At 40.7% G+C, this 110,802-nt stretch overlaps 8 protein-coding genes, 2 long non-coding RNA genes and 1 other non-coding gene across 20 annotated transcripts; 6 read left to right on the top strand and 5 right to left on the bottom strand.

Moving 5' to 3' along the window:
• Positions 1-6,121: 6,121 nt before the first annotated feature.
• On the bottom strand, positions 6,122-12,291 carry tra2a (transformer 2 alpha homolog). The gene is made up of 9 exons (XM_086280135.1): positions 12,119-12,291; positions 10,580-10,713; positions 10,300-10,465; positions 9,677-9,730; positions 8,237-8,425; positions 7,466-7,581; positions 7,101-7,223; positions 6,946-7,016; positions 6,122-6,785 (listed from the first exon to the last, which is right to left on the bottom strand). The coding sequence occupies exons 1-9, from the start codon at positions 12,152-12,154 to the stop codon at positions 6,775-6,777; spliced, it is 900 nt and encodes a 299-aa protein (XP_086136261.1). The 5' UTR covers positions 12,155-12,291; the 3' UTR covers positions 6,122-6,774.
• A 167-nt stretch (positions 12,292-12,458) lies between these two features.
• Positions 12,459-17,636, bottom strand: ccdc126 (coiled-coil domain containing 126). Of its 5 annotated transcripts, none has more exons than XM_086280470.1 (4): positions 17,272-17,636; positions 15,826-15,904; positions 14,976-15,565; positions 12,459-14,787 (listed from the first exon to the last, which is right to left on the bottom strand). In XM_086280470.1, exons 3-4 carry the CDS (start codon positions 15,211-15,213, stop codon positions 14,543-14,545), a joined length of 483 nt encoding a protein of 160 aa, XP_086136596.1. In that variant the 5' UTR covers positions 15,214-15,565; positions 15,826-15,904; positions 17,272-17,636; the 3' UTR covers positions 12,459-14,542. The 5 variants fall into 5 exon arrangements, with proteins under 5 accessions (XP_086136596.1, XP_086136598.1, XP_086136594.1 ...); XM_086280472.1 differs by having other exon boundaries at positions 17,293-17,636; XM_086280468.1 differs by lacking the exon at positions 15,826-15,904.
• On the top strand, positions 17,437-20,992 carry fam221a (family with sequence similarity 221 member A). Of its 2 annotated transcripts, none has more exons than XM_086280467.1 (6): positions 17,437-17,631; positions 18,248-18,421; positions 18,499-18,689; positions 18,795-18,868; positions 18,994-19,126; positions 19,663-20,992. In XM_086280467.1, exons 1-6 carry the CDS (start codon positions 17,555-17,557, stop codon positions 19,764-19,766), a joined length of 753 nt encoding a protein of 250 aa, XP_086136593.1. In that variant the 5' UTR covers positions 17,437-17,554; the 3' UTR covers positions 19,767-20,992. The 2 variants fall into 2 exon arrangements, with proteins under 2 accessions (XP_086136593.1, XP_086136592.1); XM_086280466.1 differs by lacking the exon at positions 17,437-17,631 and adding an exon at positions 17,680-18,057 and having other exon boundaries at positions 19,663-19,862.
• A 12,370-nt stretch (positions 20,993-33,362) lies between these two features.
• On the top strand, positions 33,363-35,356 carry npy (neuropeptide Y). The gene is made up of 4 exons (XM_086280185.1): positions 33,363-33,522; positions 33,797-33,984; positions 34,839-34,928; positions 35,018-35,356. The coding sequence occupies exons 2-4, from the start codon at positions 33,797-33,799 to the stop codon at positions 35,037-35,039; spliced, it is 300 nt and encodes a 99-aa protein (XP_086136311.1). The 5' UTR covers positions 33,363-33,522; the 3' UTR covers positions 35,040-35,356.
• Positions 35,357-36,386: 1,030 nt separating this feature from the next.
• pals2b (protein associated with LIN7 2, MAGUK p55 family member b) lies at positions 36,387-62,727 on the top strand. Of its 4 annotated transcripts, none has more exons than XM_086279414.1 (14): positions 36,387-36,510; positions 44,480-44,542; positions 48,080-48,327; positions 52,392-52,510; positions 53,022-53,174; positions 54,723-54,875; positions 55,531-55,758; positions 56,547-56,678; positions 56,762-56,858; positions 57,168-57,236; positions 57,329-57,490; positions 57,575-57,777; positions 59,267-59,395; positions 61,289-62,727. In XM_086279414.1, exons 3-14 carry the CDS (start codon positions 48,198-48,200, stop codon positions 61,463-61,465), a joined length of 1,752 nt encoding a protein of 583 aa, XP_086135540.1. In that variant the 5' UTR covers positions 36,387-36,510; positions 44,480-44,542; positions 48,080-48,197; the 3' UTR covers positions 61,466-62,727. The 4 variants fall into 4 exon arrangements, with proteins under 4 accessions (XP_086135540.1, XP_086135541.1, XP_086135543.1 ...); XM_086279415.1 differs by having other exon boundaries at positions 52,392-52,492; positions 61,289-62,589; XM_086279417.1 differs by lacking the exon at positions 48,080-48,327 and having other exon boundaries at positions 52,392-52,492; positions 61,289-62,589.
• LOC147304200 (uncharacterized) lies at positions 47,952-50,356 on the bottom strand. The gene is made up of 3 exons (XR_015126800.1): positions 49,843-50,356; positions 49,646-49,727; positions 47,952-48,321 (listed from the first exon to the last, which is right to left on the bottom strand). It is a non-coding gene; the product is annotated as an uncharacterized LOC147304200 (long non-coding RNA).
• A 1,062-nt stretch (positions 62,728-63,789) lies between the features above and the next one.
• LOC147304198 (5S ribosomal RNA) lies at positions 63,790-63,908 on the top strand. Its single transcript, XR_015127065.1, has one exon. It is a non-coding gene; the product is annotated as a 5S ribosomal RNA (ribosomal RNA).
• Positions 63,909-72,120: 8,212 nt separating this feature from the next.
• Positions 72,121-89,304, bottom strand: ago2 (argonaute RISC catalytic component 2). Of its 2 annotated transcripts, XM_086280026.1 has the most exons (20): positions 89,084-89,304; positions 87,861-87,908; positions 83,666-83,846; positions 83,458-83,578; positions 83,149-83,330; positions 82,914-83,050; positions 82,686-82,820; positions 81,258-81,345; positions 80,792-80,939; positions 80,581-80,700; positions 78,841-78,963; positions 78,593-78,726; positions 77,825-78,009; positions 76,773-76,932; positions 76,564-76,654; positions 75,951-76,145; positions 75,620-75,754; positions 74,685-74,786; positions 74,364-74,563; positions 72,121-74,278 (listed from the first exon to the last, which is right to left on the bottom strand). In XM_086280026.1, the coding sequence occupies exons 1-20, from the start codon at positions 89,100-89,102 to the stop codon at positions 74,170-74,172; spliced, it is 2,613 nt and encodes an 870-aa protein (XP_086136152.1). In that variant the 5' UTR covers positions 89,103-89,304; the 3' UTR covers positions 72,121-74,169. The 2 variants fall into 2 exon arrangements, with proteins under 2 accessions (XP_086136152.1, XP_086136151.1); XM_086280025.1 differs by lacking the exon at positions 89,084-89,304 and having other exon boundaries at positions 87,861-87,930.
• Positions 89,305-91,744: 2,440 nt separating this feature from the next.
• Positions 91,745-94,144, top strand: dlx5a (distal-less homeobox 5a). The gene is made up of 3 exons (XM_086279709.1): positions 91,745-92,372; positions 92,775-92,959; positions 93,189-94,144. Exons 1-3 carry the CDS (start codon positions 92,015-92,017, stop codon positions 93,501-93,503), a joined length of 858 nt encoding a protein of 285 aa, XP_086135835.1. The 5' UTR covers positions 91,745-92,014; the 3' UTR covers positions 93,504-94,144.
• A 2,609-nt stretch (positions 94,145-96,753) lies between these two features.
• Positions 96,754-109,418, top strand: LOC147304194 (uncharacterized). Its single transcript, XR_015126799.1, has 3 exons — positions 96,754-99,243; positions 99,363-99,403; positions 108,396-109,418. It is a non-coding gene; the product is annotated as an uncharacterized LOC147304194 (long non-coding RNA).
• dlx6a (distal-less homeobox 6a) lies at positions 97,325-102,840 on the bottom strand. Its single transcript, XM_086279402.1, has 3 exons — positions 99,319-102,840; positions 98,413-98,606; positions 97,325-98,168 (listed from the first exon to the last, which is right to left on the bottom strand). The coding sequence occupies exons 1-3, from the start codon at positions 99,623-99,625 to the stop codon at positions 97,929-97,931; spliced, it is 741 nt and encodes a 246-aa protein (XP_086135528.1). The 5' UTR covers positions 99,626-102,840; the 3' UTR covers positions 97,325-97,928.
• Positions 109,419-110,802: the final 1,384 nt, after the last annotated feature.

Below are 110,802 nucleotides of genomic sequence, written 5' to 3'. Positions count from 1 at the left end.
TGGTCACGTCGAGGGGGTATCTTTGGGCGAAATGAGTGCAGCCACGCCATTTGTTTTGTCGTCTTTCGGGCTGTTTGGCACAACTACGAAGCGTTGGCCATGTGGAGCGAATCACACATGGCGAATCCTCTCTGCTATACCCCAGCATGGATTTGAATTTACTGAAAGAGGGAGGGGTCTCCCACACCAATGTGCCCCTAGCGTACTATGTAAAGCAAAGCCCAGTTCAATCACGTGTGGAATACGTGTCTTAAAACATTACACAACTGTCTGTAAGATTTTGTAAACCATAGGCAGAGGTCGACAGTTTACGAACGGGTCGCTCCACGGGTCATTTCTGCATGCACAGGACTAATTGGCAGATTAATCCATGCCTGGCGATGTCAATAGGATGATATATTGTCAGGGCACAAAGTTTCAAAACACTAATGATCCCCCAAAGCGTAAATTTATAAGCACATGTACAGTCAAGTACCACAATAAATTCTGCCTTTGTGCAGGGTATAGTTTGCAGTGTTGCTGAACGTTACTGCAATATACGGAGAGCATAATTCAGCCGCAGTGTCTGCCAAAATGACTATAAAATTGAATCCGTGCCCCTTTAAAGCAGTTTGAGAGAAGAGCTAAGTAGAAAACTTTTATGAAGGTAGCATTCATTTTATAGCATTAGTTTCAGATTTATGCACCAAACAAGCTGGCACCCAAATGCATCTCTCTCTGCATTATAATATTAAAGTTCAGCTTTAAACCCAGCACCTTTAAAGCGAGGCTTAAACTTCATCACGTGTTCAGGAGACGCGACACAGTATACTTTAGATATGTGCTGCATGGATCTATTTTCTTTTCAGGATCGTGTGTGGGGATACAGGAGGGCACGCTTTCATTCATAAAATTGTGTTAGATGAATCGGCGTGACGGGTTAGTTAGAAGTAGCCAGAGAGCAACAATGTCAACTACAAAAAAAAGTTACACAATAGCAGTAACTTTCATCTCATTCTCCTTTAAATGCATGGTGTTTTTATTATTATTATTATTATTCTTTTATTTTAACTCATTGTAAGCCCGTGTTTGACTTGTGGTCGTCTTATTTTGAAAAGTATTTTAAGAAAGAGTTAGAAACGTGAGTGCAGGTGGGTGTAGTCGTCTCTGCAGCCCTGCAAGTGGCATTACAAAAAAAGAGAAGGGAACAAAAGCTTTTCTCTGGAGCTGAGGTGATGGCACCGCGTCTCTGCAGCGTCTGCTAATGAACAGGCCAAGGTGTGCGTGTCCATGTAAAGCAGGTTACAAAGGGAGTGTTGGCCCTTCAGCAACTGGCTCACAGACCGGGGCCATGGCTGACTCGGTGGGTCTACTTCTCTGCTGCTGCTGAACAAACACACCGAGCTGTCTGATTGGTCGAGAAGGCTGTCCAATCGGAGGGCCGCAAACCTGCTCCGCACTACTCCTGCTGGCTCGGCCTCAACGCGCTCATTCATTGGTTCCCCGGCTCGACTATTCTATATGAATCAGCGCGCCAATCACGCATTTCTCCCCATGTTTGCCCAGTTTGGCTTTTGTCATGGGTTGAAGCATGAAGATGTAACGAAACACGCCAGTGATTCAATCCGAGGCGCTTTGCATAAAAAAAAAATACCCTCTTTAAAACTTTCCGAGAACTTTATGTTGTATTTGGATTTATAGGGCAACCCTTAAATAGGTTAAACGATAAAGGCGTGAAATAGGGTTTAAAATTCAACTTTAGGGCAACTTTCTATCGACTTTTAATCGTTTCATAATTTGTTACAAGACCTGCTCCCCGAAAAGTTTCTTATTAACTTATTAGTGAGTGCTTAGATCTCTGTAGTCTTTCTCCTGTATGGATCTATATGAGGGTTATTTAAAACCAGGGAGCTTTCCGTCGGCCTAGTTAAACTCATACAATTTTTTAAAACCCCGTTTATTAGTCGTTAACCATTTCCACTCCTCATGAAATAACGAAACGCACACGGATGGGGGTCGGTGTGAATGCCAGCTCTGCCAGCTGGGCAGTGTCTCAGAGCTGGTAGTCTCACAGGCTGAATGTATAGAGACAGCAGTCATGTTAAGTTGCTCTCCAGTCTCTGTCGGTTTAAATGAGCCAATGCATGGCTGCAATCCGCGCGCGCGCGTGTGTGCGTGTGTGTGTGTGGCTGCAGGCTCTGCAAGAGGAGTAGTGAATGTATCGCTGAGGAATGTACAGAAAGTCTCCCCGCCCCCAGCTTCAGGGCTCCTCGCTATGGACAAATTCCATAGGGGGCAAAACTGACATAAAGTTTCAGACTAGACTGCATCCTATGTGGGAAGATTTTCTGCGGTTAATGTCGGTGTAGGAAAAGAACTGACAAAATCGATCTGTTTAATCACAGTGTAGGACATTTCTAGAGGGAAAGTCAAGGAGGGAAAGAAGGGAGGGAGATTGTTTAGGTTAAAAAAAAACAGAGAGAGCTTATAGCCCAACTTTGAGCTGGCCTCGCTCCAAGATATAGTCTACGTCGCCAAGCGCAAGGCTCTTTCACAATCCTATTTAGGCTACAGAGAATCAAGGATTCTGTTTTCCGGTGAGATTGCTTTATTATGTTTTTATTTATTTGTTGCGAGGCGATTCGCATCTTTGACAACATTGTCGTTCCACGTGAGTTTTAACCATTTAATCCAGTTGCTGACCGCTTCGGACAAGAGTCAGGGAAGACTGGTGAACGCCATGTTGAGAAGAATCTAGAGCCTTACAGTATCATTAACTAAAAGCAAACAATGTCCTTAACGATGTTAATGCAACTGCGTTTTTCTTTTTTTCCTTTTTCTGCTCCATACATGTGTTTTCTATTGTCATCAAGTGCTTTCATGTAGGCTCCAAAAACCCTTAAAAAGGGCATGTTTATTCCACAGATTCTGCTTTGAGATGACACCCTTCATCTCATTAGAAAATGGCGGTTTGTGCCCCCTAAAGCACATGCCAAGGAATATTTCTTGCAGCAGTTAAATGGGGATAGCCATAGTCTGCTGGCAAATTAGCAAATATTCCAGAAAATATCTCTGTTATGTTCTTTTAAAAAGACGAATAATCCCAGAAAATAGTCTGCTCTCTTTTTTTTCTCGCTTTCTTGTCTTACACACCCTTCCCCCCCCCCATACACAACTTAAATCTTGGGAATTTGTGTGGAAAAGTTTCTTCTTCCTATGCCATCAGTAGATGATAGTACTGCTTATATATGCTGTTGTTTTAAATGAAATAATCATTCGTTTTTTGCTGGAAGAGGAGGGGAGGTTTAAAAAGCGGCCAAACGTAGCTGCCGTCACACGATTGTTTTGTTTCAGTTGGCAGCAACTGTTCCTTTATTAATTGATCTATTTTTGTAATTAAAATATTTACCAAGTAGCTGATCATTTGGTTATATTTTGAGCTTAGTGCACACCCTTCAAAGCATGGCGTTTGTAGCAGCTGTAATTAGGAATACTTATCTCTTCTTCTTTTTTCTCTCTTTTTAAAAATTGAACATCAAATGGACAAAAATGCACTTTGACGTCATAAACATTTGTTGATTTTTGTGTGTTTCATGTGAACTGAAGATCACTGCATTTTTTTAGTCTATTGTTGTGGAGCCTTTGTGTAGGTTAGCAGCACATGTTGATGCAGCAGGAAAAGTTTTCACGCAGAGTCACATGAACATTTGCAGACTTTGGTATATATTGCAGCTATACTGAACATGCTTTAGCATGTGGCTTTGTCTCTCTTATAGGAAACCTTCCCCTCTGGCAGCTGTTGTTTACTGGTTTCAGCACCTTGATTGATTAGTTACAGTGTGCTACGTGTTAAGAACAATTCCTTCCTTAACGCCAACCCCCCCCCCCCCCCCCTCCAAAAAGCAATGACTTGTTTTCTGAAAGAAGATGGAAACATGATTTGCTGTTATTTGGAGTTTTAACACTTTGCAATTTTGCAATGGGCTTGTGTTTGTTGTGCGAGAAAGTACGTGACTTGATGAATCTTAAGCAGAGTAAGTTGTCCGTTTCCTCTGATTAGAAATGCAGGTGTGACTTGAAAGCATGTGAATATTTAAAATAAAGTGATGTGATGAGCATCTGTGACTTTGAATATTTTTGTTCATTAATTTAAGTGTTTAAAAAACAAATCGTTTATGGGCATTTTCTTCAACCATCTAGCTTTTAAATATTATAGATAATAATTAACTTTTTAATTAGTGTGTGGATTCCCATTTGGGTTTAGCAGTCAGGTATAGATGCATGCAAAACATTAAAATGTTTTAAAATGGCTATTTAATTATTTTAACATGTTAATACAAATTAGACTAGTGTTTGTAAAGCAATAAAATACACTCCTAGTGTAATAAAATGTTGTTTATCTGCTGAATTTGTGGAAATCTCTTTAAAGTATGAATAGAAAAATGAATTTAACTTTCAGAAATGTAATTTTTGAAAGCATCTGCTGACTAAGATTAAGAATTTGAGATAATGGTCCAAATGAAAACAATTAAAAGAGGCCGGCGGTATTTATGTAAGACCCCAATTTCCTTAAGAACAGAGCTCACAGAAAAATATAAATTTTTAGGTAATCAACCACTGTTAATGTATGTTATTCCAAGTAGAAGCCCAAGCTTATTGGTTAAATGCGAAGAATTCAGAAGTACCCCCATCAGTGTTCCTGCTGCCTCTTAACCTTCAGACGGTGTCCTGTACGCTGCAAGCGTCTCCTCCCAGTTTTAATCTAATCACAAAGGCATGTTAAAGCTACAGGTTGCACCTGGTGTAAACCTTGGTCTCGTTTGGTTCAGTTTTATAAAAATGAAACAGTTAAAGTATGCGTGAAGGTTCATGGAAAATTCAGAAAGTTCTACATTTTATGTAGAATCAGTGTGCTGCAATGATTTTGTTATCTTTCTCTCAAAAAAATCTGTGTAGTGTATGTGTTTAATTCTTCGTCTAAACACACTATGTTACTCTGAAGCTAGGTATATAGGTGTAATTTATGGAATCCCAATAATATCTCGCTAACCCTTAAACATATTTCCTTCTGGTTCTCGACCCCTGCCATGACACCTGGGTCATAGGACAATTTCAGTGACTAAAAAAAAAACCCCACAACTGCACATGTAACTATACAATCTAGAAAATGTCCTGGATTCTCTCATTTCCCTGCACCTGCTCTCTACGCTGAACGCTAATTTGGCTACCACAGGAGTCCGATCAGGAAACAACTTTGTAATTTGCTTCATCAATCAAATGTTTATAGGAACAAGTGTACGTACAAGTGCAAGTTCACTCATGAAAATGTGAAAGTGAATGCTCAGGCACACTTAGAGATGATATAGACAACGATAAAGTGTTGAGTTTTTGACCCTTGTGTCCTTCGAGCTAGTAGTTACCTTGAAATCATAAGAATTATGTGAATGACTAGGAATGAATGCATAACTCTGAGGGGCCCCATGACATGTCAGCAGTGATTATTAACCCCATTTGAATGAAGTGCCTTGTTATTGGTCCCATGGTCTACAGATAAAGGACCCTTCATTCCTTCAGGTTTACTTTTGTGATTATCCGCTGTGTCAAAATCCCATTTCCTCTCAATCTGTTCAAATTTTAGCTGTCTTTGTGGGGGACAGAGTGAGTGATCATGGTGGTTTCATGCATTCTGCAGGGTTGTTGTACCTGTGGCTGGTAACACCATTGTATGCAAAACAAATCTAATCATGTTGTCTCCTTTTCATTATGTAATATCCACTGTCACAACGGTGAAGAAGTTAGTGCATTTTAATGTATTACCCCTCCATGTGAACTTTGTATTTTATTAACTCAGTCGAATAAAAGTCTTGCTAAAAGCCGTTGTGTTTATTTTCCTTGGTGTCATCTTAATGAAAGTAAACTGAATGTATATTGAGGATACACTGTATTTTCAACACAATACAGCAGGCGACTTTAAGTTTGTGTCGATATCTTATCGTGCACACCACCTTGGAATTCATCTTGTGTGAATCTCTTGCTTTCCCACCTCACCCACTCAACTTACAGCATTCACTCCCACCTGTACAACTAAATCCCAACTTCAATTTCATGAACATTAAGTCAGAAAAACACCTTAAACTTTCCACGGTTTTCATAAATTTGTATTTTCCATACAAAGAAACAACAATAAAAATAAAACAAATTGCAAAACATGATATTAAAACTCTGAAAACTTAAACAATGACTTCTTGACTGGGGGAAAAAAAAAATTTAACTTCTGATGTTGGTAGCACTTCATTTTAACCACCTGATTTAGTTACCATTAAAGTTATTTAGTGTCAAAATTAACACTCGCATTAATTTGTTATCTTTATACACACAGAGTGCATCATTAACACAGGCTGCAAAATCCAGTGTCATTTTTCTTTCCCCATTTTTTATACAAAGTTAACAGTGATGAGTACAAGAAATCTGATCAACCATAAGTGAGCAAAACACGTGATCCGAGCTCCAGAAAATGAAGGAGGAAGGAAAGATGGAGGTCTAATAATGAGGCAAGAGTAAGCCACAGGTGCTGATTTCTGTGCTCAAACTCAACACGGATGCATCCAAAGGTCTAAAAATTAAGACATTTCATGTAAACAAGAACTACTTTAAAACTCAAGAGTTCTGCAGATATAGACATGCTTAATCAAAATGTTTCCCTCTGAAACACTTTGATGTACCACACGCAAACACACACACACACACACACACACACCAGTTATTGGAGGGATGCTGAATGTTGAAAGAAGCAACTCAGTAACGGCCTGCAAAAGACAAGAAACAACAAACATTTGTGTTAATAAATGGCTGAAGTCTGAAGTGCAAAAAGACTGATCATCATTTGACCAGAGAGTTAAGCACAAGAGATGTGTTCGAACAAGTGCAATAACCAGCTTTTTGTGCGCCACTTCTCTTCACACTTACGTGGGCTGTAGGAGCGAGACCGTGAGCGAGACCTGTATCGACTGTAGTACGGTGATGGAGAGCGCCTGCGACTGCAAAAAGACAAAAGGAACTTGAAATGCGTCTTCTGCCATATAATACTACAACACTTTGTACTCAGAAAAATTAGCGCTCACCTATATCTGTAGTCGTACTCATCATATCTGTCGTAGCGATCATAGCCGCGGTCATAATATGACTCTCTTCCCCTTCTGCTGCTGCTGCCGCCACCACCGCCGCCACCACCGCCACCACCATTGCTGTAAAAATGTAAAAAAGTTAATTAATTAAAAAAATAAATACATAAAAAAAAAAAAGTAAAATGACTTCTGAGAAACTTGAGGGGGAAAAAAGCACCATGTTAAGCACAGACAATACTGCATTTAATCAGTATGACTCAGAGGTGCATTTAAGCTTCATGGAGCTTTTAAATGGAGCTCCAGTGTCATGCAGTAGGTTAAGGAAACGGGTATCTAAGATTTGACACAAATGCTGATCTTACTGTGTAGGTCGGCCCATGTAGATTCCTGGTGTAGGGGTATGGGGACGTTTAGTAATGGAATAATCCACTCTGATGCGCCTCCCATCCAGCTCCATGCCATTGGCTCGCTCCATTGCCTGGGAACACAAAAGGGAGGAGAATACAAAGATATTGTCAGACCACTGTAAGCTCTTTGGTAAAAATGTATTTAAATAATGAAGGCCCACCAATATTGCACACTGAAACCATCTATATTAGACCCCATGATTGGGTGGTGAGAGAATGTAAAGAAAGGCTGACACCTAGTGGCATATTCAAGTAATCACACCCAATTTTTAAGAGAAAAAAAAAAAAAAAAAACTCTCTGAAGAAGCAAATCTAAACAACTGGTAACAAAAATGGAGAACTGCCTCTTTTTGGACTTTTTGTTTTATTGGGGTAACTGTGAAATAGTCCAGAAACATTAGGAACTGTAGCCAAAACTATTTTCATTTTATGGGGTAAACATTTTTTCTTCTGGCAATTTTGATAATGTTTGTTGATATAACGAGCCTATTTCTGCCAACAATGTTTTTGTTTTAATCATTTCCATTCTTAACTCAAAATTGAGAGATTTCAAAAATTTTCAGTCAGATATCTAAATAACATTTTTAAAGATTTAAAATAGTAAATAAAATAAAAAAACGAGATAACCTGAAAATACAATATTACAATAAAAATAAGTTGCTTGCATCAAGTCTGAAGACCACTGGGCATCTGATCCATAAATAACACCCTAAATATTTTTCATACCTCTTTAGAGTCTTCAAGCCTCTCAAAGTAAACAAAGGCAAATCCACGGGAGCGACCTGTGCGCTGGTCATACACCACGTTGACTCCAGCCAAAGGACCGTAGCGTGAAAACACCTCTCTCAGGTCACGCTCAGTCGTGTACAGGCTCAAACCAAACACCCCCAAACACGTGCTCGGATCAGGGTTCGCCTGGAAAGGTCAGCGATAGGGGTAAGAGTTGATGACGTAGCTTACCACATCGACCCTTGTAATGGTTTGCATACAGAATATATTTAATGAATTTATGATGCCCCCCCTCACCCTCCACCACATACACACAGGATCACTTTACATACTTTATGCACAGATGCTAGAAAAAGGTCTTTCCCTAAAACCCAGCACAGAAAATAATCACTAATAAAATACACTAAATCAATTAATTTATAACTGATGCAGCTGATGCTTAATAGTTGCTTTGGACCAGTTTTGCAGCTTATGGACAAAATACTGTTTCACCTACACTGGATACATGCTCTCACATTGTGACTTTTGACTTATAACTGAGGCAGTTATTGAGTTGCTTTGAAGGATATAATCCATATAATTTATGTTTGTATAATGGGGTAACAAAAGATGATGAAACAGTAGCACAATAAATTCTCAGTGGGTAAACTATGACAGCTTTAATAACCCCTTAAACTGCTTTCAAAAATATGTCACAGGGAGAGCTATGTATACACACGTGCTATAAAACCTTTTCACTTGCCTCATGCTTGCTCTGTTTTGTATTATTATATGGCCCACATAAAGCAGCTGTGCCCTACAAATATTGAGCTTAAGAAAGCTAGTTAAACATGGTGCTGCAAGCACATGTCAGCAGATGAGGAACCACTGAAACACATTACTTTTAGTGCATATGGCATAAATATATACAATATCTTTTTACTGATCTTTTTACTTTACCAGGATTTTACATTTGAATCTTTAAAGTCACTTTAAAAAAAAAAAAAAAAAAAAAAAGGCAGGGCACTTAGTATATCATTTGATCTGCTCAAAAATTATTGTCAAACACATATAGCACATTGTACTTTATATGCATTAAAACTGCACACACATCAGAAATCATCAATTACTGGAGCAACAAAATAAACATACAGTAAAGAAATAGTGACAGCATTTTTTTTTAAGTACTTAAATGTTAGTTGAGGCCTCTTTTCCACTGGAGTTTCAAAATATAACTTGATTTATTAGGTGACCTAATACTTATTGTAGATAATAAAGGTGACGCTGGTTGCAAACCAGCCACAATGTCCACATACATCAAGTTATTTGTATTTTTAAAAATTTCCCTATGATTATTTATGCATTTATACCTCATGCAGCACTGCAATGAGAGTGGTAACTTTGACCCACACACAACATTACTTCACCCCCCCAAAATATGTCAGAAGGTCCACATACCCTAACATCAGCACCACCGCCATGACTGTATGCTTCTTTTGTGAAGTCATGGCTCTGTTGATATAATGAAAGGGAGGGAAGGTTTATCAAAGGGATTATTAAATGTCATGTCAAAGCAGATTCCCACCGCATTTACCACAATCAACTGATAACATAAAACATATTTTACACAACAATATATTTTTATAACATAACGCAATGAGAACACTTCTCTGGACTGTAAAGACTTTTAATTAAACACTTCCTGTTAAAACAGTTGTAATTCCTAATAACAATTTAAAACAAACAAACAAACATACATAATATACATACTGAAAAAATAAACCAAAATGACAAAACTGTTTTGTTGAGATTAGCCTGAAGCCTCTGGAAACATGTAGGTGCGCTAAATAAAAATGTGTCATGTGTTGAGTGAAATGTGGTGTGAAATTCACTTACAGGCAAAATAACCCCCCCAAGCATTTTGAGCGTATAAATTTTCACTTTAAGTATATCGTGCAGTATATATTCAATGTCCTCACTACTTACTAGCTATGACACACAATAACCCAGTCTTTACAAGTCTGATTGTGAATGTATACGTTCTTTACCTTTCCTTCCACAACATCTTGAGTTACACTTACCCTACTGCCGGTGTGACGGCGCCGGTTTGACATGGGGGACGTGCTCTGGCTCTTCTTGCGCCGGTATTCAGGGCTGTAGGAACGAGAACGGGACTTCCTCCGGTGGGAATAGGACCGAGAGCGTGAACGGCTGTACCGGCGGTTTGAGTGCCGTCTAGAACGAGATCTAAAAATGAAGAAGTAGTAGTGAATTCAACACAAGAGAAGATGGCAACATTTAGGATAATCAGAGTGTGTGTATGTGTGTGTGTGTTTTGGGAAGGGTGGGGGCCAAGCTTACCTGGATTTTGACCGAGACCGTGATCTGGACTCGGAGTGTTTGGAGACCCGGGATGGGCTCGGAGAGCGAGACCTGCTCTCCGACTTGACCCGAGCTGGACTCCCACGATCCGATTTAGATGGGGAGCGTGACCCCTATTGCCATAGCAGTATGTTAACAACCTTTACTCATTCAAAATTTATTTATTTATACAAATCACAATAAGCAGTCAAATAAAATGGAAGTATCACACAGAGTACACTTATCTAAAATGTGCAGCCTATATACTGCGGGAAAAAGGGTTAGTAATCATGTAATTTCAATAAATGAACCTCTGTGTGGCATATTATTAAAATATCAATATTTTAAAAAATGTACATGTTCACCTGGACTATTAACACGGGAAAAAAAAAACATGCATTTTCTTATGTTACAGAAACGGAGCATGATAAAGAAAAGACATTTTGACACAAACAATATATTTACTTAACCTAGGGACACATTCATTCTTCCAGATTCTTTACACGCTACTCCCTTCTCTGAGGATTTCTATCCTTCTTCATTCTTCTTTTTTCAGTTTTCTCATTTTCTGATTCCAGGTCTGTTTCATTTTAGCCATTACACTGCAAGCGCGTCTATCTGACACCATTCTTCCGGTACACTTCCTCCCTTTCCAGCTCTATGTTCTGTTCTGTATATGTTTTCATTAGCCTTCTTTTATCTTGAAAATTTTCTTCATCATTCTTGGATAAAACTCTTCAAATCCTTCAGGTTCAATAACCTTAATGAAAAAAGAACATTCAATGAAATTAAGATCAGAGTGTTTTAGCAAAGGAGAATATCGTGAATGAAATGAAAAGGAAAACTGAATGCATCATTACATTTACAGTGCTGCTTCATTAGGTTTGAATAACCCAGAATTTATGCAAATGAGCAGAACAATGTAACATATGTGGGAATAAAAAGAGCTTAAATGAATTTTCTAGCAATGTTTCAACCTGATAAACCAGAGAATGAACGCTGAGAACGAAGAGTGGCTTAGGACTAACCCTCATACACTGACACAAAGCAGTACTACAGACAAAAAAAAAAAAAAAAAAACCGTAAGTGTGCAGAGCTATCCGCACAAAAGGACGCTAGCATAACGTAAGAGATAACTTGTGATTCCTTTCATTAACGAATGAGTCAGGTGCACTCAATTAAACTCACACTGCATGAAGCCAATTTGCACACACCAGTGTTTTAACGCTGGTTATTATTTTAAGCCAACTAGCTTGCTAGCTAGCGCCTGTTAGAAGCAGCCTTGCTAGCAGAGCATTAACCTTTCACATTAAAACAGGTATTAGCATAGTTTTCTTCCGTTAACTTGAGGCATTTCTCTGCCTCTGTCTGAAAACTGTAACGCAAGCCGATGAAGCGTTGCAGGTTATTTAGAGTTAGCACACATTACCATTGGCTAGTAGTTAGTGTATCCTAACAATGTTCTTTACTGAAAGCCACACGGAAGAGAAAGGGAAGAAAGGAAGATGTCACCGATATCATTCGACGGGAACTACTTACCCGCCCTTCATAGTTTCCTTCCTCGAGGTCACTCATTGCTCGGTATAGCTAATAAAAGCAGTTATTTGGACAAAAAATAAGCAAGTGGGCTTATATGCTACGTATATTTTCTGGTCAGTAGCTAGAAGATGGCGCGTAACGTAGGTTGCTGATATGCTTATGAGCCGCAGGATCTGACGTCATCTCACACGCCCCCCCCCCCCCCCCTTTCGACATAAAAAAAACATGGCGAACACACGGAGAAGTTGTAATGTTCTTTCACGGACCATTAGTGTCGCGGAGAAACATTAAGATGTTGTAGTACAAAGCAACGCTGCCACACAGGATAAATTAATTTATTGTCAAGGAGAGCAAAATTTCTCATTGTAGAGAGTGAGAGTTAAGATCGTTGGAGGCAGAGTAGAGGCTACAGTCACGTGAAGAAACATGATTTTAAAAAAAACATTTAAATGTTCAAGAAGGACCTGCTTTGTATTTCAGTGCTGTGCTTCTCTTTATGTCAGAGGACAGGACAAAAACTTACTGATCTTTTTTTTAAATCATGATGTTAATTTGCAGGTGAATTACACTTCCGCGTCAGATGTACACCATAATCGGAACCCCATTTTAACCTTACGCCGGAACCTTCTGTATAACCTGACGTACTCCTCACGACAAACGTAACTACAGGTCAACGACTTCAATGGCGACAAAGGTTGCGGTGTAGGTATTAGGAGCTCCCGGTTGCAAAGTCAGTTGTGCCAGATTTTCCGCAGAAGTCTAAATCACACTTTACAACCCCATTTCCTAAAAAAGAAAAAAAAAAAAAAGCTCCACCAAATACAAGTTACAAAAAAGACAAACGTCCAGCTGCAGTTAAATATTAAGCAACTTTATTCCTGCAGTGTGACACTTTAGCTTGAGGTCATAAAATAAAGTCCACGGGTTAGCAACAAAGTTGTTTTCTACATTATGCTCCTGGAGTTGTGTCTTCTTTCCTTCTTCATACACATTGGAAGATGGTGAAGTTTTTATTCTACTTCTCAATAAAAACATGAACAAATAGTAGTGCTCTTTTTGTTGTATTTAAATAAAGATTCCCAGACATGCATTATACCTAGTACTGGACTAAACTGCATTTTTCTTTTAGTGTTGGACTAGGCTTTCTGGGAAGCATGCTGCTACTGCTTAAATTTATTTTATTTTTAAATCAGTTATTTTACAGTTTGGGTTTTTTTTGTTTTTTTGGAAAATAGGGTTGTGTGAGTAAAGACATCTCCCATCAGGTCACCACCTTATCATTTTTACTTCATTGCATCATGTAGCAAATTAAGGCCACGCCACTACTCGATTATTTAGTCCTGTGATCGCCACATACTGTTAAGCTGAAACAAAGCTGCTTTAACTGCCCTATTTTTCCTCACTTTTATTCTGCCACTCATGCTGTGTTTTGTATAATCCCCCTCCTGCCAAAAAAAAGGAAGAAATGTTGATAAAAATGTTGCAAATCCAATATAACGACCAACAAGTTTTTCTTTCTTGGTGGACAAACCAGTGTTAACTATGCTAAGAGCACAGGTCCAATGCAGATGATTTAATTTTAAAAGGTTTCTATAATCACAGTGCACCATGAATATGTGTAAGCAGTGAGTCACTTATCCTAACAGCATTAGTGGGCTAAAAACTCACTGCATATACATTCAGTCTCTTTGAGCTACTGGATTTGAAGTGAGACAGAGCAAGCACACACACTCGCACGCATTTACAGCGGCAAATAGGCATCATCCCATGATATTCTCCATACGTCTCACAGCAACAGCACATACACATTTATATTGCCTTCACATGGAGTGCAAATAATATTCTTTGGATTTTTTGTTACAAGAAAACTACCTAGTTAATTTTGCCTTAAAACCTCATTAGCTGTAAGCTAAAGGAAGAATCTTCAAGTTCTTTAGTTCTTAGCAATCGTGGCAGCAAAAAACTAAAACTGTATTCTAAGCTATCATACATGTACAGCATTTTGATATGTTGAAGTAGTACTGTAACTTGTTGGCGATGGGAGCATTTTAAGCTGGTTTTATGATTAAGCATTTAGAATTCAGGAACAGTTTCAAGCATCTGCTTTTGGCATATACTTAAACAGTCACCTTACATTTGAAAAAATAGGCATAATAGTTTCAGCAATGGAAATACAAAACAAGAAAAAGATGTGCTGGAAGTATTGGTACAAAAAAATGAAATAAATATCAGCATTGAGAGACTAAAGAGGTCCTCTTTCTTCTGAGTTGGATGAATATTTCTGAGACACATTCCATAACTTAAGCTTCTGGGCATCCATAAGAATCCCTGCAGCTCTTTATTTATCTGATGTTGCTTCATTAGCAATGAAAGATGTAAAACTTGGTGTGCTTATTTAACAAAAAGATATAATATTTGGCCTTCTTAATGTGGTCGGGCCCTATTAGGTATGTGTGGATGAAGGCGATATGTCCCTGGGTGACTTCCAGGTTTCTCCTGCTGCTTCACAGGTTTCTGCAGGGCTACAGGAGCAGATGCAAGCAGGCCCCCTGCTGTGTGGGAGCTGTTTGTAGAGGAGGAATTGACCACCAGTTCAATTTTCCCCTCCAGTTTTACAAGCCGTGTCAGAATGTCATCCAGTAACACAGCTATAGTCCTCTTCAGGTCAGCTATTTGAGTAAAGTACAGAGAAAAAGACAGAAGGGGGAAAAAAATCAGTCCTTGAGGCTGCTTTTCTTGCAACTATGAGACACACTTGTCATGTAGGTATTAGTAAAATATGGTGCAATATCATCATACTTTCCATTTAAAAAGTATGGTAATATTGCACCACTTCTGAATTTTTCTAAATTCTTACCATATCCTGCCATGGAGGTTCCTTGTGGCCCACCTGGTGCATTCTGGTTCTCTTCTGTCAGCACTTTGACATATCGCCGGCTTAGCTCCAGTATCTTCTCACGCAACTCTGCACTGCTCTGATGGCGAGGCTGCTGCACAGTGTACCTCAGCAGCATAAGTCCCCATGCCAGGCCAAATGCCAGGAGTAGCATACTCAGCTTCTGAGACATGTTCCTACGCAGTAGTGCAGCCAGCATGGTACTGTGGTGAAGGGGAAAGGTGGCTATGAATGCCCGGTCTGAGGCTGAAGGTCTTGAGTTCTTTGAATTTTTAAACAATCAGCTTGACAACGTAGCAGTTCCTGCAGGAAACAAATCCTGCTGTCCTTAGTCAAACAGAGGTCAAAGCTGTCAAAGTCTGCTGCACATCCTGCTCATCGTGAGGGGATATGAAGAAGTCTGGAGTAACAGCAGAAGCCAAGAAGTGTAGCCACAGACATCGGCACTCAGGGGTGTTTGGAAAGGTGCTTGGGTTGCAAGATGTGTGAGACCAAATCACCAATGCAGACTGGGTTTTTAGGCAGGGGATCAGCAGACATGGCTGAAAATGCTTTAAAAACAAACAAGAACAAGAAAAAGAAGACAACAGACAGAAATAACAACATTAATATAGAAGGAAAAACATGCTTACATTAGGGATGCAATGAAAAATCTGACAAAACAATTACTTTAAACACTGCAGCAAAACTCCCTCCCACAATCCAAAGACATGCAGTTAGTGAGATAAGGTTAACTTGTGATTCTAAATTATACACAGGTGTTAATGTGAGTGTGACTGATTCTCTCTCTCTCTCTGTGTGTTAGCCTTGCTTCAGACTGGCGACCTCCCCAGGGTGTACACCATCTCATGCCCTATGGTAGCTGGAATAGCCTCCAGCCCCCCACGACCCTAATAAGGATGAGCAGAAGAAAATGGATGAGATGGATTTTTTTTTTTTTTTTTTTGCAGTGCTGCAATGTCATGATTAAAAGAAAAAAAGCTTAAACCCATTGCAGTCTCATTTTTGTTCATCCTCTAAATTTGTAAGGGCTCACAATGTTTTTAAACACAGAATGAGTATTTCTGGGTGAGTTAATGAAAGCACAACCTCATGTGAATTATCACATCTATCTTATCATTAATAGCAAGGTTTCCTGAAATACCTTGTTGTTACTAGTGACATTTTCCCCCTTTTACTGCTTTTGGTTACAAACACTAAGCTACAAATCTCTTTCAGCCCTCTTAGCCCAGAAACCTGATTACTAGTTTAGATTTCACCGTACCTACTTTGCAGCTCCAAATAGGGGAGAGAGAAACAGACAGAGGGCATTCATACCCCAATCCCACAATGGGCACAATAGTGACAAATAATCTGCAAGCGCACTGTGCACAGTCAAAGCACATTAGACAATTTCTCAGCTTTCACAACTTTGTCACCAGGTTCATTTTCTGAAAAATCTCTTGGGTGAGGGAGTGTCACTTCTTTTTGTGAGGCTGGAGAGGAGATGGTGATTGAGCAGATAAATTATGAAAAGATGAGTAACACAATCTGTTAAGTGATGCTTCTCATACACGCAAACATGTCCTTTCTGTGACCTGGGCAAAACCAGTTATCAGCAAATACAAACTCAACTAGGAAGAAATTCTTAAAGTAACGGTATAAGTAAGTCAGGAAGTGAGACTCTTGTCATGACCGGACCATAATTTCATGGAAACACAAACGTTTCAGACAAATAATCTTCCACCTGGTTAGAGGACTGTTTAACACAGCGTGCCTAATCGGGCGCATGGCTTATCGGACTCCTTACCAGCCATTCACATCTATCCCAGAAGTTAAATATTGACCACAACAGCTGTCGCATGTCATCTGCACAGGCAAACAACTGGCAGGGTCAGCGAATGGTTCAATTGGGCGACAGGTGCGCAATACCGAACTGTCAACAGTGCTTGGGTTTTACAAAAAAACAAAATACAGAACTTACTGAACCTGTTTATCACCTAGCAGAATATAAAATAAACATGTTTAAAGTAGATTATCCAACCCAGCACTGAAAACGAATCCAAACCACACGTGTGCTTCGTTTCTGATAGGCATTTCGGGACATTTGTTTTTAACTACTTAACAGTCACTGAAGCGGTTTCCAACTCTGTCGATATTTCACGTTAGCTCGACATTTCTGCTCGCCAGCACTGAAACCATACAGTCAACAGCGAAAAGGGAAGGTAAACCTTTTTCGTGTCCCAAAACCTTTCAAAAAACACACATTTCAACCTACCGTGTTATCTGGGAAACTAACTTGAACTGAAGCGGAAATTTGCAGGCTGCAGATAGGCAGTGACGAGGCGACTGTGAGCTCCAGCGGCTACCGGTGGCTGACACTGAATGATGCTTGTTGTTTGGCAACCCAGGGCTGTTGTTGCTGTGTTGTGAACGGCACCCTCCCTTTGTTTCCGTTAACGAAAAGTTAGCTACCGAACTTCGAGTGAAGGTGTCTTTTCCGGCTCAAAGTCATTCCGCCGCCTTCCGACACAGCCTCGAAAAACCGACGAGGTCTCTGTATGCAAAAGTCGGCAGCTAAATTCCAAGCATGCAACTGCGCTGAATGTCATGGTTCCACTGGACGTCTCGTGCATGCGTCAGTGCTATTGAATTATGGGAAATGTATTCATACCCTACTTATCGTGGTGTATCGCCTCTAACCAAATATTTTATTGAATTACTTTCGTTTATCTACGAGTATTATTTAAGGGGAAACCTTTAAGTAACAATGAGTTTATAACGTAAAAAAGAAATCATACGGCATATTGTAACGTTCACGACGATAGCAAGCCACAAATCCGTCATTGCTTTGTGTGCGCGTGTGTGTAGTTCACCCTGCGCCCATTAGAGGGAAGTCTAAAACCATCTCCATGGCAATTTTAAAACTGGTTGTAAACACAAAGAGTAGCTACTGTGCAAGGAGCGAGCTACAGCTACAAGTTAAACCCTCTAACAACATGGAGAAAATAGATCTCGATCAATCCGCTTTAAAAGCAGTTGATGACTACTGGGAATACAGAAGGTTTGTTTGGCGAGTGTCTTTTGACTGATGGTTTTGGGTTTTCAGTCACCGTCACGTGACAGCTTTTGCCAAAGTTAACATAGCGACTATGCTATTACACTTAGATAAGCTCGTATTATAGGAAAACAAGGAATATAAATAGATTTAACTGTATGTAATATTATTCCTATTGGTGGTTCGTCTTCTGAAGGATTGTGGGTGATGATGATGGAGAAAAGCTCTTCACTCCAGAGCAATATGAGGAATACAGGAAGAAGATGTTTTCTCAGCGACTTAAAAACCGGTTATATGTGAGCTATGGAGTGCCTGGGGGTATTGACTGTAAGCTGATTGGCCCAGAAACACAGTGCTTCTGTGCACATAGGTAACACATTACTTTATAACTCACACACTCAGACATCCTTCTCTCTTGCACATGCTCAGTAATGAAATGTAATCCAGGTACAAGCAACATAAAACAGACTGGGAAGTGGTTCCCTCTGAGCGACCCCTGGCCTTACCATGCAGAGTCAAGGGATGCTGCTGCCCTGCCTACGAGTACGTTCCTCGGCTTGGACCAAACCCTGTGCGCTGCAGGTGTAAACACTTACCTCAACATCACAGTGAAGCAGCAGGCCACTTGTGCAAGTCTTGTGAGTCTGAAATCACTACATTTTAAAACTGTATTACAGGTTTACTCCACTCAGTGTGAACTCCAGCACCTATGTGGACTCTTGTTCTGCTGACTTTTTTATCAGGCAGTTCTTGTTCTGGATTCCAGAGTCCCTACACCTGTGGGTGTGGCCAGCCCAGCTCTGAACACCAGACTCTGGTAAGACAACTCAAACATCAAACATGTTTTCTTCTTGTTAAAGAAGCAGATGCTAGATCTAGATTTCTATTACTCTGCATAATTTCAAATAAAACTTTATTGTGTTTGCTCTATCTTCTTGGCAGGTTGAGACAAAACTGGAGAGGCAGGCACGCGGTCAGCCTGTGGGCAGGGATGTCCCTTATGCTGCCATGGGTGGGCTGACAGGGTTCAGCTCCTTGATTGATGGTTACCTAGCTTTGGAAATCAGTGGCTCAGGTAAGACTATAACTGCATATAACCTTTTTGTCTTTCTTCCAAGGGAAGCAAAAGTAGAGATCCGTTTTTACACATGTATGGTTTAACACCAACACCCTATAAGCACTAAGACCATTAAAGCCCTTTTTTTTAAAATCTCAGGCTCTTTGAATTATAGAGTGAGGGATTTGGTGATCCAGCCTTTGCTAGGGTGTTTTTGGATGCATTCAACTGTATGTACTGTTAGTTCCATTAAAGCACATAGGAGGGCAGCAAAGTGCAGTGGAGTGTCAGTGTTGAAATGAAGAAACCTGCAGTGCTGCGATTTGTTCATGAAAAGTGAAAAGTGTAGAGTAAAGACTGTGTGTGGTTATCTCGATTTGGAGTACAGCTGTGTGGACACAAAAATATATGTCTTTCTTTTGATTATAGTACAGTGTGTAAAAAAGATTCAAACTTTATGCAGTGGACTGATTACTCCATAATTTTGCATATATTTTGCAATGACACCTCCTTCCATACATGATTTCCATACTCTCTGCTGTATTTTTTTTTAGATCAAGAAAGCCCTCAGCAGAGCTGCTCGGCATTAAAGACCAACCAAACATCAGCTAAAGCATCAAGGTTTGCTCTCTGTAAGAGAGGGACCAACAAACAATAAAATACAACATCGGTTTGTGTGTATCCATAGGATAATGAATATGAAATACTCAATACATACATATTTGGACAATGCTGAAATTGTTGTCATTTTTGGGAGATTTTAGATAAAAGAAAAAAGCTTTAATTCAAGGGTTTAACAAAAGTCCTGCATTGACTGATTAAGAATTACAGCTGTATAACTAAATGGGGGTGTGGCGAAATGCGGATTGCAGGCAGTGAGTAAGCATTGTAAGAATTACAGCCATTTTTATACACTATCCCCCATTTACAGAGGCGTAATTAGATAAACCTGTTATGAAACGACTGTATGCAGGCAGGAAAAGGACCCAAAGTGCAGACTCCGGAGACAAACGTTCAGCACAGCTTTAATGCTGAACTCAAAAGTGTAACAAAACTGAGACTACAAAATACACCTACGCAGACAGCACACACAGCAAGATACGAGTAGATCATGACACTGACAAACTGAAACACAGGGCTTAAATACATAGAGGGAGCAATCAGGGAATGGGCAACAGGAGGGAAACACAGCTGGGGCAAATCAGGCCTAACGAGACAAGGGGAAGCAAAACCAGACACATTAACAAGAGACATGGACTTTCAAAGTAAAACAGGAAACATAACACAGACTCACAGGCAAGCACTATAACAAAGGGAACAGAGACGTGGGACCAGGGCAGACACAGACACTGACTGGACGTGGGGATACTGCAGACAGGGGAGACAGCAACTATGGAACACAGACAGAAAACCAGAACACTAAAACTCTAACCAAACCCCACCCAGAGAACCTAAACTAAGAATAATCCTAAAACCCATAAAGCAAAGCTAGAATATAATGAAATAACAAAATCAAAGAACCAAGAACACAAAACACTGGGTCGACGACCCAGGGACCCTAACAAAACCAGCATAATTTGAAATAGGTTATTTTTAATACTTCTGTGAAAATCCTGCGCAGTCAGTGACTGCCTGAAGTCTAGAACCCATGGAGATCATCAAATGCTCTTTTTCTTGCATGAGATGCTCAGTGACCTTCTGTTGCTGCTTTTGGGTGTATGTGCTTTGAGTTTGGTCTTCAGAAACTATAAAACACACTCTGTTGGGCTCAGATTGGATGACTGGCTTAGTCATTGAAGAATATCCCATTTCTGTGCATTGTGAAACTCTTCGGTTGCTCTTGCAGTATTCTTTGGGTCATTATCCATTTGCACTTTGACATGGTGTTCCAGTTTTGCAGTATTTGGCTGCATCTGTGCACACAGTATAGTCCTGTAGAAAGCTACTTTAAGCTGCAGTCTTATTCACAAGAGGTCGCCACAGGGGTAGCTCGCATGTTTGATTCGGCAGATTTTTTACCGTAGGTTGGCCTTCCTGATGTAACCCCAAAGGGATTTGTGTCTCCCCTTGGGATCGAACCAGAGATTTCCCGCTTATTAGGTGAATGTGTAAACCGCTTACTGCTATATTTAGATTAAGGAATCCACAGGCTATGTTTGCAGCCTGCACTGTGCATACTATCTGCATACAGTCACACCCTCATTTCTCTGCATATGCTATGGCTGTAATTTACAATCAGTTGATGCACTACTTTTGTTAAACCCCCTGAATTAAAAATCTGAAACTTTGAAAATCTGCACATCACATGTTGATTGTTTGATTTAAAATCTACCATGTGTGCAGAAGCAAGACTAAGGTTAAAAAAATGTCATTGGACTGCAAAGGTATGCCTTTTTCAGAGTTGAAGAACAAGCAGCTTGGTTCAAAGTGAAATCATTTCAGCTTTCACTGAAAAGTATGTCTTTGTCAGTGTCGTGACAAAGTGATATAATCAGCTGTCAGCAAAAGCTGTGACTAAATCCCACCATGCAACTGAACAATTACTGACAATACAGTATATCGGTTCAGTCAAAGAGCTGAGTGGGGGAACCACTGGCAACATTATTACGATGATCCAGATTTTGACACACTGTTTTTGTGAACTTTTAAGAAGACGAAACAATGCTTTATCAAGTAGATGTTGTCTGTTTTATAATGCTGTTTGTGCTGCCATGATGCATAAACCACGGTCCTCTTTATTTGGCGTCTCTGCTGAAACTCACAAGTGTGACTATGATGGTAAAAATTAAGATATGATGTATAATAATGGATTGCATTTATATAGCGCTTTTCGAGACCCTCAAAGCGCTTTACAATTCCACTATTCATTCACTCTCACACTGGTGGAGGCAAGCTACAGTTGTAGCCACAGCTCCCCTGGGGCAGACTGACAGAAGCGAGGCTGCCATATCAGCCCCTCTGGCCATCACCAGTAGACGGTAGGTGAAGTGCCTTGCACACAATGACCGAGACGGTCCGAGCCGGGGCTCGAACCGGCAACCTTCCGATTACAAGACGAACTCTTGAGCCACGATCGCCCTGAATGACTAAATTATTTATTTAGTCATCTTCAGTTGAATTATTATTAAAGTTATTTAAACTCAAATTAATCCAAAGGTCAACCTTTTTAAAGTATATAAGACTACAATTTTCCTAAAGTCTGTGTGTAATTGTATTAAACAACTGTGATCTCAGCAGTGGGCAAAATAAGTGCTATTAAGTTTTGTTTTGTTTTTTCCATAATCAAGCAGCCCTGGCAGCTTTCTCAAGAGCCACTCATCATCTACACGAATGAGAGACTGAAGACATTTGTAACAGCAAACCAAAGATGAAAAATACAAGACTAAATTAAAACCTGCTCAGCTATCATTTTGAGTTTTACTCAATCACCATCATAACATTTTTCTAAGATTTGGAACCTGTTCACCAGCTATCTTTTTTCCTAAACTTTTCCACCCGTCTATCTTCTTCCAGTTTTCCTATTCAGGGTCATGGGGGCCTAAAACCTATGCCAGCTGTCATAAGAGGAAAGGAAGGATGCACCCTGGACAGGTCGCTGATCTATCACAGGGCCAACAAGTTGAGGGTTACGACCATTCTTGCTCACATTCACATCTATAGCCATTTTATAGTCATGTGAAAAAGAAAGTTTTCTCATGGGTGGTTCTTCTTTGTTTGAAGAATTTAAGGTCATTGTTTTCTGTGTGTCTTGATTGCTCTCTTAAATTGTGCCTTACAATGTTGCTTCAGCTCAAGGAGGTTTATGGACATTTGTATATACATAGCTCTTTCAAGGTCCAATGCATTTCACTCAGGTTCAGACCTGAACTTTTTACTGGACTACTGCAGGAGCTTGACTTTTCCCCCCCCCATTCATTCTGTTGTAGATTTGCAGCTGTACTTGGGATCATTGTCCATTTTCTTTAGCTATGGCCTTTTTAGTATACAGAGGAGTTCATGGTCAACTCAGGGATAACAAGCTGCCAAGGTCCCGTGGCTGCAAAACAAGCCAAAGTCATCTTCCCTCCACCACCGTGCTGACAGTAGGTGTGTTTGGTTTTCTCCAAAGTGACACAAAGGCCAAAGATTATTGTCACAAATGTTAGCATCTAATTGAGAGCTGTAGAGTCTGAGCTCGAGCACTTGGATTTTCTTTTACAATTTTTCTGAGCGTTGCATGGTTGGCCCTTGGGGTGAATTTCCTGGGATGTTCAGTTCTGGGAAGATTGGAAGTTATATTGAATGTTTTCCACTTCCAGAAATATATTTTCTATGAACTAGTCGTCCTTAAAGTTTAATTCCTAAAAATCTTATGGCAATGAATAGTCACTCTAACATTTAGTTATAAAACTGGTCAGTTTACGCATGTGAGCCATTTATGACTGACGTTTTCTTGTTGCGAAGAAGCCACCCACTCAACACATCACTAAAATAACAGCAGAATCACGGCGCTACGTGCTCACTGATGAGCGCAGTTTTTAATTTGCAGATAGATGTACTGTCTCCGATTGATTAATCCCATTCCTCACGGTAGATCAGGAATGATGAGAGTTGATTTAATCCATCCAGTGAATGACGATAGAAGCGGGTCATGTATTCTTCACTGACAGCCCACTTTCAAACGTCTTCAACCTAGAAACACAATTAATGAGGCTCCAAATGAGGATTTACTCCCACACAGATGTTCCTACTCTGATGATCGCAAGTCAAACTGGATCAGCATCCACATTGGCGGTGCCCAGTGAATTTCAAGTCACCTGTGTTGTAATGTTGGCATTACCTGAGGGAACTTGGCATGTGTTTGTGCGAGTTAGTGAGCTGAGCAGGTGGTCATGGGGGAAAGAATGTTGGTCTGTGCTCGAAGGACGACATGGATGCACCTGGGTCTCAGCGGGCGAGTGTTTAAAAAGGAACCAAGAGGAATCTGAAATCTCAAAGCTGAAACTTCAGATTCAGAGTAAACAATGCCCATGGTATCAGGCTAAATAAAGCATGCACAGCTGTTTACACACTTCAAAATATTAATCGTGTTTCTCCTTTGCTACTTAGAAGAGAATCAAGCATTCTTAGAAAAACTTTACCTATTTACAGTGTTTGCTTATCGCAGAGTGGGATGGGGTGAGGCAGAGCAAGAGGTGAAAAACCTATTAATTTAAGAGGTAAAGGCCTGACGAATTAGTCTGGCACGATTACTATTTAGTGTAATTGCCTTTCCATAGCAACCTCGTTAAGGAGGCCACAGGTAATTTAGTTCAGAAACCTGTTGAGGGGAATGACTACTACACTTGACTCATCCCCATGGAAACCACGCCCTGCTTGACTGACAGATTCGACGCAACAAATCAAGAGACAAGAATGGAAGATTAAATTGGCAATTACTGCGCAAGAAGACACTTAATTACCCGTGTGACAGTTATCGTAAACAAAGACTGAATTAACTGGAGGTAAAGAACTCTTCCTGCAATTTCCCCACAGACAGAGGGGTAAAAAATATTCATGCAGAGGCACAGAGAAACACAACAGATAGGTTCTGACACATCATTAAAAAAAAACACTTACATGCTAAGTTAGAATCTAGGGATACAATTTTGAAGAGAATTCCCAAAATGATGCTAAGAACTCAGAGAGAGTCTATTATAACCACTTTACAAAGGGTGTAAAACAGTACCGTGCAAAATATTTGGGAAAATTAATTAATGTGGCATGTTTTCAAATTATTGCAATGGATATTTCTTATTTAACTTGCTGCATAGAAAGTGCATGACCTGCACTTTTAGCAGGAAAGAAATCTCTGGCAGAACCAGGCTTAGGAAGGCCAGCCATCTGCCACAATCAGTTGAGGATGAAAGGAGGAAGACAGCCTATGTGTACTGCTATTTATTAGCTAAAATCATGGCTTTTTGACATAAACAATAAATTGAATGAATGCATGTGTATATCCAAGGTTGCGTCTTGGCTCTTCCTGTGTTGACTTTCAGAAAAACCAGAGGTGACCAGAGGTAATAAAAGAAACAAATACTGTCAAGATCTGGCTGAGAAACTGCAGGATGTAAGGGCACACCTATACATTAGCATCTTAGCAATCATACTAGTAATTAGCATGCTGGCACGAATGACCTGCTTTATTACCTGTTTTACTTTACATTTACTCAATGAATATCACATCATGTTGTGGAAGATTTTAAACTAGTGATTGGAACTATAAACTCATTATGAGATACTTACTGAACACAAATCAAATGAGCAGTAAGGTGATTTTCTCATAGACTTCCACATAACCAGGATTTTTGTAACAGAAGAGTTGCCCCCTGCTGGCCATTAGTAAAAATGCAGGTTTAAAGCTTTTTCAAAGTGGCTTCATGTTACAGACCAGGGGTTACTTCTACCTTTCACACACAGTTTATGGTTTTGTAACTATACTGGCCTTCTGGCTTTGAGGCTAACCACCACACCATTGTGCTGCCCAAAACTGAAGAGAAAAATGCTAAATCATAACATAAGTATTTCAATTTCAGTTTGTTTATTTATTTAAAAGGTACAGTGCAGTTCACTTCCAATACAGAGCATGGAAATGATTTTCACTTGTTCCACTTTTGCATCCACAATGCACAAACAAGATTTACATTGTTCAATTACATATTAAATATATTTATATAATAAATAATATATCATTCATGAGTAAATGATTAACATAATGGTCCTCCTTATCTAGCATGTGACAATTTACTCTCACCAAATCTAATGGTTGGAATGTCCCATAATGTGAGAGTCCAATTTAATGTAGACCTACTACTACACAAACATACAGTATTATTAGTATGATATTATGTTTATGGATATGTAGTGAGATCTATAGTTCCCTAGTTTACCATTTTAGTTATTCATTAATAATCTGATTACTAAATTATTTTCTAACATCTTCAACCCAAGACTTTCAGTGTGGCAGGCCAGTCTTTTTCCATGAATCCTCTCCTGATTACCAAAAGAATCTGAAGAGCTTTTTTCTGTTCTTACTTGAAGAAAACAGAGTAATGTGTAAGAGGAATGAAAAAAAAAATCAGAATTTCATGAATCTAAGGCATTGATGTGTGTGTTTCCTCTCTTTTGTGGTAGAAACAGTGGGAAATTGACTTCATAGATGCTGTGCTTCGATCTCCTCCTGTGTCGACAGACTCGGGAGGGGGGTGGCGAGTGAGGTGAGAGAAATGGATTTTGCTTTTTCGTAAGACACTGTGATAACAGAGTCAAAGGTATTGTATAACTAATGATTGTTTGGCTAGCACGTGTTTACACACAAGCAGCTACACACACCCACACACTCATTCATAAATATATGAACACTGATGGAGTTCATATGAGTTTAAACAAATACACAAAGTCGCCAGTGATAGAGACGAATTAGTGTTACTAGTGTTGCTGTTGTTGATTCAACCTAGCAATGAGGCACTTATAAATGCTAGGATACCATGAAAGCTATAAGTCAATGATAAAGGACAGTAGGGTTTCCACAATTTGTTTTTCAGTAACAATGTAAAGTAACAGGAGGCCCAGAATATAAAATATCTAAAATTATAGCTGTCAAGGCAGGACAGAGCCTAAGGTTCGCTGTAGACTCACTCTTGTCCTTTCTCTTGATTGAGAGTTTCCACAAAACTGTAGCTCTTTTTTCTCTTAAAGTCAGGTAAATTATACACGCACAAAAAGAAAATCCATTGACTTTACACTGTTTGTGTTTATATAGCACTTAATAAAAGTAAATAAAAGTTACAAAGCGCCTAATAATAATAAAAGCAACAAATATGCATTTTTAAAGTTCAGATTTGAAAGAGGTTACAGAGTTTGCCCACCTAAGATCTGCCTCCAGAATATTCCACATCTGTGGGGCCTGAACTTCAAATGCTCCAAGACTTTTAGTTGGGACCAGTGCAGGTTTATGTCAGCATCTCACAGATATAGGCTGGAGTCTGAACCTGTAGCACTTAATAAAAGCAGCAGTAAAATCTTGAAATCAATTCTAAAACTAACAGTTAACTGGCCTGCATGGACTGATGTAATGTAGTTACTCCTTTTGCTGCATGTTAAAAGCCTAGCAGCAGATTTTGACAACTTAACTGATGCCTATATATATGAATTTATTTATTTTAAAGGGACAGCGTAAAGTAAATATGCGAGAAAACCAAAAACCTACTTTTTGTCTGTACTCCCTGGCAGGTCAGACAAAAACAATAATAAATTTAATAAACCATCAGGTAATGTACAACAATTTGGTCCAAAAACCAAATACATATTTACAACAGTACATAAAATTACAGCATGAAATTTCATAGTACAATAAGAAAACACAAAACAACAAAATATCAAAAAATAAAAACATGAAAGACAGCATATATTAGCATGCAATTAACGATCACAAATCTAAAATCTGTGTCAGATGATTGAATCTAGTCTTAATTTTAAAGATAGTACGCAGAGAATACATTTCAATTTTGGGAAATGTCCCATTTATCCTCAGATCTCTCAGTTAAGTATAGGGTTGCCTTGCATCAGCTAATTAGCTTAGCATAAAAACTAGGAAGACTGGAAAACACCTATCTGACACGCTGATGAATTACTAGTGATTGTATTTTCTCTTGTAAAATGTTTCTTGACCTTGTTATTGGTGTGAATCCACCCTTTTTGGCCATTTGTAATCATCTTAAACAACCAATGTAACAACTATGTTAAACATTAGCTGTACACTGGCTAACAACAAGTGCTGTGACCCTCTCTGTGGGCCTGTGCTTGTGTGTTTGTGCTCAGCTCAAACTCTGCATATACAGTAAAACACTCTTTAATTAAATAAATGAGATATAATGGGTTAATTAGTGAGCTTTAGTGGATTTGCTGCCTTTGAACAGAGACTAAGCTAAGCTAACCAGCCTAGCTTTACATGGATTTACATTTAATAGACAGCTGTGGGATCTTCCTATTTAAGAAGCAACAAAGGAAACAAGCATGTTTCCCGCAGCAGTTCATTTTAAAGCACATTACGCATTTGCCATTATAAGAGGTCAAAACATTTAGCCTAGATGAGAATAATATCTCCCTTGTCTTAAGACTTAGCCCAATTTTAAGCCTCTTAAAGTGCAGTACTATTTTGTATCATTAATCCTAAGTAAATAAATTATGCAAGAAACAGCACTTAAACTCAAACATCTTTATAAGCAGTTTTACTTATAATATTGCACTTGTTGTAAAAAAAATTCCCACTGTTTTAGTGTGAACATCTGTATTCACAGTAGCCTAACCATGCATTATGCTACCCTAATAATAACATTAAATCTGCAGATGCTTTTAATGTACAAAATAAGTATCGGGGCATAGTCAGTGGCTGATTCACAGTGAATGTGAATGTCATGAATGCAGCACATTCTCTTGATGCTTTGCCTACTAATGCATTGTTTACACACTATTACCAGGCGTCTTCTATATGGTATCTAATAAGTTGGTAAAATATTTTAACATATATTTACAGCTACAGTATAATAAATGGATGGATAAGTACTGTCAATGTATTCAGTAGACATACTAATATGTTAAATAGTTATGATTTGGAAATTGTGACGTCATTCATTTGATTGTGTGTCTTGTGTTTAAATACATACGTTTTAAAAGAATTAAAAGAATCAATTTTAATTGTTGTTTAAGGTTATTTTTTGTCACTCTGCCACTCAAAAAAAAATTAAAACCTCGCCAAAATGACTCAGATAAATTCAATTCAATGTGACAGCAGACATAACAGTGACGCACACAGACTGCCGTGGTCTTACACAGGTCGTAACATTTATTAAACTAAAGTTTAGGGCCCTTTGACGTGTTACAGGTTTCATCAGGTTTCCTAATATAAAAGCTCAGGACTCCCACCTGCACACCTGAGCCGAACCAACCTGTCACAGCTTGCTAGCGTGACCTTCTGTTCATCTGTCTCTCAAAAGACCTTATATGATGCTTCTCTTGACATGACACTGGTGCTGCTTTCACCCCAGAAGCAGATGAGACACACTTGCAAACACCCATACAGATACAGACGCATACTCACACAGATCAGAGGAGACAGCAAGGAGCGCTGACAGACAAGGTTAAGACAGGTAAATTAAAATGAGTGAAAGCAGTTTGACTCTTAAAGCAGTGGGTGTTTAATAAGGAGAAGAAGAAATGAATAAACAGAAGAAGAAATTAATGTTTCCTCTATGAGGGTTGTCAGTATTGTATTTTCTGTGATCTGAAAGTAGAGGAGAAGCTTAGGTTTCTTTGAGATGTTGCATAATTGCCTACAAAGACTGTCAGTTAATGTCAAAGCCAAGACAAAGAAGAACCATTTGTGGATATGCTTCTATGAAATTTGTTCAGCAGAAATCTTTCTGTAAAACTATTGTTAACTTAAATGTCACCTAATGTAAGTCAATTGTTATTATGATGAAGCAGAGCTATATAAGCAACAATCAGACTTTGTTAAAGTCGCTAATCCAGTGCCTTGGTTTATTTAATCGATGACAAACCACAATCCTCTGCAATGGCGCTCAAATCACCTTCAGTTTGCAGCTAAACCGGGAGCTGCCGTGCCCTATCTAAGTAATAGTAGTGCTTGCTTACCACAAGTCACCATTGCACAATAGTGTAGTCAAAAGCAGCAATTTAGATGTCAGAGTTGTGTGTAAAAATGCCGTTATAGCCAAAGAAAGCACAAAGCTGCAATGGGATTTGGCCTGTTTGCATGCAACTGCCTGACAGAGACGACGCACATAGCCTGCTTGTCTCTGTTTCCTCGTGCGCTCGTACACACTGTAAATTTGAAAAGTGTCATTCAGAGCAGCCGAAAATTGCGAGCCTTTTCATCTCTACAAATCCCGGGAGAGAACTTATTGTACAAACCAGGAGGCTGATGAGAGGAGGAGAAAACAAATTTGCATTTAAACAGCTTGCTCTCTGAAGGAGTCGGTCTCCACAGAGCCGATTTCTGATAATGCCAGCTCTTCATTAAATTATTTTCTGCAGCGGTTACCTTAAAGGTGCTGCATTGATACATCATTGTTAACTTAATTGCAGGTATTTTTTTAATTTGTCTAATTAGCCAGCATAACTGGGACTGTATTAGGCTGATTGGTAGCCATCTTTCTAATAGCACTGATATTATTAGTGCTGATGCTAACATAAAAGAATGATCACATTTCCCCTGAACTCTCTTAGCCCTGTCACTTAACCATTTTTCTCCCCCTGAGTTTGAAGAACGGTGCCCTCGTCCTCTTCCTTTTCCTCTTTTGTGATGTACAGAAATTCACCAGATTTCCTCCAATATCTGACCTGGTTGTCAGAGCTTTTTTAATTATAGATCATGATGTAAATATTTAATGAACAGAACACTGGATGAGACTGTTATAACCCCAAGCACAGACTAATCCTCTGTATGTGCAGTAAGAAAGAAGCCGCAAATAAGCAAAGATGTCACTGGCAAAATGTCTCCTAATTGCATACTTGTTAGCTGATTATTTTTGATCCCCTGTCTCACCTTAGATGTAAAATGATAAGGCTGGTGGTGTTATATATTGTTCTTACTGTTAAAAAAAATAGTCTTTAAATAATGAATTAAAGACATAGCCCTTTTGTTTTTTTAAATGGATATCTAGAAGAAAAGTTCAAGCAGGACTAAGTGCATTTGCTGGGGACTATTTTCACCTGTGTATTAATAAATACTTTTGACAGTGATTTACAATAGCACCCTTTTACACCCATCAAACCTGTCCAGTGTGAATTGCACTGCAGAGTTTTCTCACAATTAATGTCTCTGATTCACTTAAACTGCATTGCATTTCCATCCAGCTTTCAATCAAGCAGCAGAGGGGGACTTCATGTAGTGGTGTGCTATTCGCCACTTGTTATATTTTCCCTGAGTTTATCTACCGAGCTTCTCTTTCTATATGTCTAAAGGCTCTTTGACTCTTGCTGGCAAGGATGCGTGCTGTTTCAAAAGCTCAAAGGTATCCCTAAAGACACCGATTTGTCTGCGCGTGTCTCCTAATCCACTGTCTGACAGGCATATTTAGTTTGGGATTCATCCACTGCCTCAAAGGAAGTTCTTTGGGTTCAAATTTTAGGCCTGCATAGGAATATTTTTGAGTTGCTGTTTAATGCTCTCAAAAATATAAGCCACACTAAAAGTTAATTTCTGTCCCTAGAGGAACAATCCACATGAATATTCCCCCCTGATTGGACCTAAAGGTAACTACATGTACCTTTCTAAGGGCCAAACAAGACTAAGAAATGCTTTACAAAATGCCAATCCTGTTCTGAATTAATCAAAAAGCTAAACTAATGGAAGCCCATGTACCTCATTAAGAAATAAGAGAATAAAATAGAAAAATGTCACCTGAAGACCAAGACTTCTCTCTGTAAAAACTAAACCATACAAATAACTACACCCTGTCCAGGGTACAACTGCAGTACCTCACATGGTATGACCCCAGAGACCTCTAAAAGTACAATATAGTACAGGAGCAAATGCTGAATGCTCCACATCTTTGTATGGAAATGTACTGATTGGCTCTAATTCACTTTGGTGCAAACTGAAAGATCTCAACAACATTGCATCCAGTGAATTCATGATCACACAGTCATGTTTCCCAGTGGATGAGTGATCCCATGACTTCATCTGTAAGCATCGCCAGGAAGCCTGCGTTTTCTCTTCGGAGCTGTACACTTTCTAAACACCTGCTGGATGGATCAGCAAACTTTTTCACAGGCATGCACGGATCCTAGATGACTAATCTCTATCAAGGTGATGCCCTGGCTTTTTCCTTTAGTGCCACCATTAGCGGTGAGATGTTTTAGTTCCTTTAACGTTTTATCTAGTGCCATTATCGGGTCAAAAACTTAAAAGTCCACCCCCCGCCTTTTTAATCAAGCAGACACTATTTGACCTCTCAACTTTGTCGGAGTGCTTTAGACATCTGCTCCACTCACACAAGTCAGACACCTACGTATACGTGCAAGCTGTTTCCTTGAAAACGTTGTTATACCTGATGAAGTGCTCTCTTTGCGCGCACGCATCCCCTGAGGAGGACTGAAAGTTCTCATTCCTGCCTGCGATCATGACGATTTGGTCATGACTCTGTGCTCCACACTCTCTCACTTGTGCCCCAGCCCTCATCTCCCCTCTTAGCATCCTGTGTTACACAAAAACCTCTTAACGCATCCTCTGCGCAACTTAAAAAAGCAGCACTGCTGAAGAATACTGATTTTGACAGATTATACGGCTGCGGGCTGGTATACAAAAGGATTATGAATGGGAGGTAAATGAAGCACTCGGTGATACAGATTCATTTGAAGTGCTATTTGGGTTTTCTTATTAAGTGGGTTCCTTGGAGATTGGGCTCTTCTTTGGCTGACGTGTCGTGACATTCACATTTAGGGCTTTTGTTCACGTTGAGAGTCACAGTCTCATTTCATCTGAGGGAATAACGGCAAAATGAAATTAGTGGACTGATTCAGTCAAATGGCGCTCATGCACATGTGAGTCGGTTTGAGGTCTTTTTATTCCAGATCAGCCGAGGGCGCCGTCACAGGAGTTTCTTTCGTGAGGAGGCCTTCTATAGAGGAATCATTTGAAGTTCGCCCACAGTGTTGCATTACTGCCACTCTTTTGTGACTTCAAATGGGATTATTGATCTCATTATGTAGAAGAATCACTACTTGATTGTGAAATTGTTTACCTTCTTCCTCCACAGAGGAGCTGACGTGTGTATCAGCCTGTCTGTGTGACAGTGTGTGTTTAAATGCAGCTCTGTGTGTGTGTGTGTGTGTGTGTGTGTGTGTGTGTGCAATAAAAATATTGTTACATTAATAACAAGTCAAGATAATCCAAGCATATTTCCAATAGGAAAATTGTCCATTAGATGCGTAACTGTGCACTTGCTGTGGACCTTTTAGAATTTAATTATCCTGTAGCAATAATTATGTTATGCTCCTTCATAGACATGACTTGTCTTAATTGGTTTGGATTATAAAATACCATCGTATCACCAGGGTTGGCTAAAGTCTGGAAAAACCATCCCTAAAACTGCTTGTTATTAACGCACTCTGTTTCTACTTTCCGTTGTTATTTTGCATCTATTAAACTAATGGGAAGAGCTTCAAATACTCAATATAAAAAAACACTCGCGCTAATGACAGCATCAGCGGTGACGTTCACGCGAAGAAAGGCAAAGATAGCGCTGCTCTGACGCGCTTTTCTGCAACGCGTCTGGCGCACACATATAAACCGCCGCGCGCACCAAGCGCTCAGAAGAGAAAAGGAGACGCCACAGGACAGCGCGCAGATCTCGCTCTAACCCTTGGGGAAAGTAAGTATGTAAATATTAGGTTGACATGATATTATTTCAGCTTTTTAAAGTCTCTCCGTAGCACTTCTAATGCGTATCTACTGGGTATGCCATGAAAGTCCTGGTTTCTGGAATACTAACCTTGTTTGCAGTAAAAAAAATAAATAAAAAAAATGCTTTGTTTGTTTTCAGAAAGAAATTTATCCAGAATAAATGACAAATCCAAGAAATTTACAGCACAGCATAACAGGTGTCCACTGATGTTAATTAACTGTTCTGTACTTCACTCTGCCAGATGCATCCTAACTTGGTAAGCTGGCTGGGGACTCTGGGGTTCCTGCTGTGGGCGCTGGTCTGCTTGGGCGCCTTGACGGAGGCATACCCGGTGAAACCAGAGAACCCCGGGGAGGACGCCCCCCCGGGGGAGCTGGCCAAGTACTACTCAGCCCTGAGACATTACATCAACCTCATTACAAGACAGAGGTGGGCGGACTAATTAAACCTCCCAATAGAATAGAATTGAACATAACAGAGTACTTATTGTTTACTCATTATTTCTTTCCTCTTCAAATGCTGCCCCCACTGTTCTTTTATTTTTTATAAAATAATTTTTAATAAATCTATTTTAGTGGGACTATTTCATTTTATCTCAAAACGTTGTTATACCCTGGGCTGAAATGCCATAAGTTACACGGGTAAAGGCAATAACACGTCTTTTTTTTCCTTCTATTTCTCTGGTATCTTCCAACTGGTCAAACTGATCAGTAAGGAAACTGAGTTTTTCTGACAGTGCTTGTCATGTCATTCAAAGCCAGGAGGCTATAAGCTGGCAGTCCGGTGGAATTTTACTTGTTGGAGTTATCTGAACCTTGCAGGTCTTGTAGATTATTCGTTCTCTCTTGTGACAGAGCAGATATCGCCTGCTGCCCATTTACCACTGATTTTTTTTTTAAGAAAGGAAGGAAGAAAGAAAGAAAAAGAAAAGAAAGTCCAGACTGTCACCGTGCAGTGGCAAGTCACCCGCTGTTCTTGGCTTTCAGCTGTCAGTGGGCTGGATACCTCTGCAGGCGTTAAGCCACCCAGAGGGACAAATGCGCCGTCACGTCTTATCTTTTCAGGCAAATGTGACCACCTGCGATGGAACTCCTATCTGAGCCTGCTGGGTCTGATTCTGCACAGATTTCTCTCAGCTCATGACTGGACATATGACTCAAGGACACAGCGAGATATGACTTAGAGTTGTTCGCTCGTAATTGGACAAAGAAATTTATATTTATTGTTATTCATTTTTAAGCTCGCCCTTTTTAATTCCTTCTTTCCATCTCGCTCTGCTCCAGGTATGGGAAGAGATCCAGTCCTGAGATTCTGGACACACTGGTCTCAGAGCTGCTGCTGAAGGAAAGCACAGACACGCTTCCACAGTCAAGGTATGCGTTTAAAGGCGCAACTTTTCTGTCGTTGTATTTGTATCTCGATCTTTACACCTCTCTGTCTCTCTCTTTCTCCGTGTCTCCAGATATGACCCATCACTGTGGTGATGCTGCCATCCCTCTCGTCTCGCTCACTGCTGTCCCGCCAGCGCTGACATTCTGACCTCTACATGTCCGTCACTTACGTCCTACACCAAACGAACACCACGCCTCTGCCCTCCTTTCGCCTCCATGAGTCGCAACGTATATATCCAACCCCTCTTCCTTACGCATCAGCCACACCCAACACTGCTTGAAGTCTGTGCCATAAAACTGTAAATACTTGATTCTGAGTCGTCATCTGTGCAACATGATCGTAAAGTGGAGGAGGGGGGGTCTGCTGATTGTATTGTATATTTGTGCTATTAAAGATTCACTGTTTGAACAAAGGCATCCCCTGGTATCTGTTTGACGAGTGACACGATGACAGTGTTGTATATTATTTGCAAAAAGTAATCAGAGGGCTTTAATGAGGGCTTTAAGGGAGGTCTTGTTTTCAAAGCTGATCATCAGAAACTGTTTGTCACCCATGAAGAGATCGGGTTCGGACTTGCTGTGCCACACCTTGTCTTCCAGTTACTGTAGCAGCTGGTGAAGCTCTATGAGACAGGGTAATTGGGCAGGGAAGCGAGTTAAACCGAGTTAAGCACGCACAGTCCAGTTAAATTCAAAATTGAATGGCTAATGGCGCTCTCTTGTGGCCGCACATATAAGTACATCATCTCAAACTACATAGTGGAGGTGGTGGTGGTGTTGCGTTGTGTGTGTGTGTGTGTGGGGGGGGGGGGGGGGGGGGGGTAATTTCCAGGAGCACTATTGCAATTATCCGAGCGGTTAGGTGCCACAGCCTGACACCCAATCAGATCTGAGAGTACAAATTAAGTCGTGAAGAGGCACTGTAGATACGCAATCTTCTGAAATACACCGAAGGAGGGGAGGGGAAACTGTTCAAACAGGACCAGCGAGTGAGTTCAGTTCAGAGTGGTTGCTCAACATTTCAAAACTAGTTTTTCACCAGTTAGCAGCAGGCCTCAGAGTGAAGACGTTAAATCTACGCCCTGCTTTCTCTCACTCGTACTTTCCGCGCAAAGACAAAATGAAGAATAAATGCGGTGCACACCTGTAGGGCGCAAAGCAGCTGTGCTTTCCTTTAAAAATAGCGAAATGAAGGTCAACAGGACGGCACCGGCCATCTCTAGTTATTTTCTACTACATAACGCACATTACGTTAGAAATGCGATGCCCGCACAGTCTGAGCTGGACTTGCCTCACGTAATATCCATACGTGAATGGATGAGCGCATCACAATGTGACGAAAAGAAAATACTATCTACATTGTTTCCACTTCAGCGAGGGCCGGGCCGCAGCTTTCATTGGTCTGTGTGTCCTGACGTCAGGGAGGAGGCCGGGCGTGTCGGTTTGATTGACGTCGTGTGCTCTGGTAGTCTGCTGCGGGACCGGGACAGACAGCTGAGGGGGGTCTGAATGTCCAACCGGGACGATCGGCGGACTACCGCGAAGTCGCACGCGCCATCCACAGGTAAGTCACTGCTCGTGATCATATCCGAAACGTGGATGTTGGGAATTCATTCATCAACTGGCACTATAAATGGGAGACAAAGACACTTAGCTGTGTGTGTGTGTTTGAGGTACAGCAGTGGAGTTTGACAGAAGAAGGAGAGGTTCGTCCCCTCTGCTTGTCAGAACAAGCTCCACTCCGACACGTAACAGCTCGCTGTGGGCACTTACTGTGAACCCGGACGCGTCCTTTCCTCCCCCCTTTACTCCTGCCTATCGTGACGAGGAATACATGGGATGGGTTGTAGTCGTAAGTGTGCTTACGCCACAATGGCTCGGATGGGTAACAAAAAAATGGCCGCACGTGTGGCGAGATGGTTGAGCGCACGGTTGTCCGGTCAGCCAAAGCGGCTCAGGCGTTTGGCACGGGATGTGGCACACTTGTTCGAGCGCGCGGATCCGTGCGCCAGATCCGTGCGCCGATTCCAGGAAGATAAGAGGAAAGAGCTGCGGGTTGTTGCGCTGACAGGATGAGAAGGCTGGAACACGCGTACGTCCCAGTGTGACTGACTGCAACATCCACCAGCAAAGGAGGGTGGGCTCAAGGAAAGGACAGAGAGCGAGAAAGATAGATTTTTTACTCTGTCATCAGACCAAATTAAAACTCTTTTATTTCTTTTATTTTGTTGACTAGACAAAAACTTTACCAGCGAGCATCAGCACACTGAGCTAAAGCTGAATGAAAACACAGCAGACCCTTGGCTTGGCACAAACTGGCCAACCAGAGGTACAGCTAGACGACTGCATTGATTTTTATTTTCTGTCCTCCACTGGAAATGAATGAGTGCACCATCCCATAATAATCTCCTTACATGATGTCAGAACCACTTTATACTGCCACTTAATCGAAACATAAAACCAGGGAGACTTCCTTGCTCAGAGGAACACAGCACAGGGTCACTGGGCAAGCTTTATAAGCAGTTTAGCATCGTGCACGTGACGGGGGAAGCCCATGCACATACACAACATCACTGTGGATCTGTCCAGAGGTGCTACACAGGCTATGCAGACCCCTGAGAGGAATAGATGTATCTTGTTGCATCTTAACAGGCGCTTATGGGTGTTTCTCTGTTCATGTCAATGATCTAATCAGATTTAGTGACTCTCTTAGTGTAAACAAAAGGAGGAAAGAAAGGAGACTGAGTTAGTTAAGCACATCAGAGCAAGTCTGTAGTGGCTGCTGGGGATGTCCTTTAAGACTTCTGAGTCATGATTCAGGATGACCTTTATTGTTCTGCTGAAGTAAGACTTCTCAGCCCAGCTATGCATTTCCCCCTTGTGTCATCTCGGAGTTAAACATATGCCCCCGGTCAGTGAGCCATGCTGAACCCCAAATCCAACCCTCCGAAGCTTCGTCGTTTCTATTATTAATTATCATGTGTGGGAGATAGGAGGGAGGGTAGAGACATAGAGCAATGGACTGGGGAAAGTGGAATGACTCAGGCCTCCCAGCTATGAACAACACATGTATGAGAAAGCTGTTATCTACATAATAATCCCTCCCTGCCCTCCACCAGGCTGCACCTCCCTGTTGTTAACGTGTAACTGACACCATAGTAACTGTTATCATGAGCAAACGGCATCTCTGCGAACACCAAACTAAGCCTCAAGTGCAAAGGAACATTATTTTGAAAAGAACCTTGTGTCAGAATCGCTGCCAGGCAAATGTCTGGCAGTTTTTGCTGCAGCCTATACTGCTGATTCACCAGATTTTATCCATCACAGAGGCCTTAAAGAAGCATGCCACTACAAACCAGCAATAAAACAAGCTGTTTGCCAAAAAAGACGGCCTGGTTTTACATGTCTTTCTTGCTCAAATTGGTAAATAAAAGGTTGAATCTCCTTTACAAACTCCACAAAAACTGAGTGATGAAAATAGGGAAGATGATAGAATAAATATCTAAGATCAACAGCTTCCTCTTTTTTTCTTTCTGGAAGCTTATTTGCATTGAGATGATGTAAGGCCATCGTTAGCGCATGCCAGATCAAAGTCTCGGTCCATTTCCTGGAGGAGGCTCAGCTAGCAGGATACTGCAGGCTGTAGTTTTAGACAGAGGCTAAATCTGATTGCAGTATTTGGCAAAAAATAATTTTAAAAATCCAAATATGAAATAAGACAAAATCCTTCATTTTCCCATCTCTTCTCGCCTTTTTACCACCCCACACCGCTCATCAGGTTTCTCATCTTTAAACTTTTGCTGTCATTTTTAAGCACTGTTGCATCACCTCTCCCCACTCCATCCCCTCCCTCTCTCTTCCTTAACACTAACGATCACTAGCAGGAGGCTGGGAACGCGGAAAGGCTGCAAAGATGCAGGCATGGCCATGTGGCGGGTTAGATTATGTCAGGAGGGTACTCGTTATTAAGATGATGCGCGCTGGGCGCTGAGAGTTTCTGACGAGCTGTGTAATTATATCCTCCCAAGCTGTGAGGCAAAGCGCAGACATCCCACCAGCTGGAACCTCACCAGAGAGGAAATTGAGGTCATTTCTTGGTGATGTGTGGAAATCGCTCCAGTGCAGAAATTTATTGCCTTGAAAATGGTGGTGATTTGAGCATCAGGTGATGAGCAGAGGTAAGCGTGAATCAGCACAAGGATGGAGCGGTTTGCTCATCGTAGAGGTGGATCGGGAGAAACTGAGGTGGCTTAATCAACATCCTGCAGCTGCAGTCATAAAATGATGACTGTTTGGGAAACATGGTTATGGTTAAAAAAATTAAGCATACACTGATCTGCTAAGATAGCCATCTTAGGGGGTCGCAGTGTAATCCTCTTATTGAGCAGCTGGAGTGACCTACATAGGGTTTGTCTGGAGGCAGAAGGTGATGGGTGAGAGGCACGACAGCATGGATGGCTATGTGATTGGAGTTGTTGCATGAATAGCCAGTTATTACACACTCATGTACATTTTCAAATACACACTGTTCTTATGAGTCTGCCACTGCAGCTCAAGGTTAAAGGAAGTTTACAAATTGCCCTGTAAACTTCCCCTGGAACCAGCCAGTGAAGTGACATCTTGACCTGAAGGCAGGACAGAGCTCACTGGCCTCTTTTGTGATTCTCAAGTCACTGAGAGGAACTAAGAGTGACGGCTGCTCTCAGAGCCCAGTTCTCCGCAGAGCCTGGGGCACAGGAGGATACAGAATAGGGGTGGACAGAATATACAAACATCAGCTGAATAGTTCTCATGGGATGGATGCCTTATGGGGCAGGTTCTGAGTGTGCATTTGTGCTTCACAATCCCAAGGGGCGTAGCACTGTTCACCGTAGACTATAAACTTGCAAAATGTGCTCACTCCCACACAGCAGGTCTCGGGTAGAGTTCAGATTTCCTGCTAGTGTGACCAGAACTGGAGGAATTAAAACCACACATCCCGCTGATGTTCGCCTGCGCCTTTAATAGCATGCATATGCACATGCACACGCACGCATGTTTACATGAGTGAAGCGGCAGTGATGTTTTGTACAAGAACAAACCCTCTGATCCTCTCCATAATCCCTCTTCCATGAGCCGTCCATCATCTGAGTGCTTGGCAACGGGGAGGAACTCGGAGGGCTCGTTCTATCATACGGACCAGCCAATGGCAGCCAGGAATGCAAATCACCATTTTCTGTGATTTTCCGTCCTGAGAGTTGGAAAAGAGGATCAGACTGCAGAAGTGTTGAGACATCAGAGGAGTTCTGAGCACAGGACATGCTGAGTGAAAAGGGGAAATTATGGTTCAGCGGGGTTAGCGTGTTGGCAGTCCTTCTACCTGTAGAGAGCGTCTGTTTTTAGATGGGGGTAGTGTCAAAAATAAGTTGTATAACCAGTCTGTGGGCTACTCTTGCTTGTGCTGTTGTTGACCCTAGCTAGCCAAAGAGAAGAGTAAAGTTATAACATACAAAGAGCTGAAGTGCACCAAAGAAAAGTGTCCACTGGCAGCCACTGTCTGTACTTTTCATGCTGTATTTGTGCTTTTTTGAATGTTTTTTGTTTTTGTTTTTTATATTTCTCCCATTTTTATGAACTCTGATGTCACACACTTCCCTGTTGCAGTCCACTATTCAACCAATCAGCATTCACCCGATGCACAGCATCATCCAACTCAAGCAATGTTTAGTTGGGATTTTGAACAACTGCACAGAAACATGTTTACATTGCTCAAAACCCCTCGCCATAGGGCCAGTGCAGGCAAATGAAGTCTGGCAATTCATCTCTACCAATTCTGCCAATGAAAGTGGTCAAATATCCAGCCAGAATGAATTCAGAAGCTTGTTGATGGCTACAAAAGGAGCATTAAACCAAATATTAATAGTAGTGTATGTATATATATTCGAGCCTGACTTTAGGCCCTGTTTGGATTAGAGAAAAACCAAAATAAATCCAAACATGTGCAGCCAATTCTTCTTGTTTTTGCTTAAAAGTCATTAAAGATGTATTCGTACAAACAATACACCTCATTAAAAAAAAACAGTTTAAAGAAATCATCAAAAGCCTGAATTTATCATGATATTCACGCCCATGATGAGTGTGTGTGAACTTCTGACTGCAACATATGCAAACAGACACATTTGTGGAACCATAAATTCAACATAAGACAGATCAACCTGGTCACTGAGGAGCTTTGTGCAGAAAAAATAAGCTAAGCAAATATCCATCAGATTTTTATGGACCTTTAATTACAATTACGTTCCTGTGCTTATAGCTAGACAAGGTTATTTGGTAGGTTCTTGAAAAAGTGAAAGGGCGTTCAGCAACCACTCTTCTCTGTTCTCCCTCTAGACTCTCATGTTTTCTCTCTCCTCCTCTGAACTTCCCAAGACTTGAGAGGCTTTCCCCACAACCTTGTCTAATCTTTAAAGGATTGTTCTTTCTTTTTTTCTTCAAGACTCCTAATGTGCCTTTTATCTGGTCCTTATTGTCATGCTCTAAATCTCTCTCCTGCTCGGCTCGTCTGACATTCTCTCACTCCCTTTTACACACTCCTCGAAGGGCCAGATTGTGACCCTTGCTGTTTTTTTCTTTCTTCCCATCTAATGGTTTAGTTTTTAGGGGGACAGATATAATATTAATACAGATAGTGCATTCACTAAGGCACTGTATGGATGTGTATATGAAATGGTGAGTGCTAAATAACTACCAGTCCAACTAACCATGAAGACTCTACTGCTTTGTGTTTCTACTCTGTGTTGCAGACAATCCTGGAAGTACTGTGAACAGTAGCGCTCGATCTGCTTTGATCAGCATTATTTCACAACGGCTCCTTTGCATTTTCTTCTGCATAATATTAAACAAATAAAAGGTTTTTATACTGACCAACATATACCAATACTGAAATACCTGGAAAGGTCCGATATCAGCCAAATGATATATCATAGGGCTCTGTCTCTTTGCTCCTCCCTCCTCATTTGGCCCCTTCGATTGGTCCATCTTGGCTCCCTGCCCCTCGATGCGGATGATTAGGCGAGGAACTGCCTAGTGACTTTGCCTCTATTAACATTCTTCCAGGGGATATCTTTCACTTCCAGTGAGCGTGCAGAACCTGATTTTAATCTGTGTTGTATAATGAACTGACCCCTGTACTCTCCCTCTTGTAATAGTAGGTGACCAGTTAGCTCTGGTACGACTGGGTGAAAAAATACTGCCACAGAAATAAGAGATAACTGCTAACAAGTGATGGGTGGAGGTTCCTCTGTGTTGTCATCGCCTTTTTGTTAATTTTCTGTAGAGTGATTTTGCAGGAGGGTACTTGTTACCTAGGGAGCGGCTTAAGACCAAGATGTACCTGCGATGTGTGTGTTAGGGGAGTATATAAAAGAAGATTACTTTCTTGATTTGAGAGGTCTTCCAGATCATTTCTCATAATAAATAAGCAGACATAACTTGCAACTTTTATTAGACTATTGAAAGCCTTGACTGCTTGAGGTGAGAAAAATAAAGGGAACGTGAAAAAGGCTGAATGCAGTGATCATGTAGCTATCAGTTATATGGAATAACAGCATTTCAAAGCAGGTTTTTCTTCTTTATGCTGGCTTGCATTTTGTAACGGTCCATTTCACAATGGCTCTTAAGGGCAGCGTGAATGTGTTTAACTCTGCCAGACTTTGCAGTTTTATTAGACACAATTAAATATCGTACAGCGGGGCAGGGCATGTTGCTGGAAGGAGCAGTGCTTTCTGCCTGCATTCACAGTTTAGACAGAAAAGAAAAAGAAGCGAGGATGTGGTGTTTGAAATGGCTTTTATGTGGCTGATGCAAAAATCCTCTTTGTGTGTGTATAAAGCTAATTCTGACTACTTAGACCTGAAGGTTCATTCTTGACAAGGAAAACAGGATAAAACATTTTCCTTCATATATGAAAGTCATCAGCAGACTTAAAACGCCCATGTTCTGAATACCTCATGTGCTTAGAGAGTCCTTCAAAGTAGGTGGGAATGTAGGATATAAGACAAAAACAGGGTTTGTACAATTCTAACAAGTTAATATGGTATGATCAACTTCATTCTTCAACACAGCCTGAACTCTCTTATCCTTTTTGTATTTTCTTTAAGTAGTCTTCAGGAATAGTTCTTCAAGCTTCTTGAAGGACATTCAAAACTCTTTTTTGGATGTTTGGATCTTCTCTGGCTGCTTTTTCTTTTGTTCTATAACAAGATGATCCCACACTGCTTCAATAATGCTATGGTTCACACCTTGCAGAGCTCGATCCATGACTGACAGTGTACCATTGTGTGTTTTTCTATCCTTGTATGCTTTTACGGTTTAGGAACATTGTCATGCTGAAACGTAAGCTGTTGCCAATGTGACTCTTTCCAGATGGTTTGTATGGTGGTTCAAAATCTGCCAGTACTTTCTGTTTCATAAGTTGATCAATTTTGGTAATATTCCCAATAGTACTGGTTAAAATGCAGCCCAAAACCATGGTAGAGTCTGCACCATGCACCATGTTTTACAGATGGCTGCAGACACTCACTGTTGTGTCTTTCTCTTGACCTGCTTCGTACCTATTGATGAAGGTTTGAACCATAAATTTCCCAATTGGAGTCCCTCCACCATCAGACCTGTTCCCACTGATTTTCAGTCCAGTTCTTGTTTAATTTGGCATACCTCAGCATTTTCTCCACGTTTCCCCTCTTTAAGAATGGCTCCTTGACAGCCATGCTTCCACTGAGACTGTCTTTACTGTATTTTCATCTGTTTCTTAAGGACATGACTTTCAGATACTGTTTATCTTCTTTAAATTGTTTTGTTAGGTCTGCCCCCTTTTTCCCATAGATTCGATTAAAAAAATGTGAGCAAATTATGTGTTTTTGCGACAGGCTACTAATAACAAAGTCCTCAAAGATACAATTTAAAACTGAGAAATGCACAGCTTTAGTAACACTCCATCTTTTCTGTACAGTTTCTTTCTTAAATATCAACTGTGCTGGATAAATAGTGAATGAATGACTGTATCTGCATTACAGTGTTCAACAGCACGCTGAGACAGAAAAATCTGTAATACGACACCTCAGATGCTGGCAAACCTCTGCATGAGACTCAGACAGGTTTGCAAGTCAAAATGAGAAGAGAGGTTTACTGGGTGTGAATGCATACCGCTTCGTCATTACTTTCAGAGAATAGTGGCCATTTCCCATACAATGCCAGCTGATGATGCGGGCATCGTTGAATAGCTAAAGACATTAAATTGTCAGGGATTTCTGTCAAAAGGCATCCCACGAGAGGAAGGGATGACATAGACAGATACAAGTAATAATTCACAGGGAGACTAGAGTTATTAGGTGGGACTGGTAAGCACGACTGTGTATCTGAATCCTCAAGTGAGTTTATGTGAGGAATGATGAAAACTGGCGAGCAGCAAAGCAAACAGGACTGAATATTCATGGCTCATATGGATGATCCTCACAAACTTTCACACATCTCCCACCCTTCCCCTGTCTTTTCAGGTCTTCACAGTTGACTGATGAGCAGCCAGTAGGACTGGGCTTGGGCTACACCGACTGGCATAGGTAAACACAACTTTCTCAACCCACCGGAGATGTTGAAATGTGTTTTTTTTCTTGCATGCTGACATGATTTTGTTGGTTCGCTGGGAGACCTGCCAGCCAGAACTGTGTTGGTCCGGAAATCTTTACTTTTAAAGATTTACTTTTGAATAAGTAAGGAAGCAGCTGGTTTTCTTTTAAGTGTGTGTGTTTGTGCTTGTGTACCCGTGTGGATTTCACTTTTGACAGCACTTCCTCTGTACTTGAAAGGGCCATGCTGATGTTAAACTAAAAGCGTGGGATTAAAGCATCAGTTTTATATAACCAAACTCTGTATATATTTATTTAGCGTCCCCAAATCTTACCTGACTGTGACTGGCAGAAAGTACAGCTTTTGCATTACTGGCTATTATTAGATGTCATTGTATTTTCGATAGAATACGCAAAAGCTTCTCTCTCTCTCTTTGCCTTTTAAAGTACCAGCATGCATTCTTTTATATATACACAAATTTTCTCATTTCTGAATAATAGAACAATTGCTTTAATAATTTATAGCACAGTCTTGCTTTGCTCATTACAGATCTGGCGCTTGTGGATCAGTTGTTTGTTTGTTTTTTAAGTCTGTGCAGACTTCCCAGGGTGCTTTCTTATGGCACGGTGCTTTAGTTCTTCTCATGCAGCTGCTCTGCCTAAGTTAAATTCTGTGTGAAGTCGGCAGTCGCTGCCTTACTTTCTAAAGGCGAGCAATTAGATCGACGTTTTAGAGAAAAAACCTTGCGTGTGCGATCAGCTGTGTCTAGTGCCTGTAGTTCAGTTGGAGAAATGTGCTGTGACACTGCACTGATGGCCAAAGAGAAAATCTCTTGCTTCCCTCTGCACTCAGAGTCGTTGCCAGTGTGTTGCAGTGCGTCGCTAAAGGCCATTTCAGCCCTTGCCAAGCACAGCTATGTAGCATACTTCAGCCCTGTGGACATGTTTGAACACCAGATATGGCGAAAGAGGGAGAGAGAGATTCTGTAATCCAGTGCTTTCGTGGCAGGATTAAAATCCCGCGTCCTGAGTTGGGGGAGGGGTTGACTGGTATTGCTGAGGATGGGGTGGAGGGAGAGGCGGGGTGGATTAAAGCCTACAGATTTGCTTCTTGCACAGCTGTGACGCTCTGGGAGGAGCCTGATGGGGGGCAGTGGGAGGAGCTTGTTCTAGATTATTCTCATTTTTGCTTCCATGACTTTGGTCTTGATACAGAAATGGAGATTTGAATCTCAGGTTAAATCACAGCATATCCTTCGCGTCTTATAGAGCGCCATGGTTGCACTAATTCAGGGGGTCTCAAGCTGACTGTTGTTTCTTGCATAGCTGTAAAAATTGAAATGTCTGTCATTAGTTAGCCAGTCCAGCACCTGCTCACTTAGTGCTCCTTTACATGGTGACCAAAGCACATCGTCACATGTGTTATACAAGCGCAATTGACCTGCTTGTAGCTGCTTTCTGCAATCCAGTTAAGTACTCTTGATGACAGCAGTGCAGAGTTGGCTAGCTGCCATACTTTACAGTAGTGTCACTGCTGACATGATATTATAAGTTGTGTGGTTCTTGTGTGGTTGATGCTAATCTTTTACGTAACGTCATGCTAGAGCTAAACGCACCAGAGCATTCAGCCAATGTTTGCTCCCTGTCATCATAATGGTAAATGGTAAATGGCCTGCATTTGTATAGCGCTTTTCTAGTCCATAGGACCCCAAAGCGCTTTACACTACATTCAGTCATTCACCCATTCACACACGCATTCACACACTGGCGATAGCAAGCCCCCCAGCTGCCCTGGGGCGCACTGACAGAGGCGAGGCTGCCGGACACAGGCGCCACCGGGCCCTCTGACCACCATCATAACATCTAAGTCACATTTGTATGCACAATGTATTTATTGTGATTATACTTTTTATGTTATTATTCATAGAGTAATGGCCCATAGGCTGGCCTCCTACAAAAATGGTCTAATTGGACTGTGCTGACATGGTCAGGCAGCTGTTTGTCTCTTTGTTTGTCTCTAAACCAAGTCGTAATCAGATGACAGACTAGGGGAGAACTTCCAAAATATTGAGTCAATAATGTGTTTGGTATCACATCTGCTAATGCTAGCACTGCTTAACCAGCAAGATTCCTTGTGATATTAAATGGAATGCTAATTTTGCCTGATAAAAAAATAGGCTTTATCAAGTACTTACTGAAGAAAAGGAAGAGCCAATACTTTAAAGCAGGGGTAAGCAATGGATTTTTCCAAGGGGCCACATGAGGAACTGGGACTGTTGTTGGGGGCCGCACCACTAAGGTGAACTGAATTCTGGTCAGTTCCTAATTTTATCCCTATATAAGCTTATCAACTGCCCTTTAGTATTCACTTTAAAGCATGTAATTTAAACATGTGAGCTGTACTGAACTTTATGATTATGAGCTTTTATTTAGCTCTTAGCAACTTTATGCCGCATAGCCTCAAAGAGTTCTTAGTAAGTATAGCAACATAACTTGCCTTTTATTTCCAAGAGAGCCTTGCTGTGATGTGTTAAAGCATTCTTTGTGAAATGTTACTTATTATCCTCAATATAAATCAGGACAGACAGGGTCAAACGGTTATTAAGATAATATTTCTGTTAAGAAACAGTCATGCAGCCAGCAGCTTGTCCAGACGTACTTAGGCAAAAGGCAGAAACAAGAAAAACTGCAGTCCAAAAAAATGTGCATAATCCTGTCAGCACCTCGAGTCTACTCATTTAATGAGATGTAAGGTGGTGAGAGGCACATTCATTTTAGGGGGGGGAAGCAAAAAATTAAAGAGAAAAAGCTCCCGTTGGGCTGAGGAAGAATCAAAGAGTTGGACGACCACTGAGGGAATTCGTGCGAGCACAGTGTGCACAAACAGAGTTTCTGGCTTTGAGCAGAATAAGTGTGAATGGGAGCAAGAAGGAGGACAAGAATGGGAATGTAGGGTCAGGCCCTCTTTAGTAGCACTTATGTAAGATTACTTACATAATGACACATTCAACTAGTGTGTGTGAGTGTGTGTGCCTTTGTCTAGACAAGAGGGTTAACTTGACTTTGGGTGGGGTCAGGGATACAAGAGGAGGGGTACTCAAGCAGGCCTGGTAAAGGAGGATCGTGGGATTATGTGTGTGTGTGTGTGTTTATGTGTGTTATCAAAAGAGGCGGGGGTGGTAGTATGAGAAGGTATTAAAGTCAGAGTACAGGGAGGGAACTAGCAGGCACTGAATGCATGTCCACATCTGTGAGTGCTATCCAGCTTTCTGCCTCTCTCCGTCTCATTTCACGCCTGTCTTTGCAAACTCGTCCAACCATCAGCCTCTTTTCCTTTCTCTTTTTAAAAAAATATCTTCCTTCAGCTTTCCTACTTCTCTTCACTCCCCTATCATTCCTCGTCTCTTAAAATCCTCTGATATTAATCCCATTCTACTGTCGCTGTCTTTGTGTCTCTTCTCTCATTATTCGCCCTCAATCCCCTCTGTCTCTCTTGCTCCTATCTCCCCTTTCTGCATTTTTTTTTTGAAGTGTGGAGGGTCAGCAGTGCCAGAAAAGACAAGACAGAAGACATATTGGCAGAGCTACTGGTGGTTTACTCGTGGTTAGCCTTAGCATACTTGTGGCAACAGAGAGGAAGAGCTTGGCGATGGTCACAGCAATGGAGGATTCCTGTCCCAATGGGGCACAGGAAGAGGAGGAGGTGAGACCCCTGGGACAGCATGCCATGGAGGGGCCCCCGGCTGTACGATCCACCCAGGGAGCAGAAACATCTGGAGGTGAGGACAGTAGGAGGAAGAAGGGAGCTTTCAAATATTAGGATGAATAGTGGGATATTGTTATCTTTCATTTAAGATGGAAGGCTTTAGATGGGTAACTCCAGTGGTTTCTTCAGCTTCATGTGGAAAGTCTTTAGAGGGACAGTTCCCAACATTTATATCCCCACAGTTGTGTCAGATTTGCTTGAGTCCCCTGTGATGGATACCAAGCAATGAATAAATAAAGCCTTGTCCACACAGGACAGCAGTTTGTTAATGTGTGTTTAATGCAGCTAATGATTGGTCGCTACCAGACAGGCTAGGTAACATTAATGTATTTACTATTCTGTCATACGTCAATCAACAGTATCCAGTGCTGTGATTGATTTATCAGTGGGCCAATATCATCATCATTTATAAATGAAGATTTAAAAAAATAAGTAAGTAACAAATACAAAAACTGTGAGCGACGAGGTTGCGCAGTTTGCCCACGAGAGAGCACTCTGCAACTTTCCTGTTGACAGCACATATTTGAAAACCACAACAACCAGTCTATCGGAGCAGATTCAGGCAGAGGGTAAAAAGTAAATAATAACTGCACACAACAAGTGTTTCATATGTCTGAAAGAAGAAAAAATTTTGCCCGATATATACAAAAAAAGTTGAATTAAAAAAAAAAACAGGTTCTATTTTAAACCAGTGCTAGTTTAGATGAAGAATATGTTTTTATAACTAAGGGGACTGAATTTCAGTAGATAAGACAATTTTTAGCATTAGAAATTTTTCCATTTCTAATGCTATTTGAACGTTTATCCAAATCTTTTAGCAGTTATCTGTTACAACCAATAATTTCTCACTCCTTATTAATTCATTTTAGAACTACTTTATTTGACTTTTATTCTGTTCTACTTTGATTAATACATGAATTTGAACCTAAATTAGCCAGTTTTACCTGCAGCTATAAGTTTCAGTGAATTTTTTAAATCCTTTGTCCGTTCTAGCTAACCTTTAGCTAGCTAACCTTTAGCTAGCTAACCTTTAGCTAGCTAACCTTTAGCTAGCTAACCTTTAGCTAGCTAAAACCTGCTAATAATGTTTAACACACATCAGTTTATTCAGTTCTCTTTTCAACAGTTTATCAAGTAAAAGCCAACTGATTCAGTCATTTATATTATGTATTACTTTAAGTTAGCATTTCAGATATCCTTGATTCTTTCCTAAGCAGTTTAAACATGCTCTCAGTCCTCCCAGTTAGCGCCTTGGTGTTACAGCTGACACAGGATAAGCAAGTGTAATTATGTTTAAAGTAGTTTAGGTAAACAGCAGTATTTCAGCCTACCTTTGGGATCCAGTCGAGCGGTTAAGAAGCGCTGCTTTACAGCAGCTTTAGCTGTGAGAGTCCCAGGAACTGCACTGCACTTCTGAAAAAAGAAAAAAACACCCTCAGATATATTTTGTTATGGATGATGTGTCAGTGGAGTTGCTTCTCTGACAGTCATCTCAGAAGCTAAAAAATAAATAAATAAATAATGATACCATGTTTAATACAAGTTGCGAGGTTTTTTCTTTCTCCTGGGATTTCATTCCTTTAGAAACAGAGCAGTGATCTCTGCATCAGCATTCAGTGCACATCATGCTCGTAGGTGTGCATACCGATGCAGTGGTTAGATGTTGCAGACAAAAGTGCCACGGAGGGAGAAATTACAAGGAGGTAAAAGAGAGTGATTCATTATATGTGAATAAATCATCTGGAAAAAAACAACTGTTTGGTGCTGTAATCTCTTAGCATTAACAACTCCTTCAGGCCACAGCATTTGGATCTCTGTGTCATATTTCAAAAGATTATGTAGACTTTAGTTTGAAGGCTTTAGTTCATTTCCCAACTTTTACCGGACAGAAATTTTAACAGGTAATATGCACAGAAGCGTGGACGAGTAAGGGTTCCTGTTGTCGGGGATGTAGTAAGTAGGTAAAGGTCAATGAAGACGACACCGGGATATACAAAAGGTTTCAGCTGTGTGTTATTCTGTGTATGCTTGAGGTTTTCACTCCGGATATGTTCATGTTTTGCAGTAAACGTAGCTTTATTTATTGCATACAAGTCAAAAGTTAGTTGTGCCATGGTAGTGTTAAGTTTCCATATTCGTCTTGTCTGTGTGTGTCTGTGTTTGTGTGTAGATGCCTTTTCCCGAAATGACCGTTGCCCTGTGGAAGATCTGTGTGTGGTTCCCCAAGAAGAAATAAATTATTGTGTCCATATGTCCGTACTGAGTCTTAGATTGTGCTGTTGTGCCTTAAATACACAAAGCTTCATTGATATACAGGTTTGATTGTCTGCAGTGCTGTTTTTAACCTTCTTCCCCCCTATTTGTCCTTCTTAAAGAGGATCATAAATATTTAAGGTCTGTTTTGCACCGAGCCTGTTGTTTATGCAGTCTCCCTGCGCTCCTGTGGTTATCAGACGCTGTAGAGCTCGAGTTGAACCGTGACTGTTTCAGTACAGCAAACCAGAGAAAGCAGAATTTAAACAGTGATTAAACTGAGATCTAAATCACAGAGAGGCATTCATTTGGATAGAAATGAGCAACCAGAAGGAAACGTGTGTTACACAAGAGATGCTACTTTTTTCGGTAATATTTTACAACTCTCCCACATGGTGTGATGCTGCAATTTATCTTGGTTAAAATGCATTCCAAACTTTTAATGCTTATGCCTCTTTTACATAAGGAAAAGCTGATTAAACATTTTTAAAGTGCATGTCAGCAGAGCTGCGCTGTGGTCAAGTGGTAAAGGGTCATATCGCATTTGTATAAATGTCCTGAGCGGCTCCTCAGTCCAATACGACTTCGATTCCTTTCTTTCTCTATTTTTCATCTTTTTGTTACTGTTTCTTTTAAATAAAAGCTAAATGTCCAATATTTTTTAATAGGTATACATGCCAGATTGCAAAACCTACCAAAAATATAATATATAGACGTCAGCATTTCATAATCTGTATTTTCAAAGCAGCGATTTGGTATGGGGCACTTTATTCTAAAGAGGGGGCTGAAGTCATAGACTATAGCTTGACTTGATGACATGGAACATGTCTCAGGGTTTAAGAGTAATAATGGGTTAGTGAAGCAAAACGCAGAGTGAAATCATAGAGTGAATCAACTGTATACGAGTGCTGACCGGACATAGTTATTACCCACATAGGTGTAAAATGACACACACATACACATACATTTCCAGGGATTTAAATGGCTAAAATGTGCTTAGATTGGCTTTAAGACACTGGCATTAGGGCGTTCAGCTAGCTGATACCTACAGTCCACACCTCTCCCTGTCTCTGTTTATGTTAACAGCATAGAGGCTGACTGCATCTGAATCCAGGAGCCTTTAGTTGAATGTTTAGGGCCTTGAGGAAATCTGGAAAAAAAAGCACTTTGAAGCTTTAAAGTTAAGCTTTTTTAAAGTGAATATACACAACTGTGCACACTCTGTGCAGACCAGGCTTAATATTCTGGGGTGCTTGTCTGTGTATACAAAGTATGTGTATCCAAAACTCTCCCAGAGAACAATACATGGTGTCTGTCGGCCAAATCAGCTCTTGACTGACAGCGCTGACTCAGGGTAAGACTGGCTGCCTTGACTCAAAGACCATTTGCCAGCTGTGTTGTGACATTTGGGTGAAAGCTGGCCCAGACAATACTTACTGTAACATGTTTCAAGCCCAACTCGTGACTTTTGGGCCACATCTGGCACACACTGCACTTACCATATTGGACCATCTTATGCTGTCTAGGCCACACATCATTTTCAGTGCTGTAATTAGTACCAAAAGCATCTCAGATTAGATCCAGATGTTATCCTGGCTGTGGAGTTTAAACTGAGTGAAAGCATGCCCGTTCACTGCATCTGAAACATTTGGGTCTTCTTTTGCACTGGAGTGTGAGCAGATCTCTTTTTGCTGTTGCTTTGCCTTCAACAGTGTCATGGATGTTTACACTCTGAATGACTTTCAGGCCTGGCTAACTTGGCTTTTCTCTTTTTCTCTCTGTCTCTGTTTCTCTGGATCTTTGTGTCTCGTCCCATCCGTCCAGCCATGCAGCAGGTGTTGGATAATGTGGGTGAGCTGCCCACCTCTGCCGGAGCCAAAGACATCGACCTGCTCTTCCTGCGCGGCATCATGGAAAGTCCCATTGTACGCTCCTTGGCTAAGGTAGCACACACACATAGCTCAGGGCAAGCAGCAGGGGGCAGACAAACCACTAGCCAGCTTCAAACTCCCCCACATGTTGCTCTCAGCAATGCTTTGCTTGCTCTGGCTGAGGCGTTGAAGTAAAGTAAGGCTTTGATTAACACACAGTGCTATGTGCATCAGACCTAATGCATAATGACGTAAGAAAATTGTGCAGCTTTGCATTTCTGTGCCTTTTTTATTGACAGTGCATGCACCTACAAACACGCCTTCACTGCTGTTTGAAGTCTAGTGTGCAGTGAGTTCAGTTTAACCACAGCTGTAGCTCCTCCATACAGGGTCTTGTCATGTTGTGCTTTTTCAAATGCTCCCTGTAGAGCACCATATCATATCTACAATCACGGCTACTGAGCAAGTCTCACTTTCTGTCATTCACTCTTTGCACATCCAAATAAATACCAACAAAACCAGGAAGGTTATGAAAGGCAACCGCCATCTTTCCACTTTTCCTGAGCTTCTTTGTCTCACCCAGGCTCAAGAGCAGCTGGAGGAAGTGAAGCTGGAAGCGGTGCAGGACAATAACGTCGAGCTGGTGACAGAGATCCTGGGCGACATCAACAACCTCAAGGTTAAAGACGACAGCGCGGCTGAGTTGTCTCGAATCCTCCAGGAGCCGCACTTCCAGGTGAGCCAGAGCAAGAGCGAGCACAGTTAGGTAGGCTAGAACAGACGCCGTTAACACAAGCACTGGTTATTAACTTAGCTTATGAGGTAATATGTGGCAACCCAAAACACTATGATAAACCAGATGCTGTTTTACAGCACTGTACTTATAATGTTATGTCATAATCAATACATAAATTCTGGTGTTGCTGCTCTCTGTTGGCAGCAATAAAACTTTCACTGTCTCTTAAAAGCAAAGCGAATATTGACTCTGAATCTGGGAACAGTGTCTCCCTGTGGGCCTCATGAGGAATAAGACTTGTGTTTTATCTAAAGCGCTCTTGTTTAAATAGGTCTTAAAAATTGTATCCTATCATATTGGTTTTGGCTTTGCTGACTCTTCTGCTTCATTGCTAAATGTCCTCTTATGGCTTCTCTCTATTCTATATTTCTTCATTTAGCTGTTATGTATTGACCCTCCATACGTTTGTTGAGTGGCACATTGTATGCTTTCATCCTCTTTTCTATTTCTACATCAACATTCATTTCTTGATGCTCCCTGAGAAAAAGCGGTTAGCTTGAAAAGAATACAGCTTTTTAAATGCAATCATTTCAAATAATTATTGAATTTATATATTTCCAAGTGATGCACACTTTTTTCCACCTTATTCTACTTTTTATTATTAGCAGTAGTTGTTGTAATGTTACTGCACGTTTGTGAAATGGGGACTGCTTTTCATCTGAACAGTATGTCGTACTCTAAATGTTACAACACTAGCTACAGTGGCACAGATCAGATGTTTTGGAGCCTGCGCTCATGCATCAGTAGAACACTAACCTCTGTGCCTGAACTTAGCAGGGGCTTTATGCAGGCAGGGCCAATAGGAGGTAGATTTCTGAGCCGAGCGAAGCCCCTGCACCAATCAGAGCTCTTTGTGCCTTTAGCTGAAAGATAAGACTCTGTTGACCTACTGAGCAATAGAGATACGGAGGGCGGAGGGGGGAAAGCAGGCTAGGTGGGAAAAGGAAAACAGATATTACATCACAAACTGAGTGTTTGATTTTACAGACTTTTTGTATTTTTCACCAGTGAGCGGTTGGTGGTGATTTGGAACCAGTAATAATATATGGGGAAAAAGCAACTTGAATGAAAGCTGTTGGAGGGATACTCACGAATCAGACATTAAGTGATTAGATTTGGGTGGTTATCCATATTTGGGATTTTATCCATTAGATGATTGCTTTTTAAGCCGCACCTAAATTATTAATATGCTAGTTGGCTGTTTGGAGGTATAACTGTCCCGTTTCACTGTTATAACGTCTGCCAACAGAGCTTTTCTATTCACTTGAAACATCAAGTCACAGTTTTGTTATTAATATTACTGTGAGGAAGACTAAATTTCCAATGTGGTCACAAGTGACATTTACAATAAAACTACTGAGGGAATGGAACTCAGTAATGTATCGACTTTACTTTTGTGAAAGTGTAATTGTGCTTCTTCCTCTACAATAAGATGTAGTTAAGCCTTAGCACTCGCCTACCCTCTCCTTTTTTTTTCCTTTCTCTCAGTCTCTTTTAGAGGCTCATGACATGGTAGCCTCAAAATGCTACGAAGCCCCGCCTCCGACTGAGACAGCCAATGACGCAGCGGTGAACAGCGCTCTTATGCAGGCCGATGCCGTGCGCATGATTGGCATTCGAAAGAAGGCCGGGGAGCCACTGGTGAGAGGAGACTGCACGCTGACTGAATGTGTTTGCATGAGTGTGCCACATTATTTATCCACGGGGTGGCTGTAGCTCAGGTGGCAGAGCAGGTCAGCCACTAATCAGAACGTCGGTGGTTCGATCCCAGGCTGCACCCTGGCTGCATGCCAAATATCCTTGGGCAAGATACTAACCCCGTATTTGCCTACTGGTGGTGGTCAGAGGGCCCGGTGGCGCCTGTGTCCGGCAGCCTCGCCTCTGTCAGTGCGCCCCAGGGCAGCTGTGGCTACAATGTAGCTTGCTATCGCCAGTGTGTGAATGGGTGAATGACTGAATGTAGTGTAAAGCGCTTTGGGGTCCTATGGACTAGAAAAGCGCTATACAAATGCAGGCCATTTACCATATTTGTTTTATAATTCCATTTAAAATGCTCCAAAAGCTGCCAACACTACAAACATGGTCGATAGGTTACTAAAATTAACAGGGGTGAGGCTTAGCACAAACCCCAAGAATCAGACGAACCCTCCCTCGAGCCAGCACCTGGTGACAGTGGGAAGAAAAAACTCCCTTTTAAGAGGAAGAAACCTCTGGCAGAGGCTCCAGGCGCAGGGAGGGGGTGAGTGTGAGTGCGCAGGAATCAGAGGTAATAAAACATCCCTCTTCTTCCTCTCAGGGTGTGACATTTCGTGTGGAGAAAGACGACTTGGTGATCGCGAGAATCCTTCACGGAGGCATGATTGACAGACAGGGTCTGCTCCACGTGGGCGACATCATTAAGGAAGTAAACGGGAAAGACGTTGGCAATAATCCCACTGAGCTCCAGGAGATGCTCAAAGACTGCAGCGGAGGGATCACCTTGAAAATACTCCCGAGCTACAGAGACGCTCCTGCTCCTCCACAGGTGAGCACGTACAAGCACAGGCATACACTCTCCTGCTTATGTAACCGGTGGCAGATGTTGGGTGGTGGCACCATCCTGACGATATGTCCTACGGCCTTCCCACAATCCCTCGCGCAGGAATTTGAACTCTGGGAGTCCTATTAATAACACTCCAGATGCTATCTAGGTCACACTAGCAGTTTCTGTGTCATGCACGCACTCCAAATACACGCACATGTGTTTGGAGTAATTTCATGCTCTCTGACATGCAGAGTACAGTAGTGTGTGACGCTGTTGTACAGTTCCCCTCAGACACGCTCCAGTAATGTCTTCTGTGTAAAAAAAAACAAAAAAAAACACACACATATATATATATACCTTGAATCTTGGAACACATAAACCTGGAAATGCTTATAAACTGAATGAAGGGCAGTAAAAGTGAATGAGACGTAATGCAAAATCACTTCCTGCTCTGTGGCTCAGAGCGCGCTGCACAGTATATTTCACTGGCTTGTTTTATTGCTTCCTCTGGCTGCTTGTTTAATCTAATGCTCTGGCCAAAGCACTTACCCTTTCTAGCAAAAGCCCATGCAGCGTGTTGACGCAGCATGAAGAGCTGTGTCGGCTGCGGCTGTGGGAAACGGGCCGTAATGGGTGTGAAAGAGCTGCCGTCACCATGCCGACGTGTGAGAAGCCATGCTGAGTTAAAGCTGCTTTGTCTTTCTTGTTGCTTTGTGAACGGCCATCTTCCTCTTCAATCCTAATTTAAGCGCTTCAGGAGCTCACACCTGTTCCTCTGTTCCTCACAGGTATATGTCCGGCCATACTTTGACTATGATCCCGCCAATGACAGCTTGATCCCCTGTCGGGAGGCAGGTATGGCCTTCAAGAAAGGTGATATTCTTCAGATTGTAAACAGAGAAGATCCCAACTGGTGGCAGGTGAGCCTTCCTTCACAGACTGTCTTTGACCGAACTTTAAACTTTCAATTTTCTAAATTTAACTTTGAACTGATCCACGCCAGGCATGTCACGTAGTGGGTGGTGCCACGGGTCTGATCCCCAGTCAGTTCTTGGAGGAGAAGAGGAAAGCTTTTGTTCCCAGAGACTTGGATGGATCAGGTGAGTACCCTACCTGTACTTCTTGGCAGTGATGCCAGACCTTTGTGTAAACACTCTGTGAAAGATTCCTGAGCTAAAACTCACCCAAGTTCTTAATGTTTCTCTTAAGCCGAGGCTGTTTTTGAAGGGATGGAGTGGCCTGTGAACTGGTTTACTGCCAGACCTCTATCACTTGTAAAGCTTTTAGCTGATTGATGGCAAAAAAAATAAAAAAAAATAATGGGTAGTTAGTATTTTCAGTGCATGCCTGCCCCCGTCTGGCCAAATGCTGTAACAGCAAAGATATAAACGTGCATATTTGTCTTGCAGGAATTCTTTGTGGCACCTTGGCTGGAAAAAAGAAGAAGAAGATGATGTATCTAACAGCCAAGAACGCAGGTCAGAATATTCTTCATGGTCTAGATGTTTGGTTAATGTCTTCATTGTCTTTCTCTACAAGTGGCTAACAGCTTTGAAATGTCTTTGAACAGAGTTCGATAGACATGAACTGCAGATCTATGAGGAAGTGGCAAAGGTTCCTGCTTTCCAGAGGAAGACGCTGGTTCTGATAGGTGCCCAAGGAGTGGGCCGACGCAGCCTCAAGAACCGATTGATGGTCCTCCATCCCACGCGTTTTGGCACCACTATACCATGTATGCCACACTTGGGTTTCTAACCGCTTTTCTCAAATTTTGCTACAACAGTGCAACATTTACCTGATTCATGTCTTCTGTCAGACACCTCACGGAGACCCCGTGATGAGGAGCTAGGCGGCAACTCCTACCACTTTACCTCAAGGACAGAGATGGAGGCTGATGTGAAGGCCGGCCGCTTCCTGGAGCACGGCGAGTACGACGGCAACCTGTACGGCACAAAGATTGATAGCATTCACGAGGTGGTCGCAATGGGACGCACCTGCATCCTGGATGTCAACCCGCAGGTATGAGAGGGGTCCAAAGCGAGCGAATGTCAGTGGCAGGGTTATTTTCATGCAGTGAAGGGTGGCTTTGACATGCAGCATTTACTCACTGTGTTTGACCTTTAGTGAGAACATTGGAGAGTTTTATTAGGTGAAGTTTGGACCAGCGGGACTTTGTTTCAGTTGAGTTTGCATTGTTTCAGAAAGTTTACTTTCAGTTGAGTTTTTATTAGTTCCACTTTTAGGTTTAGTCTTTTTAATTAATCTAATATTGGTGGATGTTTGTCAGGGGAAAAGTTCAGAAATGACATCATATATCAGAGTCATGTAGACTTGCCAAGTCTTAGTGCACCAAAGCCTTATGAGACAGTGTGGTTTTCAATTGCAATTTCAGATCTACTTTTAAACTATAATAACCTTGTGTTAAAGGATTTGAAAAAATATGCTACTCAAAAGCACTTAAAGGAACACATTAATCAGTATAGCAGTATAGCATCAAGTCAATTAAACTTCTATGATATCGATCTGATCAGTTAAGTAGCAGAGGCGGTATTTAATGTTTCTTGATTGTTTTTTCACTAGTTTTCCATTTAGCTAAGGCCAGTCTCACTACTGTTATTATGAGGTGATACTCGGGCCCCATAGAGGTTGGACAAAAGGTCTACCTCCTCCAAGATGGCACATCAACTCATGCCACTACCAGAAGGTTTGCTGTGTCTCCCAGCATTGTCTCAAAAGCAGTCGGGCAGTTACTCTAGGAGAGCTGGTGAGGCCTGAGAAAGGTCCTTAACCCGTCAACCATTAGTCAGTAGGATCGGTATCAGCCCCTTTGTGCAAGAAGGATGAGCACTGCTGAAGCTACAAAATTACCTGCAGTAGGACACTGATGTGACTATGTTTGACCATACAATCAGAAACAGATTTCATGAGGATGGTCTAAGGACGCCTAAGCGTCTTGTGGTCTCTATATTCACTGCCCCGACCATGGAGTCTGATTGGCGTTACCTGTAGAATACCAGAATTGGCAGGTCCACCACTGCCATTAGTTATCAGGATGAAATCCTTGGACCCATTGCCAGACCCTAGGCTGATGCGGTGGGTCCTGGGTTCCTCCTGGTGCACGAGAATGCCCGGCCTCGTGTGCAAAGAGTATGTAGGCAGTTCCTGGAAGAGAAGAACTCTGGGATATTATATAGATGGGCCTCCATCTATCCAACTTCCCCAGGGCCAGGTCCCTGTTCCAGATCTAGGAGGAGACCCCCAAGGACACCAGCCAGTCTCTCATAAAAAGCATGTCCCAACATTGTGAGGCATGCATACAAACTATTGCTGCAATGAAAGTTTGCCAAAATGTGTCATTTTTTTCACTTTGATTTGTGGGGTGTCTTTGAATTCAGACCTCTGTAGGTTGACAATTATTATTTCAAATAATGTGGCATCCTTTCATTCCTAACACATTACCTGGTCCGTGTAAGTATAGTATAATGAAAACATCTTTGTCTCTCTTCAGGCTCTGAAGGTACTGAAAACAGCAGAGTTCATGCCTTATGTGGTGTTCATTGGAGCACCAGATTTTGATACTCTTAAGGCCATGCACAAAGCTGTGGTGGATGCAGGCCTCACAACTAAGCAGCTCACGGTAGGTTAACAACACCCATGCGTAACAATGGGATGAAGTAAACACACACAAACAACCATGCTCTCTCTCACACACACACACACACGCATACATAGTGATATGCTTGCATTATCTGTCACTGTTTTTTGACATTTGAGCCCTCACTTACATATCATGGGGATAACTGTGCAATATTTTATGTCAACTGTAGTCAGTCACAAAAACTATGACTGATTCACTGAGATAAAAGACACACTAAAGACATTTGAAAAAAAGGTGTGGTGGTAACTGGTGGCCAGTTTGCCTCTCATTGTTTAAGATTTTGTTCTCCCTCTGGTTTAATGTTTTTAACACTTTTAAGATTAAATCACCCTCATATGCTTTCTATGTGGGCCTTATTAAAAATAGACTGAGGGACAGGGTGGCTAAATATAAGTATGCCGATTTGAATGACCCTGTGGTCAAAACACTGCCTGGAAGCAGATCATGTTACTTGCTGGTCAAACAAAATCCTTCTAAAAGTACCTTAAATTACATACAGTCGTGGTGAAAATAAAGTACACCGTCTATCATCTCTATCATTGTGCATATCAGAACAAAAAAATCTGAGATGAACAACAGCATACAACATATTATGCTATGTTCTTAAAGCCAAAATGCAGAAGCGTCATGTTAAAAGTGACATAAACCCCTTGATTTAGTAGAAGCACCTTTAGCAGCAATAACTTGAAGTATGACTTCAGTAGTCTCGCACATCGTTGAGGAGGAATTTTGCTCTACTCTTCTTTACGACGTTGTTTGAACTCATTTGTTCTCGGAAGCTCCCACCAAACCATTTGAATCAATCTGAGGTCTAACATTTTGACTGGCCCATTGCAGCAACTTGATTCTTTTCTTTTTCAGTCATTCTGTTGTAGATTTGCTGCTTTGTTTGGGATCATTGTCCTGTTGCATGACCCAAGTTTTAGCTGTTGGACAGATAGCTTTATATGTGGCTCTAGTGGAGTTTGGTATACAGAGGAGTTCATGGTCAACTCCATGACTGCAAGCTGCTCGTTTCCTCTGGCTGCATATCATCACGCCTCAAACACAGTGCTTGGCAGTTGATATGAAAGTGTTTGTACTGATGTGCTGTGTTTGGTTGCTGTGTGTTATGGCCAAACGTCTCCACGTTGTTTTCATCTGTCCAAAGGACATTTTTCCAGATGTTTTGTGGTTTGTTCAGATGCAACTTTTTAAACTTAAGCATTGCTGCCATTTTCATTCTAGAGAGAAGAGCATTTCTCCTGGAAACCCTTCTAAACGAGTTCGTTTTTTTCCTAATTGAATCATCATGAACTTTCACATTTATCGTGCTGAGGCCTGTAACCGGTCTGACCTTGAGGTGAATGTGTTTGGAAGTTCATTCCTGGGAAGACTGGCAACTGTCATGAATGCTTTCCACTTGAATGCTCCAGACCAGCAAGCTGGCAAAGGTTCTGCCTTTATGGAGGTCCTTACATTTGTTGATCATCAGTTAATCAGGCGATTTTGAATTGATTGACAGCACCTGGCCTCTTTTAGCAGCACCATATCAGCTGCACATTGCTGCTAATACGGAAGAAGTAAGGGTGTAGTTTTTGTCTTTGTCGTACTGTTTCTGCATTTTTGGCTTAGTTTTTGTAAGACACAGTCTGTTGTGTTATATTTTGTTCTTCTGTTCTTGAAAGACCAGGTTATTTTTTACTGTAACCTGAAAGGTAAAACCTTAGAATTGACAGAGGGTCTACTTTCTTTTTACCATGACTATAAATATCCATACACTCATCATTTGTCCACCTGTCCTGGTCTTCACTGTTATGTGCTGGACACTGACACTCATGCATACAACTTGGATTTATCCCCAGAACTGACCCGTCCTTCATGTTTCTGCAGGATGTGGATCTGAGGAAAACGGTGGATGAGAGCGCCCGCATCCAGAGGGCTTACTGCCACTACTTTGACCTGACCATCATTAACGACAACCTGGATAAGGCCTTCGAGACGTTACAGGCAGCCGTGGACAAACTGTGCAGTGAACCCCAGTGGGTCCCAGTGAACTGGGTATACTGAGGACTAGCACCACTCGTTACACTGTCCAGTCTACGTGGGCCTCAGTGACCCACCAACATGTATGCGTGTATGTGTGCGTGTGCTTGTGATCACAAAGGCCAAAGAAGACGAAGGGCAGAGATACTACTGCAAGTAATCAATGAAATCTCATCGCTCTTTCTCCTCTCGGGCCTGCAACTTTTTTCTACTCGAAACTCAAAGGGAAAGAGTGCTTATTTATTTTATAACTTTTTATGAAAGATCTTTCTATTCAGTGTGGGATTACGGTGAGAATGAAACAAACCAACCATGAGAAAAAAGAAAGAAAGTCGTGTCACGTGCTCGGGCCATACTTTTTTGCATTAATTTATTGTTGTAGTGTCGCTTTGTAGTCGTTTTCCTTCATTTTTAAATACTTCTATCAGTCTTCCCTCGCTGACACGGAGGATTCACGGTCGCCACCCGAACTCGGCCCCAAAATCCTCAATCGGTTTTCTCCATGAGCGAGGGGCTAAAAAGCTCATCCGGTATATAAAAGAAAAACAATGTTATGACGTACTTTTTAAAAGATCAAACACCATGTCTGTTCATTTTCTCTAGTTTTGTTTTGTTTTTGCTATTTTTTTTTAATCAGCGTGATGATTAGTAGAGTGTAGCATTCAATCGTTTGCTTCTATCGTCTGTTTGTCTGCAGTATGAGTGTCACAGTGTCACTGGCCATCATCTTTACCTGCTACAATGTGTTAATGTTTTATTTTTTGTGAATGTGGCTCAAACCCACTCGCTCCTTAATGATCCTCATCTTCAGTGTTGCGGTTATGCCAAAGCCCTTGTGATCATGCTCTGAATCAAATATTAAATTCACAGTTCTTAAATCAGATACAGAATTGAGAAAAACCTGAAATCTGTCCTGGACTTCGTGACTTCAGGATAAAATGAGTATTAAATCACTTTAGGTGGATATTCGTTGCAATGTACAGTGAATACCATTTCAAAATGCTGAGGGTATTCTGTGACAGCCCTGCTGCCTGTTCAAGTGTTTCCACATCAACCTCATGTCTTCTTTTTACATTTTTATCAGCAAACTTGTGATGAATAAAATTTGATAAACCTCATAAACTAGTTTCTTGTTAAATTATGTGTGCAACATTTCCATTTATACCTCGTAAGATTCATTTCCGTCAAATCCAGACACACAAAAACAAAATATCAGACCTCAATACTTTGAAAAAAACTGCATTCAAGCAAAGTCATTGTGTCTAAAAACAACATGTAAACGTATTTGTGTTAGTAACCTCATACAAAGCGGATGCTTTATTAAGTACACCTCTTCTTCAAATGTTTATTGCAAATGTCTAATCAGCCAATCAACTCAGTGCGTTTAGGTGCATAGACATGGGCACGTTGATTTGATGAAGAGAATGATCAGACTCCTAGCTGATAGGAATGCAACAGTAACTCAAAAAAACACTTATTCCAATGAAGGTGTGCAGAAGAGCATCTCTGAATGCAGTACGCTGAAACTTGAAGCAGATGGGCTACAGCAGCAGAAGACCACACCAGGTGCCACTCATGTCAGCTCAGAACAGGAAACTGGGGTTACAATTCTCACAGGATCATCAAAATTGGACAACAGACAACTGGAAACATTTCTTCTGCAACATTCAGATAGTAGGACCAGAAAAAACACGAATGCATGAATCCATCCTGCGTCTCAACGGTTCAGACTGTTGGTGTAATGGTGTGGAGGATATGTTGTTGGCACAGTTTGGGCTCAGATATGAGTCTATGTACATTTCTGGCCTTAGCTGCTGTATAGTGGATCTTTTGGAATGAGGAGTTTCATTAATTTACTGTTACTATTAGAAAGTATAAAAAATAGGAAAAAATGCCCTGCAAAGTAATTATGACCTACAAGTTTGTACTTAATAAATGACAAGCTATTATAAGTTTAAGAAACGGTTTGTTTTCTGCAATTTGTCGTTTGACACAAACAAGAAGAAGAGCAGCAGCGCCCCCTGCAGTTTGTGTAAGCGAAAGAAGTGCACACAAACTGACCTTTTATACATGCCAAATACCACTTTTTTCGCCAATTAAGATTCTGAACACGTTTTCCATCCAATGATGAAACATTTATTCCTACGGTAAACTTTTCACTTCAGCATAGAAAGCTGTTTAGAGTAACACGTCACTGATCTTAGATCGGAATAGCGTGCAGTTGGCTCTTAAAATCACCGCATTTATTTAAGTAACAAAACAAACTGTTTGGAGACGATCTGCAAGACAAAAGTCTGAGAAGTGCTCCTGAAGCATTAATAAAAGGGGTGTTTGTCGTTTAGGGTGTCGCTTACGGCCATACCACCCTGAACACGCCCGATCTCGTCTGATCTCGGAAGCTAAGCAGGGTCGGGCCTGGTCAGTACTTGGATGGGAGACCGCCTGGGAATACCAGGTGCTGTAAGCTTTTTCACTTACACAAACTGCAGGGGGCGCTGCTCGTCTTCAGTGGACATGTGGAGCATTTTGCTTCCTGGTCAATCGTTGAAGTTCAAGGCCCTTTAAAATGTATATTCTTTACATTCAATCTTTTTAATATAAACCATAAAATATTTATGTGAAAAATTCTGTTATCTTCATTTTTCTTGCCTTGAGTTTTAAGTTGATATTTAGGGTTCATTTCCACTGGTTTTCTTAGGACTCAAATATGACAGGGGCGGGTGTTATGTGGGCCAGATGTGGCCCCAATTGTTACACCATCTGGCCCATAGATATTGGAGGCCGAGTAGAGGCAGCCAGACTCAAAATGAGTCAGTGCCAGAAGAGCAATGCAGATACGGAGCATGATAGGGCCCCCTACTTATTGTGCACTTAAAAAACAAAAACAACAAAACAAACAAACAAACAAAAACAAGGCAGCCAGTTTAGATTCACACAGTTGACCTCATGCAAGAACCACCTGGAAAGGGATTTATTCTTAGAGTATGAATAAAGATGTTCCATTCATTGGTTTTATTTATTATTTGGAGTGGTCCTTTCTTTTAATGCATATTGTGCTTTGATACTTTAATTAAATTAAGTAAATAAAACAATCCTGACTCAGCTGATGTGATATTTTTTGTTGTGTTGCTTGTTCTACTGGCACATAATCATCTTCACAGACAGTGTTGATAGTGTAGTCATCTTGTTTCAGTCTACAGGTATCTGAATCAGGCCTTCTCCCCTCTGATGTGAACTTCTACTTCCTCTCTGGTAACAGTTCAGCAAAACTGGACAGGATATGAAAATACAGGAATGAAAACATCAAGTGACAACGCAGCAGAAAACCTTTTTCAAACATTTTTATTAATTAATGCAATTTACAGTCAAGCCAAAGAGCGAACTATATTAAGTGATACGTATTCACATTATGTCCTAACAGGGTTTACAGCATATCTTGTGTTCTGTAAGCATAATTGTTACAAAAAGAAAAAAAAAAAAGAAAACGTATAAGAGAAATCAAAGCTTACAATAACAAGAACAAGGAGCTTAGCAGTGGATTTGAAACATATGAAATGAGCAAAAGACCCTCACCAGAACAGGAATGACAGCAAATTCAGTTTTGGCATGTTGTGGTTTAAATAAGGGAGTAAAAGAGATAGAGAAACTAAAATATATGCAAAATATAAGTGAGCTCAAAATGACAGGAGGAAAGGGAGGTTTGAATTCACGCGGCTTTGCAGGGCTACCTCTGCCAAGAGACTTTGGTCACTTTGCTTCTCTGTCATGGCTTATAATTATAAGAAAGAAAAGAAAAAAAAGGAGTGTCCTGGTATTAGTTCTGAGTTAATTTTGTATCAATTTTGATTATCTTCTGTCAGAAAACAACAACAAAAAAGTTTTGTAGTCAACTGCAACTCCAGGACAGACTGTACATTCTCAGGAGGTAGATAACATGAAGTCTTAAAAGAAAGCGTGTCTAAATTGGAATCGAGCTCTTTGTCAAGTCTGTGAAACTGTAGTGCATAATTTGTTTAAGGCCAAATAGGAACCTCACTTGTAGATCTAAGGCTATTTTAAGACAAAGGGTGTCAGGGTGGAGGAGGGAAGTGCACGGGATGGGATGGAGGGGTGGAGGACAGGGTGAGCAGATACAGCCCTTACATGTCAGTGCCTGAGTCAACAGTCGCGCTTTACCACAGCTGCTCGGTGCACGTCAACCCTTGGTTAACTGAACCCAATCTCTTTTTTTTTCTCCTTTTTGGCTACGCACATGCAGGGAAGATGCCAAAAAAAAAAAAGGATAAAATAAAATAGAAAAGGACGCAGAAATGAGACGAGGAATATTCTGATTGACATTATGACTTGCATAAATGACACGTTATTTGGCCACATGGTGTAACATGTTACAAGAAGAGCTATCAGCGTGGGCACAGCCTGAAGTGACATTCAAACCTCCCCTAGAGGGGAAAATTATGTTACTGGACAATATGAAGCACACTAAAAGAACAAAACAAAAAAAACAAAAAAAAAAAGGTCAATGCAGCATATATCAGGCTTATGAGGTACTTCATGAATATATAGATATATCAACGTTTTTAGAAAAGCTCCTCCGAGTCATATTATTCCTTATAATTCCTATTGATAGCGTAAAATACCTCGTCAGTTTTATTCTTATTATCAGCCCAATCTCAGATGGGCCTCCTTTTTTTTTTTTTTCTTTTTCTTGAGACCGCTTTGAAAGTGCAAAACACAAATACTGATCGTTCTATGCAGCATCTACACACGAGGTTGCATGGTAGTTAAAACTTTTTTTTCTTTTTTACTTTTTATGCGGCATGACAGATTTTAGTCAAAACTTTATTTTGAAAGGACTCACAAAACCCGAGAGAGAGAGAGAGAGAGAGAGAGAGATCCGACAAAAGGCTACAACCTGTACTCAACAACCACACACGACCTCGCGTGTGCCTTCCGTCGGATTTCAATTCTTTTTCTTTGTGTGAAGTGTATTCAGATGTGGATTTTCCCTTTGTTAATGAAAAATAATAATAATAATAATAGTAATAATAAAAAATAATGGCATTGAGTGTGGCGAGTACCAGATGGGGAAATCCACTCTGGATTTTATTGCAGTTTGGGTTGAAAAAAATGTAGGCATGTGGTAACAGCGTGGCTCTGTTCACTAAGAAGCCTTGATATTTCTAAACTTGCTGGCAAAACAAAAACTGAAAAAGAAGCTGGTTCCATAAATTGAGACTAAGTTTGTCTGATCTCACAGGCATTTGTCTTGCCAACTAAAAGCCTGCCCACAGTGGACAGACTGGTTTAAAAAGAAAAAGAAAAAACACCAACAATCTGCAGCCCACGCTCAGGAAATTTATTGCTGTGCATACATCTTTGCAACAAACCTTCGTCGCCACTACAAACGTCTTTTTAAAATCAACAGGTTTTGCTGGATTATCAACATGTCATGAATTAGCAATTACGATGGCACCTTTTAAAAGATCCAGACATCTTTTATAGTTAGCATTACACGTGAACGAGTCCTAGATTGTGCTTGGCTGTCTTCATCGACTCACATTAAAAACAATGAGACTCCCGATAGTAAAAAAATTTGGTCCGGTAAAATGTAACCAACTAAAGCAACCAACCAGTCCATGCAGGATTACTTATTAAGGGTGAAAACCCCCCAAAACAGACAGTGCTTTGATGTGATATTGGCTTTCATTGGTTTGGTCACTACAATTTCTTCATTTTGTTGTCACTCATAAATTAGGGATAATATTAGCTAGCACCCGACACTGCTCTGAGGTAGTTTTATCCAAGTCAGTAAATAAAAAGCCAAGTCGTTCACAAGACTAAAAATGCTTGGAAAAATACAAATAAAAAATACCCACAAGTCTTGCATGATTGGATTCATATAGTTCAGCTTAATGGTGATGGCTTGGTTAAGTTCTGTAACGGCTCTCCTCAGTCTAGATCTGATTTACTACGTCATCCAGCCTAACCCTGAATAGCCACCTGGATGCAGATGTGTCACCTGTCAATGCCACAGCTGCCAGATTACTGTGTGCTTTTCTGCACCCTGCTGGTTGCCAGAGGAGCTTAGAAGTTCACTTGTGAATGCACATAAATAGCTATATTCAATTAGAATTTATAGACAAGAAATTAGGATAAAATGGCATCCAGCAGGCAATGATTTAAAAAAGTGCAGTTCGAGCATACCAAACCATCTACTTGACATTAAAATATTCCGTGGATAAAGAAAATTCAAGTGCTAACAAAATGACTGGGATTGATCCTTTTATGATCAAGACATTTTCCTGGCCATTTTTCCACTAGATGTTTAATTAGAAACAAAGTAGTACGGCCAACACTGTAATCTTGCATTCCCGTTTCTTTGGCTTCAGTCACACAGGTCTAGAGAGTGGTTGGCGATCCATGGAAACCTCAAGTGGCCAGGGAACAATGTTTATTCCTAACTAGTTGTTAAGTGGTTGCTGGAAGTTCCTGGCTGTCACCAAAACCTTTCTAGTGAATAGTTTGGTTGCCTATATTTTGCATGGAACATTCCAACTTGTCTGCAAACACTTGCCAATTAACCACTGAGTAGTAGTGAAACTGTGAAAAGTGCAATGCAAAACAAAAACTGTCATAGTAAAAGTGAAATTTTAGCTGAAACCAACACGTTTTAAAAGTCACATCTTTTGCTTTGATGGCAAACCAGCACCATTTCCAGTTTGTGTCGCACTTTTCACAGTTTCACTACTGCTTGGTGGTGGTTGCTAAGTGTTTGCAGACAAGTTGGCATCTCCCATGCAAACTAGAAGCGACCATGGAAATGTGCTAGCAACCAAAACAAGGAGAATTTTGGCTTAGCGCTGTATACCCCTTTGCAGCCAACTTGACCTAGTGACCGCAAAAAACAAAACAAAAAACAAAGAAAAAGAAACTTCCAGCAACCACATTGAAAAATGGTTGCCAGGCAGTCCCCAACTGGTCTCTAGGCCTGTGTGACTGATGTCTTAAACACATCCAAGGTAAAGTGAATGAAACAGCTGCATCCAATGGAATTGAACAGGTCTTTCCTTATTGGTACACCACTGGAATTTATACTAATTGTTGACACTTGTAGCTAAAACAAGAATACAGGCAAACTTTATGGATACCAAACTGGCAGCAAATGGTTACAGATAATTGAGTGGACATTGGCATAACTGTCAGAGACAAAAAGTGATGCTTATTTAGAAAAAAAAAAAAAATCTATGTCACACAGGAACGGGATGTTATGTATATGCCATGTATATATAGGTCAGTTATAGATCTAAAAAAAAAAAAAAAAAAAACAACAACTAAAAAACTAAACAAAACAAAAAACCCAGCTGTGTAGCAATACAAATGAAAAAAGGAACAGAAGTAACACTTAAAACAAAAAGCTTCTCTGCATTTATGTGGCACTGCACTAATTAATGTAATAATTCAGGGAGGATTTTACAAGACAGCTCTGTAGGGGCTGGACAGGAATACGAGACCCGAGGGCTTAAGCATACGTTTAAAATCGAACAGCAAATGAGATCACACACCTACGCAAACCACCTAATATACACACAAAGCGCTTATGTTTTAGCACCTCACACAAGTATGATGCCAGGACTCAAAGGATGGCTACTCTTTGCACCAGTGTGAAACATATGTCTCCTAAAAGTACAGTAGCCAACATCCAGAGAAAGACAGCACAACTGTGAAATTACTACTTTCATTTCATATCAGAAAGAATAAAAATAAAAAGATTATATGGTCTGTGACATGAGCAATATTTAAATGACTGAGAAGAAGAAAACAATACTTTCTGGAATTAATAAAGCCTATAAATAAAGAGAAGAAAACAGAAAGAAAAGGCTGTACATAAGATGCAAAGATGAGTATAAATGTACTGGATGGATAGCCTATACAACATTACAAACCACGCAGGTTCTAATTACATTCATTTTTAATATATGGAGCTAGGAAAATAGGATCTACTCTACAAGAGATCTCTTTATAACAGCAAGATTTTCTCCACAAGAGACAGATAAGCGACAGAAAGAGGAGACATTACTATACAGAGGGTAATGGTATGGAATTAATTCATGTAAGGGGACTGCTTCATTAGAAAGCCGGCTTTAATTTTGTACTCCATGACCATTAAAAAAAATGAAAATAAATTAAAAAGAATACTATTAATAAAAACAAACAAACAAAAACGCAAAGGCTGATGGTTACCATTTGGAGAAATGTTATCATTACCTCTTAAAAACTAAAGAAAATTATGAGAAAATAATTTGCTGATTAAAATAGCTTATGATAAGCCATTTAGTTTACGAAAAAGCTATTTCTAAAACTTGCTTTATCCGCGTTTTGGCCGCTCCGAAAGATAATGGGAAAACAGCCAAAGTGAGGTGAATGTGTGCATTTAATTGCCTTGTTTGAGAATGTTTTTAGGGGCAGCACTACAGCTGTTCTGAAAGCCTCACTGCTCCACTTTACTTGAAAAGCATTGCCACATTCATCCAGGCTACAAGTATTGGTCTGTTAAACATTCTTGACTGAGCTCATACTGTATTTCATTGTTCTTGTAACAGTCACAATAAAGTATTCTGTTCTATTGTGACGAAGATGATTTATGTGAAAAAGGAAAAGCCTCTTCTGAGTTGTGATATGTGTAGTTTGTAGCGATTTTAGAGAAAAAGAGGCCTTACTAAGAACAACTTAATGTGCACATGGCTGTCACAGCCGTGTCAAACCTTAATACTCAAACACTGTGGCATTGATGCGCCGGCTACAAACCCCCCGCAAATCTCCTGCCTATGATTGGCGACACTTGTTGACTGTGCATCTTTTATTTTGAAAAGCCACCAAAATCCAAAAATCCAGGCTGCCAGCCTGCCCCCTGATAAACACTCTCAATACATGACTAGCTCTAAGTCCTTTGTTTAGTGCAAAGAAAAACAAAACAAAACACACTGTCGAATATTGTTTGTTAAGTATAGGGAGAAAAAAGCCATTTTGACCAGGTTTTATAAGGTGCTGGTGTAGGTAATGTAAAACGTAAAGAAGCGGAAACAAGTTCAAAGTCATCTCTTAAAAAACAGACAGCTTAAAGTTACAAGCCAGTCAGTTTCTGATGTTTGTGCTGTTACAGGAAACAATGATTCAATCTGTCAACAATACATGACGGTTAACTTCTAGAGAATGACTTCCAACTATTACACTATATTCCGACGTGTCCCTTTGAGGAACAGTCTAAGAACTGAACATTCGAGTAAGTGAAGATAGCTGTGGTCGCGTTACAAAGGCCTGCAATCACACAGGAACAAAGACATTCACATTTCCAAGTACAGAGCCAAAGATGGGCTTCTCCTGATTAATTCATCTGTTCTGATCCACCTACTCTGACCGAGATGACTGGATCAAAACAAACCTAAAGCTTAAATAAGGACTTAAATGCATGATTGTACATAGAAATAAATGCTCTGGGGTGAAATTTGACATAAATCTTCGGCTGTGTCATTTTCATACAGATATCAACAAGTACTATGTGATAGTTTTCAGGCTCTATCAATCTATCCGTGGGCAGTCTTTTCTAGATTACTTCCCTAGTCTGACACACAGCACCAACTGGGTACATTTACTTTGTACCTTCTACTTTTGAATAATGAAATAAAATTATCAGACCAAATATGGGTGACATACTTGATGGCATACTGCTCAACTGAAAAGCAAAGGAGTTATTATTCAATATAGAAATAAAATAAAAAAAATGCTGCTTCTTATTGGTGCATAGAATAAAAGGAAAGAAAGCAGGGAAATCTGTGTGTAGGTACAAACACAGTTCAGGAATTTGGTCGTACAGCTCAACACTCAAAACACACATTCTCTCATCAGTCTGAGCAAAACTATGAGGGTGAAAAATTAAAAAAGTTAAAAAATAAATCGCTTAACCACAAACTGAGAAAGCACGTTCACCATCAAGCACAGCAAACGTTTAAAACCTATTCTGCCAAGATGCAAGACTCAAACAGCGCCAATTAGATAGATTGCAGGGGTAATTATACAGAAATGGCCAGCAGTGTGATGTTACCATAACACTTAAAACAGGTAACAAGAGGTAGTACACACGGCCATTTCCACACAATTACGCCAGCGTCACGCAAAACGGCCGAGCCTCTCGCTTCAATTGATTATCTATAAAAGTCACACCATTGCTATCAAAAGTGCATCCAAATTTACATGTTGTGAGACCAGCACCGATAAGAACAATATTGACATCATAACAGTAAATATCAAGTACAGAATTTTCAGAATGCCCCACAAACACAGTCAGTCGGATTTCTAGTTGCTTTTACAGGTCATGAGTACAAAGGGAACCATAGAGAGGTCATCAAAGGGAGAGAAAAGATCCAAAACATTATGATGCTTACTTGTTTTTTAGCATGCAACTACGGAGACTTGTGGACCAGTCCAGTGAGGATTTAAGGTGTTTTACAGTGAAAACATCTAGCACCTAGAATCGAGATGTCCTTTTGTGCTTTCATATAATTAATTATATATATATATATATATATATATATATATATATATATATATATATATATATATATATATATATATATATATATATATATATATATATATATATATCTTTTTTTAATATTCATCATGTAAAAGTTCATAATCTTGTTTGGCTAGGAAAGACTGTGTGTTACAAAGGATCCACCCAATTTATAGGCTATAAAATCTACAATGTTACAAATGACCACATAAATACTTCATCCTATTAGAAAGGTATGAAGACGTTGATAAGCACTAAGAAACGCTACTAAATGCAATATGCTAAAAACAACATAAAAAGCCCTGATTATCTACCTCTAGAAATGACTCCAATTCATGTGAGATACCCACTGCTAAATCTCTTGGTTAAAAATGATGCATAGTTAGAAAAGATAAACTACTCGCCTCCACTCAAGACTATGTCAACATTCGCCTGCTTATAGCATTAGTAAAACTTAGGTGGGATATTATTATATAATAATGTTATTAGTAACACATGACAGTCTTAAAAGGCCATATATTTGCATTTATCTGCATACAAAGACAATATTAATTTAGACAATTTTTTTAACACGTGGGCCAGTTTTTTAAAAAAGAAAAAAAAAACTATAATCTTTCAGCAGCTTCCACTGAAGGCTTATTCAAAATATACCTTATTACCAACATTACTAAATAGTATAAAGACTCACAAAAAAGTCATTTGCATAAAACCCAAGCTTTTGTGCGATGACAGCCCCTAGTTCTTGGAGCAAACACTACGTTAAAGAGGTTTTAAGGAATTTCAATCAGTTAAACTCTAAAATGTTGCAGCTTTGACTCCACTGTACCGAATGCCTGGTTACCGACAAGCCACACAAATGACACAGCAGAATACACGATCCTGTGTTATATACATTAAAAAAATAGAAGTAGGGTTGATGTGTATAAAGGGAGAAATAAACAATCATCACAAATGCCTAAAATGTCTAAAACATGAGCCAGCTACATGCATATCCATTGGAGAAGTTATTCAAATTTTAAAAAGTCTGTAAGAACAGATGGGAATCACACAGATTTTAACATGTTCCCCACTATGGTGACTTCCTAATCAAGTGTCTTTTGTCAACATGGCTCAGAATACATTAGAAATGTGTCCTTACTGGGAACCAGTCCCAATATATTACATCTCAGGTCACTGGTTTGTCAGTTCAGACTTAACAGTGGGGCAAAGGAGGAAAAAAAAAATGTTTGTCCCCCCCCCCAAATTTCTAAATACAAAAAGAGCTTCATTAAAAAAAAATAAATTAAAAAGTGTAGATTCAGGGGTTAAACAAATCTGATGTCAAGATCATTAACTGTCAAAAGAGTTGGCATAATAAGATCATCAGTGTCAAGAGGACAAATACTGGAAGAAAAATTCATTGTTTTACATAGAAGTGGCAAAAAAAAAAGAAAAAAGAAAGAAGATACTCTTAAATGGCACTTTTCATCACATAGTGCCCTATGTGGGGGAAAACGAACACAAACAACCCTCAATATATATATATATATATATATATAAGTACTTTTGTCCTGATTGAAGCGCTCATCCTGGTCAGTGCACTTTGCTTTGATAGGCTGATAAATAATGTCTGTGGGGAGGACTAAATCATTAGGCATATAACAGTTAATGGACCCCCACATCTTTTGATTTTTGCCTTCTCCCTTCAAGCACCAAGAGCCTAATAACAAAACAAAAGGAGAAGGAGGGCGACTGGCTTCTTCGAAATGTGAAACCACCCCACTGTATACTGTTTCCGCCTGCTAGTAAAAAAAAAAAAGAAAGAAAGAAAATTCTTCTATTAACATACAAACTCTGCCTTGTCTTTTCATAATTTTCACCCTTTTTTTAAACAGATAACAAGTACAAATACAACTAATGCACGACATGTAAATAAAGCCTCTTCCAGCTCAATCCTCAAGAAAGAATGACTCTTTTGCATGTTACAGTCTAATTGCTGGAATGGTTTTGGTGGGTTTAAGTACAATTGTAGACATTTGGGTTACTGACATGTTTGTCTGGTAGGGAGATCACAATGTGAAACCACTGTAATGTTATCTACAGCTGACAGTGAGACAGCGGAGGGTAGTGCGTTCCATCAGTGATGTCTCACCCACGCCTTCCTGGGAGTTGGGTGCTCTCAGGCAAAGTACATGGTGCGCAAGGTGTCCTGGTGGACCTGAACAGCTTTGGCCAAGGCCTGGTGGTCACGCCCATTGCTTTGACCTGATGTGTGACTGCCCTCGGCACTGAAAGAGAAAAAAGTTGCAGAACTGTCAGTTTTTCCAACAAGGAGACAAACATCTGCAAACTAAGAGATTTTAATTTCTTCACCTGTCATGCTCTTTGTCCACCAAGTGATAGCGAGCCCGGAAAGCCACCAAATGGGCATAGTAAGCTGGTGCTGGGATGGACACTGACCGGGTGCAGCGCACATAAGTGTGACAAAGCTGGTAGGTAAGGACCTGCAGTTCATCTGATGAGAAGTGGTTGTCGTCCCAGAGCACGTGATAGTGAGACGGCCTGCTGGTTCCCTGTCCGGAAGTAAAGCGGATGTCAGGTATAATGGGTTGTTTTTAACTCACAATCTGCTTTCATTAGAAAACACAGTGGAAGACGCCTTTATCAATACATCTTATCCAACTTGACTTTTACCTGAATGCCAGCATGACTGCAAAGGTAGAAGTCAAACTCTGATGGGTGAGTTATTTTGGTGTCCACTGTGGTGCCTGCCGGAATGTTGCCGCTCTTCCCAACCTATAAAAAAAATATCCATGGAAATGTCTGTGAAGGTTCTCAGTCATCTAGGTCATTGTAGTCAAAGGAGCTTGCCTTTCTTTGCAAGCTCCTTTGACATCCATGGAAATGCTTGTTAAGCTGGAATTGCTTAAGTGCACTCTGACCCAACAAGCCTACATTACTTTGAAACCTCCCAAGCTGGTGAATATAAAAGAAAAAGCACGCACGCACACACACACGCACGCACGCACACACATACATACATACAAGAGTTTGCCAAATTTCTCAACTATGAAAATATCCAAACCATGAAACACAACAAGAAAATCCCCACAGTGACTAAAGAAAAGAAAAACAACAAGAATAGAGTTGCAGCACGATAGGAGATAAAGTCAAAGGTGCCACACTCTACTTGCAGCCACCACAAAGGTTTAGATCACCTCTATTTTTATGCCTGGATCATGGAACATACAGGAGCATCTGGTTGGTTGGCTTTAGAGCTCTAACCTGATTATGATAAAGCAAGAGTTCAGCTAATTAATGTACCGCCAGTCCATTTAAAACCTTGAAGGATCATAAACATTTTAATAGACAAGAAGTTAGTGTGTCAAGGTGTTTTATTATCCCAGTTATTGTTTTTAGTTTTTGTTATAAGACAAGTTGTTGCATTTCATAGTGACTGCATATGATGATGGGATACTTAAAAATCTTTGAAACTTCCTCTGAAGCATTATTAGGGACACTGGTGAGAGCATCTTACATCACTCTATTCCTAAACTTGTATGCACTCAGTTAATAATTGACCCAGATCATTCATAAATTCCCAGCACTAGCAGTGACAGAGTACTAACCCTCTCATTTCTGTCCATACAGAACAGTCTCGTGTGGTGTCTCTTCTGAACAACCACAAAGGTAATACCAGGCTGGTAGTCCTTCTCTAGTTTGATGCAGGCCTCCCGGATTGCCAGCAGCTCATGCTGAAGAACCTGCACGCAACAAAGTCGTAAGATCTTAAAGGTAACCCATAAAACAATATATGTACAACAAAAGCATGATTAACATTTAACAGCAACTTCTGCCAGCTCAATTAATTTCCTACAACAGCACAAGTGCATAAGGAAAATCAATCACTTTTCCTGTTTGTTATAGTTTATTCTGTGTGGTTCTGGATATATGGATCACCTGGTTGAACTGGCCCTCAGAGATGCCATCCCGATAGTAGATGATTCTGGTGGGCTTGAAGCGGGTGGACTTGTAGAACTGGATCAGCAGCTCCCTCACCATGGTAGCCAGGTCCTGAATGATTTCCTGGCGGTGCTGCTGCACCCGTACTGTCGCACAGTACCGGCTGGGATGGGCATCCATGCTACCAACCACCTAAAATGAAAAGAAGGAATGAACAAAAACAGGTATGACCACATTAAAAAGGATTTACTGAGAATGACAAATGATAGTGATAGATGCTTCATCCTTTTGATGTCCCGTCCCACATAGTTTTTTACAATGAAAACAAACAAGCAAAAAAACAAAAAAAAACAAAAACAAAAACATGACAGACAACTGGACTTTCTCAGTCTATCACATTTTGATGACACTTTGATTAGGATGAGCTTGGAGGTCAAACAGTTTTCTTTCTAGTTTTTGAGGCAGTGATGTCACTGTCCTGTTGCATAATATGTGAAGTGTGTGTTTAAGCTAGAACACAGTATCTTGTTACTCTGTGTCAGTCCACACACACACACACACAAAAATATAACATATTGTGAAGGGTAGGTCGTAATGTGTTGTTGCTTACTGCAGCGATAGAGGGCTTTTTTCCATCTCCTGCAGGTGGATGTGTCACATCTGCACCAAGGAAGATCACTGGCTGCTGAAACACCACCGGCCTAGAACAGTAGATGTACATAAAAAAGTTTAACACAATGGCATAGCTTTCATGTGTTGAAAAAATATAAAAGCAACTCATTAGTTTCATGATAAGAATTCACCAGAATTTCCACTAACCTGCCCTGTGGGAGGAGGATGTTGTTAACACCGCCCAGCTTGACATTAATCTTCAAACACAGGTTGGAAAGAGTTTGAGGCGTCGTCTTTTGAACGTTCTTCACTTGCACGCACTGTGTGGCCATGCCAAGAACCGTGTCCCCAACACGTTTCACCTCAGCTAAAAACACATCAGGACAAGGGGGAGATATAATTTGATCTGCTATAATAAAAAATAAAAAAATGGAGTGTTGCACAATCTGCCCCAGACGATTTAGTGCACATAAGTAAGCTGACTAAAAGTATTTTCTACGTAAAGGATAAATGTCTGTTTTATTTATTTATGCACAAATGACTTAAAATAACTAACTTGAAGCTCAAAAATGAAGCGGAGTATATAACCTTTTCTGTAATTTCTTGTGGTTTACTTCTAAAGCAGATACAGAAGCAGTAAAACTTGTTGAGCAGGCAATAGCGCAGCAGCATGTTCAGATACACTAGAAGTGGGGAGTCGTCTTTGAAGTTGCAGCAGAATGCGGTTGGAGTGGTAGGGACTAATTAAAGACCCCCTTCAGGTTCAAGGAGAGTTATAAATAACATGAATAAAACTGTTCCCCGATTTCTGTTCTTTATAAAAGGTTAATGCTTCAGTTATTAATAAGAGTTTAATTATCAAAATGAGATACTTTTGTACAAGTACATGATGCCTAACTTTACCCAAACTCAATCACTTTAACCAACTCTCATTCTCTACAAAGCAGGCTTATACTTTTCACATCTGTTTGTGATGTCACAACTTTAACCACTTAACCTAGATTTAAAGGGAACTCAGAGAAACTCTGAAAACAGCCCTTGAGTGTCAAATTGTTTTACAGAGCTAAATGCAAGCATCCAGGCGAAGCAACAATGACCATACTTGTTTCTGAGTGAAGAGCCACACCAGCGGCTTTTAAAATGGTAAATTTAAACTGCACCTGGCTGGAGAAGCCACAGTGTTTGTTTGTTTGGAAACAATCAAACAAAAATAAATTTCTCAGACAAAATAAATACCATAGTAAAAGAAGATCCCTCACCATAAACGGGTGTCTTCCCTGGTAGGATCACTACCACCAGTTGGAGGCCCTGGTAGGTGTATTTGAGGTGCCTGAACATGGGCTCGACGCTGTCAGCTCCCTGGGCATATTTACAAAAGCAAGGTTGACCTTGGATAGGCATTCCTGCATCTCGAGAGATCTTCCTCAGCTGATCTGTGAAAGCTCTGACAGGTGGAGATCTTGTTAATTTAAAGATAAACGGGTTAAGACACAGTCCTAGTTTAGGTTAGATGACATTTGAGAGCTGCCTGCCTGCCTTAGATACATTGTATGAAGTTTTCAAATTATCCCATTGGACTGCTTTTCCTAACATTTATTTTTAAATTACAGTGAAAGTTTGGTTTTCCAGACTTCAATTAAAAAGGAGCTGGTCAGTCTTGGTGAGTGCCATGAAAAGTCAGGACATACTGACTTGCTTAAATACAAAAATAACATGAATGCAGTAAACAAAGCCTGGCTTACACACTGTAAATACACAGCACAGCTGTATGTAGTTGGCACGTGCTTTTACACAGAACTATATTTGCACAGTAAACTTGGTCAACATTTAACAGAAAAAACAAAAAGGACTGTGTGACTGTGTTTACGCACTTCTGTACAGGACCTACGCTCTGCTTTACAACTTTTTAAACACACCCAGCACCATAAGCCTTAAGCTGTCTACTATCAAACAATAACACGCACACACGATGGCATGACATACATCTGCATATGATAGATAACATACGTTCAATGTATCGCGCTTACTTAAGTAGGAGTTCGGTGCACTGTCTCTGTGGCGCAAAGCAGGCAATGGCCCACACTTTGATCTCAATACCAGTGTGGAACTGCTTGTTCCTCATGTCCCACACTCCCTGGATTGGTGTGGCTATTGCTTTGTTCTGCAAATTGCAATGAGAGCAACATCATAAGTGCTAATCACACCATCCACGATGAAGTTACTTGAATAAAAACGAATAAAGTAATTCATGCATTAAAAGCACATTAACACATACCCTGCCTCCATACAGTATGGAAGGAGCTTGTAGGACACGGCCATTCACTTCCGTCATCTCATCCCGAACCATCACTCCGAACTCACGAACGTAAGGGTCAGCGTTGAAGTTGGCACTCCTCATCTGAATAAACACACACACACACTCATTAGCATAATACAGCAAACTTTAAGATTTTAGTCAAGTTATTTATTTTCTTTTATTCATGTTTATTCATTTCATATTAAAGGTAATCTGTATTGTTATTAATGATAATCATAATATTATGTAGGGCTGCTCGATTATGGCAAAAATGATAATCACGATTATTTTCACTGAAATTGAGATCACGATTATTTGACGATATTTATTTAACCCTTTAAGACCTACCATAGAACCAAGTCCACCAGAGCTTATATTATTTTTTTTTTTTACATGTTGTAGTGCCATTTGTGGGAGCATTTCAAGTTGCTATACATCAATACAACTGTTATAGCCCATATTTTAATAATATGTATGCATTAAGTCCATAGTAATTACATAAATTGCAAAAAAGTGCAATAAACTACAAAAAAAATTGAAAATCGCTTTTGTTTTGTTTACATATATTTCTACTTGGAGAAATTTAAGAGGCTTATCCCTCAAAACTTTAAATACAATAAAGTTGCAAAAAAATAGTTTCCCACCACAGGAAATTTATTTTGAGTGTCTTCATAGTTTTATTTTGGAGATACACCAATTTTTATATACTGCAGGAAAAACAAAAAACAATCCTATGATGCAAATTTGCAAAGAAAACAGCATGTGCATCATTTCACTGTGGGAAGTGTTACGAACAGCTGATAGGAACGGCAAAGCGTGTTTCTGGAATATTATGTTTTTGTTCCTGCAAGCGCTTTTTATGCAATTTTTGCAAAGCTATATGTGGAACGAAACCGTGACCGAGGACAAGCTGATGGCATCAGATGTAAGTACAACTCCTCCGGTTTCATATGCAAAACAAATTATTGCGCTAGCTTACACGGTTCAGGTTCTACAGGGATTTAAAAATAGTTACGCAAAACGGAGCGTGCTGCTCTGACCGGCTTTAAAGGGTTAACAATAACTTTAAAAAAATAATATAAAATAGTGTGCAACACCACTGAAGTTTTTTTTTTTTTTTAAACTCTCTTTTCAACCAACGGCAGTCACTCTCCAAATAACTTCTGCTTAGCTTTCCGAGCTTCCCTCGGGCCCTCTTAATCAGCGGTCTCCACCCTTTTTTGCGCCACGGACCGGTTTATGCCCGACAATATTTTCACAGACGGCCTTTAAGGTGTCGCGGATAAATGAGGGAGGGGCTACTAATTGGCTCAGTCATTTTTAATGATCGTTGAAAGCCCAGATCGTAATCGTGATTAAAATTTGATTAATTGAGCAGCCCTAATATTATGGACTATGATTGTAAACATTCTATACCAATGAGCAAATTCATCAGCAGTTCACTACAACCATCAATCTCAAAGACTTTTGTTGTCTTTATTAGCAGTCCTTCCAGCACTGGCCTCACTGAACCCATTAATTTTTAAGTTTATCATGTTGGCAGTGCTTGCTATTGGCCTTAGAACTCTGGGCAAACATCAGTGATGAATCACTTGAGTGTAGCCGTTGGCACAATGTAAACATTCTCTGTTTTCCTTCACTTGTTGTTGCAGGAATGGTGTCAAACTTGTGAAAACTTAAGTTTTAAAAACAGTGTCTGTTACAGTTCATATAACTCACCAGTTTACTAATCTCATCCTGACGATCTGGTGCCGATCTGGCTGTGGCACGGATCATAGTGGAGGTCTGATTGTCTGTCAGCTTTTTGATGCAGCGCTGTCCTGCCACTATGTTACACACCTGGGGCGGACACGCGCAAATCATTTAGAAGAACAAAAAAACAAAAATCTCAAGTCACCTAGCTGGTGAACAAGAGGTTGATGATGCTTACCTCTAGAGGCAGGTAGGTGTGTTTCTGCTCCTGCCCCACCTGTAAACATGGCAGGTGGGGGTATCGCAGGATGAGCTTGTACTTGTCTTTGAAGTACTGAGCTACTGTGCACTCTATAGTTTGGCCATTCTCCTGTTGCAGAGGGAACCTAAAGATTTCCCAAAAAAAAAAAAAAAAAAGCATTCAACATGTGAAACCTTTTAAATCTACAGTCAGCAGGAATATTCTTAGACCAGTGTTTCCAAATTTGTACTACTTATAATCATGACAAGTCATCTAGACAGAAAGTTTGGTTTTAAATAGTATTTTGCAGTTAATCTAACAGGGCTAAATGCAGTTGTAGGTGATTTTTTTGTTGTTGCTGTTGTAAACCTTTAGCAAACCTGATATTTGAATTTTAAGCATGCTATTTATCTTGTTTTTAAAATTTAATTGAAAAATTATATTTTTAAAAAAGCATTCTTACGTTTGGTGGCTGGCTGGTCTTCTTGTCACGTTGCACACTCTGTACTTCCTCTTCATCTGCCCACAGTGAGTAATCTCAACCTTCAGGCCTGAATAAAGCAATCACAATAAAAGGAAACAAAGGTTGAACATAAACATTTTTGTTAAATAAAATTAAGGGAAAATTCATAACAGCAAACCTAACCAGTCATTTAAATCACCTTCAGCCAACTGAACATGGACACTTTAAAGAAGCTAACAATGGACAAGTAGCTAAAGGCAGCAGCCTTGGTTTGAGCAAAGCAGAAGAGAAGAGAATAATTTTCCTGTTATCTGGTGAAGTTATAAACATACTAGAAAATGATTCAAGTACATTTGTTTGAGCCTGCTTTTTTTGTAAGGTAAACTATGGCTACATTCACACCGCACGCAAAAGCGCATCAAATACGACTTTTTTGACCTTATGCGACCCATATCCGATCATGGTATGACAGTGTGAACAGCACAAATGCGATATTTTCAAATCCGACCGGGGTCACTTTCGTACGTGGTACTGAATCCGATACATATCTGATGTTTTAGAAAGTGATCGCATTAAATCCGTCTTTTACGTCAGTGACACAAGACAGACGCCAATTATCAGCGCTGGAGAAGCGCCCGAGAAGACATCGCGAACGCCTCCTGGCCATCCAGTGTAGATGTTAGTGAAACTGTTGGGAAGACAACGTTGGAGAAACGTGAACATTTTATTTGTACTGTATAATCTGCAGATTCTGACAGAAATCTGCAACTATCCTTTGAAGCACTGCTCCGCTCTAAAACAGCAATAAGAATAATTATTAGGCCATATGTAAATAACAAAATAACTTTATAACTTAAAGCAAAATTGGGAAACGTAAAGTGCAAAACAAGTCTTTATATTAAGGGCCATCAGTGAAACAATACTGTTTGGTCTGGCTCTAAGCAGAGTGCATTGCGTGTGCCATCTTCTTTGGCACATGCGGGTCACTTTGAGGGTTCACACTAGAGCGCGTTTGCTGTCACATTTTATTTGCAGTGCGAACAGGCAGACGAAAAAATTGGATTTGATCAAAAAAAAATTGAATTGAGCATTAAGACCTGCAGTGTAAACGTAGCCTATGTGAGCTAAAAGGTGTTTGGACAGTAACTAATTTCCACTCAAATATTTGCACCTCTTTACTGTAGCAGAATACTTTAATATGTATGCTGTCAGTTATAGTTGCTAAAAAGAAAATCAGCAGCAGGTAACGCTTAGAGAAAAACCAAAATTGGGAAAAAAAAAACTATTTACAACCTGTATCTGAAGAAAATTGATGAGAAAATAATCTAAAAAAGTATCAGATAAGAATCTGAACTCACAAATAAATGTTTTTTTATACATCAAAGCTCCCAAAATCATTAAAAATATGAGCTCCTACGTTTATCTTACCTTTGATTTCTTTTGTAAATTTCACTCGTTGAGAGTCTGTCAAGGGTTTCTGCTGTTCTTCTATGCTTTTGAAATCCAAGACCTCGCACATAAACTCAATTACAGGTTGGGCTTTGTAGAACGCAGTGGCCGAAACTGAAAGTAATTAGACACAGAGTTTCAGCTTATGGAAAAAGCTCAACTTTAGACACATTTTGCATGAGAAATGAATCTTATTGTGAAAATTACCATCGATGTTGAGCATCATTTTCCAAAGGGACGGCCTAACAGACTGGTGGAAACCAAACCACACCTCTCTCCCTCCACCAAGAGGGTTTGAGCATCCCTCTGAAGGAGTGAAGAAAGAGCGTCCCACTGGGGTATACCTGCAGAAGAAAAGCACCAGCAGAAAGCCAACAGTATTATAAAAGGATAAAATAAAGAGTCAAAACTATAACTGACAATGACAGAAATTCTGATGTACCTCATAGAAGGCAAATGTCTCATGACCACATCCAAGGCTTGAATAGTCTCAAAAGGGACGCTGGGTAGCCGTCCTGACAGTGCCTCATGCAGAGCTTGCAGGCTAACGCAGGACACCCACTTGATGGCTACTTTGAAGCTGCGGTCTTTCCCTTCACCAGGAATAGTTACCTCAAGCTCCACCTGTGTGATCAGTTGGGAGGAAATGAAGAGATACAATGCAGTCATATTGCAGAAATACTCATACTTTTTTTGTTTTGTACTCAAAATAGAGCTTTTACTGTTACAGGTTGATGTGTGGAATACATACTTTGTCTCTGCCTATTGGCAAGGGCATGGCAGTGTAAAGGTTCTTCCTTCCATCATACACCGGCTTTCGATCACCAAAGATCTGTGTTTTAAAGTGCTGGACCATGTGCTCCACAATTTCCCTGAAAAGAAAATGAAATGGACAAATTACCAGCAATGCCCCAGGTAATTATCTGCTGAACGATAATGAAATATCAACAAGGATATACCGATTGACCCTCCGGGGGCATTTTTCAGGCTTGATGTCAATGTCATAATGATAGACCTCCAATTTGGGGATTTCCATCTCAAAAAAGTTAGCCTGGAGCTTGATTGTCCTGCCCATGGTGCCAAAGTCTGGCCGTGATGGTGGCTTGAACACATATTCTGGCACTGGGGAAGATGGGGGATCTAAAACATGTGAATCAAATGAAGCAACAAAATAAATGGTAAGAATGGCATCAAAAAGACCTTTAAGACCCAACCAGCAATAAACTGCCTTATAAACAAAGAGTTGTGGTTGCACATGTAAACGAATTGGAGCATGTTTCACTGATCTAAATCAAACGTAAAACAAAAATCTGCTGTTGGTTTGCATTGCAATTAGTGGTGCAACGGATCACAGTTGATCCCTAATCCGAACCGATCCCACTCCACGGTTCGGGACGCACGTGATCTGAAGATTCGAAAAAAGAAGAAAAAAAAGTATGTGTATGGTGCGCGTGGTCGGTCTGTCAAGCGATAGTTATGGCCAGTGCTAGCAGTCCAAGTGGAGGAGCAGAGGAAATTGCGGTATTTAAGCAGTCCTTTCCTGCCCAGTCCGACCGGGCTAAAGCTATTACAAAAGCTATTGGGGTGTTTAGCTGCAGACGGGAGGCCGTATTCCCTTGTGCAAAACAAGGGGTTTAAACTATGATGAACGTGCTTGAGCCACACTATAATATCCTGTTGCGCGTCCACTTTAGTGGCAAGATCGTTCCAAGCATGTATGAGCAGGAAAAGTTTAAAGTTATGGCTGAACTGTCCCAGGCATCTTCTGTTGCCCTACTACTACAAATGAGTGGACCTCCAGGGCAACGGAAAGCTACGTGACCATGACAGCTCATTATATCACAGCGGAGTGCGATATAATGAGCGGTATGTATTATTGTAGGGTCTACCTTACAATATAAAGCGCCTTGAGGCGACTGTTTTTGTGATTTGGTGCTTTATAAATAAAACTGAATTGAATTGGGTGGTAGATACAAAGCCCTATACTGCCCTATATTGAACCATAATTTTTTTGTTTTTTAATAATTGCGTGGAATGAGTCTTGAGTTGAATGTTTTTAACAGGCAAAAAATACTTCAATAAGTGAATAAGTAAATGTTAATTTTTTGTCTTTTTTCTTTTTTTGCTGATCTGAAAATTGATCCGATACGTGACTTAAAACCGTGATACGATCCGAACCGTGAGATTTTTGATCCGTTGCACCACTAATTGGAATACACATAATAATGCCTAATAGTGGGTTAGGGTTAGGAAAGAAACAATTGAAAAAATTCTCAGAGATTAGGCATACATAAGCAGTAATAACAGTGTGCATAATGCAGTATGATCATTTTAATCAAGTGATCAAGATGTACTGTAGGGGTAAATAGGTTTTTTGTTTTGTTTTTAAAGTCAGGAGCATCACGAATGTGCACTAACAATATGACTTACCCATCAGCTCTAACTGGCATCATTTCAAGGATATTATATATGCGCTATTTGGAAAATATTATACTAATATTATAATAAAACAGAATGACTCAATTTATAATTTAAACAACACCACATGGTTTTGCAGCTCCAGGACACCGACTTAATTATCCAAATACACTGAATAATCCTCCGAATGTTTGTAGCTTTGCTTCCATCAATTACACTAGGAAAACTAAAAGTGTCACCTGTTGATAAACAGTATCGTAGTATTTGGACCTCCCCAGCTCCAAATCAGAACCAATCTGTTCTTCCTATGCTAGGGCTGCAGCAAATTCAAGTGTGTGCATCTCAATTGATTCAGCATAAAAGGTTCTGTATAAAACTTCTTCCATCTGGTACAACATGTCAGCTGATTTCAGTACTTTCACAAATGGGTACACACCAAAGCTATGTCCACGTGTGCATGGGATTTTTTTTTAACCCTGGAGAACCCATGGGGTCAAATTTGACCCCATGGGTTCTCCAGGGTTAAATGAGGATTTCCCCCATGAAATATAACAAAGTGACATCAAGCGCTGTGATGAACATGCCTAAGCAACATGTGATGATGTAGCCCTAACTGTACAGGAACGCTGGCCAGTTACATACAATAACACGCTTCACAGTCTGATGTCAAAAAACAAAACCGAGGCATGTTGAGAATGTAAGACAAAATGTCAGTTTTCCTCGTCAACACACAAACACAGAAGCACAGTATCTGTGAATCTTCACCCCTGGAAGCAGCAAAGGCTGCTTTGGGTGATCTGAAACAACGTTTACATGTGGACGAAAGTCCAAAACACACAGAAAAACAAATCTATGTTTACAAAACTGTATGTTTGTGAACAGTGGCTGAGGATGGGGGGCAGTGGAGGGGATCTGGGTGACATCTGATACTTTTGCTACTATTAGCAGCTGCAGGATTCAGTGTTTCAGAGAAGTCAAACAAAATTATAAATAATTTATCTGACATCCGCTAACTCTTCATCACACCATCTCTGACCTAGAACCTGACTCATGTAGGGTTTTGAAGACTGAAGCCAATATTGGGGTATTTTAAACTCAAATATATGACTGGTATTTTCATTCTTTCAAACACACAAAAAATTTGTATGTATATTTATTTATTTGCTAGTTTATGCTTTGCCTGACTCTGCTCAGATCAGCTCCTTCTTTCATTTATGGTGACCCAAACACTGTTGCAGGGAAGCTGCAGAGTACCCACTAGCGGACAAGCTATACACCATCAACATTCAGAACGTGTTTGAAAGGGTGTTTCTCTCGCCTGTTCTGTAACTTATCTGATTTTATAATTGCTGATACTGAAAGTTGGCAAATAGCTAAAATTGGCTGAGCAATCGGTTGGACTCTGCTTTAAACATTTAGCCATCACAAAATCAGCCACTGTAAATTTGTGCCTCATCTGCTAACAATCTGTCTAAAACAGTGATAATGGGTGACTTTTCACAAATGTGTTCAGGCTGTCCTAGAAAAATGAAAAAGCACAAGCTGCAGCTGTCATTTTGAACAAGTTTTAGTCAACAGACCGCACAGTTGTGGATGTAGAGCTCATACGGAGTATAAATACACCACTGAATAAATTCTTCAGAGAACTTCAATTAAAAAAATTTTCAATTTAACTGAAATTACAAAGAAAAAAGACAAAAAAAGGCAACTTGTATAATTTCTTTTTCAAACTTGATTAAAATGCTCAGATTATTTTTCTCATTCATAATTTGACTGTTTTAACTTATCTGCAGTAAGCCTTCTGGGGAATTTAATATTTACTTTTTTAAACAAATTGAGAAAAAAATGTTTCTTCATATTTTCTGATTTCTTTGTTGGAACAAAAATAATAAATAATACAGCTACTTTTCACCTGTGCCTTTATTCACAACAAGTCACCACAGCAGGCAGCTTAACATGTTTGATTTGTCACCTTTTCTTTTTAAATTATGTTTTTGTTTTTTACACTGGATACCCCTTCCTGACCCATCCCCAAAGGGGTTCTTTTTTTCCAAATCAGTAAACCACTACACTATGTAGCCACACTGACAATAATATACAAGTTGATATAAGAAAAACGTTTTTTAATCTCACATTTGTAATTATTTTGATACAGTAGTTGAATTATTCTTATTAATATTAACAACAACAACATTAACACATGTACCAAATCTACATCAAATCACTATATTATACCCTGAAAGATGATTTTAAATGTTAACATTTTTGCAACTTATTGTAGGAGATGCACACAGCTCTCATTATTGCTGGACAAGCTCGGCAATATCTGCAACTTCAGTTATTTCAGTCAGGACACACTCCATTCCCTTCAGTGCATTATCTTTTAGCTCCAGCGCTGTTCATTCAAACAGAAAACCTTTAATAAAGCCTAGCAATATATGGTGGATTTTAATAAGTGCCCTTTAGTTAAGTGCTCTGCACATAAGCGCACAAAATGAGGTGTACTAGTGCTGACTAGTTGAAGAGAAAAGCATCTTCTGTAGACTCTCACTTACAGAATCAAAATACCTATATGCTTTTTGCTGGATGGTGTCACTATCAGGTCCTGTTGTTTTTCAGATGAGTACATATTGTGATGCTTGAAGGATGTGCGAGAAAAAAAAATGTTGCCACTTACACTGGACCACTACTAGGGTCAATTTAAAGTGTTAAAGCCCGAATATGGGAAAAGCTTACCAGAGCTTACTGACCCAGTAGAACGAGGTCCCTCAAGCATCTCAGCAGCTACAGAGAACAAAAATAACATGTTATAAATGCTCAAAGATCCGCTCAGTCTGATACACACTGTATTTTAAAATAAAGAGTGACAAATGTGTACACCTAATAACATAGTACAGCCCAGAAACCAAAGATTCCTGCTTAACATAACAAAACCATTTGTTTATGTAGTAAGCAGTAAGAGAGCGCTGCTCATTTATTACACTAGATACATCCCAGCAGGCCTTTCTTATCACTTCCACAGGAGTCTTATCAATAGACACGCAAAAAGTATTGAGCAGCTGGCAATCTAACGGATGAAGCCACCCCTTCCCCCTAGAAATAAACTGCTTCAACACACAGAGTCGTGTTTTGGTTGAACAAAACATCCTCGTTAAAATAACTGCAAGTGGGGAAAAAATTATCCAACATAGTGTTGATGTCGCCTGTACTCTCTTTCATTCCGCCAAAAAAAGCCAGCTGCCAAAAACCCCGAAACGCACACATGAAATACGCATGTATGCAAATCTACACACACAAACACAGCGTCTGTCTGACTAACGACAGGCGGCTCAGCCTGTCGCTTAACTATCACTCTACCTAACGTCAAACTTAATCAGACTTCTCCTATATCGTTTAGTGTCTTAAAGCCGGTGTTACACTGAAAATACGATCCGGTGGCGTTAGTGCGTTTATACAGCTGGTGTATTAATGTGACATATGTAAATGTGGCGATTTCAACTGTCAGGCTAATCGTATCCCAGACTGGTGATGAGATTAGGTCGGCCTCGAAATATTGCTTCAACTAGTGTGTTTAGCGCTTCAGTTCGAGAAAATGAATGATATGCGTTTACGTTCGTGTGATTTGTTAAGAAAACATAAGCCAGCCAACCCCCACTTGGTGAAAGTGCAGTGAGTTAACTAAAAACAAGTTCGGGAAACCAGGTGCCGTTGAAGCTAGCGTGGCTAGCGGCAGCTTGTTGTTGGAAGCTAGCTAAGCTTGCCTCTAGTACTAAAACACTTAAAACTGGGACGACACGTTCCTCGTCAAAGCCGTTGTTGAGTTTTATCGTAACGAGTTGGGTGAAGCCGGAACATAGCAAGCACTTCATCGATGCAGCACAGAAAAATGCCGCTCCGTTATCGTCAGTTTTCTTTGGCCGCATCACGTAGCCGATGCTAACGTTAGCCGCAGCACTTACCTCCAGCAGAGGAATACATTTTGTCGACTTTTTTTAAGCGTGTGTCGTGGACGCACAAACACTCCACTTAGTTTTTCGCAGAATTCCACCAAAACTCATCCGTAGTCGAAGTGTATTTATATGTCCAAGTGCAAGGAAGGAAACTCGGTTCTAAAAACAGATATTTAGTTAGCCAAGTGGTAAATATTTGAAGTCTCTCATCCTCGGCTCGGCCCCATCCCCCCAACACGCAAAACGAGAGCCGAGAGAAAAGAGAGCGCAGGGTAAAGAACCACGCGCTTCAAGATGATTCCTTCCCATTCCTTCCGCCTTTGGTCACTTTACTTTAGGTAGTGTATATATTTACATTTGGACTTCTTTTTTTAATCACCCTTTTTTTTTTTACAAGATATATGTATTCATCCCATCAGTGTAGTCATGAATGTGGTCAAAAAGCTAGTATCCGCATCAGTCCACGAAATTTGATTCTTTTTTAAAATAAATAAAACACATACTATATAACACATACGTACACACAATATAACACAATTTAGAAAAATCACGTTTCCTATCAGATTTAGTATTTTATTATCCAAAGTTAACATTTTACACGGTTGCAAACATTTCAAATACGGTTATTTCGACTTGAGGGGAAATATTAACGTTTAGATTTATGCAAAGTGGGGAACTATCTTGCTTTTCGGTGACGTCAGACGCACGCTGCGCGGTCTCAGTAGTGATGCTAATTCAAATCTTTAAAAAAAACCACCACAGAGATCGCTTACCTGGCTTAAAAAACAACATGACTTTTTATAACCTGGCTAAAATACAGGTCTGGTTTAAATACGTACATATATATGTATATAGCCACGAATCTCGGTTTTTAAAAATGTCAACAAGCACAGCAACATACCAAGTAGTTTGTTTCTTCGGCGGAGGAAGCATTTCCGGGGTACCAAAGTTTTTTGTTTTGTTTTTTTATAATACCCATAGCTAGTGCATGGTAATGGATCCACAAAGAAATTCCAACGTTATAGTTCATTATAATATAACGACGGTACATACAGAAGATTTATCAAGCCATGTGATTTTATATTACACGTTGAATTTTACTTATGCTAAAAATTACATAAACTTTAATTAAGCGGAATGAATGAAATAAAATTAGATGTACACGCTCAAGAAGTGAATTATTGTCTATAGTAACAAAAAAGCTGAAGACGATACACACAGGTAGGTTGTTTCTATTGAATGTTTTTGAATGTGTATGTTTATTTATTATTTGCTCATCCAGATTCCCCATTTTACATCTGACTGGGGTGAAAGAAAAACAATAATAAGAGGGATCCTTCTTCATTGGTCCCTTTAGTGATTGCCACAACCGCCATCTCTTCCTATCCCTTATTTAGCACCCTTTGCCCAGTATATCTACTATCCCTCCACTGCACATGTCCAAACCATCTCAGCCTCGCCTCTTTCTAATTGACTCATTTCTAATCCTGTCCATCCATGGGACATTTAGAGGGTCTATTTAAAATGATATGACTGACATGGAGGGGTGTCACTGTGTAAGCCATTTGTTTATTAATGTGTAGTTATGTATTTATGTCACATTAAATGAATCTGCGTTATTGTTTTCGGGTGCTCTTTCTCTTTCTGTTTTCGGAGAGTAGATAGTGCTGCATGTCTCTTTAACTGTGAGCCTGGTTTCACGTAGCTGATGCCGTTTAAATTAAATTATTTATTGTATGAGTTGCAGATTTGAGTTATGAAACATGCAGAATGTTTCCGCATGTGTGCATCCAGTTAGCAGCACCTGCTGAAACGCCCATGTAGTCTTCCAAAACTTTGAAACAGTTGCAGGCTCTTTTATCAGATTAAACTGTTACCAGTGTCACGTGATTCCCCTTTCCCCGTTAATTTAATCTAATGGGTATATTTTTAATCTGGGCGTCTGGGTTGTGTCAAATTTGAGTGCATTTATTTTATGTTGTGTTGTGGGTTTGCCAAGGTGAACGACGTGCAGCCCCTCGCTTTGTCCTCTTGTCGGCGCTGTTTACCACTGAATGTGTGGGCTGACGGCCGGAGCTCTGGTTTGTGTGCTCGGCAGCATGCTTCAGGAGGGAATAACATGGATTAATATTTAATGAGCCGTTTATTGATGCCGAGCTGTGTAAACAGACCGTGTTTGATTTGCCGATGATGTACAGAATATTTGGCATCATTCATTTGATGCAAGAAAAGCTTTTTTGAAATTTCCATGGGGGTTAGGCTATGTGCCTCTTAAAACGAAAATGAGAATATATATATGTATGTATAAAAAACCCGAGCTCATTGGCTTAAGCTGCTCAGTTTCATGTCTTTGCGATTTTCTTTTATTATTAGATTATTACATTTGATTCCATGTTTCCATGCGTGACTAGAGCAGCTAGTGAATTCTGTTCTGATAAAAACGCGTAAATAAAGATTAATAAAGACAAGCGTGATAATCGGTGGCTCTTGCAGCACGGGCCTTTTTGGTAATAGGATTTGTCCTTCTAATTTATCCTTCTGATGAATTGGCGACACTTTAATTGCTGCCATTGATTGATAGTATAAAAACACAACAATGCAGCCAACATGCAGCCCGGGTGGCTTCCCCCCTTATAAGAAAGCTGGCGGAGTGAATTGGGTGTAGCTGTGTCTGTGTGCGCCTTGGCCAATGGAACCAGATCCTCCCTGCAGTGCGTAAGAGCGCGATTTAGGATTTAACCAAGTCTTTGCTGCGGGGCTGGCTGCAGTCTTCACCAGAGCCCGACGGCCTGAGAGCCTTTCAACAATGCCAGTGTAGTTTTTTTTCTACACCGCTCTGGAGACAGACGCTCTCGGTTTTTATTATTGATTTTTTTTTCTTTCGTGTTTTTTTCCCCTGCTGATTAAATAAAAACGAACCCACGCGCTCTCTCTCGAAGTATGACCGGAGTTTTTGACCGGAGGATCCCGAGTGTGAAATCTGCAGACTTTGAGAGCTCCTTTCAACTCTCCAGCATGCACCATCCGTCTCAGGAATCTCCTACTTTACCCGAATCCTCCGCCACGGATTCTGGCTACTACAGTCCCGCTGGAGGAGTCGCTCACGGCTACTGCTCGCCCAGCTCCACCTCTTACGGGAAGCCTCTGAATGCCTATCAGTACCAGTACCCGGGTGTAAACGGATCTGCTGGAAATTACTCGACAAAATCCTACACAGATTACAGCTCCTACACGACCCCCTCCTACCACCAGTATGCTGGGACTTACAGCAGAGTGCAAGCCCAGCCGAGTCCACAAGGTACGGGCCTAACATTTTATATTTTAATAAAAGCAGATTGTTAGAGGGTTATGAAGAAAAAATAAATATATGGTTGGTTTTTTAAATTTTTTATCCAGGTTTACCATTTCGTCGACTGCTGATTTGCACTAAAGGTCTATAAATGCGTAATTAAAAGAAAAAATGCAAATGCATGCTTCAAATTATTTCATTTAAGTCCATTTAAAGGAACCACTTACTTTCCTTTTAGTTGGACTGAAATGCATCTGGTCCATAAAAATGTATGTTTTTTTTGTTATTACTGTTATTTTAATACATCTGAACGATGACACACACACACGTAATAGATAAATTCCGATAATGCGGTTTTGGGGGAAATGGATACATGGTTATACACGGTTTTGTTTTTTTGTTTTTTAATAGAAAAAGAGATAAGCGAGCCTGAGGTGAGGATGGTGAATGGCAAGCCGAAGAAAGTGAGAAAACCCCGGACAATCTACTCCAGCTTCCAGCTGGCCGCCTTGCAGAGGCGGTTTCAGAACACACAGTACCTGGCGCTGCCGGAGAGAGCCGAACTGGCCGCCTCGCTGGGGCTAACGCAAACACAGGTGGGATTTTCGATGAAAAATACATCTCAGATCTCTCAAATCACTTTTAATTTGGAAGAAATTATCGTGTTTTAAGTGTTTCAAATGTTGAGAATAAAATAATGATTTTGCGATGTTTTCTGGCTTTCTTTGTGCGCTTTTACGCAAGGAGCGTTTTTTAAGCTCCATTTGTTTTTGAGGTGATTTCGGAAGTAATCATAATAATAATGCGATTTTTGGCTCCTTACAGGTGAAAATTTGGTTCCAAAACAGAAGATCAAAGATGAAGAAGATCATGAAAAACGGCGAGCTTCCCCCGGAACACAGCCCCAGCTCCAGCGACCCCATGGCCTGCAACTCTCCACAGTCCCCGGCCGTCTGGGACACACAGGGTCCCTCCAGGCCGCACAGTCTACAGCCACAAAGCATCAACACGACGGCTTCTAACTTTTTGGAAAACACGGGGTCATGGTACACCTCAGCCGGCAGCTCCATGACTTCCCACCTGCAGACCCCTAACTCAATACAGCATTCGTTGGCTCTTGGAGCGGGGACGTTATATTGAAAAAAAAGAAAAGAAAGAAAACTACACTAAACAAAAAACAAACCTATTGTTGATTTCATTTCCCCCTCCTTCTATGGGACTCGTGTTCAAATTTCAGAGGAATATGCAATGTATTTGATGGCAGTCATAGAAGAAACGTGTAAAATGTGTAAATGTGTGCATGTAATTTATTGCATTTTGGAAGACTATTAAACGTTTAAATGGACAATGGAACTTTGAACCCCACCCCCCTGCCTCCCTGCAGTCTCTTGTTATTTTAAACCCTCAGTTATTTTCTCTGAAAATCACGACAAAAGCTCGCAGACAGCCTCAGGTGACATTTTTTTGTTGTTTGCTTCCACAAGGTTGTAAATCACGGCTGCGAGGTACGTCGAGCTGAACGATCAGCATCAAATCTTAATGGTTTTCATGTGCAATTACGGCCTAGGAGTGCGTCGTTTGGGGGTTTTTTATGTTTTATATTTACTAAAAAATGGTATTTGTCTGAAAAGATTTTTGCAGGTAAAATTTAGTCTATTTTTTTCCTAAGAAATGACAATTTAAAAAAAACCATATTTGAATGAAGGCAGTTTATCCATTTGCGATGAATGCAAAATCGGAAAAATTAAAGGGCAAATTTCTGACTGAGCTTACATCAAGCAAACATTTGTCAAGATAAATACCTGTAAAAGGAACGGTACAGGCAATGGTAAGCGTCAGCCGACCACACCAATCACATTTTACTGAATCGAGCTGGGTGTATTTGTTCTGTAATATTGCATCTATTATTGCTACAGTAAGTCGGCAGTAGCTTATCTTCTTAATGTCATTTTTAATTTTATCAGACAAATGGTAACATGATAGGATTTGCTCATGATACAGTAATAATTCATATTTTTCAGTCAGTCCCCGTATTCTTCTTCATATTTTTATTCTTATTATTATTGCACCTGATTGAGTCTTTAAGATAGTCTGTAAGGGAAGTGCCCGCTTCTTCCTGCAGACGGTCTGCAGCCTTTCTCACTTCTTTGTGTCCCCTACAATTAGTCGCTTTGAATGGCAAGAGAGGAGGCGAGGGGGGCGGCACGGAGATCTGAGACAATCCGCATTCCTGTGGGGGTAGACCGGCTCCAGAGCTCTGCCACTCCCGGCCGCCGTACACAGCCCACCTTCCTGCTTAAAAAATGCAAGAACTGAAAAGAAAAAGGAAGAAAATCCTACACAGTTTGAACATGTCATTAGCAGCCGATAATACCAGCTCTGCCAGTGGGGGTTAAAAAAAAATCCATTAAACAAACCGTGCCACTGTGACAAACTTAAGAGAATTGATCTAACTGAATCTGCCCGACCATATGCGCCAAGATCCCCTTCTCTCTCTCTCTCTCTCTCTCTCTCTCTCTCTCTCTCACTTTATCTCTCTCTCTCTCTCTCACAACATACACTAAACAATGCTGCATCTGACCCACACACTGACCCATGCAAGTTACCATTTCCACCTGACACAGAACCCTCTTCCTGATTGCAGCCCACTGAATAGACTTCACACACACACACACACACACACACACACACACACACACACACACACACACACACACACACACACACACACACACACACACACACACACACAGCTATAGGAAACGCTGTCCCTAAAGCACTGGCAGCTCTGCTGCTTTAAGCACGATTTCTGCTGTGAACGAAACTGCAGAGCGGTCACTGCGATGCTAGTGTGTCACTCCAGAAATGTAAAAATTTAACAGGGCACGTGCACGTGATCAAGAACACTTTGGCGCGCGAACAGACGGGCACACACGGGTTTATATGTCTCCTACACATACAAACACACACATACACACACAGACAAACCACACAAAGACACACACCTTTCTCTCTCTCTCTCTCTCTCTCTCTCTCTCTCACACACACACACACACACACACACACACACACACTTGTGGTGCCATTATATCGAGAGCCTCCGTTTATTTCCCAACCGAACATTTTCCACTCAGCTAGTTTTCCCCCCGTTTTGCAAATCGAGTCTAAATAATGACAGTTAGCTTTACTGGACAGCTTCAACTGTAACACTCCACAATAATTATTCTCCAGGATTAGGGCCTCCATTATCATAATCTGGACATTGACAATTACCTATAATTTGCAAAGATGCGCTTGGTTCTTGATTGCAGAGGGCTTTTTTTTTCAAGCTCGCCATCACTAAACAGTGACAGTAATAACAGCTAATTTTGCAGGCAATATATAAGAGCTTACCGGGGTGTGCAAACACTTTTCCACCTGGATTTGCTTATTCAACCACCAGCAGTAAAAACCGTGCAGCGCTTTTTTGGGGGGTTTAGTCTATGTTAGAGAAGCGGAGGAAGGTAAGGATGAGTCTTATATTTTCTGTCACAGCTTCCATTCTTAGATAAGGTGCGACGACACCCTTCACCCTTCACTTTACTTTATTATATAGATTTAGACAAAGAAATCTAAAATCTGATTTACTTTATATATATTATATATATATATATATTCTTTTAAAGAGAGGCTGTTTGGATTGTGGAAGCCTTTTCGAGATTTAATGTGGTACAATTTGTATGAAAATTTGTATGAAATGTTGTCCAGTGCTTGCAGCTTTTATGTGAGAAGTGTGAGCATCGCAGAGCAAGTGACACATCTCTCACTCCCCACCCCCATCTACTGTAGCTCTATCTATCTATCTATCTATCTATCTATCTATCTATCTATCTATCTATCTATCTATCTATCTATCTATCTATCTATCTATCTATCTATCTATCTATCTGAAACTCATCAAAGCCATTAAAAATCGTCATTTTCTGGTGCTGAATATGCGCGACTGCGTATTTATGAGCTCTGTTGATGTTTACTCGACTGCTGCTTTCGGCTCCCTGCAGCCCGATCATGGCCCAGGAGCAGATAGGCCCCAGCCTGGGGGCCCAGGTATGCTGAATGTGCGCCAGTGGGACATCCGCGACTTGACAGCTGCATGAAGCTTTTCAGCGTTGTAATTTCAGATAATATCCCGAGCGCTCACTCTTCTCAGCAATTTGTATATGAATAACCGAATAATTTTCCCTTTTGTTCCATCTGTGCTACCTCAAATCCAAATAAAGATGCCTTTTAGTATTAAAAGTGGTAGAAAATTACAGGTAATTATCTTTGACGGTAAAAACGCTGTAATCAGCGGGCTACATCAAAAATTACCCTAATTATGTCTGCATTTATGAGAATGGGGGAGAGAGAAAAAAAGCCTCACTTGGATAAAAACCCACAAATTGTCCCAAATATCTCCTTCATATTGAACGCCGCTGCAGCTGGCTGCTTTGTTCAGCATCGATCCCGCGGAGCTTGGCATTTAACGGCCTGCATTAGGACGGAGAGAAGGGAGAAAACATTTTGTCAATACTTCTAATAATTGAGGGTGAAAATGACAAGATAAGCTGGACCTGGAGCAAATGTCTTTCGAGGTGAATGTAGGCAGCGGCGGGTTGAGGGTAAGTTAATTTCCTCTGGTGCTGAGTGCGTTTGATAAATCTATATACTGTGGAGTTTTTCATTCATTGGATTTATTTAAAATGTTTACTCTAGTGAAATGGGCTTTTCAGTGAGCACCGTGTCATTAACTTATGCTCGTGTTGTCTGCTCTGAGCTTGCACACACCAGGGAGACGGGAAATAGGCCCTTTTTTGGACGTGATGTTGGCCCAATATGACGCACAAAAAGGCCTAGATTAAAATGAATATCTTTTTCTTCTTCCCCCCACCCCCACCCATTTCTTCTTCTTCTTTTTTTTTTGAAATCATGGAACAGCAGGAGTCTGTTTTTGAGTCACCGTTTACTCAATCTGACAAAACATAAAAAGTGTATGTACAACTAAAATCGCAGATTATATTTACAGACAGACAATTTGCTTGGTTTTGCATGTTGGAGAAACAATCAGGGAGGGAAAAAAATTGAAGGAAGAAAATTTTGAAAAAAAAAGCAGTCCACCATGGCAAAAGAAAAAAAAAAAGGTTTCTGGGCGCCACAGCAGCGCATAGAGAGTGTGAGCAGTCTTTGTCCAAAGTGGCTAAAATGTCACTGATAATATTTGGTATATTGACGGTTCAGATGGTGACAAGAATGAAAGCATAACAAATGCGAGCCCACTGAACAGCCATGTACGCTAAAAATGGTTAGTTCCCTTGTTTGTGTCATCATCATCACACACCGAGGCTTGGCTGTGTCTCATCCTTCAGCAAAGGAGTGGAAGAGAGAGGGGGCTTTTTTTCGTTGTTGTTGTTGTTGTTGTTGTTGCCTGCTCCTCTCCAGCATCCAGTTTCTGAGCTGACACAAATTGTAGGCTACGTTGGAAACTGCATTGCCGAGATCCGGAGGCCTCTCCAAGACAGGCTCCCTGACCTTGCTTTCGTCGTCAGTCTATCTCTGCATTGAGTCTTGATGTGGGGAGGAATACCAGTGAGAGTAGCCGGGCATGTAGCTGTTGGCCGGCATGTTTACTCCTTTGGATGAGGCCGACACGTCCCAGATTGGGGGGATGCTCGGAGAGCGCGGGGACAGGGACAGGGAGCCCGGGATGGGCTCGCTCTCGTGCGGGTTACCGCCTTGCTTCAGCAGCTTCTTGAACTTTGACCTTTTATTCTGAAACCAAATTTTTACCTGCGGGAGAGGACGAGAGGGGCGCGCGCCGTTAGTTAAGGATAAAGATCCCACATGGAGGTCAGTTGTATTTACGCAACATTTCGTCTTTTAATATAATTAATATACAAAATATAGAAGCACACAAGATTAATAAAGTGAGAAATCAAAATACAACGTTTATTAAAATTACCAAACTGATACAGTACATTTTGTTTCTGGAGGCAGTGTTAAAATGTAAAGCAGTGCGCGTTTCTCCTCATACCTGTGTTTGCGTCAGTCCTAGAGAGGCGGCCAGCTCGGCGCGCTCCGGTAAAGCGAGGTACTGTGTTTGCTGGAAACGGTGGTTCAGTGCTTGAAGCTGCAAACTGGAATAAATTGTCCGAGGTTTGCGAATCTTCTTGCCTTTGCCGTTAAAACGAATCTCCCCGTTTTCGATCACTGTCGTCTTCTGCTGCTCTGCAACAAAAACAAGCAAACGTTATTATTATTGTTCAAGCCCACAGGCACGCTGTACGCGTTCATTTGTGTGCAGGAAGCACGCTGAAAAAATATATATAGTTGCGGTAAAGAGTAAATCGAGGGGGGACAAACAATGTGAGAAAAAAACAATGAAAATTCTGGCTGATAAACGCTGACATCTCTCTCTCCCTCGTTGGCTTTAAGCGCCGAGGCAGCCCGCAATCCTCATACGCTGTCATATTTAGGATATTGCTGGTAATGACATGTCAATTAAATGCTAATTACAACATTCAAGGCGTGCGGGCCTAATTTCCACGAGTAGTTGGTGAGGATTGCACGGTCGACATGATCACACCCCGGGCATTTGAAGCAGATTTTGTGGGGGAACCGAAGGGAGTGCTAGGAGGGGACGGCGGAGGAAGAAAAAGAAGGCTGGATCTTGAATTATCCGGTGCCATTTACGCACAATTTTCGCGATCGCCCGCCTACGCTCGAAAGATAATTCCCGAATTTGGAGCGGCCGTGCGGTGATTTGGGCATGACACCACGAGGCTGGCATGGAGAAATGTTCGATCCCCACTGTGGACCACCCGCACTAAAAAAAAGAAAAGAAAAGAAAACGAAGAAGAAGGAGGTATGCTCTAATGGCACTGTCGAGCACGCTGTGGTGTATTTTCCATTTGGCTGGCGAAAAACGCGGGTCTCTTACCTGTGCCGTCTAACCTTGTCTGTCCTCCCATGTTGTTGTGATAGGACGGCAGGTACGGGCTGTGGTGTGGATGGCTCACGTAAGGGTAAGGTAACGACCTGTTGTAGGTGTTGCTCCCGGGGTACGGGGTGTTGTCGTGCTGGTGGTGAGAGTGTGAGCCGGAGTGGAGACAGTGCAGCGGGTAGTGGCCGCTGCCCATCGATGGGGAGCTCTGCTGTGAGTGCGACTGCTGTCCAAACTCCATGAAAGCAGACTTGGACGAGTCCTGAGCCTCCAGACCGTCAGCCATCGTAGTCATGGTCATCATCGAATTTTCTGCCTTGAGAGCACTCACCCCCCTCTCTCTCAAGACCAAATCGGTTTTTTCTCTCTCGCTGTGCTGTTGTCTCTCTCCCCTCTCTCCACCGCGAGCAGATATTGTCCTATTAACACCCGATTTTTCCAGAGGCGTCTTTATTTCCCCCCCTTGTCCTGTGATATTCTCACTCAAAGTGGTGGAAGGTAGGCATAAGTTAAGGGAGAGATTTTAAGGTGGATTCTGTTAAAATTGAGCCCTTGCTTCCAGACTTGATGCAGACACTACAAGTAAAATGGTTTGTCTCCAAAGGGCAGCGCCTCCCGATTGGTCATCCAACCCAACGTCATCACTGCTCTGCGCTTCACGGAGACTTGAGCTGGAGTTAACCCACCTTACCAGCTCCCACCACAACTATGGGGGAAATAATATGTGGTGGGAAAGACGCCTAATTCCTACAGACAAGCCCCACACGTTTAAAAAAAAGGGAGAGAGAAAAAAAAAACCTCCGCTCTTTTGGAAACTGCCGAGTCGATTTTGTTTTTTAACCCAAACTCCAAATTACGCGCGACGCGCAACATATAGCGTGCACTTTGATTTAATCTGAAGCGGGCAGTCTTTACGTTTCCCCTATTTACTTTTCTGGCTTTAGGTCCTCATTTGCTGAGGAAGTAATTGCATATAGGAAAGCATCACACAAACACGTGTTCGGGAATAGCTGAATCGATTTCAAACCGAAACTGAATTATTTTACCCTACATTAAAAAAAAATAATACTATTAACACCAATCTCCTCAAACCAGCAATAATTTTATTTGAAAAAGGATTTTTCAGTCAAATTTATAAAAGAGTAAAGAATAATCCCAGCTGCACTATGTGGCTCTTTTAAGGTTTTTACATTTTGTGACACTTAAAATATTAATGCCTATAGCGGGAGAGTGACGCGTTTAATGCCAAGGAAACACCTGGAACAGGTGGAGTAGATCTGGAAGTGAGCGAAAGTTTATCTTAGACTTGAATTGTTATTCTTAATTTCATTTAACTTTTTCATTTTTATTTTTTATCTTGACAGCCTATTTGATAAGAAAAACACTTTTTTTGTTGTTTTTTGCAGTGTAGTATTTGCTTTGATGTTTGCCTAATGAGCTGTCCCCCTCTTCAAACCCCACCCTCTTCTGCTCTGAAAGTAACATATATTATAACTGTTCATTTTTTCCCGGGGCTACTGACCATATGATTAAGGATCCTCAGACAATTCAAAATACCGTACATGTGACACATCAAATAACAATATGCCTGAGGTACAATAGGTTATTTTGCAGATAGAAGGGTGGATACCCGGATAAACTGACAGTGTCTTTTATCCCTGTTGCAATATGAGGCCTGATAGGGTCCTCAATATATGTAAATTATACAGTTTGTCTCCAAGGGCTGCCATGTTCGAGTAGCAAATAAGAATAAAATGCTATTTCCGCTTATAATAATGCAATAGGTATTCAAATCATGTTTTCCACCACTTTCAGCATTTTTTTCCACGCAATGTGGCATTTAGCGATTTAACAAAAAAAAAAAAAAAAGGCGACGCAAAATAATTATGGTTGCAATCAAGTTACTACGAAAACCTATTTGATTAGCGGCCACACTTTACTCAAATTGCAGCTATAAAATTAAGAACAATTCGCCTGTAATGATTATGGACTGGATTTATTTTGGGAGGGTGGAATAAAAGTGGATATAGCATAAATTATCCCCTAATTATACGCCAGTGTGGCCTCAATTATCCTCTTATCAAAAATGGTTGTCTAAATGCAGCGTTTAGTTTCAATTTTCTCCTTTTCTGTAACAAGAACTTGGTACCTTGCTATTATCGTCAGCTACGGTTGTTATTTACTTTGTGGGATTTAAAAGTGCACAACCCAGCCGGATAATCATTTTACAGCAGCGGAGCAAGGAGGGGAGCACAGAGGCAGGGATGTGTTGCAGCCGAAGGCATCCACATGGATTTGTTTTATTCCTGCAGAGTCCTTTAGATTAAGCGAGTCTGATTCAGATTAATCAGAGTTGCTCTTTTGTCGTCGGGAGGGCTGCAGGTAAGAGCTTCTTTTGCTGACATTGACGAATGATTTTATTGCCTCTTGTAATTCGCTATTTTAAGCAAAGAGTGTGGCCTCGCAGACCTGGAATGAGTCAGCCCACCTTGGTCACCCCTCAGTGATCTAGCATAGTGGCCAATTCCCCTGCCCGTGTTCCACTTGGACACGCAGAGGAGAAACCAGATCCGATAGCTTTTCTAATCGCCTTTGAGTCCTACTACAAACACGAACATGCTTTGCAGTGATGTTAGCCGCTTCCCCGCGGACTTAAAACCCCAGCCTTCGTTATATGAGACATCTTCATTCCCCAGGTTTTGTTGTTGTTGTTTTGTTTTGTTTTTTTGCAGCATCACAAGCGCGCCACCGTCGGAATTATTAAGATTAAGATGACTGTGCGGGTAATGTCAAAGTCTCGACGTCCCTGCAGGCGTGTTTCTGTGCACACCGAGATTAAGTGAAGTGGTGAAAGGACGGATTTGCTTGAATGGAGAGAACATGACATACTCGACCTTGGTGTTTTTGAAATGTTTAAGATCTGGGCTTTTTGCACGCGTGCTGACAGCCGTGTCTGATTGCAAACAGCGACCCATATAACATGTAATCAGTGGACTGTTTAAAAAAACTTTAATTGTACTTTATTACTAAAAAGAACAGAAGCAAAAACAATTATCCTATAAAAATTATATATTTTAAAAATGACACCCTTGAGTCATTCTTCACCTGCTGTATCATGTCTCCGGTTAATCTTGGATTATACAAGTTCATGGCCTTATTCTGGAGAAAAATTATTTTATATTTCAGCTCGACAAAATGTCAATCACAAAATGAGCAGCGTTCAGCTGCAAATCTAGAAATCACTTTGTCCCTAAGTAGATGATTGACCTTCAGCACAATCAATGGCCGTGCTGGTTTAACAGAAGTGGTCTTTATTTCCTGCTGTCTTATAAACGCTGATGAATGACTCTTTAAAATCACTCCAATATCCAAACGCCGGGTCTGTATCAGGCCTGGGATTTCCCCTAACATCCACTGTCTGTGACGGCAGTACATGGAAACTGAGAAGATTTGCACGCTTGCATTTACAGGTGGAACTTAACGGCATGTTGTGGTTAACACAGCCGATAGGACATAACCTAAATTGGTAATATCAGCACGCTTGTGGATAAGGTGATCTATACATGCGTAAATGTGATCTCCCCACCTCTTTCTGAATGCGTGTCACTGCCTGTTTTAGCACCGCGTGTCTTTTTCAGTCTATCTGGCCACACGTGTTAATCGTATCTGAGCGTTAACACAGAGTTCCAACAGAACATAGGTCATAACTGTAAATGAGAGGCTGGGTGTTTGCGGTCGGTCCCACTAACAGCTATTGACTGGCTCCCATGGAAAGCCACTTCTTTGGCTTCCCAGGGACTAGGAGCGGTTGAGGACGCTGAGGCAAGTCACTGCAGAAAGACACCGGGAGGCACTTAAACAACATGTCTCCCTTCTCCACAGCGCAAAGCCACTGGCGCTTCACAGACAGCCAGGCGTCGACTGCTCTCCATCTCTGCCGTGCGAAGGGCGGGAAGTGGCAAAAGAGAAGCGCAGATGCATGCCACACACAGCTGTCAGCATAACGTGGTTCATTGTAACTGGATTCACTGGAGCAAACCGCCCTCACACACACACACACACACACACACACACACACACACACACACACACACACACACACACACACACACACACACACACCCGCCCGAAAACGATCACCGATCAGTACAGTTCATCCGTGTCCAAATGGCGGCTCGACGCTTTTACGCACGCAAATTGCGCACAGCGCACTAATGCAAACTCGCTTACGCCAGGCTTTGATGTGATTTGTAAAAACGTGCAACTACACCGAGAAAAATGAGTGTGGTTTTGCTATAAAGATAACCAAGCGCTGCCAGGCAGACGACTGTTTACCATAACTTTTGCATCATAAATTAGGATTGCATTATCTCTCGGTTAAATAGCAAAATTGGCACATGCATGGATGGCCCCCAGGTGCAGGCAACGGCCTTCAGATGGACCCATCGTAGTTGAGCTAAATGACCACAAATAAGCACAGGCTTGCATCACTGAGTCTTCACAGCCTCTCGTAGACTAATGGATTTAATTTGGCACGACTGAAGCTGCACTGGACCCACTTAGGGCCCATGTTCTAATTAAGACCGCTTGTTTCTTTTGTCGCCTTCCTATATTGAATGTTTAGGTCCACCTGAGTGATTGCATTGCTTAGTTTCCTGCACCAGTCATATGGTGTTTATATTTGCTCGTTTGCTTCTGAAATGGTGGCAAAATACGAAGGCAAACGAGCTGGTGAAGCGTAACTGGATTAATGAAAACGGCCTCAAAGCCACTGAATTTGATAACGCGATGAAAGTAAAATAATAATAATAATAATGATAATAATAATAATAATAATAATAAGGAAGACTGCAGAAGGCTGCTTAGGGCATTTGTTGCGAAGAATTAACAATATAGCAGTTTGTTTTATTTTAGGCTGTTACGCTATAACTCGGCGAGCACACGCCTAACTCACTGTTCCTGTACAAAGGAGTAAATAACAAAGGAGCTACATACAAAAAGTTGATCTGAATTTAATGTTGGTGACAAATAAGACTAGTGAGAACCGGGGGTGCATGTAGTCCCCCCTTTCCCCCCTCTCTCGACTTAATACGCGACATTATTAGGTCTGACAGCACAGTGGTCGGTCTTGAAGGAGAGGATTTGGTCGGTAGATGACAGACAGGAAGGCCAGCAATCATGGGCTTTTTTTCTTTCTTTCCTTTTTTTTTTTTATCAGAATGTACTGTTCGATGCCGTTTATCCCTGATGATAGAAAATTGCTCTGTTGCCAGGACGCTGCCGCCGAAATAGAGGGCAGGAGCAACATTTCCATTTTCCAGTTTGAAAGCCATTGAAATGAATTAGTAAAAATGAAAAAAAGGGGGGGAAATGAGAAAGAATCCCCTGATAAACAAAGGGGAGCAAACAAAGATACCATTTTCTTTTGCCGAGAAGCCACCCTCCTCATTTTTCCTTTTTTTTTTTTCTGTAGCAGAGTGAAGGTTTTACTTCAACAGTTGCAAATCACATGCTTGGCTTCTAATGTAGTCCAAGGCCCGGGCCTACTTCAAAGACAATCATTTATTTCCCAACCTTCTGGAATAATCAGAGCGCCTTTTCATCTGTCGTGACAGAGAGGAGAAAGGGGGAAAAAAGAATGAAAGACAGAAATTAGTAAAGAAAACTTGACAACGAGGAGCATTAAGCAAACTCCTGAAATGTTTGGCCATTAGGCACAAATGAAGAGCAAACTTTACAGGAAAAAAAGATGCAGATTAAAGAGCGAAATATAATTATATACACGTTCCTTAAATTGGTAGCTATATATTTATATACAGCATGTATGGAAAATATATCTTATCTTATCTTATTATTATTAATAATAACATTTATGCTGCTGCTACTATTATCGTCACGGTCCTCGTCATTATTATCACGTTAATCACTTCTGCAGTTCATATAGTAGGTATTCTACTGCGCCTGATCTAAAAAATAATATGAATCTAAATAACGTGCTACAAACTTAATTAAATCATTTTCGTTGAGGTGATATAATTAAATGTATGCTTTACGTGTCAGTGTTTGAGGGGCTAGCGGTGCAGGAGGAGGGTTTAGTGTCTGTGTCTGAGGAGGCAGGTGGTTTTTGCAACCTCCACAGAGTCTGAGCGCGCCACCGGTGCGCGTCATATGTGGCATGCAGTCTGATGGATGGAGAAATGTCACACGGATTATGGTGAACCTTTAGGAAGGGGTATCATAAATTGTTCGTGGACACTAAACATCCCATCACAACTTGGTCCGTCCTTGCAGGAGTTCTCTAGTACGATAAAATTAAAATTAAAATAAAAAAGGCTGTAGCACACAGCAGTATTGTTGTTTGGGAAATAATCATTAAAATGGTTGGCTTCTTAATAAAGTGTGGCCACTTAGGGAACCTAATCTCATTTACAGATGTGAGGGATGAAAAGGATGTTTTAGCCACAGAATGGAGAAAGAAATTTAAATCTGTGTGTCTAAACTGTGGATCACAACACACATGTGTCCAATAATGCTCAGATTTAGAGCACAGGCAGGCCAAATGAAGGGATTTTAAGCATTTAAAATCCCACTAACATATAAGATAAGCTTCATCTGCTTGGGAAATAAGATGAATCTAACAAAAGGAATATTTAAAATATGTTTTTGTTATATTAGACTACAAATATGCACATATGCACATATATTTAGTCTTTTACAGGATTTAACTTTGTAAGAAATAAGAAAATGAGCCTCATTTTTTTTTAATCCTGTTGTTGGGGCTATACATGCAGATAAAACTGCTCCTTAGAAAACACCCACAACACATATCCCCAATGCACACGGTGCAAACTAATAACCAAATAGCGTGCCCTCAAACAGGAAAGTCCTGGCTCACGTATAGAGATGAATGCCCCGCTGAAGGAGGTGCTGCTCACAATAGCCGACACCGACTGCAAAATAAAAGAGCGTGAAATTTAAGAGCACAGTGTGAGCTGAAGTGGAAGGAAAGTGAGGAGAAAGGGAGTCACACCTGGTGAAATCTAGTGCGCTGGCAGAGCCCGTCTCATTCTCTGCTGCTTCTTAGCAGGAGCCTGTCAGGTGATAGGTGGTGCGCACCTTTGCTGAACCTTTGGACACTCCTACCTGAAACCTGCTGCTCTCGTAGGCCTTGGGGTTTTTTTTTTAAGGTTTTGTGCTCACAGAGAGTTTGTGTAACTCAGTGGATTAAGTGTAGCTTTATTGTTATTATTATTAAGAAATATGGTCGTGTTCCTGCAAGAAACACACAGGCTTCCTCGGATGAGGTGAATGTGGATAAAAGTGTAAAATCTTTTAAAAAATCTGTAAAAAATCTGCTTTTTTTTCATTTGCAGAAATTATTCCTGAAATATAGTTTTAAAGCTAAAACCTTTATAAAGATTTTGCTTTTATTTAGATAAAATGTTACATATTTTATATACATATATATATAAATCAAACATCCCTATAATCATTATCAGACCCTTTGTGCATATCTTGGCCCTCCTGGGTTTGTTATTATTGCTACACTCAGCGATACAGCCATTGCATTAATCTCAAGCTTCTCTAAATTACTTAATTATTTAATATGTAATTATATCTAACACACACACACAAAAAAAACAAAAATAATGAAACACACAAACTCCTTAAAATATGGAGCAGGCACATGGATGCAAAGCCCACCCCAACAACGCCATGCATTTACACTGCTGTGAAATACTAGTGAGCAGTGTCCAGTGTCCTCTGAGTTAACAAAAACCACAGACCACAGATCAACTTAATAATCTGGCCAGGAGATCATGGTTATAGCCAGCCTCATAATATCACAGCTATTAATTCATCGCCTGGTAAACCTTCGCAGGCTTTATTTTCATTTGCAATGAACTGTCAGATTTGAGTGGAGACATTTTTAGGACTTTGTCCATTTTGGTGAAGTGAAGGTAGCCAATTATTGTCATCATTGCCCTTGAAAATGCATTACGCCTCACCTGAGGGCTCACTCAATCAAAGAGACTGAAGGGGCGATTAACAGATGACTTCTGACCTCAACCCATCGCAAACAAAAAAAAAAATTACCCAAAAAAACGGGCAGACAGCAATCAACATTTCTCATTCAGCTTTGTGTTTCGTGCAAACTTTCTTATTGTTGACATCTAACCTTGGGGCATCCGGATGGCAGCTCTGGCATTGGGACCTTGAACATTGACTTTTATCATCACTGCTTGCAAACATATCTGACACTGTCAGGGGGGTTATTAAAAAATTTATCACATTTTATGATTTAAGTGTCAGCTCTAAGGTTACCATATGAGCCACTGATTTGCAGTATGTTTGTAAAAGACTGTAATACAATTTTAAGTAGATATAAATACGATTAAGTGTTGCTAATGAACAACAAAAGCTCAAACTTATGGGTTTTCTGGTTATAGAAGATTTATAGAAATGCTTAAAATCAAAAATAATATATAAAGAGTGACAAATAATGAAGTGTTATTGCTTAAGGATAATACAGATCTCAGTGCTTTCCTTAAGCACTGAGACTTTACAATCAACGCTAAAACGACCTGATAGGCTGGAGTTTTCATTCAATTTAAAACAGACAATCGTTCTTTGTGCTTAACCTTTTCAGTGCGTAAGTGCAGCTTCCTCACCTGGAAGTTGAAAGATGATTATGGGTCAGACTGAAAAATTAAAACGGGCATAAATATACGGTGGCATGTTTTTCATTTCAACTTTTGGCAAAAGTGAGATTGATTGATTTTTTTTTAAGGAAGATAAATACCTGTGAATAACTTTGTCTCTCTTTGTGTCCCCCACCCCCTCTCAGTTCCTCTTATGTTCTCCAACCCCCACACCACCATCACCACCCCCCAATCCATGTCCAGCCACTGTCTCCATCTCTTCTCCATCCTGCCCCCTTCTCTCCTCTTCATTTCTCTCTTCATGCCCACTCTACCCCTCTCTCCCTTTCCCCTTCAACCTCTCCCCCCGCACCCCCCCACCCCTTTTTTCTTTCACTCACCTCCCTCCCTCCCACACCCTTCATCCAATAGGTACGCCTCCATCCCCTCTTGGCAGCTCCATCTCCTCCTCGCCTCCCCCTGTCTCTCCACCCTCTCCCTGGTTGGTTTCCACAGCTGTGGTGAGTGAGGGGCAGATGACCGGAGAATTGGCCCCTGGGAGAGCGCTGAGCCATCCTGGTGCTATTAGGCTCGTGGCTAATAATAGGTGTTTCAGACCGGGGGAAGATCAATCAGGGGGAATCATGGGGAATGTTCAGAGCAGCGCTTTTTACACATCGGCCCAGATGGATGAAATTACACTTGTCAGTTTTTAGTTGCATTACTCACAAATTGGTTGTCTACTCTCCCCCCCCCCACCCCCCACCCTCCCTCTCTCTCCCTCCCTCACTCCCTCTTCTCTCCTTTCTCTCTCTTTTGCCCCCATTCATGTGTCAGTGGCCCGCTAAAAGGATTCGGTGGTGAAATCCCTGTCATTTTTGTCTTTTCCCTGTTTAGCCCTCAGCCAGCATCTCTTCTGCCTGCATGTATGCACTTAGGAGAAATCAGCGGAAGATCTCGCCTCGGCCACTTTCAGTGCTGACGTGCGCACAACTGACATTCTGTTCGAATCCTGCATGTATAATACAAAAAAACCCCCAAAAAACCATTTAATTGGAAAGAGATCAACTGACAGAAAACGAATGATAATAAATGTCAGTGATTTTCCTTTCCTTTCCACTGTGAGGGTGTTCGGATTTTTATGTTTCCCACTGTATGTATGCAATATGAAAGTCTTTTCTTAGTTAAGATCTATCACACTAACTGTTGTCAGTTCAAAGATTACATAAGAATCTACCCTGTATTTTATATTTCAGAGTAAAAATTTGGGCTTTTGAATCATGCATTGCATATTTACATAAATTCTGTAGCTAAACCAAATTGCTAAATGTGTGAAATTCAATAATTATATTGTTACTTATGAATAATCCTGTATAATTGCAATGTAATTAAACCTGTCAAGTGCAAATGAGACATTCGGGGTGTATCTCACTGTTCGAAAGTGAATAAAATTCTCCATGCAATATTCAGTGTCTCTGCTGTTTATTTTAAACATTCACCGGCCTATACACTGGATTTTCTGCAGAAAACTTAAAGGGGAAGCACGGGAGCAAAACGCTTTTCAGCTGGAGTGAGACTTAATATTGGAAAAGAATGAAATCAAAACTTTGAGCAGCACGGTGCATCTTGACTATTGTCACCCCCATATTCTTTTGGTGACTGATTGATACGGACTGATTTTTTACTTTTTGGGGGGAAAATGTTTTACCAGCAAAAGCAGCTGAGAATATGATTGCAGAGTCAGCGATGTGGTAATTGAATGACCTGAGCGTTTCTGTGCAATTGCAGGGAGAGAGAAGCGGCTCAGTTGAGGTGAAAGGGGGTTTATGCATGGCAGTGGATGCGAGCCAAAGAACACATCATCTAAAACTAAGCTCCTGATGTGTTAGCCTACATGATAACTAGCACAGTCGGAAAGGTGGCCGTGGAGACTGAGAGGGGTCATTTCGAAGGCAGCCACACAACAGCTATTTGTGTCAGTGATTTCCACTTCTGGCTCGGCGCTGACAGACTGAAATGTTTAGTGTTTACAATGCTTTCCTTGCAACTTGTCCTCACATTAGCTCCCCCCCCCCCTTTCTTGATGTGGCTTTGTCTTTGGCACAGAAGGGGTGGGGGGGTGGGGGGGTTGGGGGTATAGCACTGATATATTAAAGTGCTTGTCTGTGCGAGACAAGCGGCTACTACACCCTGGTATCAAAACACAAGCATGACAATCACAGCCAGGAGAAGACTGGCTGAAAGTAGCAGCTCTGAATAGCTCACTGGGGAGACATCAATACAGCCCCCCCAGATGTTGGGGTCTCCCGGTCCAGCCTGATGGAGAGATGTTCCTCAGTCTGATTGCACAACTGGAGAGGGCTGGAAACAGAAAGGCTTCTTTGAAACAGAGAGCGGCTGAAAGCTCGGTGGCCATGGGGGAGGGAAGCAGGCCCTCTGTGAGAGAGTTTCCTTAGCAACAGAAAGAATGACATCCTGACTTCCCAGCAAAACTCGTCTCAGGGCTTCTGCTGGATATTTCCATGTGGTGAGCATTAAAAAAAAATGTTCAAAAGCCGATATAAAGACACACACTCCCTGCTTCTTCCACTTATATTGAAATGAGTTTTTCCCCCCTCTGCTCGGCTTGTGTGTAGTGAATACAGAGAGTCCTAATGTATGTATTTTGCTCATTTTACTGTGTCTGGCGTTTCCGCGCCTCTCCTCTGTGACTCTGTGTTTGCCTCCTGCTGTGGTAAACACAACATTGCTATGATAGCACATGCATTTCAGAAAGCTCAAAACACCGCCGAGGAGCCGAAACATTCTCTCTCTCCCTCTTCTCTGTGTCTCTAAATTT

The sequence above is a fragment of the Aulonocara sp. 'chitande type north' Nkhata Bay genome, linkage group LG22 (genome assembly GCF_057382095.1).
Source record: "Aulonocara sp. 'chitande type north' Nkhata Bay isolate Kocher_YH1m ecotype deep benthic linkage group LG22, A_spYH_male_GT1.1, whole genome shotgun sequence".
Lineage (NCBI taxonomy): Eukaryota > Metazoa > Chordata > Actinopteri > Cichliformes > Cichlidae > Aulonocara > Aulonocara sp. 'chitande type north' Nkhata Bay.
The sequence above is the reverse complement of the archived record's forward strand: the minus strand, read 5'-3'. Positions and strand labels throughout refer to the sequence as shown.

What these genes read in the sequence shown, in the direction of transcription:
- dlx6a (XM_086279402.1), bottom strand. Translation starts at nt 99,625, where the DNA reads ATGATGACCATGACTACGATGGCTGACGGTCTGGAGGCTCAGGACTCG. An exon ending in GACAAGGTTAGACGGCACAG is followed by an intron (nt 98,607 to 99,318) that starts GTAAGAGACCCG and finishes TTTTTGTTGCAG; the next exon opens with AGCAGCAGAAGACGACAGTG. An exon ending in TAGGACTGACGCAAACACAG is followed by an intron (nt 98,169 to 98,412) that starts GTATGAGGAGAA and finishes CCTCTCCCGCAG; the next exon opens with GTAAAAATTTGGTTTCAGAA.
- ago2 (XM_086280025.1), bottom strand. Translation starts at nt 87,930, where the DNA reads ATGTTATTTTTGTTCTCTGTAGCTGCTGAGATGCTTGAGGGACCTCGT. An exon ending in TGCCAATAGGCAGAGACAAA is followed by an intron (nt 83,331 to 83,457) that starts GTATGTATTCCA and finishes CTGATCACACAG; the next exon opens with GTGGAGCTTGAGGTAACTAT. An exon ending in TGCACCGAACTCCTACTTAA is followed by an intron (nt 78,010 to 78,592) that starts GTAAGCGCGATA and finishes TCCACCTGTCAG; the next exon opens with AGCTTTCACAGATCAGCTGA.
- dlx5a (XM_086279709.1), top strand. Translation starts at nt 92,015, where the DNA reads ATGACCGGAGTTTTTGACCGGAGGATCCCGAGTGTGAAATCTGCAGAC. An exon ending in AGCCCAGCCGAGTCCACAAG is followed by an intron (nt 92,373 to 92,774) that starts GTACGGGCCTAA and finishes GTTTTTTAATAG; the next exon opens with AAAAAGAGATAAGCGAGCCT. An exon ending in TGGGGCTAACGCAAACACAG is followed by an intron (nt 92,960 to 93,188) that starts GTGGGATTTTCG and finishes GGCTCCTTACAG; the next exon opens with GTGAAAATTTGGTTCCAAAA.
- pals2b (XM_086279414.1), top strand. Translation starts at nt 48,198, where the DNA reads ATGGTCACAGCAATGGAGGATTCCTGTCCCAATGGGGCACAGGAAGAG. An exon ending in CAGAGACTTGGATGGATCAG is followed by an intron (nt 56,859 to 57,167) that starts GTGAGTACCCTA and finishes TTTGTCTTGCAG; the next exon opens with GAATTCTTTGTGGCACCTTG. An exon ending in TCTAACAGCCAAGAACGCAG is followed by an intron (nt 57,237 to 57,328) that starts GTCAGAATATTC and finishes GTCTTTGAACAG; the next exon opens with AGTTCGATAGACATGAACTG.
- ccdc126 (XM_086280470.1), bottom strand. Translation starts at nt 15,213, where the DNA reads ATGCTGGCTGCACTACTGCGTAGGAACATGTCTCAGAAGCTGAGTATG. An exon ending in AACCTCCATGGCAGGATATG is followed by an intron (nt 14,788 to 14,975) that starts GTAAGAATTTAG and finishes TTACTCAAATAG; the next exon opens with CTGACCTGAAGAGGACTATA.
- npy (XM_086280185.1), top strand. Translation starts at nt 33,797, where the DNA reads ATGCATCCTAACTTGGTAAGCTGGCTGGGGACTCTGGGGTTCCTGCTG. An exon ending in AACCTCATTACAAGACAGAG is followed by an intron (nt 33,985 to 34,838) that starts GTGGGCGGACTA and finishes GCTCTGCTCCAG; the next exon opens with GTATGGGAAGAGATCCAGTC. An exon ending in GACACGCTTCCACAGTCAAG is followed by an intron (nt 34,929 to 35,017) that starts GTATGCGTTTAA and finishes CCGTGTCTCCAG; the next exon opens with ATATGACCCATCACTGTGGT.
- fam221a (XM_086280466.1), top strand. Translation starts at nt 17,906, where the DNA reads ATGGCAATTTTAAAACTGGTTGTAAACACAAAGAGTAGCTACTGTGCA. An exon ending in GACTACTGGGAATACAGAAG is followed by an intron (nt 18,058 to 18,247) that starts GTTTGTTTGGCG and finishes CGTCTTCTGAAG; the next exon opens with GATTGTGGGTGATGATGATG. An exon ending in CAGTGCTTCTGTGCACATAG is followed by an intron (nt 18,422 to 18,498) that starts GTAACACATTAC and finishes AATGTAATCCAG; the next exon opens with GTACAAGCAACATAAAACAG.
- tra2a (XM_086280135.1), bottom strand. Translation starts at nt 12,154, where the DNA reads ATGAGTGACCTCGAGGAAGGAAACTATGAAGGGCGG. An exon ending in CGGTCTCGGTCAAAATCCAG is followed by an intron (nt 10,466 to 10,579) that starts GTAAGCTTGGCC and finishes CTTCATTTTTAG; the next exon opens with ATCTCGTTCTAGACGGCACT. An exon ending in GGCTTGAAGACTCTAAAGAG is followed by an intron (nt 7,582 to 8,236) that starts GTATGAAAAATA and finishes TTGTGTTCCCAG; the next exon opens with GCAATGGAGCGAGCCAATGG.